This window comes from Leptodactylus fuscus, chromosome 5 (assembly GCF_031893055.1).
Source record: "Leptodactylus fuscus isolate aLepFus1 chromosome 5, aLepFus1.hap2, whole genome shotgun sequence".
Lineage (NCBI taxonomy): Eukaryota > Metazoa > Chordata > Amphibia > Anura > Leptodactylidae > Leptodactylus > Leptodactylus fuscus.
In genome coordinates this window covers 145,366,121-145,510,299 of record NC_134269.1, presented here as the reverse complement: position 1 = coordinate 145,510,299, position 144,179 = coordinate 145,366,121, and the positions used below count along the sequence as shown (strand labels likewise).

At 42.0% G+C, this 144,179-nt stretch overlaps 5 protein-coding genes across 9 annotated transcripts; 3 read left to right on the top strand and 2 right to left on the bottom strand.

The window, feature by feature from the left end:
• The first annotated feature begins 1,687 nt into the window (after positions 1 to 1,687).
• FRS2 (fibroblast growth factor receptor substrate 2) lies at positions 1,688 to 32,707 on the top strand. Of its 2 annotated transcripts, XM_075274392.1 has the most exons (7): positions 1,688 to 1,811; positions 22,826 to 22,925; positions 25,858 to 25,949; positions 27,583 to 27,769; positions 29,092 to 29,247; positions 29,606 to 29,769; positions 30,974 to 32,707. In XM_075274392.1, the coding sequence occupies exons 3-7, from the start codon at positions 25,884 to 25,886 to the stop codon at positions 31,928 to 31,930; spliced, it is 1,530 nt and encodes a 509-aa protein (XP_075130493.1). In that variant the 5' UTR covers positions 1,688 to 1,811; positions 22,826 to 22,925; positions 25,858 to 25,883; the 3' UTR covers positions 31,931 to 32,707. The 2 variants fall into 2 exon arrangements, with proteins under 2 accessions (XP_075130493.1, XP_075130494.1); XM_075274393.1 differs by lacking the exons at positions 1,688 to 1,811; positions 22,826 to 22,925; positions 25,858 to 25,949 and adding an exon at positions 28,651 to 28,700 and having other exon boundaries at positions 27,638 to 27,769.
• Positions 32,708 to 58,216: 25,509 nt separating this feature from the next.
• CCT2 (chaperonin containing TCP1 subunit 2) lies at positions 58,217 to 71,963 on the top strand. Its single transcript, XM_075274391.1, has 16 exons — positions 58,217 to 58,303; positions 59,999 to 60,073; positions 60,412 to 60,477; positions 61,050 to 61,161; positions 61,728 to 61,804; positions 62,164 to 62,276; positions 63,015 to 63,217; positions 64,977 to 65,077; positions 65,161 to 65,288; positions 66,477 to 66,580; positions 66,980 to 67,099; positions 68,183 to 68,311; positions 68,410 to 68,513; positions 69,008 to 69,107; positions 69,421 to 69,562; positions 71,479 to 71,963. Exons 1-16 carry the CDS (start codon positions 58,301 to 58,303, stop codon positions 71,507 to 71,509), a joined length of 1,608 nt encoding a protein of 535 aa, XP_075130492.1. The 5' UTR covers positions 58,217 to 58,300; the 3' UTR covers positions 71,510 to 71,963.
• A 2,992-nt stretch (positions 71,964 to 74,955) lies between these two features.
• Positions 74,956 to 75,855, bottom strand: LRRC10 (leucine rich repeat containing 10). Its single transcript, XM_075275876.1, has one exon. It carries the CDS (start codon positions 75,853 to 75,855, stop codon positions 74,956 to 74,958), a length of 900 nt encoding a protein of 299 aa, XP_075131977.1.
• Positions 75,856 to 82,666: 6,811 nt separating this feature from the next.
• LOC142204559 (cathepsin E-like) lies at positions 82,667 to 104,230 on the top strand. The gene is made up of 9 exons (XM_075275874.1): positions 82,667 to 82,722; positions 83,253 to 83,430; positions 88,039 to 88,156; positions 91,090 to 91,208; positions 98,107 to 98,306; positions 99,463 to 99,585; positions 101,147 to 101,291; positions 103,844 to 103,942; positions 104,024 to 104,230. Exons 1-9 carry the CDS (start codon positions 82,667 to 82,669, stop codon positions 104,228 to 104,230), a joined length of 1,245 nt encoding a protein of 414 aa, XP_075131975.1.
• BEST3 (bestrophin 3) lies at positions 104,110 to 141,008 on the bottom strand. 4 transcript variants are annotated; one of them, XM_075274422.1, is made up of 10 exons: positions 140,861 to 141,008; positions 136,956 to 137,125; positions 127,733 to 127,827; positions 111,711 to 111,944; positions 110,418 to 110,572; positions 110,206 to 110,283; positions 109,960 to 110,112; positions 109,427 to 109,507; positions 108,978 to 109,129; positions 104,110 to 108,846 (listed from the first exon to the last, which is right to left on the bottom strand). In XM_075274422.1, exons 2-10 carry the CDS (start codon positions 137,105 to 137,107, stop codon positions 107,955 to 107,957), a joined length of 1,992 nt encoding a protein of 663 aa, XP_075130523.1. In that variant the 5' UTR covers positions 137,108 to 137,125; positions 140,861 to 141,008; the 3' UTR covers positions 104,110 to 107,954. The 4 variants fall into 4 exon arrangements, with proteins under 4 accessions (XP_075130523.1, XP_075130522.1, XP_075130524.1 ...); XM_075274421.1 differs by having other exon boundaries at positions 136,956 to 137,122; XM_075274423.1 differs by lacking the exons at positions 109,960 to 110,112; positions 110,206 to 110,283 and having other exon boundaries at positions 136,956 to 137,122.
• Between the last annotated feature and the right edge of the window lie 3,171 nt (positions 141,009 to 144,179).

Here is a 144,179-nt window from a genome sequence, read left to right as displayed (position 1 = left end):
CCCTTTAAAAATGCAAATAGTTTTTGGGCAGAAACCTGGGATACCCATTATAGTCTATGGCGTTTGTGAGATTCCATGGGTAACTATATTTTTAAGCGGATTAGGTTTCTGTTTGTGGGGTCTCCAAGCAGAATGCAGGAGTGAACCGAATGTTACTGATAACCTGTGCACAATAAGGAAATCATGGCTCGGTTTAGGACAAGGCCCAGACCATAGATAGTTCTTGGCCATATTCTTTGGTAACTGATGAAGACAACAGACGTCACCATTAAAGTGGTATTCCCACGTCGCATACTCACCAGTCTTCACTGCTGTAAAATCTTCCTGCTTTGTTGCGTCATTGGTGGGCGGGGTTACATACGCAAAGCCAGCGGCGAGATGTCGCTGGCTCTGCGTGCACGCTCATAGATGGTCAGACCAGTCAATTCTCCAGCCTTCACAATGCCAATACAGACCCGGCATCCGCTGTAATAGAGAGGCGGATGCCGGGGAGTGTAGACACCGGCACAGATGCCTGCAACATCGCTACGCTCCTGCCCTGCATGAAGTCAGCAGCGGCAGCAGCGATGCTGCTATTCAGGAGGGAGGGAGGTGGGGGCGGAGGAGCGGAATAGCAGCATCGCTTCTGGCGCTGATGGCTTCATGCAGGGCAGGAGCGTAGCGATGTTGCAGGTACCTGTGCCGGCGTCTAACCCTCCCCGGCATCCGCCTCCCGCCTCTCTAATACAGTGGATGCCAGGTCTGTATTGGTGGCCCCTTCCCCCAAAGTGTAAACTACCCCCCCCCCCCTCCTCCAGGCTCGCTCCTGTGCACTTAGCCCCTCCTCCCTCCCCCCTGGCAGCAGGCAGATACATCACTTGACTTTTGACCAGATAAGTCAAGGGATGTGTCAACAAAGAAATGAATAAAGTAATATAGTGCACAAACAAAGCAGTTTTGCTGAAGCAGTGTATTTAGGAAAAGTCTTAGGGCTAGTTCACACGTGAACTGCCCGCGCGGGTTTTGACAGAGAGAGAGACGCGGCGAGCCACGTCTCTCTCTTGTCAAAACCCGCCCGCCGCGACCATCGCTGTCGCGGCTTAACCCTCTGCTGTCGGCTCAAATGAATGAGCCGACATAGGAGGGAGCTGCCGGGGGCGGAAGCCGCGCGGCTGAGCCTGCGCGGCTTCCGCCTGAAGAAAGGACATGTCCTTTCTTTTCGCCGCTAGCAGCAGCTCGCCGCTAGCGGAGAACAGAAGCCCGGCGGTCTCCATAGACCACCATTATAAGGGGAGGTTTTGGACGCGAAATCCGCTGTCAAAAACCTCCCCTTATACTCACGTGTGAACTAGCCCTTACATTCACATTATCAAGCAATATAGATAGGATCCTTGTGATGGGACAACCCCTTTAAGATGGTCACAGGAAATCTTTAAAACCTTACTATGGTAATTCTTTATATTTGTAAAAATGTTTCATTTTTAATTGTCTACTAATCTAAATATATATATAAAACTATGCATTTAGGCCATGCATTTAATAACTGCTAGTTCATATACGCAGCGCCTTATGGGATTACACGGCCATGCGGGGTAGTGTAACCAGACGATCAGCCCTCGCGCCCGTCTGGTGACGTCACAATGCAAGGAGCGCGTCCCCGCATCGTTCTCAGCTGGTCTGCGCGCGCCCCCGCAGCCACTGCTCGTGTGACCCGGAAGCAGTAGTGTTCGGAATCTGCGCACAGCGAGCAGCGTCGGTCCAGCTGGCGGCCTGGAGCCCGGGGAGCGAGTCGCGGCTGTGAGCGGAGCCTCCCCGGTCCCCGATGGAGAGCCGTGAGTAACTACGGGGAGGAAGAGAGAGCGAGGCGGGTTTACTTCTCATATAATGCAGCCCAGGCAGTGTAGACACCGCGGGGAGGGGAACATGGCTGCTCTCTGCACTCCTGCCTGGACCAGTGGAGCCCGTGAGCATTGCTAGCAGTGCGGTGCGCTCTCTGCTGCGGCCACTTCTCGGTTAGGCTGTGTATGCTTGGGCGCACTTCACACTCGGGCACTTTGTTGATCTGATTTCAGAAGTACATGCTACATCTGGTGGTCGGTCATGACGTAATGTTTGCTACTAATACGTCACTGTTGTGGGGCCCTGGCTGTTTTCAGTGATATTTTATAGTCTGTGGGTTCAGTTCATTAAATATGTGAAGTCCTTAGTTGTACAAGTCACTGTGTAAGGAAAGATGTCTGGGGAAAGTTCATGTAGTGTGTATCTGGTGTGATCAGTTGTGTTCAGTCAGGCATGACTATTCACTTATACGTCTATATATGTGTGTATATATATATATATATATATATATATTTATATACACAGAGGCTCTCTATATGTTTGTAGTAGTCTTTCCATTCATTGTCCCTCCTGCTGCTTCGTTTATTATTGTATAGATTCAGTTTTCGTGTTTTTCTATTTTCACCCAATTCCTATCTGTTACCTATAATATATAAAAATGAATCTGGATCTTTGTAATATGTCTTGTTTCTCCTGTTTGGATACATTCATGTGTATCTAATGGCAAGCCAACTTGGGCACAGCTACTATTACATATGCTGAAGTTGAAGTGATGCCCTGAGAGTTAGTGTGTGTTCACACGGTGAAATCCGTTGCTGAACTTTGAGGCGTATTTTGCCTCTAAATCTGCCCCAGATTCTGCCTTCTATTTTCAATGGGTGGCAAAGATCGAAGCAGAACACTGAAATAATAAGCTTCCTGCTCCATCCCTCGTTAGATTCCTTACCGGTTAGGTCCATCAGATGAACCACATTGTATTATTATTACTTACGTAATGCCAGTGTACTAGGGTAAGTTCAGACATGGCGGATTTCTGTTTAAGTACGCATCAAATAACAGTGCATGTGAATGGATTTTTTTTAAACACCATCCATATGTATTTAAAAAAAAAATAAATCTTGCTGTGGATTTCACTCCTTCAATATATATTGGTGAAATTCCTAGTAAAATCCACAGCTATGCAGCAAATACTTCCCATCACATCTGGCCTTACCATCATTTAGCAACGGCTTGAGTTTTGTTAGTTTAGTCTTAAGACACACTTATTTACTCATTTTCTTTTTGCATTGTAAGGCCACGTTCACATCAGAGTCCATTTAAGATCGTGGACAACATAAACCTGTTTTTTAATGTACGTGTGAATATAGCCTTACTGTTAAAGGGAGTCTGTCAGCAGTGAATTGGTTCTAAACCTAATTGTAGTACCTTGTGGAGGTGATTCTGTAGTTTCCTAATAGATGCCTCTGTTGTTCAATGTTAGAGCCCCATTGTCATGGGAATCGCTGTATTATTCCCATGTAAATGAGTTGTGTTCATTGTGCTTGTTTTTGTACTTGTATTAATCTGGAAAGGGATTAATGGTGCTATATAAATAATGATTCAGGAGCGTGCCTAGGCTCAGAAATTTGCCCTCATTTGCATGTGGATAAAATGTCAATTTCCATGAAAATGGGGCTCCAGTGCTGAAAAGCAAAGCCATATTTGAAAACTGTAGAATCTCCTGTACGGGTTTCTAAAGAAGTTACTGCTGACAGACTCCCTTTCAAGCATACTGGATGTACCCAAGTCTGCTTGGCTCCTACAGTCCACTGTGTAGTACACACCTTGTCAGTGTTGTCATTGTGCAGTGTATAGTTTTTGGCATGGTTACTGTGCCGGGCCTCTCCCTGATCACCTATAAGGCTGGGTTCATGCGGGGACATTGAGTGCAGTTGAGAATGCAACAACCAGTCTGTGACAGTGAACTGTTCACTTTAGTGTACGCGCTTGTGTTTTATGTAATCACACCTTACTGTTTGTCCGAGTTATTGATTTTCATAATTGCACAAATCCCAGAGATTGAATGTGCTGTGGCTGAACATAAAATACAAAAACTGCACCCTGGGCCGTAGCACAATGTGATTGATTCCCAAGTATGTCAGGCTAGTGCTGTACTTCATGTGTAAAATACCACACCAATGCCCTGTGGGCGTCAGGCCTGTTGTGACTGAGATGTGAAGCACTATGGGCAGTGATGCTTCTGTACTGTATCTCATCTCATAGTTTCATGAGATGAGATACATCAGATACCATCAGTGTGCAGTATGGTGGCCTTATATACATAATGGGAAGTGTCTTACTGTAGTGATGCCTGCTTTTGGATTGTGCTGAGGTTTTCTGATATCACATCCCGGGTTTATATTCTGCAGGTTAGCATGAGATGTTGAGGACAATTCTGTGACAAGTCCCCTGCTCTTGGTAAACTTGGCCTTACACTAGATTTCCATGCATTGATCTAGTAGCAGAGATTTGAGTTTTTGTGATTTCCATGGAGGTATTTACTAGAGCTGTTACACATTTTTCATAAGTGTATATGGCTTCTGCTTTTCTACTGCTGCATGATTGCAGCTTTAGTGCTTATTCACACATCTATTCTTTGCAGATATGTGCTGTTTGTGTTCACCATGTACAGTCCTGTTTTTTTTTTTTTTTATGGTCATGGTTTGTAAGTAGTCGACCCATCAATTTTTTTTATTCAAAACTGCTATACGTCACAACGTCTAGGATGCATGAAAACTGGACAATGCACAGATAGCAGATCAGCAGTATTACCAAAAGTCCATGAAAAAAATAGAAGACTCCACAAATTGCCATTGATATATGATCAAGTGCTGTCCGTGTTCTTTACATCTGGGAAAACAGAATGTGTGATTGTCCTTACGCTGGACACACAGAGGGAGGATTCATAGGGTGGTAACTAATCCATAGTATAGTGAAAATGTTGTAAACAAATGTCATCTGTATGCCACAACTAAGGCTAGGTTCACACTTGCGCTGGGTTCTCCCTTGTTCGGTTCCGCCGGGGCACCACTAAAACAGCAGTTCTCTGTGACCCCATAGACTATAATGGGGTCTGTTGGGTTTCTGCTGTTTCATGCTGCATCCAGTGAGAAGTCCTATGGAGGCTCCTGCCTATGCAGATGTGAACCTAGGTCATACCTGTTGTCCAAAGTGACCAGCTCTGTGGGTCTTAAACCCACAATATGCCAGTTATGCCCTTGGCTTTCAACAATACAAAGGCTGAAAACTATATGAGGCCTGCACTGACTCCTGTAGGTGAGCAACGCCAGAAAAACATTTTTCTTTTTTTTTTTCTTTTTTTTTTTTTATCACCTCAGCTTTTACACAAACACACAGTTAGGAAATTCAGCAGCCGATCTGTCTGATGTAGCCTCAATCTTTACTACTTGTGTAGCAGTGGCCTAAAGGAGTATTCACACACTGCAGCAAGCGTGTATGATTTTTACAAATGTTATTATGGATTAGATGTTACAATTAAATTTCGGCAACTAATTTGCCTTGAGTGGTCATAACCTAGAGGGTTAAAATTGCCATTGGCAGTGGCACCCTGTCATATTGTCACCGTCAGTAGACAAATAGACTTGCATATAAAATGTATAGATATCAGTTACACATTTCTGTGGATGTTTCTAGATAGGTAGATAACGTAGTTGTCATTGGGACAGGCATTGCTGTAAACCCCTCATCTATCCAACCTGAAATGGCTGGGCACCAGGAACAATAACCGTATTCTGCTGCCCAGCAATTGAGAGAGAAAATGAGCTTTAGGTTTAATGTTCTTTTAAGGCAGCCTATAATATAGTTGATTATAGGCCACATTAAAATGAAGCCTGTAATCGCAGAGATGGGGGCCACTGTGGAATGCCAACATTCGAGTAAGTAAACGTTATGCATTTCTGGTGCTTTTATCAAGATGACCTCTGAATGTCTGCATGCCCTGCTACAACATGTGGACGTCATAGAGGGGTGTCCCCACTCTGGTCTCCCCTCTTTGAGCCAGAACAGAGAGATACTGTGGATTCGAGTTATCCTTTTATGTCGAAGACACAGACATTAAGGTAAATGGCTGTCATGTACGACTACATCTCCCTTCCAGCAGCTTCAGCAGATTTCCCCAGCAAAATCTTTTTTTTTCTTTGTGTCTCTAAATAAATTTCACAAATTCTGAATAAAGTTTTATATACTTGCAAAAAGTGGCCGCCCCAGTACCTCTGCCATCTCAGTTCCACCAAGGGTGTCATGTTCTAACCATGTCTCATCATACTTATATCATGGCACTGGCTGTAGTAGTATTTTGGAGCTGTAGTGTACTCTGTGGCTTTGTGGACCCAGTCTAAGACCCAGTTCACATCTGTGATCAGGGAGTCCACTTGGGGACAGCCCCGAATGGAAACCTATCTGCATAAAAAAAGTGGTTACCTAAGGAAACCCACAGACCCCATAGACTATAATGGGATCCATGGGGTTTTCGCATGAAAAATGTGGAAAGAAAACTGCTGCTTGCAGGACTTTTCTCTCTGCATATTTCTTGTGGATAGGGGAATGGTCCGAATGCAGATGTGAATCGGGCCTTAGAGTTCTTTGAGGGGCTACGTTTACAGTTCAATAAAGCGCTGACATAGTCTCTGGCGCAGGTTGTCCTACTGTTAAAGGAACACTCTGTAAACATTGTGTTATGCCTAAGTACTTCAAGCATTGATGCATGACTTTTCCTTAAAAAATGCATTTGGGTGTTCTGTTGGGAATTGCTACATAAAGTAATCCTGCTGGATTGTTTCGCCGCACTGCTTGCTTTACTATTACATAATGCAGGGTTACTACATGCACTGGTGGGATAGGAGTGCTTTAGGGTATGTATATTTCTTGCAAACAAAATAGCCTTTTCTGGCTTTGAGGTCTCATACATGCAAAGATGCATTGCCTTTTGTGCTTATAGGAATGGCTTTGTTAGTAGGAGCTTCTGATCTTACTTTAATCCCTTGATTTACATTACAGTAGTTCTGAAACTTATTGTTGTTGTGTCCATTGTCTTTGCCAGTCTAGCTACATTCCAGCATAAATTTCTTCTCCATAGATAAGGAAGGATTCATTATTCCTTGTCTTTGACCAGACACACATCCTAAATTTTGGCAATTTGTTCCTTAAAAACTTTGTGTAGGATTCATCCATCACTTTTCCTCTTGAAATGGTTGAATCTATTTGAGTTTTCCAAGTTTTTAGAAAGTACTGTCCATGGAAGATGATTTAGAAGTTTCCCAAAATTAGTTTTTGACAAAAAAGCCATATATAGTGTCTGTCAGGGGGACAAGACGTATTTGTTCTCGCTGATCCCTGCTTATGGACCACCAGCAACTTTTCAGATCTGTTACTGTCTGCTGAATGATTTGTACTGTCTGTTTTGTTGTTTTTTTAGCCAATTGTTTTAATGATACAACTAAGGCTGTGGTCACACCATTTGGTGAGTGTCCGGGAATTATTCCATCCGCCATTCCAGATAAAATATGTGGAAAGAAAAGTCCAGCAAGTAGGACTTTTCTCTGTGCTGATTTGTGGTGAAAACTCTGTGGTCTCCATCATAGTCTGCGGGTAATGCTTAAGTGGATAGGGTTTCCGTTTTTTGGGTACTCAAGCTGACTCGAAGAACGGAAACCCAATCACTAGTGGGAACCTAGCTTAATCAAGTCGTCTTCATTATAGTCAGACCTAGTACCAGGGCTTTTGGAGTTGATAGGCCAAACCATTGACTCCAACTCTTCTATTTTTCCACAGCTCGACTCGGTAGAGTAAAGCTACTCTAATTTAAGAAAAAACTAGTGATTGAACTCCTAAAAAAAAAAAGGAAATGTGACACAATCTATGTATCTAATATTAATAAAATATATATGAAGTGTTACATATCATATCAACGAATCATTTTATTTAGAAACGGGAGCCTGTAACTGTTTTCTGACTTACAACCCACATATGACTATATGTGAATATTTTGAGGAGAGATCCACTGACAGTTTACAGACGGCTTGTGAAATATACCATCCTAGTTAGACTGAAATGTCATGAAAATGAGTCCTGTTTAGGCCTAGAGTTATTCTAGAAGGCAATGCTACCTTCATAATACAACATGCAATAAAACACGCCAGGTTTTCTTTTCGGTCATATTCTTGCAAAAAAACTTTACATGCTTTTGTTATAAAATAATATATTTGGAGTAGTTCTGTCTGACTCAGGGCTTGTTCACATCCGTTCTGCAGGTTTCTGTTTCCTGCACAAAACAGGGTAGGAGACGGAAACCTGCCGGCATGTTTCAATCCCATTCATTTGAATGGGTTTGAAAGGTGTCCGGCCGTGTGCGCTGGTGAGCGTTTTATGTTCTCCGCGGCTAAACTTTTTTTTTTTTTTTTTTTTTTTTAAACCGGACACAGTCTGACATGCAGTACTCTGTGTCCGGTTTAAAAAAAAAAAAACATTTTTGCCGCGGAGTGCATAAATGGCTCACCAGCGCTCACGGCCGGACTCGGCATGACAGGTTTCCGTCTTCTGCAGGCAGAAGACAGAAACCTGACAACAGACCGAACGCTAGTGTGAACCCAGCGTTAGACCCTTATAGAGAAACTAAGGTTTCTCATTAGTTCAACTAAGGTTTTCCTACAGTGTCAACATCCATGGCCTATTGACACCCGGTAATGCAGCAAACATTGTAGGGAGTCTGAAACAGATGCTCTGTACATTTCCAGTATTGTAGCTCAGCTTGCATTCACTTGAATGGGCAATAAACGGTGTATTTTAATTCCATTATTCAATTATTATATCATTAGATGTAGGTCTTGTTACATATTTACTTTCATAGGAAGTCAGTCACCGACTTTCTAAATGAAGTAGAGGAGCTTTACTACTTTTGACTGACCATGGCTACAGCCATTTATGAAGAAGTCAGATCAGAGTTGTACTGTGGAAAAATAAGATTGGAAATGTTTTATTGGAAGTTGCTAGTTTGTGTAGTTACAAAACACCCTGCATTGATGGGTTCTGCCAACTGTTGGGTCACAACACAGCCACATTCAGTAGTATCAGTCCCATTGTGTGAATTGACTATTACTCTGTAATGTATCTTTTTGTCTGTAGTTGAACGTGCAGCGGGACATGTTGGCGCTATATAAATAAAATGTATTAGGTGTACTGTAGTAATACAGTATTACAAGTTTGTCATTATGTAGCCTTATGATGTGGTAAGCACATTTTTGTTCATTTTTACTTTTTCTTATCATTTGGAAGATATTCTTGTCTCTTGTGGCGATAAAAATGTGAAAATGTAAATATGGTAGGGACATTTTGATGTAAGTAAGTCTTGTAATCTTTGGTATTGCCTCTTTTGGGCTTTTATGCCATGTTCTGAGAAATTCCTGTACTGAGCAGAAGCATGAAGAGGACTTGTAAAGTAGATCTCTCTATTAGCAGGCTAGAAATAGGCCGAGCCTGGCTTGTAGTTGGCCACAGTGATGTGATGAATGGAAGCTAGCCAGGCTGCCCCCTAACAATGGGCTCCCCCGCAGAGTGCCACAGTGCTTTTCTGTAAAGATGTGGAATGCACCACTGAGCATGAGCTTCAAGAGGAGTTTATCAAAAGTGATTCAGGCCCCGAGTGTTTCCGAGCTGTTACTGAGGCCTTCCCAGCATTTCATCAATGGCTTCAATAATCGGCCATGCATAATATATCAGACCACCAATACATCTCAGTCAATGCTAGCAACCCCTCGCTTACCTATGTTTCTTGACATGTGATGCCACTGTAAGCATGTTATTTTTGTCTAGGCTCTCCCCAACAAATTTCTATGGGACTGCTTTCTCCAGCAGTCCCATAGAGAAATGAACAGAGGGCCGCTTGAATCGGTAGGACAGAAAAACTGGACATATGTATTGGAGAATGACTGCAGGACCATACTACACAAGGTTTTCTTGTAGTTTGACTTACAAACTTGCAGGTTTGCTTATGAGTTGTAGACAAAAAAAAAATAAAAAAAAAATTGGGTGTTTTGTTTATTCAGGTTACTTGTTCATCATATGAACATTCCCGCCAAGAGCTTTCCTGTATAGGCCCAAATTAACCTGGTTGTCAAACAACAATCCTATAAAATGTCTCCAATTTTAAGAGTTTAAATTGTTAAATTATTTTTTTCATAAATCAATATTATAAAAAGCTATAAGGAAATGTGTAATATATTTTATATTCTTTCTCCATTTATCAGGCTTTTCTCCTCTTCTTCCTCCCTACCAAACTGAAGCCCATAGAAATCTATGCATAGAGCAGTTGGGGAGCTGGAAGAGGAGCCAAGCGAGAGAGTGACTTGCACACCGACATGCTACATGCAACGTATTTTGTTTCTGTCATTGGAGCAGAGAAACTTAATGAAAGCTAAATATGGATCTGTCTTGTGATAACAATGGAGCTAGACAGATTTCATTACCTATAATGGGACCCTTTGGTTATCCGTTAGGATGTTTTTTAATGCTGCTGGATATAGTAGTTCTACATTTAGGCCTTTTTCATATGGAATTTTTAATGAAATCTGCATTGGAAGCTCCTGACAAAGCCTCTAATGCAGATGTGCAGCTAGGTTCCTTTAGTTTTGTTTCCTCTTTCAGCTTCTTTTTTCCATAGACTTCCATGGCTTGCTGCTTGTCTTCACTGAAGATTGAGTTAAGCTGTTTAGGAGGAAGAAAGGAGCCTAATAGGTGAAAAATATGCATCGTTCACTAATAATATATTACAGAGTAATAGGGGTATTCTCACAAACGTCAGCATTTATAAATTTGTAGATAATTTAAAAGTTAAACTTTTTAGTAAATAGAAGTAAAGATTTTTCAGACATAATCTTTAAAAAAAATTTGTGTTTACAAGTTGTCTTGATCGTTTGCCAGTGGATATGACCATGAATGCAGGCCCTTTCTAAGGTCAGAAAATCATCCATGTCGTCCTTATTGTGGCCAGGATATCTTCCGATTATATGTGGTGTTCCTGCCTGATAACTGAGCTACAATAAGAAAATCATGGCTGGGTTCCTGACAAATCCCAGACCTTAGAAAGTTTCTGCATTTGTAGTTGTATCCATTGGGCAGTCTAAAAATGCGCCATCTTTATTTATCACCATACCTTAGATTATATGGTAAATTTGGGTCATGGGACGCAAAGTAAAAGTTGGCACAGCTTATGTTCCCTCCTACGTGTAAAAATTTTGGCAGAGGCGGAATCTGTTATAAACCACTCACCTTTACGTTATACCATACCCCTTGTTGAGCTAGTTAAAAAAAAAAAAAGGCTTAAAACTGTATGTAACATTTAGTGCCAGAGCACAAGTAACTCTGTCCAGTGCTTTTTCCTCCAGACCTATCAATATGTTGTCATTTTGGGTTCTAGGGAGCCCATTGCTTGAATTTTCCTCCTACCTATTGTCACAAGGGGAAAGTGAATAATTATGGATTGCTGAATCTGTGTGGTTTTACTTTTTTTGGGGGGGATCTGATCTTCTATAGGTCATTTTAGATGAAATGAAGGACTGGAATGCCGCTCAAGAAAGAGGGAACACATTCCTTAATATGACTTGGATAATGTTTCCCAACTTAGATTAATCTTACCCATTCATGTATACAGTAGAGCTAGAACTCCTCTCTGTTAATGCTTCTTTAGCTCAAGGGGTCCTGATGCCCTAAACAATTATAAGGAAGGAGTCATCTTCCTGCAGCAGCCCAACAAGAAGGAAAATCATGGAAGGACGCTACCTACATACATGTTCTTTTTTCCGGTAATCTCAAGAAATTCATTTTATATAATAACATCTGTTGTAGAGATGAGCGAACAGTGAAATGTTCAAAGATCGATTCAAGTAGCCACTCAATACTCGACTGTTCGATCGAACCCCATTATAGTCTATGGGGAATAAATACTCGTTTAGGCAGAAACCAATATTCGACTCAGGAGGGTGACTAAGTCCACTATGACTCCCCAGGAAATGATGCCAACACCCTGGAATGCAATTGGGACAGCAGGGGAAGCATGTCTGGGGGCATCTAACATACCCAAGTCACTGTATTATGTCAGGATCCCTGTCAGCTTGTGATATGCGTGAGCTGACTTTTTCGAATAGGAATGCATTGACCATACAGAGTACAGCATTCGGCCAATCAATGCTGGTTCTGCCGGAGGAGGCGGAGTATAAGATCGGTCCACAGCAGTCTCCATTCTGGTCCGATCTTACACTCTGCCTCCTCACAGACGAGCCTCCGGCAGAACCAGCTTTGATTGGCCGAATGCTGTACTCTGGCATTCGGCCAATCAACGCTGGTCAATGCATTCCTATGGGAAAAAGTCAGCTTGCGCATATTGCAAGTTGACAGAGATCCCGACCAGATAGGGCCCCAAAGAGCTGTGTGAGTGACAATACCACCTAAATAATGGTAATCCCTAGCTAACCCTGCCTGTACATCTATCCCTGTCTCACAGTCACATAGTTCACAGTCTCATATGAACCGGATATTAAATCCACTGTTTGTATAAATTGGAGGTCACCTGAATTATCCAGTCAATTACTTTTTCCGATTTTTTTCGATGCCTCCGTTGTCGTAGTTCCTGTCCCACCTCCCCTGCGCAGTTATTGGTGCAAAAGCGCCAGGGAGGGTGGGAGGGGAATCAAATTTTTAGCAAGTTTGCCACCTGGTGTTCGACTGGAATCGAACATCTCGAACTACCTGATATCCGATCGAACATGTACCCGATCGAACGCTGTTCACTCATCTCTAATCTGTTGGTATCTGGAAATAGTTGCAAAGCTGTGAGTGACTAATATGTGATTTTATTGTGTTTCTCGGTTACCTAAAGTGCTTGTAAATAGTGTTAATGGACATGTCGTTCCCAAGATGTTAACCAGCACTTCCACATCACAATTACAGGGGTGGTAAGAGCATATAACTATAGAGATATATCTGGTAACCACCATTGATCACTACAATGGGTACCTCGGTTCTCTGCATGAGCTTGTTGGTGTCACCTTGCACTCTGCCTCTGTTCATGGGAGTCTATGGGAGTAAGGAACAGCTGAGTGAGAGCTCTTGTAAAGATGTGGCTTGTCACCCTCCCTTGATGTTTTGACTTACTGTATATAGTCCTGGTTTCCAATTTGCTTGGCTTGTTCTGTAGGTTGTGGTTAGAATCTGCATAGTATAATAATACCGCTGTATCTTCTGGAATGTTTAATATGTTTTAGGGTAATGGCTGGCACATATTTAACATACCTCTTCTATTATTTCACATTAGCAAAGTAAATATCATTTTGGTTTTTACACAAACTTGTATTGCCTGAACCTGTCCCTATGGTCACAGTGATTTATTTCTTACATTAGCCGATCACTTGCCCTGTAATCCACGGCAACAAGATCGTGTAGACCATTAGGATTTTTTTTTCTCTCCATTAAAGTCTTTTAGTATGTGGCTTGTATACCATATAATGGTGTAATTTGGGGGAGGGGTTGAATGTATCATTGAGGCATTGTAGATGAGTTTACTAAATCTCATACATACGCTGCAATTAAAAACCCACAGCACAAGGTATCCTTTGGCTATAAAAGCCTGATAAATAAGTTATTGCACACAATATTGCAAACCTTTTTTTTTTTTTTTTTAACTAGTTCACCCCTTTTGAAAAAAAAAAAAAAAAGGGGGGTAGTAAAGGAGGCATCTCTGCCCAATGTATTTACTATAGATTATGCCAGAAAGCTGGCACAATTCATAGGAGAAATCTGCGCTAACCCTCTCCAAGATCCCCCCCCCCCCTTCTCGATCTAGATGTAGTTTTCTGGAGCACAGGACCTCCCACAATGCTTCAGAGTTAAAAGGTGTTAGCTCATAATACACCTGTCTTCATAAATATCCTCCCCCTTCTGCCCACCAACAAAAATTTATTTTCGAGACTAGATCAAGTCAAATACGCTAAGGCCTCCTGCACATAACCATAGTGGTTTTGCTGACCACAAATACTGATCAGCAATCCTCAAAAAAACATGTCAGTATCTAATCCGCAATCACTGGTTCGCGAAATGACTTGTATAGTTGCACTACAAATGTGGGCAAATATAGGACATGCTTGATAACCTGCAGACCCCTTCTACAGCTTAGACATGTGTATGGGTCCATAGAAATGTGTGGATCCACACTTTTATTTTGGTTGTGTGCATACACTTTATATTTTAGCAGACCATCTGAAGTGTATGGGACCTCCTGATTCTTACCTGAACGTAGATGTTGGGGACAATGAAGGATCAAGTCGTTTGCTCTTGGGGAGCTTCTACCAGAGGATGAGCACACTGGCAGGGCTGTGTGTATGGTGGAATTACAATGTATGCATAGATGTATGAGCAGGCACTCTTCGTTGAATTGTCTATCAGTCTATAAGCTTCCCCTGTAACTTGAGAATGTATTCTTGCCTTTTAGTGGCAGGTTTGAGCCCAGATCAGAGCTCTATGTGAGGGATGATCATCATAACTGTAGTTTGCATTGCTTTTCGATTTTTCCTGTCAAATCCTGTTTCTTTCAATCTTCCTCCAAGTCAAATATTTTCTGTAATGTAAACCATGTCTCTGTGCCCGGGTGCATTCTTTCTCTTCACATTATACCAACTGCTTCTGGAATCTCAACCAACGTTAACATTTATTTTTGTTGCAGTTAAAATAAAAAGAAGCCATTTCACCAGGGTTTTTTGCACGTGATCTCTTGGATGTCGGCTAAATGTATTAAGCTAAACAGAGGAAAGCTATGTTTTGTCAAGCCTTTATTTATTCACATTACCTCATAGGCTTTCAGTTCTGTCAGCTGTATATTTATCTTGAACACAGCCACGCAGGTCAGCGTTTATCTGGAGGGCTGATAGGTGAAAATGGGCCTCATACCTGCCCCTTCCATCTATAACACGCACAACTCCTTCAAAATGTCAGGGTTTGGACATATCCCAGGAGCAGCAAAGAATGCAAGCTTTTCATATGGCATGTGATGTGAAACCTTCCCAACGGCCGGGGGATAAGTGAGACTCTGTATTTTCTGGGCTTATTTAAACACTCAGCCCTTAGACTCGCTTGGTGCCAAATGTGTTTCTCAAGTGCCACAGAGCTGGAACAATTCACAGATTGTAACCGCCAGAAGCCGCTGGCTCTCTTGACCTTTTTGGTGTGAGTTCTAGGAATAAACATAAACGTGAGTTAAAGAAGCCTTGGGGGTAGTAGTAGTTAACTGGCAGGCTGCTCATGGACTCGGAGCTGGGATATTCACATTAAAGCTTATTTTTAGATTACACTTTAATTATTAACTTGCCATTTGCTTACGCTACCATGAATGCTTTGAGTTTATGGTACCCCAGAAAAGACAAAATAGTGTACACTTGAATATTGGCTAGATTGTCCTACATAGACCTGATAAGAATGTGGCGCAGCTATGTGGTTCTGTCAGTATTGTACTTTCGTATGCCATAATAGGGCCCCCTACACTTATATGAGAACCATATTATGTACAGAGCGGTAATGTAGTACGTGAGGCCCTGTAAAAATATCAGTTATCAGCTATGTAGTCTCCCGTATATCTGTTCAAAGGATGTTTCCATATAAAACAAATGTAAAAGTGATCCTGTATCAATAAAATTTCTTAGAAACATATGGTAAGATGTCTATCTATCTGCCTCTTCAAAACACTCATTTCACCAAATTCCCTGTGCCATTTCTGGGATTTAAAGGGAACCTGTCACTGTGAAAACGCAGGCACCATGTTATAGGGCAGGAGCAGCTGAGCAGATTGATTATATGGTTTTGTTGGAAAAGATTCAGTATAATATGTTGTTTATTCATTTCTTTCTCTGTTGTTACTGTGCTTAAATGAGAAATTGTCCAGCAGGCGATCCTATCAATTAACAGCTTTGTAGGCACCGCCCACTGGACTCCATTACTCCTTTTAAGCATGGAAAGGAGTAACAGACAGTACACTAAATCTTTTCCCACAAAACAATATAGTAATCTGCTCGGCTTCCCCTGCTTTATTACATTCTGCCATTAGATTAGACTGCATTTTTATGGTGACAGGTTCCCTTTAAAATAGTTGCTGAGGTTTGTGACTGTTCCCACTATCTTGCCACTGCACTGAAAGTGGTGTTAGCATGCGTGGGCCCACCGTCCATGCCTCATTTTACTTTCTATTGGTAATCTTGTACCTTGGTCCAGTAGCAGAATTGGTAATCCTCAAGTATGTATGCTCTCCAGACATGTAAAGGTGTGTGTGTCTGTGTACACACACATACATACATATATACACATACACTTTTACAAATCTGGAGAGCATTATATTATATATATATATATATATATATATATATATATATATATATATATATATATATGTGTGTGTGTATAATGTGTGTGTTTTGTGTGACTTTTCTGGTTTATATGTCTACACTACAGTTCTCCTTTTAATCTCTATGGTATGTGATAAATATTTCTTGGCAGAAATCTGACATTGGCACAGTAAAAACAATTATATTGGGTGTAGGCGTGCGAAAACTTTTATTAGTGTCAGAAGGTGCAGTGTACTTTTGTGAGGAAAGTTAGAAGTATGTGAGATGTATGGCGGGTGCATAGGGACTTGGTGAAATGTTTTGGGGAGAAACATTTAGTACATAGAATATCAGATGGAACGTACCACTTTATTTCATTTTTTGTATAGTATTTGTGATAACAAAATCCTCATACTTTTTCACCACATCAGAGACCTACAGAGGGTACAGTGAGGCACCATGTACTTGTATAAAACACAGCCACAAAGCAGTTACATTCTGAAAGAAATGGCTATATTGCTAAGCAATGACAGATCATTATTGCCTTGGTAAAGGAGGATTCCATTGACATTTTGATTTACCATAAAACGACTTCTTGTCAGAGCTGGTGATTTGGCTGCTATTGGGATAGGGCCTTGTGCTGTTTAGGAAGTCTCAGAAATAGATTCAGCTTCAGTTGTGTATGCTAAGTGAGCGGTAGCTTACTGTGGCTTCAGAGTCTTCACGGAGCAGCGTCTTGGCGGCTCTTAAGACATTGTACAGAGAGGGGTTGGTACAGCTTTGCTGCACTGAATGAGGCCTGAATAGCTCACAGTTCTCTTTTCTTGTGCTTGCAGTAGCAGTTCCTTTCCCTCATGCACAAGAGCTGTGTGGTCTTCTCTTTGTGCGGTGGGTGGTCAGAAAACACGGTTTATAAACGCATGAATTGGCCCAATCATTGTGGGAGTGTGCGCCGGGTGAATGTAATGTGTGATATTATGGAAAGGACCTAAGATTTGCCACATGTATATGTTTTTTCTCCTATCTATATTTATGGTGAAGCCGGAATGAATGGCTTCAGACTACTGAGCTCTCAAGCAGGTTCTCAAAACTGTAGTTTTAGTTGACGTAAAGCTGTGTATCCTTTGTCAGAAAGAACAAAGAATACAAAATGTCTGCCAAAGCATCCTTAAAATAGTCCGGATGGCTACACAGCTACCTTGAACTATGTGACATCACCAGTGTCACGCAGCCAGTCACACTAATGTTAGAGAATGTAGTCATACAGAAATCTGTCAGATTTGTAATTCTTCTGTCTGACTACAGTCAGCACCTTATAGGTTGCAACATGGCCCATTTCACTATTGTAGTATCTTAACACTGCAGTATTATGCTGCACACGTAGCCCTGCAGTTTATAACTACTTGAGCATTATACAACCATGCATGCTAATTTTTTATCTTTCATATATAGGAACATGAATGTTCAATGTTGTTCAAAGTAAGTGTGGTCATGTTTTTTTTTTTTTTTTTTTTTTTTTTTAACTAATAAAGCTGTAACCAAAGACTGAGCCCTTAGAAATGAATCCCAGAGCATTGTGATGGAAACTCTTGACTAAAATTCCCCTTAACGATCAGTTATGTATTGTGAATGCTGTACAATTGTCATTGAGATGTAAGATGTACCTACTAGTCTTTCCACAGATCACTAGCAGCACTGATCAGCCACTCCCCACCCATCCTGTTAAAACCCCTCCATTTTTTTCCCTATGAAAAACATCACTTGTGCTTTAGCAAGAAGAGTGCAGTTAAAGTGGTGAAGTGTACTGGAGCAATCCTACATATAGAATGTGGCTCCTTTTTATGCTGCAGAATGTAAGTTACGTTGTAGTTGATTGCATATCTGAAATATTAACTAGGCAGCATTGTTTTTGAGGTACTGCTATAAAAATACTTCTTCAGTTATTCTTTCTGACACCCACATACATATGCAGACTTGGCTCTGTCAAACGTAAGTAGGGTAATATGCCCCCAGATATTTCTCCACAAGCGAATAATCTGTGAGATTGCAGGATCAAGCAAGATAAAATTCAATATGCCTAATTTTATCCTTAATATCATCTGTTAGGGGAGAGTCGGGGATCTCCATACATGTAATATAGTTGAAGGTCTCAGTGAAATCAGCAGGTTGAACTGTTTGACAGTTTTTTTTTGGTTATACCCACAATACAGAAAAGTTGTCACTCTGTGTATGTGGGTGGGGTGGAGTAGGACTAATGTCTCTTAGGGCTCGTGCACACGGAGTTAACGCAAGAGTATTTTAGTATAATACACGTGTATAGAATACACATGTAAAAATAACACTCCCATTGACTTCAATGAAATCTTTTACACGTGTTAAAAAAAAAAAAAAAGTTGCATTTTTTGTCAAGTTTTGGGCGTGTGTTTTTTTTTTTTTGTTTTTTTTTTTTTACACGTGTAAAAGATTTCATTGAAGTCAATGGGAGTGTTATTTGTGTCTGACCCCACAGATCTAATATTGATGGCCTATCCTAAGGATAAGCTATCAATCTTAGAAACCGGGTAAATTAAAGTTAAAAATGTGCGTAGAAACTATAAAAAAAGTTTTTCTGGTTTTGGAAAAACTGCGCAAAAATGGTGTATGTGTTCTTCCCCTATTAGCTTTCCATATCATACTTCCTTGGAAGAATGAATCAAACATAACGCTTCACTTTTTCCTATTCTAAATCTCTTTTGGAACAAAGTTTAATAGATTTGGAAAATAAAGTCCAGTATTTTGATGTTGGTGGATGTGCATTTAGTATATATATGTAGCATTTGCATCACTTTCAGCATTTTGCTCTTGTACCAGGCCGGTTCCCCTTATTACAAGCACGCGGTCCCCTCTGCTTTCTCTTGTAGAGCGAGGCTGGCTACTTCATCCTTTGTTAGAAGTGGGATCTGTCTTTGATGTGAACCTTCTGTCCCTCTCACTCCACCCTGCACAAATGTTGCTTGAAGTTTGACATAAGTAGTGTGGGAGTTAAAGAGAGAGGCCTTTCCCACTTTCAAAAGGGAGGGAGAAATTTCAGTTGCCAAGGAACCTCTTATACAGCCCTGCTGCCCATATAAGAAGCTACGCGTTACCAGGGAGACTTGGGGTGTTGGGGGAAGAATGTAGGGTAGGCTCTTACAATATGAGGCACAAAACCCATGTAATCCATTTGGAGATAGGTTGGGTATTAGGACAGATGTCATGGGCATGATATATTTTGGTTTGTGTTTCATTCTTTCAGAGTGTATTTGTGCTTGTTTATGACGTGAAGTTCTTGCTGCCTGCTTGACAGTTTTACAGTCCGGCATACCTCACATATTTCTTTATACTGTCATCACTGATGGCTTTAGTTTTTGTTACACTAGTAAAGGTTTGTGTGCAGGATAAACTAATAATGTGAATATCAGACGGCATGGCTAATCATGTCAATGTAGGTTTTTTTATTCTGTGAGCTGCTAAAAGCAGATCTGTAGAACGGGAACTTTTCTTTTGCCGCTGCTCTCAGATATTGAGAGTTTGCTGATCAGTCTACAAGTACCCATATCCATTAAATAGCTGTCAGTAGAAATCTGTCTCTTTACAGCTGTCTCTTATACCCTACCCCCATACACATGCATGAATAGCTTGTACATGGGCAGACACTGCCAGACACTTTGGTTGACAGATTTTATGCCAGAACATAAGAATTGGGAGTTGAAATTCAGCGTCAGTCCACCATTCCTTTATGAAATGTATCATTTGAATCTCTGACACATATCAAGATAAAAAGTTTAATCCATAAAAAGGTTGTCCAGGATAAAATGTTATTTTTTAAAGAGGCCCTTTCATCAGATTGGGCACAGGCAGTTTTATATACTGCTGGAAAGCTGACAGTGCGCTGAATTCAGCGCACTATCGACTTTCCCGATCTGTGCCCGGTGTAAAGCGCTATCGGTCCCGGGACCGTAGCGCTTTAGTGTCAGATGAAAGGTCCTCTTCAATTAGGCCGAGGGAGGTGAAACCCCCCCCCCCCCCCAAAAAAAAAAACAAAACAAAAACAAAAACAAAAAAAAACATACTCACCTGTCCCCAGGGCTCCGGTTTCCTCCCAGCACAGTCCGGTCCTGCTGCTTGACTGTTGTCTTCTGTGGAAATCCTCGCCGGCTGTGACGACTTGTGTCCTTGACTTAGGCCACTGGTTGGCCTAAGCGGTCACGCCAGAAGAATACAACTGAACTGGAGGACCAGACTGCCCTGGGAGGCACTGACGACAGGTAAGTATGTGTGGTGTTTGTTTTTTTTTTGTTTTTTTATTAACTTGGCCTAATTAAAAAAAAAATATATTTTAGCCTGAGCAACCCCTTTAAGGCTAAGGCCCCTTGTTGCAGAAAAGCTGTTTTTATTTTGTTGCAGATTTTGCTGTGGTTTTTTTTTAACCAAAGCCAGGATTGAATTGAGAGAATAGAGATGTATAAGTGATTCCTATACATTTCCCATTACTTTTGTAGTTTTTCTTGGCTTGGGCTCAAAAAAAAACAAAACAAAAAAACACAGCACAAATCTGCAACACAAGCTAAATTTCGTGGGGCCACAGCCTAAGGGTACATTCACACTGAGTAACGCCGGGCGTGTATGAGAGCCGTACACGCCGGCATTACAGCAGACTGCCGAACACTTCCCATTCACTTCAATGGGAGCGCTCGTAACAGCGGCGTTTACGAGCGCTCCCATTGAAGTGAATGGGAAGTGCTCGGCAGCCCTGCTGTAACGCCGGCGTGTACGGCTCTCATACACGCCCGGCGTTACGTAGTGTGCATGCACCCTAAGTCAAAAACCGCAGCATTTTACAGTACCTGCAAAGTGGATGCGATCCTGCAGAAAAATAACTGCAGCAGAAATGCTGCAATTTCCAAATCAGTCACATTTGTGTAAGCATGTCAATTATACCTTCAGAAACTGTGGTGTTTTCTTACATGTATAATAGGGACAGAAGGTTTTCAATTTTCTCTGAAAATCACTGGCGAAAAAAACGCAATGCGGGGGCCTTAACCTCAAGGAGTTTTTTCGAGCTTTATAAATTCGACATCTGAGAACCTCGTGGGTCAGCCTCTTGAAGCAGTAGTGGTGCTCTTCGGCATTGCTTCCACTTCACAGACCATGTGACGTACCATTAATCTTTTACATGGCCTGTTCCCATTCAAGCGAATGGGGCTGAGCTGCAATTACGAAGCAGATACAATGGGCTGCACTGTGCTTAGTTTTCTGTGAAGTGGAGCAATGCAATCTTTATGGTCTCTTCAAATAGCTGATAGTCAGTCCTGGGCATCAGACACCATTGATCGTTAATTGATTACCTGTCTTAAGGATAGGTTGTCCACTGATAAGTAAAAGACTAAGACAAATACAGATGACAATGGACAATTCAGAACCAAATCTAAAACAAGAGGATGACATGAAATGTAGAAAGATTGCAGACTCTTATGTCTGATTATTTTTCCACTGTAAGAGTTAATATTTGCTTTTCATATAAAGTTCATTATTCTCTGACACTCTTTATTTAGTTGCCAACATATTTCTGACTTATTGGCACTAGTTTAATGATCGTGCAGCTTTATGGTATTTACACAGGCGGCACTCTCTTACTTGGCATTCAGTTTGATTCTTTGTATATCAGATTTTAAATGGCTCAGGTTTAGGCGTGCCGGTTTCATTATGTGTCTATATAAAAAGAAAAAAGTGTATTTTTATATAATGTGTATACACACACACACACACTGTGTGTAGATATATATGTGTATGTATGTCTGTAAACATCTAAAATGTCAGAACATGTCGTCTTAATGCGGGTTGAAAAGCAAGCATTCATTGCTGGTGGTTCTGAAATATGAACTACAATGCAATACTTATGTAGTTGTGAAATGATTTTATTACAGAGCTATATATTGCAGCAGATATATATTTATATACTTGCATACACACAGTCACTATGAAAGTGTTGTGCAATATCTCTTTAAGGAAAGTGAACAGACAAACCAGTGTGTGTCTCTAGGCTGTGTCCCAGGGAATGTTTACTCATGTGTAGGTGGATGAATATTTTCTTGCTGACTGATTTCATGCTTTAGGACTACCGGGTTTCATTTTGATTTAACGTATTTATTGCTAATCTTTTTTCACTTTTTTTTTTTTTTTAAACCGATTTTATTTCATTATAAAAAAAGAAAAAAAGTATGTTCAAGTTTCTTTGTGATGACGTCAGCTTTTCTTTCTCGATTGAATTTTTATCAAATATATTCTACCTGTATAAGAAGAGATGCTGCTACTAGAGAAAAAGAAGGGGAAAAAAAATAAGACTGTGCACACAATACTTTGGGAGGCCTGTGATGCACATCGGGTTTATGAGAATTCGAAGAGCCTGGGAATTTATGTGTGGGTTGGCAGGGAGATGGCGGGGAAGTGACATGCTGAGGATATTGGAACATGCCACTAAAATGCTTCCTTGGATCATGTTTAATGTGAAGCATGTTGCCAGCAAGTAGTCTGCAAGGCGCTGATTTCTTGTGTGTGTGTTTTTTTTTTTTAAGGTTAATCGCAGCTTAAGAAGTCATACGGTATGCTATCATGGTACGAGATTGACGTCCTAATGCTGCAGCAGAGGCTAGGGAGATTAATGGCCAGATCTATGTAAGTTCCTTACCATTAGTAATTCTTCATATTTGTTGATGATCTTTGTTTTCAATGGAAACACTTTAGAATATAAATAATGTAATACACTTTAAGATGTTTGCCATGTCACAGATTTAGTTTTTTTCTGAGGCTGAATTCACTCTCCAAGGCATATTCTCCAGGAAAGCTCCTCAATCCTATCCTTTTCACCTGACTGAGGCCTTGGTCTCATGGGGAATTGCAAGTATTTTCTAAAACGGACATGTCCAGTGTGGTGTCTGGCCCTCCTTAAAGCCCCACACTCCACTGCCACAGCATACCCCGATTGTGATCATACCACTCTTAATATCCTTAAAGGGGCTTTCTCATGAACATAACCTTATGTAGATTTGTAGACAATTTAAAGTGAAACATTTTTGTAATTAATAAATAATTACAAATTTTGTAGTACTTTAAAGATTTTCTCTAGCCATCGTAATGATGACAGTGTGTTGTCTTGTTCAGTTGCCAGTGAATACAATCATGAATGGAGGAACTTTCTATGATCTGGGACTTAGGCCTGGTTCACAACTGCTTACCGGCCATTTCGTTCTCCTAACTGCATGATATTATGTGGAGAGAAAAGTCTTGCAAACAGCATTTTTCTCTCTGCATTTTTTGTGCGGAAACCACACGGACCCCATTATAGTCTGTGGGTTTCCTTAGGTAACCGCTTTAGTTATGCAGATCCATTTCCATTCAGGAAGTCCGCTTTAGGCCCAGTTCACATCTGCGTTCGGCAAATTTGTTCGAAATCAATATTTGAAATCTTCAAAAACTGATTTCGAACTGTCCGGCTTAAAACTGATTGATTTCAGTGGGTTTTAAAAGTAATCCACATGTATCAATTTGTGCCATTTCCATCTGGTTTCCACTTTTTTTGTGCATAGAGAAACGTAGAACTTGCAGGATTTTGTTTCTGTGCTAAAAATGATTTTAGACGGACAGCAACCAATGTGTTTTTTTTGTTTTGTTTTGTTTTTTTAACATTGAGGCCCACTGAAAACGGATTACAAACGGATAGCTATCTGTTTGTGTCCGTTTTGCAATCCTTTTTTCCTTCTGCGCGAACGAATGGAGGAAGTAAAAAAAAAAAAAAAAAAAAAAAAAAAAAACCTGATCAAAAACTGATACAAACTGATGAATAAACGACAAAAAAGTTCTTTTTTAAATTTTTTAATTTTTTTTTTTTTTTTTTTATTGACACCCATTGACTAAGGGCAGGTTCACATCTGTGCCCCGGTCTCCGCTTTCAGGTTTCCGTCTTCTGCATGTCCGACTTTGTGTCCAGTAAAAAAAAACAAAAAACCTTTTGCCGCAGAGACCACAAAACGCTTACGGGTTGACACTTTTGGTATGAAAAGTGCCGGTTTCCATCTCTTGTCCAGTTTCTTGGGCAGAAGACAGAGACCGGAACCCGCCCTAATCTGCGTTCGGTAATCTGTTCGGGGAGTCCACATAGGGAACCCTTTGAACGGACTACCGAACACATTGGCAAGTGGTGAGCTTATGAAAGCACACGGACCCCATAGACTATAAAGGGGTCCATGTGCTTTCTGCACGATGTCCGCACAGAACATGCGAACAGAACCAATTTGGGTGTCCACTGTGTAACTATTTGGAATCCTTTTTGTACCAACCATGTTTCTCTTAAAATGGTTTGCAAGCAGACGAATACCAGATGCAGATGTGAACCCAGCCTTAGCCAGGATCAGGTAGGGACACTACATGTATGAGAAGATAACCTGGCCACTGTAAGGAAACCAAACATAGTATAGCAGCCAAAAAAGTATAGAAACTTTGGCATCCAAGCAAGACAACAGACTGTCGCCATTAAAATGGTTAGAGAAAATTTTTAAAACTCTTCACAATGTATTCTTTATAGTTGCAAAAATATTTGTTTGTAAACTGAAATATGGTTATGTTGGAAAACCCCTTTAATCCGTACCTAAGGTTTCAACTTATTTTTAGAAATTTGCTTCAAAGAAGAAACTTTGTGAAAGAAATATGTCCACTTCCCAATTTAATTGCTTTACTCTGTCTCTTTGCTACTCTGAACTGTACGCTGTTCATGTCTATGGAGGGTGGTGAAAATGCAGCAGTGAATAATCTTATATTCCAGTTTTCTAGATGCTGCAGTCTCTGCTCTCCCTCCAGCAGCGTTCTCATCCCCCTGCCATCAACATAGGCATAAAGAGTGTATGGATCTTCTGTGGTGTGAACAGATGAGGCAGTGGGAGGAAAGAAGTTGGGAAGTGGACATTTGTCTTTAATACATATTACACAACTTCTTATTTCATCAAGTACTATTGATTTATGAAAATAAGTTGATAGATATGGTAGAATTTAACACACGTAAGCCAGTTTCATAGGAGAGTTAATCGGCCTGGGTGTTTGTGTTGAATGAGGTACTTGAAAAAGAAGCAAAGTATTAGGAAAAATATATATATTTATATCTGTTTACTGTCTGCAGGTATACACATTTAAACTTGATTTTTTTTTCTTCTTTATTTATTAAAGGGGTAATACCACAAAAATTATTTATCTCCTATCTGTACCAAAGGATATAGATTGGTGATAGGCTGCTGAAGAATGGTGGTGATTTTAACCCTGTTGTGAATTTAGTGGTGGGAGCAGAAAGTGCATTTCCGCTTCATACACTTCAGTGCAGCACTTGGCTTTCTCTGGCATTCCCAGTCAAGTAAATGGAACAGAGGTGTACATTCTGTATCCACCACTACATTGACAGAGGGTGAAAACACCTCTGTCCTCTGGAACTGTGTTGGTCTCACCAATGTATCCCCTGTCCTCTATCATAGTAGAGTTGTGGTGTAATTCCTTTAAAGATTTTTAATAACAGAATGCAAAAAAAATCATATCATGTAATAACTTTTCTTCTTTGCCTTTCTAGTGATCCCATGGTCTTCTAAAGAAGCAATGGGTAGCTGTTGTAGCTGTCCAGATAAAGAAACTTTCCCAGATAACCACCAAAACAGGTTTAAGGTAATAGATCATTCAAAGGTTGCCGTTGTCCCAAAGTTTTAATGTTCAGAAAATGGTTGTTTTCATGGTTCCAATTATCTTTTGTACAGAGAATAGGAGTCCTAAATTCTAGTGATCATTGTAGGTCCAAGTGGATACCCACTAACCTAACTTTTATGGATAAATGCTAAATGTTTAAAAGGAAACATCGCCCCCCCCACAAAAAAAAAAAAAAAAGCCTAACAAACTTTAGTATTCATGAACAGTAGTGTTATTTTTTGGGGGAATTTTATAAATTTTTCACATGTAAGGAGATTTTGAAAATGGTAAAAAAAAACCCAACCCTGTGCCAATCTGGTTGTTCAAGCTATCTGAGAACTGCTTTTCATAAGGTCAGTGTAGCCGTGCAGAGCTGTAAATGTATCACTGCTGTTGTTTAATGACCAATGATCGCATCATTAGAGGTCATAAGCAACTACGTATACAGCAGTAAAGGAGATAGTTTGATGTTAGAATAATACAATAATAATAATACATTTTATTTATATAGCGCCAACATATTCTTCAGCACTGTACAATTTGTAGGGTTCAAATACAGACAAAAAGGTACATTACAAAGAAATAGTCACTTCACACAATGGGACTGAGGGCCCTGCTCGGAAGAGCTTACAATCTATGAGGTAGAGGGGGTGACACAAAAGGTTAGAATGAAGCGATTAAAAGTATGTTCTCCCTGGTGAGACTTAGAAAATAGTGGCAGGGAGGCTGGAGGAGAGCCTGGCACTGGCAAGGAAAGGTGCACCCAAAGTATTTGCATATTTATTAGGCTACATTCACACACATTTGCATGTTAAGGTCCATGAGAAAACTGCATGAACTGCACATGCATAATATCCTTACAGCATCCATGACCTCCACGGACCCATACACCTAATTAGAGATGAGCGAGTACTGTTCGGATCAGCCGATCCGAACAGCACGCTCCATAGAAATGAATGGATGCACCTGGTACTTCCGCTTTGATGGCGGCTGGCCACTTAACCCCCCGCGTGCTGGCTACGTCCATTCATTTCTATGCGAGCGTGCTGTTCAGATCGGCTGATCCGAACAGTACTCGCTCATCTCTATACCTAATCAATGAACTTGGGCTGCATAACAGACAAGAATAGAACTTGTCCTGAGTTTTACTTCTGGATTCACGACCCCATTCATGGACCCTGGATAGGTAACAGTTGTGTGTAAGGGGCCATAAGAAAGGAATAGGTCAGTGTGCTGGCTGTTAAAACCAAAAGATCGTGTGCACGGGGGCTAAAAGTAAAGATTTCTCTTGAAAATAGTAGCAGATTCCCATAATGACGGTACCAATTTAGTTAGTGTTAGGTGCCCTACACTCCTGTGTGGATAGTTTACTATGGGTGATCCTGCTGACAGAGTCTTGCATTGGTCTCTGTAAACAGTAATAGGAAGCTATACATGACATCTTATGATATGTACCTTCTTGAAACATTGATCTTGCAACTTATGGACACCACTTCAGTTAATGCAAAGGTGGTACCTTGCGTGCTGAACTCCACCAGTTAGCTGTAGGCGGTGTCGAGCATATAGTGAATGTAGGCAGGGCTAATGCTTCTTTGTGGTTTCTTGTTTCCCACAGGTTATTAATGTGGATGATGATGGTAATGAACTGGGCACAGGAGTGATGGAGCTAACAGAAAATGAGCTCATCTTGTATACGCGGAAGCGGGACTCTGTTAAATGGCCTTACCTTTGTCTGCGCCGATATGGATATGACTCCAATCTTTTCTCTTTTGAAAGTGGACGACGCTGTCAGACTGGACAAGGTCAGTAATAACCTTTTAGTAATCTTTTAATCCTGTATAAATTTGCAATATTAAAACCTTTTATAATAGTAGGACTCTACTGTTCTTTTTCAATAGCAAAATAATAAAGCAAATGTCCATTATAAAGACTAAGCAGTCATTCTGAACATATGTGGGGGGTGCATAAAACACTAGAAGAGTTAGAAAAAAAAAAAAAGGAAAAAGCATAAAACCAGTCCTCCCTTATATTGGTTCATGTCTCTTTGGGCTCCAAACTTGAGAATGGACATGGCTGTGGAGACTGGTATTGCCACCAGCTTTGTCTTCTTGCTCCATTCCCTGCTGGAATCGAATACAAATATCATCATAGTATAGGGAGCATGTCAGATGGAGGGCTGCTACACACACGACCCTAAAAGTAAACTTGAAAATGGAACATCATATTGTTTTATAATGCTGTGTGGTTCTAAATGAACCCAGCTATACTGTGCAGTATTCACATGATACTGTGGATCAGAATTCCACAAGATCATAAAACCGTATACAACAGACATACAGACCGCATTTCTCAGCCTGATCGTGGGTGTATGAAACTACCCTAATGCTTTACCCGTATGGCTACTGGAAGGAAGGGGTAGTCTATAGTAACACTCATACTGAGTAACTTCAATTTGTCTTGTAAGTCAGGTAATCTGTTCCTTATCCCACTTGTCAGTATGCATATGTTACTTTTTTACTGTATCGTCTAGTGGATCTAACAAAATCACTGCTTATGAAGTAAAGTAAAAGTCTTGGGGTTTTTTCGTTTAAATGAATGCTTCACTTCAAGATCAGGGCCATTAATATCCCACATAACACCATTGGTAATATGAATGTCAATTTTAACTTAATGCTTGCAAAAGGAAGAGCAACCCAATGCTGGGACCTCACTTGGTTGTCTTTGCTGGTACTGGTAAGTTGGGCTCCCTCTGCTGTCCAAAGAGGCAATGTACATCAGTATCAATGCCTCCTTTGTACTGTCTGTCCTTTCCTCTCCCATCGTTCCTAGAGGCCTGTACAAAGGGGGCAGTTGCTTTTTTTTTTTTTTTTCCTCATTACACTGTTTGGAAGTTTTAAATAGATTTAAAAAAGGAAAGATATATATTAGATTTGACTGCTTAGACTCAAAATTGCTACAGCTCTCTACTCATTAAAATGCCCCCCCAATCCTCATGTATTGAACAAACTGTACCTTGTGTTCTCATTTTTCCTCTTGTTACATTTGGCAGAGAGAAATGTTGTGGATGATCCCTAATATTGTGTAATTTTATTTTACCTTTAATTATTATTTTATTTTTTTAAAGGAATATTTGCCTTTAAGTGTGCTCGGGCAGAAGAGTTGTTTAATATGTTGCAAGAAATCATGCAGAATAATAGTATAAGCGTTGTGGAGGAGCCAGTGGTTGAAAGAAATCCTCAAACGGAGCTGGACGTACCAAGAACACCACGCACCCCAACTAGTAAGTTTTCTTAGTTCGGTATTTTGAATTGAGATCTGTCCTGGGCTTATTCGACGTGTTCAACCACCATTTTTAAAGAGGTTATGCCACGGACACCCACCCTTTTCCCCATTACGGTATATCAATATTATGAGGAAGTCCCTGAAATAATTGGTGATCTCAAAAATTGCATAGTTGGCCATTCATTTGAATGGATGAAAAGTGACTTTACACTTGTATGTTTCTCTTTGATCTTCAAGAATAAGGACATCTCCAATTTCTCAACATATAGATTGAAGAATGCATTTGCTTTCTGTTGAGATTTAGTACTTACTATTATACCTAGCATGTGTTGAGTAATCTTTTCCCCCTTTTTTAGCCCCTGGATTTAGTGGGTCAAATATACCCAATGGATATCCACGTTATCCATCCTTTGGTGATGCATCGTCTCACCCTTCTAGTAGACATCCATCAGTGGGCAGCACACACCTTCCATCTGTAGGGGAGGAGTCTACCCATCCTCTGCTTGTTCCTGAAGACCATGTAAGTTAATTCACAATATGCCTTGTATAGGACATAGTTTTCAAACAAGAATATATATATATATATATATATATATATATATATATATATATATATATATATATATATATATATATATATATATATAATGTGTGTATATAATTTCTGCCAGGAAACTTGTACACAAGGCCTTTCTTAGTTCTTCGGGGCTTTCACACGGGTGAAACTATACAGGGGACGGAAACCCGGCGGTCATTTTTAAAACCCATTAGCTTGAATGGGTTTGTAAAAGTGACCGACTGCTGCCTGTCCATGGGGAAAGCATTTACTTATTTATTTTAAACTGGACACAAAATCCTGCATGTCCGACTTTGTGCCCGACTAAAAAGACCAGTTTCCCCGAGACAGGCAGCAGGCGGACACGGGCAGTCACCTTTACAAACCCATTCAAACTCTGTTTTAAAACTGACTGCTGGGTTTCCGTCCCCTGTCCAGTTTCGCCGGGGCTAAAGACAGAAACCCGGCAGAATGCACAAACCAGGCGAAAGTGTGAAAGCCCCTTTTCTAAGTTAGGAGAACAGAAATAAGCACTTTGCATTATGGCAAAATATCTCCACATCTCTAACTGTACTGTCATAAACTTGACCATTTAACATGCTAACTGAAGCACGTATGGTCTCAAATGTAGCTTTTTTTTTTGCCGTTTCTCTGAACATCACATGGTCTGACCTTGTGGTGAATTTCCTGAAATGTCCAGTCCTGGGAAAACAGTCTTGATTGTTTTCCACTTGTGTATTCTTACTGTAAAATGATGAACTTCAGATTTAAAAATGGCTGTATAACCCTACCCAGTTTGATGGTCAGAAGCAGTTGCTTGTTTGAGATCATTGCTGATGGCTTTCCTTCTTAGTACTGTTTTAACACACATCTGAATGCTCCAGATCAGCAAACTGACAAAATATCTGCTTTTGTGCAGCTGGTTAAATTTGTGGATGGCCACCCTCTTTATTTTGTGGAAGCAGTTAAGGTGTACAAAAATTATTTATTTATTTATTTTTTTAAATACACTGCTTCTGCATTTTGGCCTAAAATCTAATGCTGCAATTTGTCATGTGGCTGTATTCACCTGAGGTTGTATTTACTTAATTCTAAGTATTGTTTTATGTTCTAATGTATAAAACCATTTATAGCTTTATTAATTTTTTTGCCCTCACATTTTGTTTAGGTGCATACGTACGTTAACACATCTGGTGTACAGGAGGATCCAAGGCCCAGCATACCATTACCACTTGAGCAACGTGTTTCCAATGCAGAAGCAAGCGCAGTCCAAGCAGAACCTGTTTCCATTCCTGACAAAGACCCCCATGTTATCCTAGAGCCAGAAGGTGTGAAATTTGTTTTAGGACCAACTCCTGTTCAAAGACAATTAATGGAAAAAAAGAAACTGGAGAAACTTGAGGAGCCACAAAGCAGCGGAAAGGGTGGCAGCAATAGCTGTCCAAATAGCACAGAGTGGGACACTGGTTATGACAGTGATGAACGCCGAGATACACCTTCGGGCAATAAAATGGTATATGAGAATGTTAATGGTTTGTCAATTCCTCCGTCTGGGACAAGAAGAGGACGGGTTCCCCCACCTATCTCCACAGAAGCGCAAAACGTCAACAACTCTGCCCAGAGGAGGACTGCATTAATAAACTATGAAAATTTACCATCTCTTCCTCCTGTTTGGGAGGCACGAAAGCCCAGTAAGGAGGATGATGACCCTTTAGGACCAAAGACACCATCTCTTAATGGCTTTCACAATAACCTAGACCCAATGCATAACTATGTGAACACTGAGAATGTGACTGTTCCATTAAGTGCTCATAAAGTTGAGTTTTCGAGGCGTCGGGATTGTACACCAACCGTGTTTAATTTTGATATAAGACGCCCAAGTTTAGAGCACAGGCAGCTTAATTACATACAGGTTGATTTAGAAGGTGGTAGTGACTCTGACAACCCTCAGACACCTAAGACCCCAACCACTCCACTCCCTCAAACTCCTACCAGACGGACCGAGCTGTATGCTGTAATAGACATTGAAAGGACTGCTGCTATGTCTAACCTGCAGAAAGCACTGCCACGTGACGACGGTACTTCTAGAAAGACTAGGCACAACAGTACTGATCTACCCATGTGAGCCTCAAGTCATTTGCACCTTTTTGCATATTTCTCTAAAAAAAAAAAATAACAAAAAAGAAAAAAACAAACGCATACAAAAGAAAAATGCAGACAAAAAAAACTTATCACATCTTAAACACTAACACGTTTTCATAGATTTATTTTTTTCCATGTGCTTTTGTCTAAAGGGAACTTATGTAGAGCAGGTACTCCTAAAATAACGTTCACTCTACAGTAGTAGTAGGTACTGTATAGTTGTGGAGCTGTATTACCTCTTATACCTATTTAATTGGTTTGCAGTGACATGCCAGTTTTACTTTTATTGACGTACTAAACCTTTGCTGACGTTTTACATCTAGACTGTTGCCATTTGAAGCTACAGAGAAATTTTATTTTTGGGATGTAATTTACAGTATGAATGTGTGAAGTTATATACGAGTATGTATTTTTATACTAACTTTTTATGATTCCAGAAATTTGCCAAATTTTTTTGTCGCACCAGCATTTTGAATCGGGGGACGTAGGTACGACAGTTTTGACTGTGTTAAAGTGTGCTGGATTACAGCCTTACAACATGCTACGCCCACACTGGCATGTTGCATTTTGCACATTAAGCACTATTTAGGCTATTTTTCCAAAATGGTCGCCTGCATTTTACTTTCCACTGCAGGTTATAGGTTGTAAATGGAAGATAGTTCTGTGCGTTGGGTTTTGGTGTTTTAAGTTACAATATGTCAGGGTTGCATTTATTTAATGCAGACATATATATATATATATATATATATATATATATATATATATATATATAAATATATATATACATTTGTATAAAGGCCAAAAACGGTTTCCCCTTTTTATCACATTGTATGATATTGTAAGATTATTGTATGTTCCTAATTTGCATTATAAATTTAATTTTTCATACTTAAAAGTATATAAATAGTAACTTTGTATAAAGGTAGTTTAGACAATTTGGAATTGTTTCCTTTTTTATTTTTAAAGACATTATGTAGATGCGCATTGCCAAACTTTTCATGATCCGATTTTTTTTTTTTTTTTAATGATACCTTAGATTTATATCTGCACTAAACATTCCATGATACTGTCTTGAACTGTGACCCTTCTAATGCTCAGAAGCGTGTAGCATGGTAACATGGTGTAGGGTGGTAATGGCCACGCTGTGTTATAGTGGCTCTTACTGAAGTGCACCTGTCCTATAACACTGAGGCATTGGACTGCTGAAGGTTGGCTACCCTCTGGCATAACACAGTGCAGTGCCACGTGCTGCTGTTCTCTTCTCTTTTTTGCACTGAAGGGTTCGAGTAAAGTGATACTATGCAGAAAACATCATTTTTAAATAAAACTGTGCTCCATCCTGGATACTAGTGTTTTAAGTTAAATTTTGATGTGCACCAGGTACTGTGTCAGGTACTGATATTATCTGATGTTCATTAAAATATATATTTTTTGATATTGACAGCATTGTCATTTCATTGGTGCCAACATCATTTTGTAGCATGGCAATAAAATACTGATTACACACAGTTTGTCACTTTTATTTATTGGGGAAAAAATAGAAAATGTTTTTTTTGGATTTTTTTGTATACAAAAGACATGAGGGGAAGTCTAGGAGTTGGAGTAATATGTGGGGCTGGGGGAGTCTTAAAATTATAATAAAAAAAATCCTACTTGTTTGTCCCCAGCGCTCCGTTGTCCGCCACTGGTGTCCTTTCAGTCTTGTGCAGGTACTGCATTGCCAGGGGTGCCATACCTGACTACTGACACCAATTTGTGGCCTCAGTTGCTAAGAAACCAGTGCCATATGTGAGTGACCACTGAGATCAATAATTGGTCTTAGCGGTGACATAAGGCACAGGACTTCTAACAACTGGCACAAGAATGAACAGACAACTGAGTGCCAGGGATAGGTGAGTTTTTTTTTTTGTTTTTTTTTTTTGGGGGGGGGGGGGGGGTTTGCACCTCCAAAGGTTCATTCAATTTCTGGACAATACCTTTAATATAATAGCATAGTTTAGATATGCTGACTTCAATAACTATACAGTTTGCACCATGTGGTTTCTGCTCTCGATGCTGCTGTGTATTCCCTTCTGTGTAGCATTCGATACAATCCTTAAGGCATAACAAGTTCACCTGTTGGTGGTCCTGAGCCAATCCCTGATAGATTCCGAATATATTAGTCTGCTCAGTCTCTGAACCATTCCTAAGCAATGTTCAATCTACTGCCTCTGATTCTGCAAGGGTTCTGTAATACACTGTTTGGATTATCGTTTATTGACCACTCTTAAGATCCTGATTCTATGCTGCTGCCTCTCCATGTATCACCTTGGCCTGTCCTGGACTACTGAACCTGAGCTACCTGCCATGACCCACTGGCTTGTCTACAACCCTGTTTATCTGCTGCCTGTACCCTCTGGTTCCTCATAGCAGAGTCTGTCTAGTCCGTGATCAGCAGCCACCTATCCCAGTACCTTACTGGTAGGTGACACATTGGGTCCACACATCTGTTAGACAAAGGGTGATAGAAGTTGTAACAGGAGGTAGTGGTCAACTTTGTCAAAAAAAGGTCAAGTAGTGCAGTTTTCCTTTGGCAACATTGGTTAGGGTGGTTTTAGTGTTAATGGTTGGGACAGAAGGTAGATTGCGACTGGTCGAATAGCAAGTTGAATGATAGGTGGAGGATTGCTCGAGGTGCACAGTTTTGAGGCAAATTGAAGAAATGAGATGGTTTGATAGTCAGGCAGAGGGTGGTTGTAAGATTGCTTCTTAAATCCTTTAACCCCTTCACACACAATCACGTACATGAATGTGATTAGGCGTAATAGACTGTATGGAGAGAGAGCTTAGGAGATGAGCCCTCGCCATACATGGTGTATATTGGCTGTATAATACAGCCAAGCACCCGTCGCTAACAGACGTGATCTGTCCCAGTACTGATTTCAGCAGTTAAAACTGCGGTGGGAAAGGGGTTAAGTAGGCACAAATACTAAATCTTATTAAGTATCTTAACACCATATAGTTGGTTTACTTTCCCCCCCCCTCCTTTTTTTTTTTTATTTTTTTAAGATGTCTGATAACATGCTTTTCTCTCCATTTTTTGCTCTTTTTAGGCGGAAACCTGGCGGAGTCCATTATAGTCTGAGCTCGGCAAGTACCCGTTTTTTAAAGGGATTCTAACATTAAAATCCAAATTTTATTTTTCTTAATCACGCGTAGGAATAGCCTTAAGAAAGGCTATTCTTCTCCTACATTTAGATGTCTTCTCCGTGCTGCCGTTTGGTAGAAATTCCAGTTTTTGTTTGTATGAAAATGAGTCCTCTTGCAGCACTGGGGGTGTCCCCAATTCTGCGAGACAACTCTCCAGCGCCGCTTCCATATTCTTCAGGAATGGCCTCTCCCTGCGTCGTCTTCCATCCTGGGTTTCAGTCTTCTAGGCATGCATGCGCAGTTGGCTCTACCATTGGCCCTCGAGCAGAGCCGACTGCACATGCCTGGCAGCCACAAAAAAATGGCTGCTTACACAGCTTACTGTGTAATTGTCCGTTTTCTTGTAGCTGCCGGGCATGCGCAGTCGGCTCTACTCTGCCCAATGGCAGAGGTGACTGCGCATGCATGCCTAGAAGATTGAAACCCAGGATGGAAGAAGACGTAGGGAGAGGCCATTCCTGAAGAAGATGGAGGTGGCATTGGGGACGCCCCCCAGTGCTGCGAGATACCTCATTTGCATATAGGTGGAAAAAACTGGATTTCTACCGAACGGCGGCATGGAGAAGACATCTAAAGGTAGAAGAATAGCCTTTCTTAAGGCCATTCCTATGTGTGATCGAGAAAAAATGGGATTTTAATTATAGAATCCCTTTAAGCAGATTAGGTTTCTGTTCAGGGGGTCCCCAAGCCCAGGAAAGTAGAGGAGAATGGAAAGTTAAAGCCATACAAGGTCAAATGAATTTAATTAGGTCTTCCTCAAATGTTAATTTCTAATACTTTAACTTCAATATGGTTTTCCTGATGCTTGAATTGCAATTCCACTTCTCCAATAATCCAGATATGCATCTCCTATCCAGTTTGAGGAAACAGTCTTGAAGGCCTCAGTAAAGCACTGAAATGGTCAGCCTATACAAGAAGTGTCCTATGATGCTGTCTAAGGTATGGTTGGTGCCTTTCTTGTAAATCTAGAACTGGCTCGGGAACTTTTTTGAATAATGTGCAGATTTTTTTTTTGCGTCAAAAATGTAGTCAATGTGTTGTGCAATAATTGTAAGGATCTTGACCACTGCATTAAAGTATAGAGCACACGACAACCGTAACCAAAAAGGTGGTTCTCTAAATTTCCATTTCAACCTGATTCTTGTCCATTACTTCTTTGTTTATAGCTGATTCCTCTCTGGTGATTGGATTTTTTGCTGAACATAGTACTGAGTGATCAGCAGTAAGCCACTCTGAGGTAGAGGATGGCCCTCATATTACCAGTTTTGTTTTTTTGCATTAACCCATTACAAATCTGTCCAGCCTTCTTGAAATGAACAAAGACCTACTTTAGGCTAAGGCCCCACGGGACGTAATCGCAGCGCTAAAGCGCTGCAGTAAGAACCGCCGCATGATCGCATTGTGGTTCTTTCAGTAGCGCTTTTAAGAGAAAGTTCAGAGTTTTCCTCCGCAGACTTTCTCTTACCATTATCTACAGGAAAGCCGCTGGCGTTTCCGTAGATATAATTGACATGCTGCGATTTGCAAAGCCACATGAATCCCATCCCCTTTGCTTGCACTGTAAAATGCGTTTACGCCCCGTGGGGCCCCGGCCTTAACATGCTTAGCTGCCATATCATACTTTATTTTTACACTTGTATTAAAGTACAAAAATGAATTTTACAGGCAATTGCTGCCCCCTAACTAGGCTATCTCAATGCCCGGACACTAGGATGCAATGCTCATGCATTCCCCCTTAGTGCCTCCTCCCCTACGAATTTGTTTAAATGTTCCATGAGAGTGAAGGACTACATGGAACAGCCCTGCATAGTTTTGGCTCCTTAAGGCTCTGCCGTGACCAAGGCCACGGCCATGTATCTGTCCTTCCCAAAAACATCCTGCACAATATGTAGGTGCTATAGAATAGGTTCTTACTAAATACTGGAATCCGTCATTTTATACAGATGAGGAAACTTTTTGTTAATTGCAATATTTTTTATTAGATTTTCTCACAAAGCTAAAAAACAGTAAAAGGCTAAAAGAAGAAATGGGCGGATATAGCGGCTGGAAGCTTGAAGTGCGGCAAGGAGGCGGAGCCTGGAACGGTCGGTATCAGGGGTTAAAAGGTGCAGATGAAGGGCAGTCGGTAGCAGCAGTGCAGAGAATACCACTGGCCATCTGAAAGTTAAAAGATCTGGTCATTGTACAGACTATGACCTCCATCATCGAAAGAACTTCTACAATACTCTTCAGCTAAACCCTTCATAATACATGAAGGGACAATTAAAGGGATTGTCCAGGACTAGAAAACAGGGCCCATTTGTTCTTAGAAGCAGCTCCACTCCTGTGTAGAGGTTGTTACTGGTACTGCGGCTCAGTCTCATAGAATTGATCTGTCACATCACAAGTCTGACATAACTGAGGTCTGGACAAGGAAAACCCCGAACCCTGCATGTCGCTGCCCTTACAGGGCCTTGCATAAGTCACTGTGACTCCACAGCCTCACAGTGACAGCAGAGCCCAGAGAGCTGCACTATCCCCACAGCCTCACAGTCACAGCAGAGCCCAGAGAGCTGCACTATCCCCACAGCCTCACAGTCACAGCTAACTTTACTTACTTGCCAAGTTGAGAGCGGTGCACCAGGTTCCACATCTATGGGGGTTTAGATAGGCCCAGTTAGTGTAGTCTAATCTAGTCCCATCCATATTAACATACCGACAACTCTGCAAAAGAGAGAAAAGGTTGTCAGTATGATATATAATATATAATGACCTATAAATAATACAGGACTCTATAAACATCCTGTACAGTAGGGTCGGCATTGTCAGTATAATATATAATGACCTATAAATGATATAGGGGGTCTATAAACATTCCTAAAACATTCTTAAAATGAATACACCTCTGAGAACTAAAGTATCCTGAATGTTGAAATCCAAAAGTCCAATCCTTTACCCCCAGTATCTGCCATAGGGGCAGTGTCAGAGCGCTCCCAAATACTGTAGATGAGATGTCTCCTCTGCACCTCCGTTATATTTACTCTGAAGAGACCCCAGAATATTATTGTCGCTGTTACAGCTTGGACTAAACACGTTCACCCCTAAACAGGTGGCTGAGCCTCTCAGATTATCGTGAAATGACTCCCATGAGGTTCACCCTTCTCTAATACAGATGTAGCAAACTTTAACTTCACACTTGAATAATCGTTAAAGTTCTGAGCCACATAGGAGTGGTGGCGTCCTATGCTGGAATCTTCTGTTCTCTATGGTGCGGTGTATAATCTCCATATTTACTGTCATAAATCCCTCCTTGTATATGTGTAACAATCATATAGAATCTATTCTTAGGCTTAGGGGTCAGTGTCAGAATTCACATCTCGGACATTCCCCGGAACCCGTCTGTTAAGCCTTCCCACATACTTACATTGTGAGCTTTGAAGACCCCGATCCACGCCCATCCACTGCGGTGACCCAGAAGTTTTTGCCCCAGATGTCTCATTTGGTTGTTCACACCATAGTTGTGGATGGAGATGAGATTTGCTCGATGCCAACGACAGAAATGCTAAGTCAACACATAAGTCATAATAATCATTGTCACTAAAGTCATTAGATAGCCGTCAGCCAAATGTTTGTTCACTTAAAGAGATTTTCCATAACTTATATATTGATAGATTACAAATATGTGATCAGTGGGGTCTGACCCCGGGACCCTCCAAGATCAACTGGATGAAGAGGCTGCAGAGTTTGGATGAGCATTGCAGCCTCTTTGCTAGAAATCACTTATGGCACCATACATCCGAGCCACTGCTGTACCATGTGACTACTGGATGTATAAGACCCTATGCCAGTGATGGCGAACCTTTTTGAGACTGAGTGCCCAAACTGTAACCCAAAACCCAATAAATTATCACGGAGTGCCAACACGGCAATTTAACCTTAAAACTATTTGAATCCACAATTGCGGACTCACAAATTACAGTTGTGTGAATTGGGCTTTACAGAGCTTGTACTGAAAGGTCTGTACACAGTACAATCTGCCCTGCAGTGGCCCCCACACACACAGTACAATCTGTCCCGCAGTGGCCCCAACACACAGTACAATCTGCCCTGCAGTGGCCCACACACACACAGTACAATCTGCCTCGCAGTGGCCCCCACACACAGTACAATCTGCCTTGCAGTGGCCCCCACACACACAGTACAATCTGTCCCGCAGTGGCCCCCACAGAGGCCCCCACAGACAGTACAATCTGCCAGGGGGCCACACGGTGGCTCAGTGGTTAGCACTGCAGCTTTGCAGCGCTGGAATCCTGGTGTTCGAATCCCACCAAGGGCATAAAACCAAATGCAAGGAGTTTGTATGTTCTCCCCGTGTTTGCATGGATTTCCATCCCATATTCCAAAGTCATACTGATAGGGAAAAATGTACATTGTGAGCTCTATGTGGGTCTCACAATCTACATAAAAAAACAAAACAAAATCAGTACAATCTGCCCTGCAGTGGCCCCCACAGACACAGGACAATCTGCCCCGCAGTGGCCCCCACACACACTACAATCTGCCCTGCAGTGACCCCCACAGACAGTACAATTTGCCCCGCGGTGCCCCCCCTTCCCCAAGGGATTATACCTGTATACTCCACAGTAGCCCCCTTCCCACACAGCATGAAGTGGTCCACAGTAGCCCCCTCCCCACACAGCATGAAATATTCCACAGTAGCCCCCTCCCCACACAGCATGAGCTGGTCCTCAGTAGCCCCCTGCCCACACAGCATGAAATGGTCCACAGTAGCCCCTTCCCCACACAACATGAAATATTCCACAGTAGCCCCCTCCCACACAGCATGAAATATTCCACAGTAGTTCCCTCTACCCAACAGCACAAAATGGTCCAGAGCAGCCCCCTCCCCAGGCAATACACATATATACTTACCTGAAGGGCCGCCAGGCGTCCTCTCTCTCACCTATTCACTATACACTTACGTCATCATGTCCGCACCAGTGCAGAGGTCACACTCTGTATAGTCAATGTAGGCCGTGCGTACCGCGCGGCCTACACTGACAGCTTTCAGCTGGATGTGCATTTGCACATCCAGCTGAAAGCAGCGATTGCTCACTAACGGGGAATCCTGTACCGGATTCCCCGTTACTGAGCGATCCGGGAGACCGCAACCGTGCCAGCACAGAGGGCTCTGCGTGCCCTCTCTGGCACGCGTGCCATAGGTTCGCCATCACTGCCCTATGCAAACTGGGCAATCTGGTCCACAAAATCCAGTACATACATCAGCCAGATTTCCCGGTCCATACCCAGTCAGTTCACATATACAGTACAGAATACTAGAGCTGTTGCGCTGCCAGGACTCGGAGTATCATGTGAGATATGCAGATTTATTGCTGTCAGCTAGGTAAGGGTTAACAGGACCCACAAGATAAGTCACAAATGTCTGATAGACGCGGGTCCACCTCTCTAAAATGAGCCCCCATCTCCACTACTTACCTGACTGCACCCTCACTGTGAAGACTGTCCGCTATGGTCAGGAAATACCAAAGCTCTGACCAACACGGATTCCCTTACTCCTAGCACTAGATGGGAGTTATGGAACCTACGCACAACAATGGAATATTTGGAGAATATCATTCGGTGCTTAGTCTAGGAATGTTCTAGATGAACTGCTGACTCTGCCATGGTTTGGCTTGAACACTATAAAAGCTTTCCTGCCAACCGTCCCTGATTCAGAAGGGCAGTCCCAGAATCTGGGTTCTGTCCCGCTGCCCTGGTTGGTAGGAAATATGTCCTGGGTTCACCTTATCTGCATCCTCTGGACATAGATAGTGAGGCAGGGAGACGCCCGATTTCTGCCTCACCATTGGGCCCCAGTGTCCTGGATATTATATTGTGGTGGGAGCTGAAGGGGGACATTATGGAGCATACCATGTTAAGGCCATTGTAGGGCACAAAGGGAAGTGGTTTGGAATGTGCAGAGTCAAAGTGGAAGTGAGTGGGACAAATTCGTAACGCACCATTCTGTCTCTCTTTCAGTCCTTTGAAGTTGGGACTTGAGATATGATAAATCCTGTAACTAGCGACAGTGACCGCTTAGTGTTACGTTACGTCCACATCCGCGTCACAGTCTCTGGAAGTGTCACAGAGAAGGGAAGAAATCTCAGGCAAAAAGTCTTTTTCATCTGAGTGTTGTGTCCTGTGTTGGGTCAGTGCTTGTCTCGGACCATGTCAAGTAGCTGATCATGGTGGTTCCGGGTGTCAGAACCCACCAATCCCATACCAATACAAAAGTCTCAGAAAACCCCTTTAACAGCTATTCCCATCGTTCTCATAGACATGTATGCTTGACTCAAACTGACATTGTATTTCTGGGTGCCCACCCTTCCTTAGCTGCGGTACTGGACGCAGCGCCTCTACTGGCCACCCAGTTATGTCAGCTACTACTGGTCAGACATCCAACCATTCTTACATCATCTATTATGGAAAATCTCTTAAAGGTTATGTGAAGATTCAGTAAATTCCACAGTCTTCCTGCACATTCTTTAAGAGTTTATGGATCTATATAAAAAATAATGTGCACATACCGCAGCCTGGCCAAAGGTTTTTGTACACCCGAAGAAAACTCGGATACGATAGGTCCCTTTGCCAGGACACAGGCCGCCATGTTGAGCTCCGCACTTCAGATCCAGTGAGACATTATGGCAGGTCTCCATCTTGCCGTCACTTGGAGGGGTATTATCCTGGACCTCAGGCATCTTACAATTATCCGTTATTTTCATGTCTGGAACAGTTTGTTGGTCAATGTCATCCTGGGTATAATCTCCTAAAAAAGATGCAGAATGATATCTAGACATGCAGGTGACAGTATATCAGATATATCAAAGTATAATGAACTTACCCGAAGGCTGATCGGTGGGGGTGCCAGTGTCAGAACATATCGATGACCTATCCTAAAGATTGGTCATTCATATTATCATAGTAAAAAAACACATTAAGAGAGGTCACCAATTTCAGATCAGATGTGGTCTTTCACCCCTGTGATCAGCTATTTAATGCAGTGGTACCTCCACTTCACAGGCCAGTGATGTCATGTTCATTTGTCACATGGTGTCTTTACAGCTTGGTCTAATTCAAGTGAATGAGCCTGAGCTGCAATACCAAGCACAGCTACTATACAATTTATGACGCTGGGCTCAGTAGTCAGTGAAGGGGCCTCAGCGCTCATTTGGGGTCTCTTCAAACAGGTCATCCCAGACAATCTTGGATGACCCCTTTAAGACTGCTTGAAGTTGTTGACACTTAAGTCCTCAGTTGGTCCTGTGCACCACTAATGAGGTACCAACATGTTGAAGTCATGTGTGGTTCATGGGGCCCTCAAGAGGCTGAAGACTAAAGAGAAGTGGAGGAGACTTCTGTGTGCAGGAGCGGGGATCAGTAGAGAGCAGCCAGTAACAGCCTATTACAAATGGAGTAGGGGGCCCACAAGGGGATTCACTGGTACATCAGTGGAGCAGTCGGAGCCTGGTACATAAGCCATTAGTTTTAAACACTATATGTTCTCTTCATTTATATAAAATTAATTCTGCAAAATTCCTCTAACATTTTTTAAATGAGATTGTCACCAAACCAAAGCATATCACCCCAGCCCTGCAGATAGATAGGTTAGTGTCACCAGAACCAGCATATCCCCCCAGCCCTGCAGATAGATAGGTTAGTGTCACCAGAACCAGCATATCACCCCACTCTTGCAGATAGATAGATTACTGTGACCAGAACCAGAATATCACACCAGCCCTGCAGATAGATAGATTACTGTGACCAGAACCAGCATATCACCCCAGCCCTGCAGGTAGATAGGTTAGTGTCACCAGAACCAGCATATCCCCCCAGCCCTGCAGATAGATAGATTACTGTGACCAGAACCAGCATATCACCCCAGCTCTGCAGATATCGCTTTTATGTGAAGTTGCAAATAAAGAAGAAGTTTTATTATTTCTACTACGGCCGTGCTGGATTTTCCTTTTACCTGTGGATTTATCGTTTCACTCCGAGCCGTGGGAGCCATACATCCGAGCAGAGCCAAGTAAAGATATAGAAGTGGAAAGTGAGATCAAGAGTTACATCTACAAGTGGGCTGAGTATTTTTCCTTATTCCCCCTTTTTTCCTGGATACGTATTTGTACTGCAGATAGATAGGTTAGTATCACCAGAACCAGTATATCCCCCCAGCCCTGCAGATAGATAGGTTACTGTCACCAGAACCAGCATATCACCCCACTCTTGCAGATAGATAGGTTACTGTGACCAGAACCAGCATATCAACCCAGCCCTGCAGATAGATAGGTTACTGTCACCAGAACCAGCATATCCCCCCAGTCCTGCAGATAGATAGGTTAGTGTCATCAGAACCAAAGCATATCACCCCAGCCCTGCAGATAGATAGGTTACTGTCACTAGAACCAGCATATCACCCCAGCCCTGCAGATAGATAGGTTACTGTCACTAGAACCAGCATATCACCCCAGCCCTGCAGATAGATAGGTTAGTGTCACCAGAACCCGCATATCACCCCATCCCTGCAGATAGATAGGTTAGTGTCACCAGAACCAGCATATCACTCCAGCCCTGCAGATAGACAAAACCACAATATCTTGGCATAGAGGGTTCTGGTGAAAGACTCCCTTTAAAGACTAAGAAGGTTCCTGACAAGACTTCCAGTCCTCCCAGACATTGATGACATAAGAAGGTTTCTCACCACAATCCTCGGCATAGATGGAGCTGACCAGAAGCAGCAACAGAAGGTGAAACATGTCTGCGAAGAGAAGAAAATGTCCCTCAAGTCAAAGTATCCTCCTAAATGTCTGAGACCCCCCCCCCATATACCCCTGGTGGACTTACCTGTGATAATATTCGAGCCCTCTGTAAGACTTTTGTGTTCTCCTTTGAGACGTTGTAAGTTATAGAGACCCGTTATCTCCTATTTATAGGGGCATTTAAGGAAGTTGTGGTCTTGAGTATTACAGTATGACAGGTGGACAAAGGAACAGAAACGTTACCTAAGGTGCAGATAGTATAATCTCTAGATACACACATGGCCATTACCTAATGGAGGAACCTCAATAACCGTCTTCAGAAACTTGTGCGTCCGCCTGATAGCAACTTGTAGACATAGAGAAGAGTAGTAAAGGGTCAGATGCTCTATAGAATTGTGAAGTTCACTACTAAATGTAAGGAGTCCAGCTGGGGATATAAGGCGACATGAATACATGTCTGACCACCAACAACCTGACCCCATCAGAATGGACAGTAATGTGTAGGCCTTGTTATGCAGCATTGGGATATTAATATGGACGACTATTATTTTGTCATTTTCTGGTATTTCCTACATTCATTGTCCAGCCTAGTGAAATTATTGTATGACATGAAAGATCTTGTTGTCTGCGTCCTATTCACTGCTTGCAAGAGCAAAGTCTGGTAAATGTATAAGGTATAATAATATATTTTATTTCTATAGCGCCAACATATTCCGCAGCGCTGTACAATTTGTAGGGTTCAAGTACAGACAAAAAGAGACATTACAAAGAAATAGTCACTTCACACAATGGAACTGAGGGCCCTGCTCACAAGAGCTTACAATCTATGAGGTAGAGGGGGTGACATAGGAGGTAGAAGGAGGTGACATAGGAGGTAGCAGGGAAGGCAATGGAGGTAGCAGGAGATGACATCGGGGGTGGCAGGGGGTGATATAGGAGGTAGCAGGGGGTGATATAGGAGGTAGAGGGGTTGACATATGAGGTAGCAAGGGGTGATATAGGGGGTAGCGGGGGGTGATATAGGAGGTAGAGGGTTGACATAGGAGGTAGCAAGGGGTGATATAAGAGGTAGCAGAAGGAGACCTATGAGGTAGCAGGGGGTGATATAGGAGGTAGCAGGGGGGATATAGGAGGTAGAGGGGTTGACATAGGAGGTAGCAAGGGGTGACCTAGGAAGTAGCAGGGCATGACATAGGAGATATCCGGGGGTGACATCGGAGGTAGCAGGGGGTGACACAGCAGGTAGTAGGGGGTGATATAGGAGATAGCAAAAAGTCACATAGGAGGTAGTAGGGGGTGACATAGGAGGTAGTAGGGGGTGACACAGGAGGTAGCAGGTGGTGACATCGGAGGTAGTAGGGGGTGATATAGGAGGTAGCAGGGGGTGACATAGGAGGTAGTAGGGGGTGATATAAGAGGTAGACACCGGCGGAGACATAGAGTGACATATGTTTAAATACCAGGAAATCCTTATCAGAGTCTCCTGAACCTTCCAAGGTCAAGAGTGTCCCTCCAAAGGACAGATGGTTTAATATGGGGGCCTCAATAACCATGCATAGAACAGAACTCCCAGGTCTGACAGCACCACCATCCCTAAAATCCAAGGCTTTACCTAAAAATTATGACAGATTCCTTTTATCCATTAGGGTAAGTTCACAAAGATGAATTTGCTGTGGATTTGGGGGGCAGAGTCCACCCAGATTCTGCCTCCCAGCCAGCAATTACCACACAATTGTGCATTCACTTTTATCTATTTCTTTTGCAATACATATCCTGTTGCCTGCATGCCAAATGTATACTTTGTATCTTTTTTTTTTTTTTTTTTTCAAGGCATTGCATTGCAGGCATAATCGATATGTACTACTCACAAGTGTAACTATAAACTGCATGCAGTTCTTCATTAAGGAGGACCTTTCACCACTCCAAGCCTGTGAAGCTTTCTGACCCATGTTATAGTTGCAGCTGCACAGACTCTGGTGCACTTTGAACTATGTCTGTAGCCCCCCTCGTTTTGGAGCTCTGAGCCCCGTTAATTCTGGCGACCTGTATGTTAATTAAGGGCTTCACTGTCAGAAGGGCGTTTCTGACAACGAAGAAAGCAGCTACGTCAGTCTAAGGGTTGGTTCGCACTAGCTCTTGTATTCCGTCCGCAAGGAGTCTGCATGGAGACCCCCCCCCGAACGGTATACCAACGCTAATGCAAGCGCTGTGCAGTTAAGCACACGGAGCCCATAGACTATAATGGGCTCCGTGTGCTTGCCATGCACTGCCCGCACAATTCATTTGTGCGGGCAGTGCGCGGCAGGCACACGGAGTCCATTATAGTCTATGGGCTCCATGTGCTTTGCAAGCACATCGCTTGCAATTGTGATTTTATTCCTTCCGGGGGGGTCTCCATGCGGACTCCTTGCGGACGAAATACAAGCGCTAGTGTGAACCAACCCTAACACTGTCCAATTAGCAGTGGAAAGTGTCCGAGCTGCTTCTGCTGTGTGCTCTCCTGAGTTCTCCTGAGATCAGGCAGTCCTCTCTTCACAGGGCTGCACAGAAGACCCGGAGAAGCGATCCAGGCCGAGTATTGAAGTGGATGAAGGAGAACTTCACTGACATTGCTACAGGTAAGTAAAGAAACCCCTAAGCAATGAGCATAACTGCCCAGTACACCCTGTGGACCTAGGTCTAGCCCCTATACAACTAGCATGTCGCATGCAGAAGACGGAAACCACAGAACAGAGACCCGAACGCTAGTGTGAACCTAGCGTCAGTATGCAATCAGTATGTGTATCAGTCCGTTTTAAAGTCTCAAACTGAATTTTTTGGTTTTAGGGCATGCACCTCCTTTATGATGGTCTTTCAAAATTGATCTAGGATTAGAATTTTTTTGTTCAAACACTTTTTTATAAACATAGCCAGTTGTATAGTCCTCCATGTCTCTTTTGAACTTTCTTTTCCCCCTACGCCCAACAGCAGCACAACTGGGGTATTCCTGCCCCTATGAGCTGTTAGGACAGGTGGAATTTTTAATTACCTAACAGCTTTTGACCTCTATAAGAGGCCGGAAGACCTGCTCCTCCCTTGTGTTTTTTTCTGTCCTGTGGGACAGGACAGGTGGTCAGGGGGGGAGCAGATGTTCTGACCTCCTATAGGGGTCCACTACTCTCCCCCACCGGTACCTGACAGCAGAAGATCTTTTTCTGGACATCCTCTTTTTTCAGCAGAGGTCCCCTTCTCCCGGCGGGGACCCTGCCGGCCCGTGCACGCTCCTGTCCGACTGGGGCGCCGGGTCGGGGCTTTCCCCTAGGAACGCTAGACCTAGGAACCTTTCTCAGGTTCCTCCGGTCCGCCGTCTAACAGGGTCCGCTGCACATGCGCAGTGCGCGGGTCTCGCGGCGGACGGGAAGAGAACAACCCCTAGACACAAGCATTGCACGGTAGTTCGGGAGGGGGGTCCCCCGGTCCTGGGGACCATACCTGGGTCAGATCCCCCTCCCCCTGTCTTCTCCCCTCCCCTTTTTTTTTCATGAGATTCTGGCTCCGTTGTAGCCCCTACCCCTTGGGCGGGGCTCCGGGCAAAACCCCGCCCCCTGGCCTATTTAAGTCCCCTTAGAGCTTCAGTTAGTGCTTGTCGCTCCGGTTGCAAGCACATAAGTTGGTGAAGCTCCCTGGTCAATTTCTGTGCTGGAGAACTGTCTTCATTGACTAAGGTTTGGTGGACATGGCCGGGGGGGGGGTTGGAGAGTTGCATCTCTGAGTGCAGTAAGTAGTTAGTGTATCCCTTTTCTTCCTCCTCAGAATGTCTTCTTCTTCCTCCACTGTTCCGCCTAGAAGGAAGGCTACTTCCAAAAGGAAGCATCTGCCGTGCGCTTCTTGTAGAGTGCCGCTGCCTGATGACTCCCAATATCGCTTCTGTCAGGGGTGCAGGGCCCCCTCTGTTGAAACAACTCCCATGCGAGAGATGGTGTCCTGGGTGAAGGGGTACGTCCAGGATTCCATGAAAAGAATGGAAGCCATCTCCCTGGCCAAGAGGCCACGGCTGGATTGCGAATTGTCCCTGCCGCCTCTGGAAAAGCTGCGCCTCAGGGATGTGGAGTCGTCTTCTAGTACGGAGGAGGAGAAGGAGATTTTTCCCCTGGACAAAATGTCCAGAGTATTCAAGACCCTAAGAATCAGAGACCGGGAAGGCGGGGAAGGCTCTAGCCGTAGGTCTCGTACCTTCAGGCCCTCTTCGGAGATGCTCCGCCTGATGGAGGGCGAATGGAGGCACCCGGAGAGATCCTTTGCGCCATCCACACGCTTCAAGGCACTTTTTCCCGTCTCTGAGAGTCAACTAAAGGCGTGGGGTCCCCCGCCAAAGGTGGACGTCGCCGTGGCCAAGTTATCAAGGCGCTCCATCCTTCCATCAGAGGACGGCTCGGGCCTCAGGGACCCCATGGATCGCCGAGTCGAAGGATCTTTGAGGCGTGTATATTCGTCCGCCTCTGCCCAGGCCTCTTTGGGCATGGTCGCGAATGAGGTAGCAACTGGCTTACGCGCAGAACTGTCATCCCTGGCCAAGGACATCGTTTCCGGCGTGGATCGTGATGATCTCCTCGCGGCAGTGTCCGACATCACGCTGTTGGTGGATCACCTGACAGAAGCTACCCATTTTCAGACCCGTCTGGCGGCTAGATCCATGGCACTGGCTACTGTGGCTCGCCGACCCCTATGGCTGAAGCCCTGGAAGGCTGACCATACTTCCAAAAATAGCCTCTGTGGTCTCCCCTTTGAGCCCGGACGGCTGTTCGGAAGGGAGCTCGACCACATCATGGAAGGCTGGGCCGACTCTAAGAGCAAGAACCTGCCACAGCCCCTTGAAGGTCGGAGTACCTCCTTTCGAGGAAGAGGCACTCGAAGAGGCACCAGAGGCCAGCGGCGATCCGGGAAAGGAAGAGGTCGGGGCTCATCTCGTGGCCATAAGAATGCCCCCTTCTAATTCCCTCTCAGTACACACCCCCCTTCCTACTCCCCCCCCTCCCCTGGGGTGGGCGGTCGTCTTTCCCACTATGTGGAGGCCTGGCGGCAGAATATTCGGGACCCCTGGGTCATCCAGATGATCCAGGAAGGTTATAAAATTAATTTTGTTTCCCAGCCGCCAGAGAAGATGGTAAGAACCCGCCCTCTTCAGGGCCCCAAACAACTTCATCTGGAGAGATTGATTCAGGAGTACGTGGACAAGGCCGCGCTAGAGATGGTTCCTCGCGCAGAACAAGGCACAGGCGTCTACTCTCCAGTCTTCTTGGTCCCCAAGCCATCAGGCGAGTGGCGTATGATCATCGATCTCAGGTATCTGAATCACTTCATCCGCAGGCTGCGGTTTCGCATGGAAACCATAAGGTCAGTACTACCTTTCATGCACCCTGGAGATCACTTCGTCACTCTGGACCTGAAGGACGCCTACCTCCACGTACCCATCTTTCTGGCACACCGAAAGTTCCTAAGGATTGCCGTAGACATACAGGGGAAAGAGGTGCACTTCCAGTTCGCAGCCCTCCCGTTCGGCATATCCTCCGCCCCCCACACCTTCACAAAGGTCATAGCTCCGGTCGCTGCCGCCCTGCGCCTTCAAGGCATATTCATAGTCCCATACCTGGACGACTGGCTTCTGAAGGCTCATTCAAAGGAGGTTCTTACCACGCAGGTGCAGACCGTCGTAGCTCTACTAGACAAGCTGGGGTGGCTGGTAAACTGGCAGAAGTCAGTGATGGTGCCATCAACACGAGTTCAGTTCCTGGGACTTATTCTAGACTCTCTCAACATGACGGTCTCTCTACCCTCTCCTCGCAAAAGGAAAATTGCTCGGGCGGCACATCATTTGTCTTCCACACGGAAGGTCACCATCAGGACGGCGATGAAGGTCCTCGGATTGATGTCCGCTGCCCTAGATGCAGTTCCTTGGGCCCTATGGCATATGCGCCCTCTACAGAACGAGATCTTGAGAGTCTGGAATCACAGTCCTTCAGGTTTACAGAAGCCAATCCAGTTAACCATCAGCACCCGGCAAACCTTGCCCTGGTGGACCCATCTGCGAGATGGGAAGTCCTCGGTCCAGCCCGCCTGGACCCTGTTGACTACAGATGCCTCCCTCACAGGCTGGGGAGCTCATCTGGGGGAGACCCCGGTTCAAGGTACATGGAATCAGCGGGAGAGGACGCACTCATCCAACTGGCGCGAGCTTACCGCAGTTTGAGCCCTTCTGTCATTTGCACCACTTCTACGAGGGAAAGCGGTCAAAGTAAGATCAGACAATCTGACGACAGTCCACTATATCAACAAGCAGGGAGGAACCAGGTCCCCCTCGCTCATGCAAGTCACCAACCTGATCTTCTCCTGGGCAGAACGAAACCTCTCCCAGCTGGCCGCGGTACATATCCAGGGCCGCCTGAACATCCTAGCGGATCAACTCAGCAGAGGCCGGCCGACCGCAGGCGAATGGTCCCTGAACCAGGACATCTTCCACTACCTGACCAGGAGGTGGGGTCTCCCCGAGGTGGATCTGATGGCCACCCAACACAATGCCAAAGTAGAAAGGTTTTGCTCCCTGTACCGGGAAGACAACCCTTTGGCTGTGGATGCCCTGTCAATACCATGGAGGTTCGAACTGGCATACGTGTTCCCTCCCATCCCGATGATACCGAAGGTATTGGCGAAACTCAGGCAGGACCAGACTTCGGCAATAGTGATCATGCCGTTCTGGCCAAAAAGGGCATGGTTCACCGACCTTATCCTTATGAGTCGGGGGAACTACTGGAGGCTTCCACCAGTCAGGAACCTGGTGTCACTGAACAGTCGGCCGTGCCTGGGCCTAGACAAATTCAACCTCACTGCCTGGAGGCTAACCGCGCCATATGCACAGACAGAGGATTGTCCCAGGGAGTGCTAAGTACCTTAGCCCATTCAAGAGCAGAGGCAACCAATCAGAGCTACCAAAGGATCGCCCGGATATTCCGAGATTGGTGTACAGGCAGCCACCGCGATCCAGACAGAGATGCAGTCCTAGAGTTCTTACAGAACGGCTTGGAGAGAGGACTAGCACCTGCCACCCTCAAGGTTCAAGTGTCAGCTCTATCTGCTCTCCTGGAGACACGGTTATCACAAGATCCTCTTGTCAAACAGTTCCTTAGGGGAGCTGCCAGGCTCCGCCCCCAGGTACGGCCCCCTGTCCCCAGGTGGGACCTGGCCGCGGTTCTACAAGGGCTATGTGCGCCCCCCTTCGAACCATTATCTGAAGTGGACTGGAAGTACCTGTCATTTAAAGTGACCTTTCTGTTGGCAATAACCTCCGCCAAGAGGGTTGGTAAATTGCAGGCTCTAGCAGCCTCCGATCCTTTCATAACTTTCTTTCCTGACAGAGTACAGCTAAGGTTCGTCCCAGGATTCTTGCCGAAGGTACCCACACTTCAGAACACCAATCAAGTGATCACCCTACCGGGCTTCTTTCCCTCCCCTGCCACTGAGCAGGAGGAGAAGCTACACACACTGGATCTGGTAAGAGCACTACGTATCTACCTGGATCGTACAGCACCGTTCCAAAGATCAGAGAATCTTCTGGTTAATGTGTTTGGCCACAATAGAGGCGCTAAAGCATCAAAGGTAACCCTGTCTAGATGGATCAGAGAAGCTATCAGCTGTTCCCTACGGGCTCAGAATCTTCCTGTTCCAGATTTCCTACGAGCCCATGCCACTCGATCAGTGGCGACATCATGGGCATAGACACGGTTCCTCTCTCTAGAGCAGATATGTGCTGCAGCCTCTTGGAGCTCACAGCTGACTTTTGCCAAACACTACAGATTGGACTGGCGTACGGCCGATGCTACAGCATTTGGGCACTCCGTCTTGGCATCAGCCTGCCAGGAGGTCCCGCCCTAGGGGAGATAATACTTGCTAAATCCCCAGTTGTGCTGCTGTTGGGCGTAGGGGGAAAGAAAGATTATGAATGATAATCTGTTTTCCCTTAGCCCAAACAGCAGCACAAGGCTCCCTCCCTAAGAGGTGCTATTGTACAGATTTTGTGTATGTGTGTGTAGCTCTTGGCATAGATTGCTCTGTATATCATACTTGTTACTAACACAAGGGAGGAGCAGGTCTTCCGGCCTCTTATAGAGGTCAAAAGCTGTTAGGTAATTAAAAATTCCACCTGTCCTAACAGCTCATAGGGGCAGGAATACCCCAGTTGTGCTGCTGTTTGGGCTAAGGGAAAACAGATTATCATTCATAATCTTTTTTTTTTTTGTCTCCATAATTTTACCCTCCAATGTTTCAATTTTACTGGAGATATTGGTATCCCATTCTTTCAAAGATCCTACTAAATTCAATTTATCTAATTTCTCTTGTGTTTCTTTTATCTCCATTTCTAGTGAAGACAACTTTGAGCGTTCTTGTGTAATTATTAATTCCATTAATTTTAAAGAACAATCGCTCAAAATCTTGTTCCAGGATTCCATAAATGCATCATTATAGGTAAATGTAGGTAGTTTTTTTAATCGCAAGCCTCTGGGTATCATTTGTTTTTGCAGGTATTGCTCCAATGTCGTATGATTCCAGAAAAGTTTTAACTCTTGCGTCAGGAGTTTTTCTTTCTTTTGTAGTAACTTCTTTCCCAATATGAGATCCTCTTTGCTGGTTGGCACTTCATTTTGTTGGCCAAACACTGAAGCAATTTTCTTGGTCCGGAGATGTAGCGCCCATACCGGATTTTCTAAGGTATCTAAACCATAATGAGTTGAACCTCAGTTTTACACACAGAGTGGATCAAATATCTGTAGATTTCCTCGATATTACATTTACTGGCAACATCGAATTGGGTAAAATCACTACTAGTTTGTACAGAAAGAGTACAGCAGGCAATACCATCCTTCGTGCCAATAGCTGTCACCCAAAGCAGACAATAAAAAGTATTCCTTTGGATGAATTAATCCAGACAAAGAGATCATGTAAATTTCAAGAAGATAATAAACGGATAGCAAATGAAACCCTAGATCGTTTGAGAGAAAGGGACTATCCAGAATGGATACTTGAGAGAGCTAAAGTTGCTATAGAGAAAAAAGATCGTAAAATGTTATTAGAAAGCTCTCCCATTAAAGATACTGCAAATGAAAAGATTGTTTTTTCTACCCCGTTTAGTCTACAATGTAATCAAATTGTGGAAATTATTAAAAGAAATCTACCAATATTAGTTATAGTTGAAACTACTAATAAAATCTTGCAACAGGGGGTTTTGTTCATAGCAAAGAAAGGGAAATCACTGGGGAATATGTTATCGCCCAGCAGTTTTTCATCATCCTCTAATCAGGCAACCTGTTGGTTAAGAAATAAGGGGTTTCACAAGTGTGGTGGTAATCGATGTGCTGTATGCAAGTACAGTCCTATGAAAAGTAGATCCTCCTTTTGCAAAGATAACAGCCTCTAGTCGCTTCCTGTAGCTTTTAATCAGTTCCTGGATCCTGGATAAAGGTATTTTGGACAAACAATTCAAGTTCAGTTAAGTTGCATGGACAGCCCGCTTCAAATCATCCCACAGATGTTCAATGATATTCAGGTCTGGGGACTGGGATGGCCATTCCAGAACATTGTAATTGTTCCTCTGCATGAATGCCTGAGGATTTGGAGCGGTGTTTTGGATCATTGTCTTGCTGAAATATCCATCCCCGGCGTAACTTCAACTTCGTCACTGATTCTTGAACATTATTCTCAAGAATCTGCTGATACTGAGTGGAATCCATGCGACTCTCAACTTTAACAAGATTCCCGATGCCGGCATTGGCCACACAGCCCCAAAGCATGATGGAACCTCCACCAAATTTTACAGTGGGTAGCATGTGTTTTTCTTGGAATGCTGTTTCTTTTTGGACGCCATGCATAACGCCTTTTTTTATAACCAAACAACTCAATTTTTGTTTCCAAAATGAAGCTGCCTTGTCCAAATGTGCTTTTTCATACCTCAGGCAACTCTATTTGTGGCGTACGTGCAGAAACGGCTTCTTTCTCATCACTCTCCCATACAGCTTCTATTTGTGCAAAGTGCGCTGTATAGTTGACCGATGCACAGTGACACCATCTGCAGCAAGATGATGCTGCAGCTCTTTGGAGGTGGTCTGTGGACTGTCCTTGACTGTTCTCACCATTCTTCTTCTCTGCCTTTCTGATATTTTTCTTGGCCTGCCACTTCTGGGCTTAACAAGAACTGTCCCTGTGGTCTTCCATTTCCTTACTATGTTCCTCACAGTGGAAACTGACAGGTTAAATCTCTGAGACAACTTTTTGTATCCTTCCCCTGAACAACTATGTTGAACAATCTTTGTTTTCAGATCATTTGAGAGCGGGCTGTCCATGTTCGGCGACCATCAAACTTAACTGAACTTGAATTGTTTTGTAGAAAGAAATGGTCCAAAATACCTTCATCCAGGATCCAGGAACTGATTAAAAGCTACAGGAAGCAACTAGAGGCTGTTATCTTTGCAAAAGGAGGATGTACTAAATATTAATGTCACTTTTCTGTTGAGGTGCCCATATTTTTGCACCGGTCAAATTTTGGTTTAATGCATATTGCACATTTTCTGTTAGTACAATAAACCTCATTTCAATCCTGAAATATTACTGTGTCCATCAGTTATTAGATATATCAAACTGAAATGGCTGTTGCAAACACCAAAATATTTAGAACTAAAAATGATTAAGATTAATAGGGGTGCCCAAACTTTTTCATAGGACTGTATATGTTTAAAACAGAAGCAGTCAATGGTTATACATCAAAGATTAAGAAAAATATTCAGTCATATATGAATTGCAACTCAAGTTACCTGGTTTACTGTATAAAATGTACTGTTTATGAAGTTGACTATATAGGTTGCACCACAAGAAGCTTAAAAACACGTATTGCAGAACACATTGCTGACATTGAAAAACTATGTACGGAGAATTGTTCAGGTGCTAGTAAACACTTTGTGTTAAAACATGCTGGAAATTTTGAAACAATGTAATTTTGTGTTATTGAATAGGTTAAAAAAAACTCAAAAGAGGAGGGGACAGAAAAAAGAAACTATTAGAAAAAGAGGCATATTGGATTCTCAGATTTAATTCCAGATTCCCAAATGGTATGAATATAAGAAACAATTTATTATATATACATTGACGTGTATGATATTATATATGTCAATATGCCCTTAAATATTACATCTCATATCTGGATATTCCCTTGCCTCTTAGAGTCTTAAGTACCAGTGTTTGAATAGAAATATATAAAAAAAACTAGACAGCTAATATGTAGAAAATATATAGCTTTAGACTCACCCATAAACACGAGTCCAGAAGGGTGCACGATCGTAAAATTCCTGGACACCAAGGGGATAGGCTCCACACTGAAAAATCCTTGAATAAAGTTGATCCGCAATCCTAGTGTCACATTTTTCTTAAAAATTAGCGTTTATTGGTTCATTTTAAAAGGAAACATGCAATCAACAAAAAAAGACAAACTCCACAAAGTGACAAAGAATAGAAAAAAACTTAAGTGCCCATAGCAATAAAAAACGCCAACGCGTTTCAAGGTAAAGACCTCTTAGTCATGGCATATCATGAGGTCTTTACCTCTGTGTATCTAGCTAATCCTGTGTCTACACCATGTGACCTAGGTCCTGCACTCAGATAGAGGAGCTGCTTTCATTTCTTCTGTTCTCCCAGTTATCAGGCTAGCTAATACAATTGTGTTCATTATGGCAGAGACAGGCAGTCTCTGTATGTAACACAGAATGGAGTTGCTGCTGCCTGTACTTCATAGTCCAATGTGGGTGGGCGGAGCTACACGCGAATTTGGAGGCGGAGCTAAACGGCAGGTTGCCTGTGAAACCCCGCCCACCAAATGATGCAAGAAACCAGGAAGAAAGAAGATTTTACAAGAGTGAAGACTGCTGAGTATGTGAGGTGGGAATACCCCTTTAACAGACAGTGTGTATATTCCATTATTATGGATATGTTACTCTTTTTGAAAAAAAGAATATAAAGAATACATTTTAGTAACAAGAACAAAACAAAGAAGTAGAAAGATCTCTTCCGTGAAAATGTTTTTATTAAATGATACATAAGGGGAAAATTTCCAGAACAAAATAAGTTACGGTAGAAAAACTTTTATTCAGAGAAATAACGCATATGAGTTTATACCTTTAGAGACGCTGGTAACGAATTTGCATAATTAGATTACAACCAACACATGGGTTGGAAAGTCACTTACCTGCTTATATAAAGGATGTGGTTTGTTCAACAGTATATGCCATGATTAAGGAACTAAGGGTTCCGAAACGCGTAGGCGTTTTTTAATATTTCCTTTTTTGTCTTTTTCTTCATCCTTTGTCATTTTTGTATTTTTTATTATAATATGGAATAAAAAGTAATTTTTATTTGGACATCGGAGTGTTGCCAATCCATCTCGACTATACCATTCTACAGTTCACTATACCTTCTGAGTCCGAAGGAGGGAATTGTGCACCCCGAAGTCTCCTAACATTGCATGGTGAGCTCCAAACGGCTTTTTTTGTGTTGAATCCTGTATTATGCTCTGTGAGATACAGCATGCACGTGTCTCACAGAGCATAACAGGAAGTGAGCTGTGCAGACGGCACAGACTCACTTCCAGAAGACCCGGCAGGATCAACCAGGTAAGTGGGGCTCAGGGCAGCCTGGGGTCACTAGCCAGACCCCAGGCTTCATAGTAGACATACTGGCACCCCCCGATCTTGCCGGGGGGGCCGGGGCCGGAAAAGCGCGAAACCCTTTGTTTGCGGTGGTCATGTTTCACCATCGCAATCAAAGGGTTAAAACCTCCGATCAGTAAAAGCACCGACCAGAGGTTATGGAAAAGGGCGATAGCTGTCGGTAACAGCTCTCACCCACTTCCGCCCGCTCAGCTATACATAGCTAATACATAGTATTACTTCATGGTGCGCGAAATACATCATGGGTCATTAAGGGGTTAAAGGGCGCAATGTAAACACGTATTATATACACCCTCAAGCTGGATTCGTATCTATTTATTTATTATGCTATCTACGTTGGAGACTCTGCTGTAGATTCCGCCTAAAATTAGTGGAGCGAGACGTTCTCACCATTGGTTTCAATATAAAACCGGCAGAAACTGGGTGGACATAATCATAGTCTATGGGTCCGCAGGTATCCGCTTTTTAAGAGGACCCAAATGACAGACACTCATATACTACTACAAAAATTCATAGGCCCGGTTCATATCTGCATTTGGTATACCGCTTGGGACCCCCCCCCCCGAATGGAATACCGAATGCACTAAAAAGAGGTTAGCTGAGAAACCACATGGACCATAGGCTATAATGGGGTCTGTGTGTTTTCCGCGCAGTGTCCGCATGCATCATGTGGAGAGAAAAGTACTGCAATCAGCACTTTTCTCTCCGCATGATTTGTGTGGAAAACACACAGACCCCATTATAGTCTATGGGGTCCTTGTGTTTTCTTAGCTAACCGCTCTTTAATGTGTTCGGTATTCCATTTGGGAAGGGTGACGGTGGTTCCCAAGCGGAGATTCCATTCCTGTGTCTGCATTTTTCGTGTGGAATCCACACAGACACCATTATAGTCTAGGGGTCCGCGGGTTTCCTACGTTTACTACCTTTTTATGTGGATTAGGTTTCCATTTGGGGGATCCCCCAAGCAGACGCCCCTAACAGAAACTCATACACAGATGTGACCTTGGCCTCAGATGATCGTAATGCAGCTTCACTGTAGCTCACATAATGGCCATAAGATCTGGCCCTACCATGGCTTATGATCAAACTAGCTGCATCATACAGGGCTATGGTACTGTAGTGACCAAAGGATGTTTATGGACAATAATAGCTGTGACCTGATATCACGGCAACTACTACATGATACATCTCCCTCTGCATGATGTTGGAGGAGAAGTAACGCTGCGCTGCCTCCTTCTGTGGCCAGTCTCCCGCCTACAGCCCTATATGGACATACACTACTATTGGGGCCGTTACTAAGCAGTCTCGGCAGCCATGTTTGAAACTGGCAACAACACGGCTACATGGCTGCTATAAAAACACATAACATACAGTACCATACACATACAAATATTACAAGAAAAGATATTCTATTTAGCGCGTGCAGATAAGTCTCATTGTGAATTCGCCTGACTTTTAGTCTGTAGTTTTCCCACATCAAAGATGAACGCCGGCCATCAGCGTGAAGAGCCACTGCCCACACTCTAGTGTGTTCTGCGGCCTCCTCCTTGTCGTTAGCTGCGTCACTTCCTGTCTACAGCCGGTGCCTGGGTAGCGTGTTCTGCTCCATTGTACGCCCGCGGTCTCAGCATGGTGAGTATCCGAGCACATGCCCGGTATTGTGCCCTCTGCGGGGGATTCTGGACTTATGAGTGCGGCCGCAGAAGGAGCTCCCTCCAAGCACGTGGTGGTCGGGCCTGGTACATAGTATAGGCTCACTAGCTGGCAGCTCGTACCAATGTTCCAGTCGTAAGATTATTCACACATCTCCATGTGCTCCGTGAGCAGCCATGGCAGGTAATGTGGAGGCCGCAGGGAAGGGATTTCTCTAGGTTTCATTTCGATAATCTTCTAGAAGACCCTGAGCTGAAGTGGCTGATAAGAGAGAACAATAGATCGCTGTAGATGATAGTGCATGTCCTTGGAAACAACCCTATCCCCTGGTTTGATGCCAGGACACTGTTTACTATAAACAGATGGATACCTTGGCTTTGTGTGACATGTATGATAGGTTGCCTATCCCTGAGCATTTGGCCATTGTGTCCACTGTGCACAGTGTCTCACACAAATCCAGGGTATCCATCTGTATATATAACAGCCACCACCCATAACGCAGCGGTGCTGACATGAGATGCTTCTGCAATTTCTGGACACACCTCTTTGACAAGCTTAATGTTAACATCCAGTCCTCTGTTTATTCACTATTTTTATTCCGCCCCTTCATCTGTCCTTACAATGAAATAACTTGGAAGCTCATTTGATATTCAAGAGGAATTGGATAATATTCCGTTACAAAATGATAGTTATAGTGGCCCGATTCTTCTAATAGTTAAACAGTCTGACGCTAGGATCACAGTATTAGTTCATTCTGGTTTGTATGAATACTAGAACAAGAGACAGGCAGACCGCTAATATAGCGGTGATATATGGAACACAACGGATGCCATTGGCACCGATCTCTCCGGCACCTGGGTGCATAGCGGCAAAGCTGACAGTGCACTGAATCAGTGAAATATCGGCTTTCTAGCAGTATATAATACCGCCATCTCCGAGGACATGAAAGGTCCTCTATAGAGATGAGCGAGTACTGTTCGGATCAGCCGATCCGAACAGCACGCTCCATAGAAATGAATGGATGCACCTGGTACTTCCGCTTTGACGGCGGCCGGCCGCTTAACGCGGGGGGCGTGCCGGCGACGTCCATTCATTTCTATGCGAGCGTGCTGTTCGGATCGGCTGATCCGAACAGTACTCGCTCATCTCTAGTCCTCTACTGTATAAGTCCAAACACACTATATTGGCTATACAAAATAATCAAAAATACAGTCAGTTGGCTCACCATTCCTTGTGATGAACTTCAAGGTGTACGACCCACGCTCCGGACCTCACAAAGCGATGCATACAAATTCCTTAAGTATAAAGAGAAAGGTCCGCATTCCTTGTGTTCTTCTTTTAAGATATAACTTTTACTGCATCAATTAAAAGATAGCCAAAAACATACAAAAGTGTGGAAAGTTCAAAAAAACAACAAAATAGCTATGTGCGGTTTTTAACCACTATTTTGTTTGAACTTTCCACACTTTTGTATGTTTTTGGCTATCTTTTAATTGATGCAGTAAAAGTTATATCTTAAATATGCGGACCTTTCTCTTTATACTTATGGACACTATATTGGCACTTTCAGTAAACATTACAGTAAAACCAAAGTTGAGACCATAAATATTTTTTCCTGTTTTTCCATTCTGTATTCTTTAGTGTGTATTAATAATCAATCATTCCCACTTATAGGCTTCCCTCTCACTAGCACCGGTGAACATATTTAAGGCAGGCGCCGATGAAGAACGAGCAGAGACTGCCCGCCTGGTAAGTGTTCTGTGTTACCATGTATACCAAGGGGGCATTTTTAAAGTCAGTTTTGCTGCTGTCTGTGTTGTAGTAATTTATGGCACATCTATCAAATGTCACGTGACGTGATGTTTGATACATTTAGTGCATGTTTACTGTAAAACTTATGTCTGTGAAAGGTCCTATTTTATTAATAATAATAATAATAATAATAATAATAATAATAATTTATTTTTTATTGTTTATCATCTTTTTAACACACACACACAGACTGGCTTAGTAAACAGAAAACATTTGCTTGTAATTACTGATCATCAACATGGTGAGAGTTTTAAGTGAAATGTTTGTTCTTTTAGTCCTCTTTTGTTGGGGCCATTGCAATTGGAGACTTGGTGAAAAGCACTTTGGGACCAAAAGGAATGGTAAGTTTTTCAAAGGAAAGTATTGCCGTTTTTAAATATTTAAGGCAGCTTGACAATTATCATATATATATATATATATCAGGCAGCTTCTTTATTCTCTAGCTTACAGTTATAGACATTCAGCCACCACAAGAAGGGGCTGAATGTAGATAGCTATCAACATATTATTGCTATCCAATCTATTGACTGTGATTGAATAAGCTGTGATCAGCTGAGACTTTCCGTAGATGAATCCAGTACTTACATAGGGGGCTTGACTGTTGGACACATTAGCGTGGTTGCTACAGTAAGGTGTTTTGATTGGATTCACATCATATGACATGAGGATGCAGGGAAATCTGAATCGACTAGATCTTCTTCTGTGTTTCTAAAGACAGACAACCTACTATTGTGGGTGCAGCTAGAGAATTTATATTACTCTTTTAATTATATATCTGGGATTTCTTTTAATGTGTATTAATAAAGAATATTGTTTTATTAATTATTGCCATTTTTTTTGTTGGTGAACTATTTTGAAAATAACATCCCTGGTGAATTATATGTTGATCGCCTTTGGTTGCTCCTTTAAACAGGACAAGATCCTCCTAAGTGGTGGCAGAGACAGCAGTGTTACGGTAACCAATGATGGAGCAACCATTCTAAAGTCTATTGGAATTGACAATCCTGCTGCCCAAGTATTAGTAGGTAAGTGAGAAACTGGTATTTTGCATCGTGTTGCTTCTCAATCAGGAGTCTGTGATAATTCCTCAATACCAACAACTCTCACATTTGTACTTAAATGAGGTTAAAATATTGATAACCTATTTGTAATCCTTAATCTTAACCGTATTTTTCAACCAGTGATATCTCTGGAAATAATCTATTAGAACTGCAAACTGTAAAATCTCTTCTTTCATACGACACCATAAGCAAGTTTTTGTTTTATAACACTTGCGATATTAACTGTTTGCGTCCCCAACCCTCATTTAATCTCCATTACACGTAAGCTTGTACGTCATATACAGTGAGAATCAGAGGACAGCTCTCAAGAAGCAAGGGAGAAAGTAAAGAAATGTAGGATTTCACAGAAAGGAGACATTTGTTAATAAAATATGTTCCAAAGTTTATCATTGACACAAATACTGCCAGAAAATCAAAAGCTGTTCAGAAGTTTAGTTACTCTTTAAGCTTGGCTCCATGGGTGAAGCTGTACAGATAAGACACTAGCCTTGCATGCTAAGTTGTTTTTTTTTTGTTTTCCTTCCTTCTAGACATGTCCAAAGTCCAGGATGATGAAGTAGGTGATGGAACAACATCAGTGACTGTGTTAGCTGCTGAATTGCTTAGGGTAAGCACAGCAGATCTTCATCATAGACTGGTATTCCAGGGGCTGATGTTTGTCATTACAAATGCCAAAGAGCACACTTCGCTTTTTCTGAATCCCCTGTACAGTTGTGTAGTGCAGCAGCATGCAGATTTGACATTCCACTCTGTGCAACTGCCCTGCGCCATGAGGTTGTTGAGAAAAGGATTGGATCCCAAAGACCTGATATTTATCTCTATTCCTTTGGTTAACATTAATTACCTCTGCACAGAAGCGATCAGTTAATAGGGTATTATGGATAATATCACATGTTGAGGGGTTAAAAAATTGCACTGTGCAAAGGCAATAACAACGATATTTTAATATTCTCCTGCTGGTTTCAGGAAGCTGAACTTTTGATTGCGAAGAAGATCCATCCACAGACTATTATTGCTGGTTGGAGGCAAGCTACTCAGGTTGCCAGGGAAGCGCTACTTAAAGCAGCATTGGATCATGGGTGAGTTCTTAGATGTATCTAAAGTAGCTCAGATGTAGATACTTGATAATGTGTGTATATTAAACCTCAACATATAGCGGAAATACAATATTGCAGCCTCCAGGTTTATCAATTTATCCCAAATGAATTCCAAAATTTAGTATAATATAGTAGCACCTAGGGTATATTCACAAAACCGCGCCAGCTCTGTTTCTCACTGCCAGTTTAAGTGGTATGTGGGACTCATTTGCATCAGTGAGTAAATCAGGTCCATGAAAATGTACCTGTGATTTCTATCTGTGAAGACATGAGCATGTCCAAATGTTTTTTCTTATCCATGGGCACCACACGGCTCAGAAATTCAGATGTGTGACTATAGCCTTACACTCTTTGTATTGTTGGGGCACAGTTACATCTATGTTTAGCTATACTGAGATCACTCCACTTTGTAAAGTACCAGTGTTGCACTTCACATCCTAATCTGTTAATGTAGCTTCTTACAGACATATAAATAGATCCCCAGGTAAAACCTGGCCTTGATGGTGATTGTCAAAGGTATTGTGCTATCTTGTGTACAGAGCTCCTAAGACTGACCTATGTGCCTCCATGATTACAAGCCACAAACAAACCATGTCTGTAGTGACTGTGACTTGCAGTCATGTTTTCCTCGCATCTCCATAGTACAATGTCTGTAGATTATTAAAAGTGCACATATTTATAGGGTTTTATGATGCCATTTTCAAATATGTATTTCCACAGAAATGATAAGGAGAAGTTTGAGGCTGATCTTCTGAATATTGCCAGGACAACATTGTCCTCTAAGCTCCTGACTCATCATAAAGATCACTTTGCAAAACTTGCTGTGGAAGCTGTACTGAGGCTGAAGGGTTCTGGAAATCTGGAAGCTATCCATGTCATTAAGAAGTTAGGAGGAAGTTTGACAGATTCTTATTTGGATGAAGGTATTATATCTAAGCGTGCCTTCTAATGTAAAATATGGGGGTTTGTATTATTGCAATAGTCTGTTTCTTAGTCACTGATACTAGCACTCATTTGAGTTCCAATGACACAATGCTATTGGATCCCCATCTGCTACTAAAGCTATACAGTATATACTAGCCATGTGTAAATTACACTGTAACCCGTCTGGATCATCTACAATATCCCTTAAAAGGGGTTTGGCTCACAAACATTTATCACTTATCCACAGAAAACTGTGTCCCAGTTCTTTAGAGCAGTGGGGTTGTTACCGCTCCGAATACCTAATTTGCATATTGACAAAAGCAATGATATCTCCAAAATGGAGCCACCAATCTGGCGTTTAGAACTTTTTACACTTTATTTTTATGTAGCTTTACGAGGCCTTTTATTTTGTGGGTACATAAGATTTTTGATCAGTTTGTATTACTTGTTTTTGAGAGGTGAGATGATCAGAACATATCTATTCTAGCATTTGAAGCTTAATGTTTATGGCTTCTATCATGTAGAATAATTAGCATACTAATTTTATTTTAGTTACAAACTCTTTCATCCTTGGGTCCTCTCCTTGATCTCCTAATACCTCACCAATTGCACTCCCACTGGCATACCACCCTCTCACCACACCCTTTATCTGTAGGTGTCCCCAAGGCTCCGTCCTGCAACTCTTAGAATGCCACGGTTTACAATAGCATTTCTACGCAAACGACATTCAAACATATCTCTCTGGACCAGACATTACTGCCCCGTTATCTAGTCCCAAAAAGGAGGCAGCCATAGCCTCCTTCTTCTCCTCTCATTTTCTCAAATTTAACATGGAGAAAATGAAGTTCATCATCTGTGCCCCACCTTGCACGGTCCCCTTACTTGACCTATAAATCATAGTTAATGGGATTACACTTACCCCAGACCCACAGGTCCTTTGCCTGGGAAAAACCCTTGACTGACTTCTCCTTAAAGCCACGCATCTTAAAGCCTCAATACCTCATGCAGCCTTCAACTCTAGAATATCCATCAGATTTGCTCCTTTCTTACCACTGTAGCTACAATAATGCTAGTCTATTCCCTCATAATCTGGCACTTAGACTACTGTAACATCCCTCCCAGCAAATGCTCTCGCCCCCCTTCAGGCTTCCTGCCACGAGAATAATTCACCATTCCCGTTTTCATCAGCCGCTTCCCAATCTGCTCTCTACAGTCACCCAGCGAAAAAAGTTTAAAATGTTAACGCTGACAAACAAAGCCATCCACAACTTGTCCACTGTATAAATCCTCTGACTTAATATCCTTCTATCTACCCACACATAACCGCCGATCCTCTAAAAATATCCTATTCTGCTCTTATCTGCTCTTCAAACTACCACCCCCAAGACTTCTCCCGTACATGCCCAATACTCTGGAGCTCGCTACCACAACACATAAGACTGACCTCCCACAATCACAGGCTTCGAGAAGACCTGGAAGACTCACTCATTCAGGAAGGCCTACAACCTCCAATAGCCCTATTGCCACCACACCACCTTTTAAACACCAGATTCTACCCTCTCCCTTGCAGGCAGGGCCTTCTGTCCCACCATTCCAGTAGTCACTACTGTAGTTTTTTGCATTGTGTATTGTATCTAAATCCTCAAATATACTGCACCATGGAATTAATAGTGACCTATAAATAATAATACTGGTGATGTTCATGGGGCGAAACCATTATCAGACCTTAAATGTGTGTGTCTATCTGCTGTTGTTTAGGTTTCCTGTTGGACAAGAAAATTGGAGTAAACCAACCAAAACGTATTGAAAATGCTAAAATTCTTCTTGCAAATACAGGAATGGACACTGACAAGATAAAGGTTGGCATTTATATTTATTTCTAATATCATTTACTCTTATTTTGGCTGCTGTCCCTGCTCCTCACAAATTCTATATTATGCAGGTTTTTGGCTCCAGGGTGCGTGTGGACTCTACTGCAAAAGTGGCCGAAATTGAGTTGGCAGAGAAGGAGAAGATGAAGGAGAAAGTGGAGCGCATCCTAAAACATGGGATCAATTGTTTTATTAACAGGTAGGAAATCGAGCAAGGTGGATATAGACTCTTATCTTGTTAGTTAGCATAGGGAGTACCGTATTTTCCGGACTATAAGGCGCACATAAAATCCTACGATTTCCTCAGAAATCGAAAGTGCGCCTTATAGTCCGGTGCGCCTTATATATGGATGGAAGCGGCGGCACGCGAGGAGTTAAGCGGCGGCCGCCGGCAAAGTCTGCCTCCATACATTGCAATGGGAGCGTTAATTGAAGTTAGAGATGCGCGAATACTATTCGAATAGCACGCTCCCATTGCAATGTATGGAAGTGGCACGCAGACTTTGCCGGCGGCCGCCGCTTAAAGGGATTCTACCATTAAAAGAAGCTTTTTTTTTACTCTTGACCACGTCGGAATAGCCTTAGACAAGGCTATTCGTCTCCTACCTTTTGCCATATCCAGCGCCGCCTTCTTCCTGAGCTGCGTCCTCCCCTTCTGTGTTGTCTTCTTTGGGCGTCATGGATGACGCATGCGCAGTCGGCTCTGGCTGCGAGAGCCTGTTAGAGCCGACTGCGCATGCCGGCCATGACGCCCAAAGAAGACGACACAGAAGGGGAGGATGCAGCTCAGGAAGAAGGCGGCGCTGGATATGGCAAAAGGTAGGAGATGAATAGCCTTTTTTTTTTAAGGCTATTCCGACGTGGTCAAGAGGAAAAAAAACTTATTTTAATGGTAGAATCCCTTGAACTCCTCGCGTGCCGAGCGCTTCCATTCATTTCAATAGAAGCGGCTGGCACGCCTTCAATCACATATAAGGCGCACCGGACAGCGCTGCGCCTTATATATGAACCTAGACAGGACTATAAGGCGCTCATGGGTAATGCGCCTTATAGTCCAGTGAGCCTTATAGTCCACAAAATACGGTAATGAAGATGGGACACTTGCTAGTCATGTGAAATGATTTTTTGCACCACTCCATTGTCTTCAATGAGAACAGCAAGAATTAACTGATCTACTGATCGGCAGTTAATCATCTCTGTCATTAACTGCCATGCCAGGTGTAGCGGTTTTCTTTGTTTTTCTGTACTTTACTAAAAGTAGTTGTGTACCGCTGATGTAGGAGAAGCTCCATCAAACCAGATGTATATCACTTAAAAAATGTTTTGTTATGCATGAAAAAATTAGATTTTATTGCATTTCTGATCTTTTCTGTTTTTGCTTTCTCAGACAACTTATTTATAACTACCCAGAACAGCTGTTTGCTAATGCTGGAGTTATGGCAATAGAACATGCAGATTTCGTTGGCGTCGAGCGTTTAGCCCTTGTTACAGGTATTGTTCCCCTAATTTTTAAAATTCATTGTAGCAGACTTGAAAAGATATTGTAATCCATGAGTATTGTGATCCAGTTAAAATTATCTCTATTATTATGATAGAATCTTCTTTTTTCCTGATTTGGATAGCATACCAGTACAGCTGCAAAGAAGTCAGGGAAGGAATCGGGGATATTGTTTGTTTATATTTAGGGTTTTTTTTTTTTACGATTTGTATCTCTAGTGACAGAGGGTTTGGGTTTGATGTCAGATATTCTTGCATGTGATAAGTCATGCAAAAGCAACCCCATTAAATGTAGTGATTCATTGTTTTAGTTGTAGATGCATGTAAACACTCCAAAGTAGCACAGCTTTTTTGGCCTATAAAAGATTTTTCTTTATAAAATCTTTGCTTCAGGTGGAGAAATTGCATCTACGTTTGACCATCCTGAGCTGGTAAAGCTTGGAAGCTGTAAACTTATCGAAGAAGTAATGATTGGGGAAGATAAGTTGATTCACTTCTCAGGTGTTGCCATGGGTAAGTATTTACGGATCATCTTAGAAATTTTTACTGCCCTTGGCTTTTACAAGATGTCATCTGTATAAAATATGCAACATTTCATTATATTATTGAGACGGGTAAGTGGTCCCATGTTTAAGATTTGTACCAGTGTAAAAAAACTTAAAAAAAAAATTATATAAATTTAAAAAAAACAAACAAAAAAACCTTTTCATGTTAAAGTAAACAAACCTTAATTGGTATAATTCCTTATGTAAAAGTCTGAACTTTTAAGTGTTGTTTATCATGGCGAGTGCATAAAAAAAAAATCCACATACTGAAAAAGAGCTCTCGCATAGACCTGTCAACAAAATAAGTTGCAGGTATCAAAACATGGTGCTTACAGGTAAAAAAAAAATAATCTATTTTATATAAAACAGGGTTTTATTTAGTAATAATGGTAAAGCATAGCAACCTATATCAATAATATATTTGTATTGACCCCCTAAAAAAAAAAGTCACCATATCATCACTTTCAAATCAGAGCGAATGTCTTAAAAACAAAGCTCAAAAAATGATGAATTTTGTTCTGCAGTTGCCTCAAAACAATAAGAAAAGCAAAACAAAGCATTATTTATGTCCCTAAATGGTGGCAGCTGAGAATTCAACTTGACAAGCAAAAAAACAAGCCCTGATATTATGTTGAAGGAATAAAATAAATTATGGCCTTTAAAATGCGGAGATGGAGAAAAAAAATAGTTAGGCTGTGTTCATACAGAGTTTTTTGCAGGCGGATTTTGAAGGAGAATCCGCCTCAAAATCTGCTGGCAAAATAGGCTGCCATTCAATTCAATGGGAGTCACTTGAAAAAAAAAAAAAAAAATTCAGCTAGCGGGAAAAAGAAGCGACATGCTCTATCTTCCCGCGGATTCCATGGCTGACTCAGCTGCGGCGGCTCGAGACTCGCTCCTGATTAGGCCCATTGTTTCGGGCTTAATCAGGAGCGGGAGAACTCACACTTTTCGGTCCCTTAAAATACCAAAAGTAGCCTGCATTCTTAAAGGGCTCTGTATTGGGTTTCTAGTATTTGTTAAATTGGTTTTGTTTTCTGGCACATTCTAGGAGAAGCTTGCACAATTGTACTTCGTGGTGCAACTCAGCAGATTTTGGATGAAGCTGAGAGGTCCCTTCATGATGCACTCTGTGTATTAGCTCAGACTGTAAAGGACACCAGAACGGTTTATGGTGGAGGTATGTTAATTTGTAATGTTTGTTCATTGAACATCTTTTGTTCTGTTTTTGCATTCAGTGATGAGTGTAACGCTAACTATAACATTACTCTACTCTAGGTTGCTCTGAGATGTTAATGGCTAATGCAGTCTCAGATCTAGCAAACAGAACTCCAGGGAAAGAGTCTGTGGCAATGGAATCTTTTGCCAAGGCACTACATATGGTAAGAGGAACAAACTAAACTGTAGGTGGTAGGAGAGGGGGAATTGTTCATGCCATTGATGTGCTAAAAGTCATCCTGCTTCTTGGTCTGCGAGATGACGGCGTATCATACTGTATGTATTTAGCAAGTTGCTGAATTTGTTTTGATGTTAAGTCTGCGACATATGCAACAAGATATGTAGTCGTCCTATTGAAGGCAACAGTAGAAATCCAACTTAGCTATAATGAGACCTCTTGGACATATTATTAATGGAACACTATGCGCAGAACATTCAGAAAGTCATTCCTTAATGTTATTTTTCAGCTTGATGTTTAGTGTTATTATAACTGAGAGATTGTGTAAAGTAACTATGTCTGTGTCCCGGAAGCTCAGTCATGTCCCCTCACTTCCTTGTTCCCTGTGTGAACTTAACCTTTATGGTATTTTTGTTTTAAGACACCACACTTTCTTCCTTTCTATTTTTATATTGATATATTTGTTTTTTGTGTTTAAAGCTTCCAACAACTATAGCAGACAACGCTGGCTATGACAGTGCTGACCTGGTGTCCCAGCTCAGAGCAGCTCACAGTGAAGGAAAGTCTACATATGGACTTGGTATGTACTTCCCTATTGAAGTATTTTATTTTATTTTTTTTTATACTAGCTTTCATAGCCTAATGTAATGTTCCTGGTCTAAGTTTAGGAGAATTAAGCTCACATCTCCTCCACTAGGGCTTTCTGTTGAGCGTATACATTTGAGTTGCAGAAAATATTCAAATGCATAGCTTGAAGTCAATGGGAGTCTTATTTTTACACGTGTATTTTTACACATGTATTTTGCAAAAATACACGCGCGTTTACTCAGTGTGAATGCACCCTTAGGCTTGACCCAGTCTTTTTACCCAAAAATGTTCTTTCTGCTTGTTAGATATGAAAAATGGCATTATAGGAGATATGATGGAGCTGGGTATCACTGAAAGCTTCCAAGTGAAGAGACAAGTCTTACTGAGTGCAGCTGAGGCCGCTGAAGTCATCCTGCGTGTGGACAACATTATTAAGGCTGCACCACGGTAAGTTATATGTCAGATAGTATTAACCCTGTGGGCCGAGCATCTTATTACTTGTATAACTATCCTATATAGACCTGTGCATCCAATACACAGACTTTCTGCCTGTGTTTCCTCTTCATATTGTCAACTTTTGCACGATCTTGAAATTTAATGGAACTATGCTAGGTTTCTTCAGTTTTCATAAGGCCAGTTTGACACCATGAGTGATTTAGTAATTATTTAACAGTATATATAAGTCGCGACAGGAGCGAAACATACAACAGAGGAGTAATATGATAGAATAGCACCAATTCTGTATTTAGGATCCACTTTTGGTTTTGGCTTACAAATACTGAACAAAATACTGCCTAAGGCTGGAGCCCCACAGGACGTAAATGCCGCGATTTGCCTGCGGCGGGGATGGGATTCATGCGAATGCCATGCCCACTTTGCGGGAAAAAACGCAATGCGGACACGCGATTTGCAAAGCTGCAACAGCTTTGCAAATCGTAGCATGTCAATTATATCTAAGGAAACGCCGGCAGCTTTCCCGTAGATATAATGGGAAGAGAAAGTTCAGAGTTTTCCTCTACAGACTTTCTCTTCAAAGCGCTGCGGAAAGAACCGCAATGCAATCATGCAGTGGTTCTTCCCGCAGCGCTTTATCACTGCTTTTATGGCCCGTGGGGCCTAAGACTGGGGCTCCACCTTGCGGAAATGCAGATTTTTTTTGGTGCAGATTTTTTTTTGCAGTTTTTTGAGCCAAAGCCAGAAGTGGATTGAGCAGAAGGGAGAAATATGAGAGCTTCCTATATACTTCCCATTGCTTATGTAGCCACTCTTGGCTTTGGCTCAAAAAAACGCAACAAAATCTGCAACAAAGAAAGCTGCGTTTCCGCAACGTGGGGCCTTAGCCTTATGGTTATTTTCATATGCATGTCTTCAAAAATAAAGCCTTGTCATTATTTAGTGTTCACATATGACATTTTATATAACCACTAGAGGGCATGTGTGTTCTCATTCTGATGAAGAACCTTTTAGTCTTTTGTAACCTAACCTATGCATGTGTTGTAAATCTTTCTGTATTATGATTTATTTTGAAAGTTTTGGAACTATATATTATTTTAGTATATTGTTTAAGGAACCAAGTGACAAAGTGATATCTTGCAGGATCATTATTATTGATTGATAGATTATTCTGGGGAAACTTGCATGTAAATAGTACATTTACACCCATTCAGCAATATTAGATTAGCATGTGAGACTTTGTTTCATACATAACCCTTTATGAGCTGTAATAATGGATACCCTAAGTCAGTGATTCCCGACGCGGGTCCCTCAGCACCAAGAGGCGTCTTGAAAAGCTGCTAGGGGGCTACAACACTCTGATTTGGGAAGCTGACCGCATTCCTTCATTCAATATTATCTATGTCCTTGAGAAGTTTTTTTGTAAAGAGTGCCCCAAGGAATTTTTTTTCCAGGGCTGCCCTGAGTCTGAAAGGGTTGGAAAGCACTGTCATAATGACATATTGGATCTAGCATTGCAGTCCATTCCTTTAGTATTCTGTAACTGGAAAATGTCTGTGGTTGAAACTCTAAATATCATTGGGTGTTTTTGAGGTCTGTCATTTAATAGCTGGTTCCAATAGAATAATCTGCTCTTGAGTGGCAGTAATGTGAAGCTAGTTTGGGTGCAGTGTTACTGTGGACATGCCCTTTAAAGGAAATACCAATGCAATTGTGATTGGAATGAGTTTGCTGTTCAGATATCTCAACATTGTAATACAGTGTAACCTACACAGCAGGTCTGACATCTCTAGTAACTTAATGATTATTGATTTTGCTGGATCTATGATTTCTCTTTTTACCCATTTTGTGCTAGTTGGTGGCGCTGTAAGCTATTTCTTTACGTTGACCTTTTTGCTCTCTACCTTTAGGAAACGCGTTCCTGATCATCACCCCTGTTAAAAAAATTTCATCTGACAGCCGACTATAAAGCTGTCTGCACATGGGTGTGTTTTGATGAGCCTGGAGGAAGAAGGAGCCGTATGATCGTCCATCGTGGCGCTTGAGGATTACACCCACATCAGTGGTTTATTTATTGCTATAAGAAATCTTTTCATACCTAAAATTTGTCACATGTACGTTTCCGATAGGGCACTGAAAAATAAAAAAAAAGTTCATGTGAAATTCTCGCTGTGAGAGTAGAATAATTTAAGAATACAAAAGGAAAATTAAACCACTTGCTCTGTTTTCGGTGTCTAAAAAAAAAAAACATACAAAAAACCCCAAAACATGTTTTTGACACTGCTACATTTTTACAATAATTTAGAATTTCAACATTGGATTTTGTTACTTGACACACAGGAAAGCACTGAGATGGCTTGCAGTTTAAAGGTATATGTGTCTGCTGCATCAAATAAACAACATCTGAATTTGACAAGTGTGTTTTGTCTTCTATCAGAATAATAGACTTCAGCACTGCAATAGGTAGTAAAACAGATTTTAGGAGACTTCTTCTGGTCTAGTGTCCACCTCCTAGTGGCAGCAGCTATACACCACAGTTTTTTTGAGTCCCCGATGACACAAGCAAAGAATTACTGTCTTTAGATGGTTTATATGATGAGATTACAGTATGTATAGAAGACAGTCATGATAATAATTGGTTGTAGGCAGCACTCAGATGAGTGGGAAACGGGTTACGTTAGTAGGGTTCCAACCTTTGATGCATCACAATAATATACTTCAGCGAATAAAGAGGAAAGACAGAAAGTGAAAGAAAAAAACAGGCAAGAACACAATAACAACTCCTGGGTAGGTAGAACAACAATGAATTGCTACCCACCACCCGAGTGAGATGAATATTGGATCGAGAAACTAGAGGGAGGTCAGAACTACTAAAGAGGGGGCAGCCCTGAGGCCTACAGGGGTAATAAGGCACCTTGGACATGAATGAAGGACTAGCCTAAAGAGCGATGGCAAGGAAGGGAAGTCTACATGAGGGACCGAAAAGTGCCAGCAAACTGTTATGTTTTTTTTATACTCCAATTCCACTCCATTCTGAATTTTTTCCAGCTTCCAAGTACATTGTGTGAAAAAAATAACTGGTACCACCATGAAGTACAATTTGTCTTGCTAAATAAAAGCCCTCATATGACTTTGGAAAGTGGACAGGAAAAAAAGTGAACGGCAAAATTTTAAATTAGATGTGACTGAAGCAGTTAATAGGGCGTCACCTGGGTCTTCTTTTGTCCCAAGAAAACAAAGGATTGAATTGATTAAAAGGGTATTATTACCTCCGAATTTATGGGTAAATCCATAGGATATTCCCTAAATACCTGGTAGATACAGGTCCCACCTCTAGGACTTGCATCTGTCTTGAGAACAGAATCCTATATGTGTCCACAAGTGAGGTGTCAGGTATTTATGGCATATCTAGGAATAGGCAAAAGGTGAACCTGCCCATGATGTAAACAGTTTGCAGCTTTCCAACGGGTTTTTCGGGCAAAAAAAATGCGTTTTTTTTTTTTTTTAACTTCTTGCTTTTCATTTTAGTGCTTTTAATGGGTTAATAAATGCACCCAAATACCTTTTTGAGTGATTTCTGGGAGCTCCTGGTATCTTCTGCATTTGTTTACATGGTGCAGCTTCTTCCTATGCAGCTGCCACACTATTATTATTATTATTTATTTATATAGCACCATTAATTCCATGGTGCTTTACATTTGGGGGATACATACAGTACACAAAATATACAGGTAGATATAATACTGACAGTGATCGGCTGGCACGGTGGGGTAGAGCGCCCTGCCCGCGAGAGCCTACAATCTATGAGATTACTAGCCTCCTCCCTGTCTCTCTAGCTATCCCAACTACTACTAGCCCTTCACAAGTAACTCAGCCAACCCCCTAGACCTCATTATACTTAACACTTCCTCCTGCGGGATAGCACTTCCTCTTTTCTGATTCTGCTGGCACTCGCAATAGTCCCAGCACTGATCTGTATCAAACGATCAGTTATCAGCTACAGAACAATGCTGGCAGCCAGGAAAGAGCCGTCCCGCAGGAGGAAGTCTAGAAGGAAGAGAGGATGGAGGGGAGAATAGTAGTGACGTTCCATTTCCAGAAATGGATAGTCACTGGATAACCAGAAAATGTCCCTGGGGCGGTCACATATTATAGGCTTTCTGCAAAAAAATGTGATCGTTTTTGAAATTTCTATATACTGTGAGGAAGGGCGTTCCTGACTGAGTGTCAGAAACGCCCTTCTGACAGTGAAAAGCTATGGCACAGAACGGGAAAGCAGATAATGCGCTGAATTCAGCGCTCTGTCGGCTTTCCAACGGTGTATTAAGCTGCATGTGCCCCAGGTGGTGAAAGGTCCTCTTTAAGTGATCGGTACATCATATTTATTAATTTAATAGCCGTGAATGTTTAACTTTTTGCACTTATATTAGGCTATATCATTAAAGGTTAACTTTTACGCCTTAGGGCTCGTTCACATCTGCGTTGTGAACTCCGTACTTGAGGTTTCCGTTTCCTGCCTAAAACAGAGGCAAGAGACGGAAACCTGCAGGAGTCTCTCTCACCCATTCATTTGAATGGGTGAGAGAGATGTCCGGCCGTGAGCGGCGATGAGCGTTTTATGCTCTCCGCCGCGAAACCGGGTTTTATAATCTGGACACAGAGTCGGACATGCAGTACTCTGTGTCCGGATAAAAAAATCCGGTTTCGCGGCGGAGAGCCTAAAACGCTCACCGCCGCTCACGGCCGGACCCGGTCTGTGCTTTCCGACTTCTGGCATGCAGAAGACAGAAAGCACAGAACGGAAAGAAGAACGCAGGTGTGAACCTAGCGTTAGTATAATATGTTGAATTAGGATACTAGTTACCTGAGGCAAATTGTGTGGGTTTCTGCTTCCCAACAACCAGCATAATCTCTACTTGTAGTCATTCAATATAAACCTTCAGCGTTTCCTTGCATAAACTTCTTCAGAATAAATTTAGTTAGTGCTGCTGTCAGTCGTGCAAATAGAAATACAGCCAAGCATATAGCGGTGTCCATTAATACTAGCTTACATTTGGTGGACATTCCACATCCAGAATGTAAAGTATTCTTATGTAAATAAGGAGTTATATAGAATACGCGAGTGACAGAACATACATCTATTTTATCAAGCTTTGCTCAGTTATACAGCAACTTATGTAGTGTCAGTGAAAAAATGGTAACATCTTGAAAAATAAAGTAAGTAGCTCAGAGAAGAAAGTCAGCCTTCTATTCACAATCAATATTAGCTTTACTTACAGAAAATAAGCAGGAATTTCCCACAATATATAGAACATTAATAATGTAAGAAAATTGAATAATATAGTTCATGTGCATTCCAAGACGCAGAGATTCAGCATGTGTAGAGTCTATGCATTATAACCATCACTTGTCTGTACTGTACTTGTTGAAGCGGCCTCTTGAGGATTATCATTATTCGGGGCTGGAGTCTCAGTAGGTGCTGCAGGTTGTGTCTCCTTATTCTCTGCAGCTTTGTCAAGCTCTGCTTCCACTTCAAACTTCTTCTTGGGTTCTGGGGTCTCTTCAGACCATCTCCCTACTCTCCGGACACCCTTTGCTACTTTAGGAGCATTCCGACATGGATTATGGTCATAGATAACAAGCTTTAATCCGGGCAAGTGTGCCAGACTTGGGAAAAATCTTATTCCATTCCGGTCAACATCAATAACTTCCAGGAAAGGCATTTCTAGTAAAACAGGTGGGAATTCTGTGAGAAGACTCCCTGACATCCAAATACTGCGCAATTCTGTAAGATTTTTAAGCTCCTTGGGAATATTGCGTATTGGATTGCAGCCAATATGCAGTGTCTTCAGGAGGGTCAGTTCAGAAACAACAGCAGGCAAATATGTTAAATAGTTTGATTCAATCCACAGAGTGTGTAGGTTCTTGAGGTAACAGAGCTCCTGTGGAAGGTCTCTTATGTGATTATTCCCTAGATATAATATACATAGCTGCTTTAGGCTACATACAACTAGTGGAAGAACCTTAAAGTTGTTAAAGTCCAGGGCAAGGATTTGGAGATGCTGCAGTAGTTCCAGCTCTGGAGGAAGGTTGGATAAATGGTTGTCGCTCAAGTACAACTTGACAAGTTCTGTAAATGCACATACCCGTAGTGGAAACCTCCTCAGTTGCATACTGCTCAAATCAACCATCTTATCAATAGGCATTTCTTCCAAGTCTCCTAGAAGGTATTTTTGGCAGGTGTTAGACGGAATGAAAGCAATGATTCCTCGTATTGTATTGCCCATCTTCTATGCATTTACATTCGCTTCATGCTCTGAGACGTCTGTTTCCTCTTGAACAATATTTTAAGGAGTCTGCGGAGAGTGGCATTTCTCTTGTTCCATTACAATACATTGTTTACATGGTAACTGTGATTAATCTCAAGAGTTACTGATAACTGGAGGAGCGTCTGGTGATGAGAAGGACAGAAGTGGCTTTAAAGAAAATTTCTGCCTTGTCTCCCAAGTCTGAACCTCTATACAAACTGCAAAGTTAAAATACTATCTCAAACCCTGTGAATGGACTGTTTCTGGCAAGAGGGGAAATAAAACATGATGTGCTGTGCACATTGTTATTTATGGAGGTATCTACATCCTGATAGTGGATGTTTAAAAGTCTGGATTTTTTAACTTGGATAAATCTCCAATAAACATTCCAAGTTCTAAAATACCAGCAAAAGTCCAGATGTAATCTGACGATGTTTAGAGTACCTGTCAAGGATTAAGAATAACCCTGATGGCTAATGGGTGGATAATTGAATACGTCTACGTACAATCACATTTACTAATGCACACTGGCTCGCTCACAACTCAAGTGCACACTCAAGTTCAGGTATAAAGTTGTGCAGGTATTAACAGATGAAGACATTAGTAACTTCAAAGGACTCGCTTATGTCTCCTATTTTCCATCTATGATCTATTTCAGTTCTGAGATCACAACTTTGTAGTTTACCAGCTAGACTGTTAGAAAAAAAAAATATATCCTCCATAACTTGACCTTATGTGTGACTATATCTTAACATATGAAGTCCTTTACATGTCAGGATTCAGGAATCTCAATTTAGCTGCTGCTGCTTTAAGGTTTCCATACCATCCTGTGAAGCTACTGCAGTTTTCAGGCTCTCCAATGCTGATCCAATTAGCAGCTGAGAACGGATATTTAAAGGGGTTGTCCCATCACAAGGATCCTATCTATACTGCTTGTTAATGTGGATGTAAGACTTTTCCTAAATACATTGCTTCAGCAAAACTGCTTTGTTTGTCCACTATCTTACTTTATTCTTTTTTTTTTTTTACATATCCCTTGACTTATCTGGTCATAAGTCAAGTGATGTATCTGCTGCTCTGAGGGGGGAGGGAGGAGGGGCTAAGTGCACGAGAGCGGGCCTGGAGGGGGGGGTAGTAAACCCTTTGTGCATCTGTGCCGGCGTCTACACTCACATATGCAAAGCCAAGCGGCGAGATGCCGCCGGCCCTGCGTGCACGCTCATAGACCAGTCTAGCCTTCACAATGCGAATACAGACCCGGCATCTGCTGTAATAGAGAGAGGCGGCATCTCGCCGCCGGCTTTGCATATCTAACCCCGCCCACCAATGACGCAACAAAGCCGGAAGAAAGAAGAATTTACAGCAACGAAGACTGGTGAGTATGCGACGTGGGAATACCCCTTTAAACCCTTTTACTTCTCATCCAGGTGCCTGCTATTTGTTTGGATGTTACTGAGGCTCCCATACCCTGATCATTTGTACTGGATTGTTCTAAAACTGACCTTTGGCTTGTTATTGGAAATCCACATGTCTTCTGATTTTGGCTGCTATTATCTTGTGAACAGACTTTTGGCTTGGAAACATTGACTCTTCTGAATTAAACCCCTGGTTTTGACCTACTTTGTGAGTTTATTGTGGGTTTTGGTTAAACTTCAGTTTGTGGAGTGTTTATTTCTTATTCTAGTTTCTGTGATGATAACTTGGGCCCTAATTGCAGCACAAGCCCATCTGGCTTTACTGCTTGTTCTACTGCTCAATGTTGTCAGCCATTTCCTGCAAATTCTGATATTTGCTCCAGAGATACTATCATAACAACATAACTGTCATGCTGTCCCAAAATGCCTGCTTAAAATTATAATTTAAAGAGATTCTGTTACCAAAACCCAACATATCAATCTAACCCAGATAGAGGTTAGGGTCACTTGAATCAAATAGTGTTTTCCTCTTGTGAATGATACCTTGGGTGCTGAGATTTTTGTCAGTAGGCAAATAAGCTCTTTTAAGTAATGTGGGCATTTCCCCCAACTACTTAGAGCAAAGGTAATACCCTAATTGCTCTAAAGAGCTCATTTGCATATTGACAAAAGCAGCAATATCTCAACAGTGGAGCCACCAGGTCAGAAGGGAATACACTGTTTGACTCAAGTGACACTAACTTGTCTGCAGGGCTGGGTTGATATGCTGGGTTCTGGTGACCGGCTCCTTTAAAGAGAATCTGTTCAGCACTCTATAAGTAATGTAACTGCTATATAAGTGCAAGGATGCTATTTATAAATATGTAAGTTGGTTTGGGCAATCACTTTCTGACACTTGCCTGTAATCCTTCATTTGGACCTGGCACTGTAGCACTTAGGAGTCCTCGGTATTTTTCTGAGCATCGGAGTCTTGTGTGTGGAATTAGCCCAAGCCATTCCCCATCCATCTTCTTTGATGTCATTTCTGCACTGTATTTCACCAGTCTATTGGGTGTATGAGACTAAATTATGAATATTTAAGCAGGGCTGAGAAGAGCGGCAGAGTGGCCAGGGATAGCACCATACTAGTATAAAGTATATAGATAGATTCAGGGACTATTATGGGAGAATCAGCACCTTTTGACCAAAACATGGCTTTACAGTACATTGTGGGGTTAAAATGTCCTGATAGATTCTTTTTAAATATATAAACCTCAAGTTGTGGATCAGAACCAATAAAGTATCATAATCCAACCATGTTAGATATAGACATTTTGACTGGCATAACCAATAATATTCTAGCAGGGATCTATAATCTACCAAAATGAAACCCATAAATAATAATGTTGCATGGCAGAAGCTGTGGTTTATAAGTGTCAACAATAAGTCTGTAAGAACAAGTGTCATATGATATAATAGTTTTCCCGTGATAGGATAATTTTGATCTATATTAGGTTAAGGTAAATAAACATATGTTCTGTTGTGTGAAATTCCTTCATTTGTTTTAAATGTAATTTTTTGATAAAGTTTTTTTTTGAAGATGTGAGGTAAAATCAAGTGACCCAAAGTTGTAATATTCCAGGGGAAGTATAACTACATATACACTGAGGGAAGGGGACAATTGTAAACTATAGTGTAGTCCTCCATACCACCTTTATAGCCCTACAAACTAAAAATACAATTTTACCTGCCTATGGCCATCAACAAAAGCTTACTTGTTATCTAGTAGCAACAAGGCTAAAAACAGCAAAAATCTCAATAAATATGTTTACTAATTCTAGCTTAAAGGGGTTGTTGGAACAAAAAATTTATATTTTAAATAGGCTAGGAGTGGTGAAAATTTTTTTAAAAATTCATACCTTTCCCAATGCCTCCCAGCGCGGTCCTGCCAGTCCATTGTTATCTTCCAGTGGAAGGCCCCGCCGTATGTGACTGCTGAGGCCAATCGGCAGCCTCAGTGAAGGACATGTGACGCCACTATCTGTGATGTCCCAGGGTCATTTCCTGATGCCGCTGAGGTGTCAAAGTCGGTGAAGAGTTTCACTTCTAGAAGACTCCGGAGCAGTAGGAGTAGACTGTACTGGGAGGACACCGGAGCAGCGGGGACAGGTCAGTATGATTTTTTTTTCTTCACCTCCCCCAGCCCATTTTAAAAATATTTTTTTTGCCCGGATAACCTCCTTAAGTCTTTACCCAGATGTTTACCACAACTAGTTTTCAGTTTAAAGCTACATTCACACAGCCAATGGACAAATTGGCTATGAAAAAGGGACATTTTCTATGACAATTTTGCATCTGAACCTTATATTAGCTTATATGTTGGAAATAGTATTAAAAAAGTTAACTCACCATGTACTGTACAGGAACCTTCTTATAGCAACAGTAGCCATGTCCTGTTACCGGCCTTTAATAACATCTCAGCAGTTGTGTACCATTTGTGTACTTGTGTATTGTGTCACTGTTGAAGCCACGGATTTGCGACAGTGATGACCTGAATGGAACATCATCAGGAGATGTCAACAAGGCCTGGTAACAGTGGAGACTGGGCTGATGGGGCACGCGTACAAGGTAGTTAATTTTTTATTTTTTATTGGTTCTTTACACTATTTCCAACATAGACGTTATTTTTTGTGGATAATCCTGTTTTAGCTTATAACCCATTCAAGGTTCTAGTTCATAATGTTAATGAATCAGTAAATTCTTAAATGTATTACTGTCTGTTTAGGTTTCTAAGGATAAAACTGTATTCACGGTGTTCGGACAGAAGGAATCTTTAGGGGTTTTTTCAACATTCAACATTATTGTTATGGTGCTATGTATAAATTATGTTACAACACATTTTAGGAATGAAGTTCTTATCTATGTTGCAGTCTAACATATATTGCACAAGTGTATCATTTCACGGCATAACACTGTTTATATGAAAAAGCTACAGGTCTGCACATTGTCTCCTCAATTCAGCAGAATAGGACATAGTAAAATAGAAGGTAATAAACAATTGTACTAACACCAGATCAGGTGAATTTTAGGTAAGGCCATTCTATGCTATTTTAGTAATAATTTTATAGCCATTTTTCACCTCTGCAAAAACAAACTGTTACAGGTTATAGTGAAATATAGAATGAATTACATATAAAACTCTCTGGCTTTGTGGCATTTTCCGGGAAGTGTGCTATTTTTTTTTAAAAAAAAATGCATGTTTTTTTTTTCCTATTTTTCTATATAGGATTTCAAAAATGCCAAATAAAACAAATATAACTAAATAAAAATAAACCATCACAACTGTGCGTAACAAATGCTCGGGTACAGAGCAATCTGACATTGTGAGTGATTCTTTTACCCAAGTTATGCAAGTAATACATGTCAGTATAATAGAATATCTTCATATTGCTTTTCAATTTGTATTTTCTCTTGTTCATGACTCATAATGATTGATGTATTTTAAAGGTGTTATTGATGCGTTTGTTACCATAAAAGTCTGTGTATAACACCCTAATACAAGTTTTAAATCAATCTTTATTCTGTGACTATTTGTTCCAGGGCAGAATATGAACCATCTGGGGAGCGAAAATTCAGGAAACAACATCATTAATTATTATCAGAAATCAGCAATTGCAAAGGTCAGGATGCCCCTTGAATCATTCTCTGTGGCAAGAGTACAAAATAGATTAGTCGCTGTAGCACTGAGGGCACATGCCATGCTGTCAGTTACGCACATAGATAACAAGCTGTGTATCCTGCTGGTATCCACTGTGGCAAGTCAGTATTTCATGGTAAATAAGCCAGTATATATATATAGATTTCCCTCAGTCGCAATGTGTCCTGCTATTGATTTATACAAGTGGAATGCTTGTTCAGTAAGGGGCATACATATATTTCCACTTTATGATTAATTTTAACCCCAGACTACTATTCATATTATGGTACATGCCGTCATGGCCAGGGGCATATCTAGCAAAGACTGAGCCCCATAGCAAACTTTTGAGTTATCCCCCCGCCTCCATTCCTGGCCCCCACACAGTATAATGCCCCATTTACACACACCATAATGTCCCCTTCACACAGTATCATGTCCCATAGTGGTTGGAAATATTGCAAAAATTTCAGGTTTAGCAGAAGCTGAAATTTTTGGCGTACACCACCCACAAACTATTATTATACTTTGGGGCTCTGTGTCGACCCCTTGCTGTTTTCGGTCCTCTTCAATTACATCACAGACGTGGATTACGCTGACGTCATTATGTGCTGTGATACTGGCCTGACTCACATGACATCTGTGACGTCACTACAGAGGCCAAAGATAGCATGGAGTTGCGCCAGAGAGGTGAGTAACAATGGTTTTTATGTTTGTTCACCTCCACTGCGCCTCTGATCATACGGCCCATGGGGCCTTAGCCTTAAGGAGTTTTCCAGCTCATTTTTATTGATGATCTCTCCTCAGAATAGGTTATCAATAAGAGATAAGTGATTCCCCACTGGCGAGGCTGTAGTTACATTACATGACTGCTATGAGATGTATGACACTGTGTAAACAAAGAAGCAGTCATGGCTCTTACACAGGTACCACGGTGCATTCAAACAGCTGATCGTGGAGGTCTTGAGTATTGGAGCCCCATTATATTTACTTTTTAATTATAAACACCTGGGCTTTATTAATAAGGGACACTATGTAAAGGGGGTACACAAGGAATTTATTAATTTAAAGATGCAGTTAGGGGTATTATTCATTATGGGGGTTGTACTATATATTTTATAATTGGGGGTAGCAGCAGGACGGGTGTGCAGGTGAGGACAATGTGTGACAGGTGCCTGGAAAGTGAGGAGTAAAAGATGTCTGTGTTGTAAACTTTACAGAGATTGACAGAAGTGGCCATGGTGGTCCGGATGGAAGAGAAATGGAATGGAAATGTGAACGATTAGTAAGAGACGTCACCTGTAAGTCACTAAATGTTACTGCACTGTATTTACCTTGTATTCAGGGCCCTATGTAGAGCCGATATATAGCACTATACAGTAACCATATAGTGATAATAACATAAGTTGGGGGCCCACTTGGACCTGTTCGCCCCCTCCTGTGCTCAACCCCTAGCTACGCCTCTGGGTTACTGATCAATATGTAGGATGAGCCGTCTTTCGCTATAAATTTGTGCAGACAAGGACATTCTATGGAACTTGCATGAAACAGGCTGAGCACTAGCACCTCCTATTATTGGAATATTAAGCAATCACTAAAGCAGGTTAATGTCCTGCAGAAATTGATTGACCGAAGCAGAGGCACATTGTGACCTTATTACACAAAAATACAAGGCAAAATCACAGCTTGTCAGTGATCAGCAATGAAGCTCGCAATTGTACTCGTAATTGCTATTCATATTAGCACAGCCATACAGAGGTAAGAACAGAAACACCACCATGGCTACTCTATATGTGGGAGACATCTATTACTAAGTAACTAAGATGCTTTACGGAACTTACAGAAAATTGTGGTAAATTAAGAAACATTTTTTATGTCTTTATGTGATGAATACGTGGCTAAAAATTGTCTGTTGGCTTTGTTGAATTATACGTGTTAAGCCTTGTGAAAGTAATAGAGAGAATATTTTGTTATTGACTGTATTGCTACTATTGTAATGAAAAAAGTGTCCCTAATGTATCTATTGTTTTATAGTATAAGTTACAAGGAGGGGGGGGGGGGGGAGGATAATGGGATCATGCAGGTTATGGAAGAACTAGGTCTAGATTATATATTAATTAATACAAATTAATTGACTGGTCAAAAGAAGACTGAAGGCTATGGCTCCATATGTACATGGATCTGTGAACAGAGCTCCACTGAGTCTAGCTTTAAACCTAGCCTTGAAATGTCACTTGGTAATTGGTTGCATTTAGATAAAATGTGAATTCTGGAATTATTTGTTTCAGAATCCCACTAGTAAAAGTCCAAACAATTCGCCACCAACTACGGCAAAATAATGAACTAGAGGAATTCTGGTTCCATCACCAATCCCATGTCTTTGCTCAGAAGTATACTCAGTGCTTTGCGGATTCTCTGTCATTTGCAGCCGGACCTACTGCAGAATATCTATTTGACTACATGAATGTAAGTGTACTTTCAATAATCACAATATTGTAGGACACTGGGGATTTTTTTTTTAATTAAAAAAAATGTAATGATGACTCTGGGATCTACATAGCTGATAATCTTTCTCATTGTTATAACATATAGTATTAGCACTTTTCTTTCTATTCTAAAGAGAAGAAAACATAAGAGTAGCTCAGGAAGATAACTTACTCATATCGAAATCAATATACTATGGAAAATTTACATTCCTATTGTCTTTAATGTTATGAATATGTATTAGGCTGTTTGCAAAAAAAACAACAAAAAAAACACTGAAACAGAAACAAAGGTAAGTCAGTAAAATGTTGTTTATTTAGGCGATACAGTATATAGTAATTGGACATTTTATAAGATTAAAGTATGTTTCTAAACTACTTCTGTATATATGGAGTTCTCTGAACACCCATACAGAATATGTTCATGTGTGCATCAGCCATTGTCTTAGAGGCTATCTAAGTTTGAAGATTGAGTGGGACAATTGTGTATAAAAATGTTAAATAAAATAAAAAACAGTACTTTCCCTTGGAATGTTCTCAGCACTGCCACTCCTATGTCTGCTGTTTCTTAAATAATGATATATGGTTGTCATGTGACCGATGTTGCTAATCACTATCACCACTAGTAACATGCTGTTCATGAAAATGTGACCGCTGAGGACATTGATTGTCTATGAAGTTCACATGAAGACGAATAGGAAGTCATAATTTCCAGTCTAGTGGAACCAGAAACATTGGGTACAGGAGGTATGCCAGTGGAACAGAAGACATTCGATGGGTGAATGCTTTTTTTTTTTTTTTTTTTTAATAACTTAATTATTTATTTTCTGTATTTAGTCAATTTTTATATGACTCAAGCAAACCCTTAATCCTACTCAAAAATAAGGGCTTTTGCATACTGGACCAAACTCATTTGCACTGATGTAAATTATCATGTTGTCCTTCATCGGCACACCCTCTTACAAACTTCTGTTTGTTCCTTCTGGAAGTTAATAGTGATCCATCACCAGCCACATGCCCAGGGACGTAACTAATAAAAATGGGGCCTCATAGCAAGTTTTTGACTGGGCCCCCTGGCCCCACACAGTATAATGGTACAGGCCCCCATACAGTAATGGCCCCTGTTACAGGTTCCCATATAATAAGGGCCCCTGTTACAGGCCCCCGTATAGTAAGGTCCCATGTTAAAGGCACACAATATAGTGCCGCCCCCATACAGGCCCCATAGAGGTATTTTAAGCCACTATTTACTGAATTATTGCAGCCATTAACGACCAATTTTCAGCTACCTGTCCTCACTCCTGTCCACAGCCACCTCTGTTTAGTCCTCCAGGGGGTGCTGCATATTACATCTTGATGCTGAAGAGCATCAGAACACAACGTTCTGGATGGAATATACGGTGTTCCCTGGAGGTCCAAGAGGAGGTAGCTGTGGACAGGAGTGGGGATAGGTAAGTGAAAATTGGCCATTATCTGCCTGAGTAACAGTCTATTAAAAAAAGCAGGAGCGGCAGGAGGCTAAGGTTATGGGCCCCATAGCAAGTGCTACAGCTGCCAAGGTGGTGGTTATGCCTATGTGTGTACCCTCACAGTGCAGCTTAGCTCTATATACCTGAACTGTGACAATGGACCTTTTAGCACCTATTCTTGGGGGACAATGCATTTTTTCCTATATTTATATATTGTTTTCAACTAACATGGTTGTTTTTTCTTTATATAACAACACACAAATGATGGTAAGTAGAACTATTAGCCACAGCCTGTGGGCAAGAATGACTATTATTAGAAGAAAAGAGCCATATTTATCATAAAACCCAGTCAAGCTGAATATACTTGTTAATCTTTTAGCTGCCGGTTACATTGTGTCAGAATATTGGGTTCCATCTGTGTGGTATACTACGTTCAAGATAGCAGTGCAGAATCAATATGACAGCGGAATATCTGGACATATTGTAAAAGAATGCATACTCTTCTGTGAGAAAATCTTGCTGTTAGTGACAGGACGGAAGACTTTAAATGATGTAAGGGTCTATGTTGAAATACACCTATGGGAGGAATGAGCTATAACTGCTACTATAAACAGGAATCACTCAGAATAAATATCTAATCATAGATGTGAATGAGGTAGAGGGTGATGGAAACCAGACACAGTGTTCTTCCAGTCTGCCTGTTCCCGAGCCGGCTGTGCATTCTCAAGCTTTATTGAATACTTGACCTCCTGAAAGCCATTATCTCTGGGCAGCGCTGGTGTCCTTTATTGTCACATAGTATTAATCTTTTAATGAGCAGCATAAATGGCTCCCATACATCATGATAACATTCTCACATATTCCTCAAAATTGTGGTTAGCGCTCCCAAAAAAGTAATTACGTCTATGGGCTGGTAATAAATAGTTATACCAGCACATGATAAGGCTTATGAATCGGCACTAACTTTCTCATTGAGTAAAGCTGTATTCATACATGACATCACTAAATTTAATGCAAGTGAATGGGGGCTCTCAGACCCCAGAATATAATAAGTAAATGCCCAGTGAAATTGATTTAAAATAGCAAACACTTTCTACTCACCTTCCCACACTTCTCCTGGGCATCCTCACTCTGGCTGTCTTCATCATCTTCCTCTGTCCTCTTCTGCCTGTCAACTGAGGTAAACACGGTATAACGTCATTAAGCCGATGCCAGCAGTGCTGTCTGGGGCGCGTGACCTCAGTTATAGGTCAGAAGAGCCCCGGAGAGGATGCTGAGCCCAGGAGAGGTGAGTATAAGTATTTTTTAAATTTTTAGTCACCTTCCTTGGATTGGCATCTATTGGAAAGACCTCCAGCAATAGCTTATATCCGGACCCCTTTCCATTAACAATATGTATAGTGGTTGGGACCCAGACCACCACTATCATGGTGGTCTGGAACTCCGACCATTTCCAGCTAGTCATGGGCCCCCTATCCCTCCAGGCCCGGTTGCACCTCCTGTGACCACAATCACTACACCAAAGCTTGTAAGTAAGGCTGGGGGGGAGGGGAGGGCAGATCTGGGTCATCAGACCATATGTCTAGTGCTGTGGGTCCTGGGGCCCCTTTGGAGATGGGGACCCTGGGCATTTGCCCAGTTTGCACCCCCTTAACGCCAGCCCTGGCTGTAAAGTCCTCCTTTCTTACAGTGGAGAGATAGTGCTGAAACTAACTATCTCCAGCACTGGGGCGCATATATAATACTACACATCTCTGGGGACAAGAAAGATCTTCTTTAACTTTGAGGCAAGGCTGCAAGTGCAAATGTTGCTGAGCAGTTATGAGCCAAAATCAGCATTGATTGTAGCAGAAAGGAGAAGTATAAGAGATTCCTATATATTTTGAAGCCATTCTTGCTTTTAGGTAAAAAAAAAAACACATAGCAAACTCTGCAACAAAAAATACAGCTTTTCAATAATGTGTGGCCTGAGCCTCAATACGTTTACTGCTACTAAGTGACTGTCCATTGAATCCATATATTATTCTGTTCCTCCAACTCTGTGATTTTTTTTAAAATTGGTGACATGACAATATAGAAGACAATGTCATAAGTTATATCAGCTTGCATGTAGCGTCTGCAGATTGTTTTTGTACCCCATTATATTTATTCCAGTTGTAGCAATATTTATGGCTATTTTCTCAGCTTTCCAAAATGTGATAGATTTGAGGGAATACAAAAAATAAGCACTAGATGTGTAACCTAATACAGAACTGGAAAGCTTGTGTGCCCTCCCTGGAACACTAGAAGTTGGCATGTCACATTCTATTTTAAGGCATCTGAAGCAGTTGCAAAATACTGAAGATATAGATAATGGCTTATTTATAGAATATTATGATAATAGTAATCCATGGATGGAGAGGTGTTGGTGAAAAGGCTTGTACAAGATTAGGAAAATAAGGCCACTTTCTTTTTTTAGAAACAGTGCCACACCTGCCCCCAGGTCATGTGTAGTATCGCAACTTAATATTATTCTCTTTACAGTACAGGTAGATGATCTGCAGTACCCGACACAATCCATAAATATGTAAAGCGTATAGCGCTAGACATATCCTGCAATTTGAAATCAATTAAAGATCCAGCTTGGAGCCATTTTTATTAATATCCTGACTGGGAGTTTCATATTATTTTAATCTTTATCTGAATCCCCCTTTGTATCAAAGGTGAAAAACTGAAAATACTTCTGGATTCTGAAGCTCTATGGGTGATTTACCAAGACCAGTGTTTTCCACGCCATTCTTCATAATCCCTGTCCCGCTAGAGTTTTGGATAATTTATGATGAGGTGCTTTTTGCTGGCATAGATTTCTAGTATCATTTACACCAGAAAATTTGTGTAAATTATAATAAATCTGATGCACACACCATTCCATCATTCTCTTTTTGAGAAAAGCAGCACTGAGTTTTTTAGCAAAAAATTTAACTTGCCAATAAAAACATATGAGCTGTTTCATGGATTATATCCCAGCTTTCTGGCGCACAATCCATGGTAAATCATCCCCCTAAGGGTGCATTTACACTAAGTATTGTCCTAGAGAATATCTATGGGTATATACTGATCAACCATCATCTTTCTGCTTTCAGGCTCAATACTTTGGACAAATTAGTTTAGGGAATCCTCCGCAGAAGTTTAATGTGGTGTTTGACACTGGATCTTCCAACTTCTGGATCCCATCCTCTTTCTGCGTCAGTGAAGCTTGCCGTAAGTTATACATTGAAGTGGTATAAAGGATAAGCCATTCACCTGTTAACAATACAGATACATATTACTTGTATTTACACTGCATAGATCTGCACTCATACCTAGGATTTAATGAGAGACAAGAGCCATGGTAGTCCTCAAAGTATATATTTTGTAGTACCTGGCACTTTGTAAATCATTGTGTATGTAATCAACAACCATTTTAAGGGGGCCTACCACTTCCCCAAAGCAAATTCCACTGCAAACATAATCTTACCAGGGGCGTAACTACCATAAAGGCAGCAGAGGCGGCTGCCACAGGGCCCGGGCCATTAGGGGGCCCGGTGACAGCCGCCACCACTGCGTGTTTTTTTTTTTTTTAATTGGCCGTTACGGGCCCTATTCACTTGCCGATCCTGGCTGGGCCGGGATCGGTAAGTGACACTGCGGGCCCCACAAATACTATCATTATACTCGGGGGTCTTTGCAGACCCCTGAGTATAATGATCGGCGGACCGGGAGAGGTAATAAACATAAAAAACACTGTTACTGAAAAGACCCCAGAGTATAATAATTGTTTATGGGTGTCCACTATGGGGTATAATACTGTGTGCAGGGGCCACTATGGGGTATAATACTGTGTGCAGGGGACACTGTTGGAGATGATACTGTGTGCAGGGGCCAGTAAGGGACATAATACTGTGTGCAGGGGCCACTATGGGGCATAATACTGTGTGCAGGGGCCAGTAAGGGACATTATAGTGTGTGCAGGGGCCACTATGGGGGATAATACTGTGTGCAGGGGCCACTATGGGGGATAATACTGTGTGCAGGGGACACTATGGGGTATATAACTGTGTGCAGGGGACACTGTTGGAGATGATACTGTGTGCAGGGGCCAGTAAAGGACATAATACTGTGTGCAGGGGCCACTATGGGGGATAATACTTTGTGCAGGAGCCACTAAGGGACATAATACTGTGTGCAGGGGCCACTATGGGGCATAATACTGTGTGCAGGGGCCACTAAGGGACATAATAGGGTGCGGAGGAGGGGGCCGGTCGAGGTCTTTGACGTCGGTGTTGGTTGTGGGGGGGGGGCCATGTCAAAAGTTCGCCACGGGGCCCCGCCATTCCTAGTTACGCCCCTGAATCTTGCACATGTTGCAAAGGGCATTACAGTAATATACAACATGCCTTTGTTACGTATGTCACTTTGTAGATTTGGAGAAAAACAAGTTTGAAGTCTTATGCAAATGAGACATTTGGTGCACTGGGAGGCAGTCCTTCAGCCCTGGGAGCACTGCTTTTGACGCACAGGCCCCTATCATCTCCTGCCTGTGCCACCCTGTGCAGTTATAACATTGCCCACCCTACTTGAACAGCAAGAACAATGCTCCCAGGTTGAAGGCCCGCCCCCAGTGCACAATGTAACAATGTGGTGATAGTGGAATATGCTTGGGGGAGGTGGTAGACTCATTTCAATCATAATGGAACAGATTTATTATGCCTTGTATGTCAGATTTCTGGCAAACAAGGCATATAAATATAATTTTTTTTCATGCAGAAAAATTGTGACTTTTTAATTTTTGTGCTGTCCTTGCCACATCCCTGAAAAGGGGGCATGATGGTCAACCCTAGATTTGTTATAATTTATGCCAGAAATTTCTTCTCTTTTCTATCTGACCCAGATCACAATAAGTACTTCTTGTGATAGTAAATTTAGCAACATACCTTACCCACCTTAGCATCTCTTATACCAACTCCCCATCCTATTGCTACCCCCAATTCCGTCCAATAACAGGAGGTTGGGTGATAACTTCAAGCAGTAGAGAAATCTATTTAAAACTAGCACACTTCTGTGAGCCAAGACTGATTCCCAGACACCTTCACCAGAGCGTACTGCGAGGCAAGATGGAATTGCGCTGAATCTGAGAATCTGAATTGTCACCAGACTAGAAGATGTACTAATAATAAATGCACTGATGCAGAAACCAACACAAAATCCACTAAACCTTACACAGTGGCGTGGAGACAAGAGAAGTCATACCAGCTGAGTCAAAACCAGGAGAGTAGATACAGGAGACGAAAGCAATATCCAAGAAACAAGCCAAGGGTCACAAATTTAACCAGGAATATCAAAGCAGAATCAGGAGGAAACTAGGGAGTCCAGGGAGCAAGCTATAGGTTAATAAGCAAACAGGTACACAGACATAATGGAGAGCAAAGCTAGGAAGTAAACTAAAATAGTCGGCACTAGTGTCAGGAGGGCTGGGTCTTATCAAGGCCTCTTCAGCTGCTAACTAGAGCAAAGCAGGAAACCTCTAAAACAGCAAAAGCTTCCCAGGTTGTCATGGTAATGTTAAAGGTGCAGCTGCACAGAAAATCCTGATACCTCCCTAAAATAATAATGCCCCTGTGTGCCTCCTTAAATAAATAATGCTCCCTGAGTGTCCCATTAAATTAAAAGCACCTTGCATTATAATGCCCTTTGAGTTCACCTAAACTAATGGTGCCCCTGAGTATCCCCTGGCACATGTATGGACCTGAGACAGGACCAGAACTTCCCAATAACATAATGGCATGTCTATTTATAGGTAGGGCAGGTACAATTTTTGTAGGACACAAGATACCATTTTTGGGCAGCATGGTGGCTCAATGGTTAGCATTGTTGCCTTGCAGCACTGGAGTCCTAGGCTCGAATTCTGCCAAGGACAACATCTGTATGGAGTTTGTATGATCTTCTTGTGCTTGCGTGGGTTTCCACCAGGTACTCCAGTTTCCTCTCAGTCTCCAATGACATACTGATAGGTTGCAGTTTAGGTTGTAAGCCCTATATGGGACAGTGACTGATAATGTCTGTAAAGCACTGCAAAAAATGTTGGCGCTATACAAGTAAGCTAAATAAATAAATGCTCTCGTAAGACCAATATGAAATCAATGTTTCATTCTCAGGTGTGCATGAGCAATTCCAGTCTTTCCTGTCCACTTCCTATGAGCATGGTGGGAACACTTTTTCAATACATTATGGCACTGGACAGCTTGTTGGTGTAACGGGTAAAGATACACTCCGGGTAAGAGTCATGAAAGCAATACATTTCATAGACACTGGGGCAAATTTATTTAGGAAAATGCCCCAGAATTCAGATGTACTTGCTGCAACTCATCTATTAAATGTTTTAGACAATTTCTGAAAGTTTTCAGTGCCTTGTCAGACTAATGAGTGAGGCTTGGTGGGTGGGGTTTATTAAAATGGGCGGGTCTTAATATGCAACATTGTATGCCAAAAATGTGCATCATCCAGCATTGAATGCTTTGATAAACCTGACACAGTTTAATGTGTGTCTCCAATTGCAAAACAACTTTTCATAAATTAATAGTACACATGAATATAAGAAACATTGTAATATATAATACTAAGGAAAATTGTTTCTTTCTCTACTTATTAGGCTGCACTCCTTCTTCTTATATTTACTCATGCTATAAAACAACATCTTCATCATCATCATCATTATTATTATTTATTTATTTATTTTTTCAGCAAAGATGCAGAACTTTATAGAGAGGGGAGGAGGAAGAGGCGACTGGTAACTGATTTATTGCCATATTCTGTGCAATGGTAGACTCTTATCACGAAACATACCAGTGTTAAAAGAGATACTTGATTCACAGAATGTAGCAGCTGCAGTTATTTGTATTTCCCCCTACGCCAAACAGCAGCACAAGATGGGGTATTCCTGCCCCTGTGTACTGTTAGGACAGGTGGAACTTTTAATTAGCTAACAGTTTTTCCCCCTATAAGAGGCCAGAGCGACCTCCTCCCCCCTGTGTTTTTTTCTGTCCTGTGCGACTGGACAGGTGGAGGAGGCTGTGGCCTCCTCTATGGTTTAGAATAAGGTGTCTTAGATCCTTTCTTCTCTTTCCCTTCTTTTTGAGTGAAAGATCTAGGTTTATACTGCAGTCTTTTGTCTTACCTGCCTTGTGCAGGTTACTGACTTTTTCAGCTGCAGTTCATTTACTGCCTGCAGTAAGGTAAGCCGTGTCCTCTTTCAGCTTTCCCTCTGTGTTCACTGCAGAGACTAAAAGCACTAATTTCTATTTGCTATGGGCACTCTGTCAACTTCACAATATCGAAGTCGATTCACCGCCATTATGGTAAGATCCAACCAAATTTTTGTATTTCTTGCGGTTTTTCAATGTGCATTTAATTCCTAAGCGGGGACTATATGCTGTGAACCTAAAAGAAGGGTTCATATACTTATGTACTATCATTACTTATTAGGTGCATATTTGCTTATTGCTCACATGATGGTGGATGCTCTAAGGCAATTTGTTGTAAGGTTATGCATGTCTGCACTGCTGTCAGTACGGGGTCCTCCAGCTAGGAGCCCTTCATTTATTGTTGTCATCTCTGGGTGAAGGAGTACATGCAGATTTCTGGTAAGGTTCCCTCTCCCAGTTTTCATAAGAGGTCTTACTTAGAAATAGAAGCCCTAGTGGCTCAAGCTGTAGGGTTACAGACTTGTATGCCTGAATCCACAGTATCCTGGGTTCAATCCCAGTTGCACTTTGCATTTGTGATATAAAAAAAAAAAAAAAGTTAATAAGGTACTTGTGGTTCTCATGGTCCATTCACATGGAGAAAGTCTCTAAACTTCATGCTGGACTCTGTCTGCTTGAAAATCTCCCTCCTCTAGGTGGGAAAAGATCATATCAGCAGTGCATTATTTATAGGTGATACAGCGGGTTTCCATCCTAACTGCCAAAGGTTACTGGATCTTATGTCAGGGTCTGCAGTTGCAGTCCCTTGGGCCATATAGCGCATGCGGCCTGCAGAAGGTAAGTCTGAGGCCTGGAATCACAACCCGTGGGGCCTGGAGGGGCTTCATTTTAAGGGCTGGATGTCCATGTCCAGATAGTCTGGACCCTGTTGACCACAGAGACAGCCCTCTCCGGTAGAGAGCGCATCTACAGGAGATTCCCATACGGGCAATGAGGAATTGGATGGAGGAGGCTGTGTCATCCAGCTGACAAAAAACTCAGCAGTCTGGGTCAAGCCAATTTACTTATTCCTCAAAATTTGTCTTTCATCCAGGTGGTGTTCCATCTTAAGGACGGGATGTCCATGGTCCAGCTAGCGCTGGACCCTGTTGACTATAAACGCTCCTCTCTCACTAGTGGGGCGAATCTAGAGAAAAGTTCCATAGGAATAAAGTGGAATTGGATGAAGAGTTCATGGTCCAGTTTACCTGGACCCTGTTGCCCACTGATGCATCCCTCTCTGGTGGAGAGTGTCCACGGTCCAGCTAAGGCTGGAACCTGTTGACTACCTATGTCTCCCTCTCTGGTGGAGAGAACATCCAGATAAGCGTTCCATAGGAGGAACATGAAATTGAATGTAGAGTCCACGGTCCAATTTATCTGGACCCTGTTGACCACTGATGCATCCCTCTCTGGTGGAGAGTGTCCACGGTCCAGCTAAGGCCGGACCCTGTTGACTACCTATGTCTCCCTCTCTGGTGGAGAGAACATCCAGATAAGCGTTCCATAGGAGGAACATGAAATTGAATGTAGAGTCCACGGTCCAATTTATCTGGACCCTGTTGACCACTGATGCATCCCTCTCTGGTGGAGAGTGTCCACGGTCCAGCTAAGGCCGGACCCTGTTGACTACCTATGTCTCCCTCTCTGGTGGAGAGCACATCTAGAGAAGCATTCCATAGGAGGAACATGAAATTAAATGTAGAGTCCACGGTCCAGTTTACCTGGACCCTGTTGACCACTGATGCATCCCTCTCTGGTGTAGAGTGGCCATGGTCCATCTAACGCCAGACCCTGTTGACTACCTATGCCTCCCTCTCTGAGGAGAGCACATCTAGATCGGCTGGGTAGGCTATTTGGTCTCATCATATGTCCGCCTGATCACGGCTTATCCAAGATCCATCGGTCCTTCAACTTGTTCAAGCCAGACAAGTACGTAAGGACCCTCCCTCTCCAGGGCATCAAGCAACTTTATCTAGACAGCTCTCCCATTTGGCAAATCCTTGGCCCCCCACACCTTCACAAAGGTAGTGGCCCCGGTCGTAGCCGCCCTGCGCCTCCAAGGGATCTTATTGTCCCATAACTAGACGAATGGCTCCTAAAAGCCCGGTCAAAGGAGGTGCTTGCCACACAGTTGGAATCCACTGTGGCTTTCCTAAATGAGCTGGGCTGGCTAATAAACTGGCTGAAGTCGGTAGTGGTTCCATCTACCCCGATTCAATTTCTGGGTTTATCTTGGATTCTCTCAGCATGATGATCTCCCTGCCTCCTCCTTGGAAGGAGAAGATTGGTCAAGCGGCTCATCACCTATCCACAACCCGAAAGGTTACTATCAGGACCGCCATGAAGGTCCTAGGTCTCATGTCCGCAGCCATCAAGGCAGTTCTGTGGGCCCTATGGCACATGCGCCCCTTACAGTGCGAGATCCTGAGAGTCGGGAACCACAGTCCTTCGGGGCTACAGAAGCCTATCCAGTTATCCATCAGAACCCGTCGATCACTGGCTTGGTGGTCCCAGCTCAGAGATGGGAAATCCACGGTCCAGACATCCTGGACCCTGTTGACCACAGATGCCTCCCTCACAAGATGGGGAGTGCTTCTGGGGGAGACCCCGGTACGTGGGACCTGGAACCAGCTTAGAGAAGGCTCATTTGTCCAACTGGCGAGAGCTCACTGCGGTGCACCGTGTGCTTCTAATGTTTGCACCCCACCTGCAAGGGAAAGCTGTGAGAGTGAAACAGACAACTTAACAGCAGTCCGATATATCAGCAAACAAGGGGGGAACCAGATCCCCCTCGCTTCTGCAGGTGACAAATCTAATATTCTCCTGGTGGAGAGGAATCTTTCACAACTATCAGCGGTTCATATTCAAGGTGGGCTGAACATCCTTGCGGATCAGCTAAGCAGAGGCCTGGTGATGACAGGCGAATGGTCCCTAAATCCGGACATCTTTCATCATCTCACTGAGATGTGGGGTCTCCCCGAGGTGGACCTGATGGCCACCCAGTACAACGCCAAAGTGACAAGGTTTTGCTCCCTCTTCCGGGAAGACAATCCTTTGGCGGTAGATGCCCTGTCAATACCTTGGAGGTTCAAACTGGCATACGTTTTTCCTCCTATTCTGATGATTCCGAAGGTATTGGCGAAACTCAGGCAGGACCAGACTTCGGCAATAGTGATCATGCCGTTCTGGCCAAAAAAGGGCATGGTTTACCCACCTCATCCTAATGAGTCAAGGGACCTACTGGAGGCTTCCACAAGTCCAAAACCTGGTAATTCTGAACTGACAGCTCTGCCAGGACCTGGACAGGTTCAACCTCATGGCCTGGAGGTTGACCGCATCGTATACGGAGATAGACGATTATCCCAGGCCGTTCTAAGAACGTTGGCCCATTCAAGAGCGGATTCAACGAACAGGAGTTACCAAAGGATCTCGGATAGGCAGCTTAATAACTCTGCTATCGAATCGGTCTTGGAGTTCCTACAGAGTGACCTGGATAAGGGGCTAACTCCAGCTACCCTGAAGGTTCATGTTTCAGCACTTTCCGCTCTTCTAGGGACCTGGTTATAACAAGATCCTCTATTAAAGTAATTCCTTAAAGGGGCCTCTAGGCTCCGCCCTCAGATGCGGCCCCCTGTCCCGCAATGGGACTTGGCTGCGGTTCTTCAGGGGCTTTGTTCTCCCCCGTTTGAACTCTTAACAGAAGTGGACTGGAGATATCTCTCCTACAAGGTAACCTTCTTGTTGGCAATTACCTCTGCCAAAAGGATTGGAGAATTACAAGCTTTGGCTGCCTCGGAGCCATTCATTACCTTTTTCCCTGATAGGGTTCAACTTGGGTTCATCCAGGGATTTTGTCCTAGGGTCGCATATATCTGCGCATATATTTGGATTGTACAGCTTCCTTTCGAAGAACCTGCTCATCAATACCTACGGCCGTAACAAAGGTGTTAAAGCCACCCTGTCAAGATTGATCAGGGAGGCCATCGCTTGCTCTCTTCGCGCTCAAGACCTACCAGTACCGGAATTGGACCAACTTCCCGGTCAGAGAGACGCTCGCTCTCCTTAGAGCAGATATGTTCCGCTGCTTCCTGGAGTTTTCATCTGATGTTCGCCAGACACTGCAGATTGGAGTGGCGCAGCTCAGAGGCCACAGCCTTCGGACATTCTGTCTTGGCATCTGCTTGCCAAGATCTCCCACCCTAGTTGGGATTTTACTTGCTAGATCCCCATCTTGTGCTGCTGTTTGGCGTAGGGGGAATGGAAGATTATAAAGATAATCTGTTTTCCCTTAGCCCAAACAGCAGCACAAGGCTCCCTCCCATTGTTTATGGTAATGTTTGTATTGTTATATTGCCTTTTATACTTTTTGACTAACACAGGGGGGAGGAGGTCGCTCTGGCCTCTTATAGGGGGAAAAACTGTTAGCTAATTAAAAGTTCCACCTGTCCTAACAGTACACAGGGGCAGGAATACCCCATCTTGTGCTGCTGTTTGGGCTAAGGGAAAACAGATTATCTTTATAATCTTCCAGTCTTTTCAGCAGCTTCTTCCTCCCCATCTCCTTTCCATAAAGTACATGCAAAAAGTAGTAGAGGTTGATAAATGGAAAAGGAAACACATTTTTAAAATAAAATATATGACAAAGTTTCTTATATTCACCTATTCATTTATAAACAGTTGTTTTATAATCGGTGATACATGTTAAAACTGTGTAGTGTATCTTTACACTTTCTAAACCATAGTATTAGTAAATCTTCTGAGTCAAAATCAATTAACATTCTTTATGGCACCTGTGGTAAAAGAAAAGAACATACAAATGTCTAAGCCATACTTAAAGAGGATTTGTCACCAAGTACAAAATGCCAAATGACATCATTGGATTGCTGGAACAATTTGGTGTGTTTTTCTAATCCGTAGGTTATATGTGTAAATTTGGTTTTATTCTCCAAGCAGACCTTCTCTTAGAAAGCAAAATTTACTGCTTACTTGGAGAATGAGAGCTAATTCACTCATAACTTTCTGGGGGCCATAGTCATGGGTGAACCATGGGTTTGTGCCGGCCGAGTCGGACGTCAGAAAACGGCCGCCCTCCCCGGAAGGGGGAGGGGCCGCGTGGAGGGGGCGGGGCCGAGTGGAGTGAGCGTCTTTAGTAGGCAGAGAGCAGGCAGGGAGAGAACCTGCTCTCTGCCTGAGCGTGAGGGGCGGCTGCTGGAGCAGCGCTGCTCCAGCGGCCTCCCCAATCCACCGCTCAGTGACGGTGACCCTAAGCTTGTCCTGGACTGGCTTGGGTAAGCAAAAATGCCGCCCTCCCCAGGGCCCTGGCATAGCGCCGCCTGAAGCGGTCGCTTCAGGTCGCCTCATGGGAGGTGCGGAGCTGGCCATAGTGTATGTATGGGTGGACCGATCTAAAGAAAAAAAATGCCGAATTGAGCAGGGGCAGAGCAGCAAAATTAAATGCCATATATCATTCAGCTTTTTGTACTTGGTAATAGGCGCTCTTTATTTGTCTATAGGTACATGTTTATGATCTGCTATTTAAGTTATTGACATGTAACCCTCTGGTGTCATACAGAGTAAGGGCATGGGGGCTTGGGAGTCAAACAAACCACCACGAATCTGAAATCAGTCTAACTTGGGCAAGTTACAGACTTTACTTTGCTTTTAAAGGCTAAGGAAGGCAACACAGACACATCTCAGTGTACACAAGGTGATGTTCTACCAACAACCATTGATGTTTGGGGTTGCATAAAACTGCTACCAGCCATCAAAGGAGCGTTTTCTCATTAGTTGGCTGACTGTGGGCATGCTTACATGGAGCAATTACTGCAAAGACAAAAATGCTTGTGTGGCCGATCTTTAGGTTTACATATATACCAGTTATATGTGTTTATCTACATATTTGGTAACTTGTTATTTCTTCCCATTCAGATCAGTAACCTGACAATCATTGGGCAGGATTTTGGCCAATCAGTCATGGAACCAGGCAGGACTTTTGTACTGGCACACTTTGATGGAGTATTGGGTCTTGGATACCCTTCGCTTGCTGTTGCTAATGCAGTCCCAGTATTTGACCAGATAATGAAACAACATCTACTGGATAAACAAATATTTTCCTTCCATTTAAATAAGTAAATATAAAGCTATAACATCTAATAAGTGGTGAACACTTAGGCCGTGTTCACACGGAGTATTATGGCACGTAATGTGGTACGTAGACGGCGCAGGAGCTTTTGCGGGCCTTCTACGCTCCCATTGTTTTAAATGGGAGCCGGTATCGTATACGCGGCGCTATTTTGCGGCCGCCGCAAAATCACGGCCGCAAAATAGCGCCGCGTATACGGTACCGGATCCCATTGAAAACAATGGGAGCATAGACAGCCCGCAAAAGCTCCCGTGCCGTCTACGTACTACATTACGTGCCATAATACTCTGTGTGAACCCGGCCTTAAAAGGGTTTTCCGGGCAAATTTTTTTATATTTTTTAAAAGGTCTGTTAGTGTTATTAATAGGTTAAAAGTGCACCCATATACTTTTAGAAGTGTTTTGATTGATTTCTAGGTGTCTTTGGTATGTTCTGCATTTATTTACATGGTGTTAGCTTCCTACTATGTAACTTCCTGTGTATCTTCACATTACCTCCCTGTCACTGCTCCCCCCCCTCTCTCACTGTGTTACACCCCTCCCCTATCTCCATAGCTAAACTACACTAACCTGTCCCGCCCACTATTAGCCCTTCCTACCTCCCTAGCTATGCTATGCTATCCTGCCCACTGATAGCCCCTTTTCCTCGCCCATCCCATAACATCATACTTAGCTAGCTTCCAATATGGGAGCTGGTTCCTCTTCTCCTCTTCACTATATGCATCTTGGGGACGCTGAACACAGATCGAAAGTAAAGGTGAGACATGCGCATTAGAGATGGATTGCCATCTATACTGTGCAGGTCTTGAACTCACCTCCAGAGTGCGCAGGCGCTGGAGGAGAGGAGGACCCGTTCCAGACACAGGAAGATATGTAAGTATTGATGGGAATGGGGGGAAGGAGTACTGGTGATGTTCTGTTTAGGGAATCGGTGAAAGGAAACATCACCGGATTATCAGAAAGCGTCCCTGGGACAGTCACATGACCACCCCAGGGATATAGGTAATTATGCATTTTTTTTTAATTGATGTAAATTAGAAGTTAGGTGGGGGGAGGGAATTTAGTATATAGGTAGAATTTGCGTTTATGCCGGACAACCATTTTAATTCTGTATTTTTTCATAATATTTTCATTGTTTCATAGAGATGACAATTTTGAATATGGAGGAGAACTTATTCTAGGGGGCATAGATAACTCTCTGTACAAAGGATCAATTCACTGGATTCCTCTTACAAATCAGGGGTACTGGCAAATACGTCTTGATAAGTAAGTGAACACAAGTGCTCCAATTAGAATGGCAAAATACATTTGACATCTAATTCCATGTGCCTAGTTTACTTTGGTTTACTATAATGTAAGGTATGTAGACAGGCCGCTTTGGTTATGCCCTATGCAGATGATAACCTGTGAAGTACCAGGGTGACTGTCAACTTGACTAGTCATGATGGGTATTGTGTATAGTTGCATACCTTCTAATAGGGGTTTAGTTATATTTCCATATAGCTGTGTGTAAGTATATTTGTATATAAATGTTCTGTGATGGATGTTACATTACGCTTCTCCTGTAGATGTTCTAGTGAGGAATGAAACTTTTGTTGGGGTTGAGTGTTTCTCATAAGTAGGGTCCTAGGTGAGCATGTTTCTTGGAGCATCCTTGTATAGTCTCATAGTGATGCTTGCTGGTTGCAACTGCTTTATATATTAGATTGACTATTTCAGTGCTGGTTGCAAATGCTTTATATATTAGATTGACTATTTCAGTACTGGTACTCCATTTACAAGGAGGATTTAGGTAGACTTTTGAACCCAGTGATCGGTCTATACTGGCACAACCCCTTTAAGTCTAATTTGTGTTCCGCTCGCTGATATGCACCGCTTACATCATGACGAACTAAAAACCTGTCTACCTCATTAACTGCTAATTGCTAGATGTTACTTACAGGGTACACCATGCCTGATTCATCTGTTTATCGACAATGATGACACTTTGAGTGAATGAATGGTGAATGGACACTTGCATGTGTTAAGATGAACGTTGTTTACTATTTTTGACCTGTCGCTATCCTGTTGTCACTTATCTGGTCTAAGGCCCTATTCACATCTGTGTTTGGGTTTCCGTTCGGGGAGTCCATTTGGGGACCCGCTGAACAGAAACCTATATGCATTAATAAGAGGTTACCTGGGAAACCTGTGGACCCCATAGACTATAATAGAGTCTATGTGGTTTCTGTGTGGATTCCGCAAGAAACATGCAAGCAGCACTTTTCTCTCCACATGATTCGAGCATAAACCACATGGACCCCATTATAGTCTATTAGGTCCGTGGGTTTCCTTGCATGGCTAATTTGTATGCATCTAACTTAATTCTTAAGCGTATCCTACCAGTCTTAAAGGGAATCTATCACCATGAAAATACAGTATAATCTGCATGTAGGATGTTATAGAGCAAGAGCAGTTGAGCAGATTGTTGTATAGTTTTGGGGGGAAAGATTAGCAGAACTTCCCATTATATATTTATATATATGTGCTTTTCTATGCTTAGTAATTGTCAAGAGGGTGGTGCTATCTTTGACAGCCTTCCATGTTTGATTGTACATACAGAGATGTCATTCACTGATAGTACTGCCCCTTGACTAAATCACTAAAGCATTAATCTAGGAAAAAACTAAAATAAATAAATTACCAGTTCTGCTGACTCTTTTCCCTACAAACCAATACACATATATCTGGTCAGTTCCCCTACCCCTAACACCCTGCCGGAAAATTATACTGCATTTCCATGGTGACATGTTCCATTTAACCAAACCTGTCTATTGTTTTCATGCAGCATTAAAGTACATGGGAAAGTAGCATTTTGTCCTAATGGATGTGAAGCCATAGTGGATTCAGGCACTTCCCTCATTACTGGGCCTACTGCTGACATAAAAAAGTTGCAGAAACTCATTGGTGCTACACCCTTGTTATTTGGAGAGGTAAGAACATTTGACCTTTGAATTTGTTCTGGGTATTATGATGTTACAGTCATTGAGTCATTGTAGTTTTACATATAAATGAATGTGTGGTTTCTGGCTCATGAACAAACCACACTTGTATGCTATGTGTAGTTAGTGGTTGGAAAGTTTACCTCATGAGTGTGATGAGACATAACTTCCCTTTCCCCTGCCTTCCAATGCTACCAATGGATTTACCTGCACTTTAATTGTATTCTGTTATGACTTTTGCTGGACCCTACGAGGCTGCCATATTGTGGAAGCAGTGGGGGTAAGACTGGTGTTTCCTATGCCAGTCTTAATAAAGTTCATGGCATGAGGCATACCTAAATTATTAAGGGGCTCCAGCATTTTAATAAATCATATGCATACTGTGTGAAGGGGCAACTATGGGTCATAATACTGTGTATAGGGGCCACTATGGGGTATAATATTGTTTTGCAGGAGCCACTATGGGGCATAACAGTGTGTGCAGGGGCCACTATGGGGAATAATAATGTGTGTAGGAATACAGTTTGTGTGGGGGAAGGGCCCCATGTCAAATGTTTGCCTTGGGGCCCAGCCATTCCTAGTTAGGCCACTGCCGACAACACAAGCATTTTCAGTGCTTTAGAACTTGTGTATATACAGAAAATGTAATACCACATGCATACCTCCCAACCGTCCTGATTTCCGCGGGACAGTCACGATTTGGGTGACATGTCCCGGTTGGAGGGAGGTATGTCCCGATTTCCAGAGGACGCAGATCTGAGTTGAACACATATGCGGCTGAAGCAAGGAGCTGACACAGGTCAGCTCCTCGCTTCGCCGCTGCCCGCCTCTCTCCCTGACACATGCGGCTGAAGCTGCTCGCGTGCTCGCTTCGCCGCTGCATCTCTCTCTCTTGCTGACACATGCGGCTGAAGCGAGGAGCTGACCTGTGTCAGCTCCTCGCTTCGCTGTTGCCGCCGGCTCCTGGCTTGTAGACGCGATGTACAAGCCAGGAGCCGGCGGCAGCGGCGAAGCGAGGAGCTGACACAGGTCAGCTCCTCGCTTCAGCCGCATGTGTCAGCGAGAGAGAGACGCAGCGGCGAAGCGAGCACGCGAGCAGCTTCAGCCGCATATGTCAGGGAGAGAGGCGGGCAGCGGCGAAGCGAGGAGCTGACCTGTGTCAGCTCCTTCCTTCAGCCGCATGTGTCAGTGAGAGAGACGGGCAGAGAGCGGCGAGGGAGCGGAGGAGAAGGTAAGTTTAATGTGGAGGTGGAACGTGAATCTGAGGGCAGATGAAGGAGAGGACGGCATGACACTGGGGGCAGAGATGTGGGACATGAATCTGGGGGCAGAGATGGGGGACATGAATCTGGGGGCAGATATGGAGGGACATGAATCTGGGGGCAGAGATGGAGTGGACATGAAACTGGGGGCAGAGATGGGGGACATGAATCTGGGGGCAGAGATGGAGAGGACATGAATCTGGGGCAGAGATGTGGGGACATGAATCTGGGGGCAGAGATGGAGTGGACATGAAACTGGGGGCAGAGATGGGGGACATGAATCTGGGGGCAGAGATGGAGAGGACATGAATCTGAGGGCAGAGATGGGGGACATGAATCTGGGGGCAGAGATGGGGGACATGAATCTGGGGGCAGAGATGGAGAGGACATGAATTTGGGGGCAGAGATGGAGGGACATGAATCTGGGGGCAGAGATGGAGGGACATGAATCTGGGGGCAGAGATGGAGGGACATGAATCTGGGGGCAGAGATGGAGAGGACATGAATCTGAGGGCAGAGATGGGGGACATGAATCTGGAGGCAGAGATGGAGTGGACATGAAACGGGGCAGAGATGGGGGACATGAATCTGGGGGCAGAGATGGAGAGGACATGAATCTGAGGGCAGAGATGGGGGACATGAATCTTGAGGCAGAGATGGGGGACATGAATCTGGGGGCAGAGATGGAGAGGACATGAATTTGGGGGCAGAGATGGAGAGGACATGAATCTGGGGGCAGAGATGGAGGGACATGAATCTGGGGGAAGAGATGGAGAGGACATGAATCTGAGGGCAGAGATGGGGGACATGAATCTGAGGGCAGAGATGGGGGACATGAATCTGGGGGCAGAGATGGAGGGACATGAATCTGAGGGCAGAGATGTGGGACATGAATCTGGGGGCAGAGATGTGGGGACATGAATCTGGGGGCAGAGATGGAGAGGACATGAATCTGGGGGCAGAGATGGAGGGACATGAATCTGGGGGCAGAGATGGAAGAGGGACATGAAACTGGGGGCAGATGAAGGGTGTATATGAAACTGGGGGAGAGATAGAGGGGGGACATATAATTTACGGGTGACTGTAGGAGGATTATACTGTGTGCGGGCACATGAAAAATTAACAAGTGGGGGGAGTCAACACAAAAGTAGGCGGGGCTAAATTTGCAGCAGCGCACTACGCGCGCCGCACATTTTGTCCCTCTTTCGGCTCTTCAAAAGTTGGGAGGTATGCCACATGGATCTTTCTGTTCAATGCTCATAACTGAATTGTTTCTTATAGTACACAGTAGACTGCAGACATATATCCAAGCTTCCATCTGTCACATTCACTATTGGTAAGAGAGACTACACCTTATCTCCTGAGCAGTATGTGCTGAAGGTATGTACAGGGACAATATTCCACTCTGTAGCCCTTAGGTAGTACTTGGCTGATCTACTAATACTTTTTTAATGGTTTCAGGAACACGCAGAGAACGTACCTCAGTGCTTGACTGGCTTTCAGCCCATGGATTTGACTACAAAATCTGGACAACTATGGATTCTGGGAGATATTTTTATGTCAAAGTTTTATAGCATATTTGACCGTGAAAATAACAGGGTTGGACTGGCAAAATCCTGCAAAAAGAAACACAGACCTCCTAAAACTACAGAATTCACTACTGTGTAAATGGAGAAATACTATAGAAATGTATTTGCATTATTGGAAGAGAATTATTAAAACTTGTGCAAGGAAACTGTGGACAGTTAGAGGCTTTGCCCCTTTATTCTCTAAAAATAAAAACTAAAATGTGTTAAGAAAATGTTTCACTTTCGCTTGCACTAGTTTTCAAGGTTCTGTCCCAGTAAGTCATGTGTCTATACTATATATATCGGAAGGCAGATGTCACATAGACAAGTGTTGTATAGAATATGACTACGATAAGGTGATTCTGAATACTGCAGATATTCCTCCATTAAACACTTCTGACATCTTGCATAAAAGTATAACCAAGCTCTGTATGTTACCTGCTTTATTTTTTTATAATTGTTAATATAATGCAAATGTTATTTAGTTCATGCTAAAAATACCTGCTATGACTTTTCTACTGGACTTTACCATAATGGTATTTAAAATATGCAAGAAAGCATAAAAAGTCATAACCAAATTACCATAAGTAGTCACGGTGGGCAGGGACAGCTTCAGCCTAGTCACGCTGTCCCCTAAATCACATCTCTTGTGACATCAGGGAGTGAGGGGACTCTGTGGTAAATGCTGGTCACTACCAGGAGGATGGAATAGCAAGGAGATGGTGTGACTAGGTTGAAGCTGTCTCTACCCACCGTCACTACTTTCTATTCTTTCAAGCATTTAGAATATTATAGCATAAAGATTAAAGAAGACATCCATTGGGAGGGAATGACATGATGGGGACAGTTTATAATGGAAAAACCACCTGACAGATTCCCTTTAAACACATTTCTACATTTTGTAGTCATGTTCCTGACCAATCTCCACTCTTTGTTTGCATGTGATGAAAATGGCCCCCAGCATATCAAATACTATTATCCGTTCTACATTTACTTTGAACTGTAAAACATTTCCCTGAGCTGATATCTTTTTCCATTCTTTTTTACATCTGTCTACTGATCCTGAATGTTTGATAACACAACACTCATTATGCCACATAGATGTAAAGATGGCCATACATGGAGATCTGCCTGTAGGTCTATGGATTATTAAAAGGAATAAGAAGGTTTGTTTTGATAGTAACAGATGCTCCATATCATATTGCCATGCCACATAATATTCATATTATCATGAGGAGTACAAAAATTCACTAAGATATTAGAGTGCAAAGATCTCAATGCCTTTTCTACAACAATTATCATTTCGTCCTAGCCATACAATTTTGATCACATGTAGAGCACAAGTAATCTGTAATTCACTTATGGATCCCTATGTATTAACCAGTGATAATGTTACAGTCATGTACTTAAAGAGGACCTTTCATCAGATTGGGCACAGGCAGTTCTATATACTGTTGTAAAGCTGACAGTGCACTGAATTCAGCGCACTGTCGGCTTTCCCGATCTGTGCCCTGGGTAAAGCGCTATCGGTCCCGGTACCGTAGCGCTTTACAGTCAGAAGGGCGTTCCTGACACTCTGTCAGGAACGTCCCTCTGCCCAGCAGCGCCTATCGCGCTGTAGAGTGTGAGCGAGGAGGAAAGCCCCCCTCCCTCTGCTCACACAGCTCGTCCATAGACGAGTATTATCAGGAGGGGAGGGGGCGCTCCTCCCCGCTCACACAGCACAGCCGATAGTGCACTGAATTCAGCGTACTGTCGGCTTTCCAGCAGTATATAGAACTGCCTGTGCCCAATCTGATGAAAGGTCCTCTTTAAAGTCAGCAGCATGCAGAAACCTGAAATGATATATTACAGAAACCACTGGAGTTCCATTCATCTTAATGGAGCTTACAGAAATCAATGTGTACAGATAAATAACACTGATTTCTAACCAAAATCTGGCATGTGTGAATACACTCTTACTTAATCTTACTGCTCAAGTACCTTTTCAAAAAACCATGCGATAATATATTAAGTATGAAGACAATAACACTTTTTTTTTGTTAATACTGACCTGAGTTACATTTTCACAATAAACTTAAGACAATGGCATTTATAACTTACAGGTAAGGAACACATTTCATTTCAGGAAACACAAACCCACAATGTATTAACCATGTGACATTTGGTTGTGTGAATCTTTTTGTGAAAAAGACATTTATTTAGGCCGTTATTTAGTGATATACCTATCCAAAGTCATTTTTGTAGTATACAGGTTCAGTCCTTACAAAACAGCAGTGAATGTGCTGACCGCTCATATTGCAGCTGTTCATGACTCAAACATCAATGGTCAGAGACACACTAAATGTTAAATGTATTTTTTATCATGGAACATCCAATTAGTTATGTTTAGAATGGAAGGCCAAAACTTTACTATCAAGTGTCCAATAATAAGTAAAGTTTAAGGGTAAGTTCACATTACATATTTTACTGGCTGATAAACGCAAAGCTGATACGCAACTGAGTGATTTTGTAGAGAAATAGGCCTTTGAAATCCAGGCTTTTCTTCCCATCTTCAGTCTGTGAATAGCATCACGCATATCTGAAGAGTATTTGGGTATAGTTTTCAATTTCTAAAGTAGTGTGAAAGTTTATATACTTGAAAAAAAGCTATTGGAAAGGCTATGGTTCATATGTTGTCACAACAAAGGGGTAAACATTCTTGGTTCTTGTGTTGGGTACTTTGACGTGACACTTTTTAATGAACATTGATACGTATTTCCCCTATAAGTCAATGGGATGCTGCTTCCAGGTATATTTCATGTGTATTTTGGTGCATGAGACAAGTAGTGCATAACTTTCTGTGACAGGAAATAGGCTCCATTCATTTGAATGAGGTCTGTTATGGTGGCAAGCACATGGTTTTCTGTAAGTCTCATGTAGATGAAAGACACAAATGCAGAAATTTCTCCAACAGATATGTAGCACATGAAGTCCTCCAGCAGGTTGTATGGGATTTTCCGGTGGTCATGCTAAACCATGTTGTGAATTCTACCAAGGTTGACTTTAATGATTAATTCTTGAGATAATCATCAAGCACTCCATCGGAAATGGATATGAATTGTGTATTTTATGTTCCATTCACATGCTCCAGAGAAAATCTGCATGGATTTTACACCATAGTATGTCCAGCATTGCCGCAGACTAGCTTAATTCAACTGCAATAGAGATAAGGCTCATGCAAATCCAAAGCAGATATCCAAGTTTCAGAAAAGGCATCCTGCAATGGGTCATCTTCAAAATACGCATTTTGTGAGAAATAGTTTTAGAAAAGTATTGTCAGCTCAAGTGGGCCATCCAGGGCCTGTAGATCTGTCATTGCATGTCAATGAATCTAGTACCAATAGGAAACCACAATGGCACCGGTCTCATATGAAATTATTTTAATTTGGTCAACTTGTGGTCGCTCAAAGAAGCATAAATTCTATTGACTACCAGTACCTTTTCATTGAACTGAGGATAAACAATCTAAGTGTGGCACTAAATAATACATAGATGGGCCAGGACCACCATTGCCATGTATTGTTGGTGTTTCTCTATCCTGGCCAATAAAGAAAGGTATCAAGAAGCGAGCTCCCTCTATGACACCAAAAAGCTTAGAAAATCGAGTAATGGAATATAGTATAGAGGTCACATTGCTTTTATACAACATTAAGCGAAAGAAGAGGAAAAGGAGTATAAAGAATCAGTTTAACATTCAAAATATGCTTGTGCGTTGCAACAACTTTTCCTCTCTTTATTAAGGTTTAGGAGTTCCCAAATTCGACTTTGACAACCACAGTTTTCTATGCACTTTCTTTCTTTTCATCTTGAAATTCCACTATATCAGTTTCTTTAGCATCAATGTGTTCTAGTAAATGCAACATTTCCTCAGTTGGTCTTAGTGGCGTGCTTACAGCAGAGCTGTTTTCTTCTACAGGAGCTTCATCTGCTAAAGTCAATAGAAGAGGGATATTGTGCAGTGATGTCCTTGGTGGTTGTACACTTGAAAGAAGATTTTGCGTTGGAAATAATGTTTCACTCCATCTATGGGAAGATTTCTGCTCTTCTTTTTTGGTCTCTTCTGCTTTCTCATTTTCTACATTCACTTGTTCCTTTCCTGAAACCTCTTGGTCATTGTCTTTGGAGTGGAGCTCCATAGGTTGCTGTTCATCTTTCTTTTCATCATATTGACAGGGTTCTGCCCTGTGTTCTTCCTTATACATGTTCATGTTCGGGGTCGCCTGCAGTGGCTTGGCCTCGCTCTGTATTACTACTTCAGAAGCTGTGGTAACCACAACTTGAGGCGCTTCTATGGGCGAGCTAGGAGTATTGCTGCTTCCACCAGAAGACTGTCGTTCTGATACATTTGATCTGCTAGCTTCACGAATAACAGATAAATCTGCTCTTGGAGGGGACAACATAGAATTTTTCTCAGCAGATTCTCGTCTTTTAACATGTACTAAGTGACCTCTTCGAGGAGGGACATCATGATAGCTACCCATATAATGTGGTTCAGTAGGGAAAAACATATTTGATGCGTCACTTCCTTGTCGACTGATCGCAGATCTGAGAGGAGACTCTGGATGTTCATGAACACTTAAAAACCTCTTGACTCTCCTTATAACAGAATGTTGTCTTCTGTGTTTATCTTCATCAAGAAGCCAGTCATCACGTAGAAAAACAGAGTCAGGAAGTCTGCAACAAGCAAAAAAGAGCAAAATCACTGTTTTATATTCATTTTTTTCCTAATTATCTATACTACATCCTTTCTCTGCATTCTACATATCACATGTCAATGTCAGATATAGTCAAGTATTGATAGTTACCCCATATGGACTGTTGATCCCAAAAATGAAGGAATACAGTAGTCAGCCGCTGCAAGTGTATATGGTGGCCGTAGATCAGTGTCATTCCAATAGATGTCTCTATTCAACTTTGGTAAGTTCATATACATTTCATCTACAGCCAAGAGTGAAACCTATAAACCAAAAATATACCAGTCTATTTTAGACAATATATTCATTTATATAATGTTATCCTATTTCATATTGCGCTACTTACATTGTAATCCCTTACAACAGTTCCCAGCAGGACTCACCCTCTAATCCCCCTCCCTTTCCACATACACATATTAGGATCAATATGTTTTCCTAGACAGATCATATTCAAGCAATAGTGAAGCCACAAACACACTCTATTAAGATAATGCCAAATCCATACAAAGGACATTTCTTTCTCTCATCATAATGACCTAAACAATTTGCATTGACCTAACCTGTAGATTTCTGTCTATGCACCAGTTAGTCTCAAAATCATCATCATCTTCACCAAATGGATTAATGAGTTGTTCAGCCACCTGTATGGGACAACCAGAACGGATATTTTTGTTACTTACAGTTCCCTCTACATATTATATACAACTATCTTTATATCTTCTCTACCTCTACACTGTACTTATGTCTGGTGAGTACATAGGTTCACACATATGAATTAGGAGCTGATTCTAAGGCAGATTCCACTTAGGATCAGTTCCAAATTACAACCGAAATTTTCCTCCCATTGTTTTCAATGGTAGGCAGTGATGGCCAAGTCTTTTTTTTTTTTGTGTGATTGAATGACTGCAGAAATCATGGTGCAAGCAGACCCACTTAGCCCAATTATATATATGGCTATACCCACAGCAGAAAACTGTAGCTCGGCTTCATCATTCCATCACAGGTTGTACAGGAGAGAACTCTGAGCTACAAGACCACCTAAAATTCTTCCCCAAATTTCCCTGTGAAAAGGCCCTTATTCAGGAAGCTTTACCTTTAACCATCCTGCATAGAAGAAGAACTGCAGGAGAGTGAATATGGGAATGTAGAGATCCAAATCATGTCCTGCATACTGTTGACTAGGGTCTAAGAACTGACGCCCAATTATGCAAGCAAAAAAGAATGTATACACAGCCAGTGTTACTACCTAGAAAAAAGCATGTAGATCCATGGTTAATTTTTTACAAGTAATATTTTTAGGAATGAAAATATCATTATTAAAAATATATATGATATGTACCTGTGTATACACCAGAGGAATACCAACCCAGTCATAACCAAAGAGGAGACTACACCAGGACCTATACCGATTCATCTCCTGAGATAAAGAACATATTAATAATCTCCAAGTGACTGAATCCATAGGGAGTATTGTAGACAGAGCAATCTATCACCTGTGTATGTAGAATCCCAACAGAACAATGAAGCTACTGTAGTACATTCAGTACTTACATTTAACATTAATTGTAGATCAACACTGTCACGGATTCTCCCTTCAGTCCTGGCCTTTGAAGCTAAATTTCCAAACCAAATGACTGGCACCCAGTATTTAAGGTGAGGGGACTTAAGGTTGTCAAATAATTTTCTTTCATCTGATGTCATAAATCCTGTTCGGAAAGAAGCAGAAAAATCTTTGGACACCGTTAAGGAACCTCTTAGGCCTTACGCACATGTCTGGCAAAAACAGAAAAGTCAATCCGATTTTGGTTTTATTTACATAGCTGTGAAAAATGGCCATTATCTGCACAGTTGTCTCATAGCTGGTTTAAGAACCCATTAAAGTTTATGGGCGTATTCACATTATCCAACAAAACGGACAAAGATAGGACATGTCGGTTTTTTGATGGACGTGTAAAACAGTCTGTGATAAATATGTACATGTGACTATAACCATTCATGCACATTGCTTTAACACCTTCCCGCTCTGAGCCGTACTACTATGGCATTACCTCTGGCACTGGGCTGTGTTCTAAAGCCAAAGCCGGGAGTAGCTGCAGGAGATTAACTCCCTGGATGCCGTGATCAATAGTGATCACGGCATCTAGGGGGCAGTGGGCAAAATCACCTCTGCTGCCACCCCTCGGGCTCCCTAACACAAGATTATTGGTTCTGAGGGGTTACAGTGGCAGCCAGGAGATCCCAGCTCCAACTCCCCTTGTGGGACATATAAAATGGAAAAAAAATACATAAATAAAAAAAGCTTGAAATAAATAATAATAAATAAACAAACATAAAGTAAAGAAAATAACAAAAAGAAAACTATAGAATTGTGGGATTTTTAACATGGACCCTCCCCCCAAAAAAAGTTAAAAGCTAATCAAAACATGACATGCACCCCAAAATGGTTGAAAATAAAAGTACATATCGTCATGCAAAAAAAATACACCTTCACATAGCTGTGTCAACAGAAAAATAAAAAGTTATGAATCTTGGAAGGAAAATATGAAAAAAGTAAAAACGTACAAACTATCCTCCATCCTTAAAGGGTAAAAAACGTCTGTCATCATGTGTATAGGGCCTTAAGCCTTTACGCCACATGGGGCCCTGGCCTAAAGAACAATCTCTACCATATGACTACTGGAGAAACATTGTGCTGCCCAGAATTTACAAAAATTCCAAAATAATATTTCATAAGTTATTAATTGATTGATTGGTGGAATTATTAAATAAAAAAGTATCTTAGATGATCTAATCTATATGTGCAAAATTATTTGCAGGATTTATGGGCATTCGATATTTTCATACCTGCTTCTACAACATGGTCCATTGTAGGGAATCTTTTGTAAACTGCAGTACTAACAGAGCGGAAGATAAGCAATGATGTAAGATTCACGTAACGCATCATTGTCCTGCGAAGTAGCCGCCCATACTCATCTCTTCCATGCACATTGCTACAGATGAGTAGCATAAGTCGGTCAGGCCAAGGAAGATTTACAAACTGATTCCACCATCGATTCACTACAAGAGTGACATAAAAACCTGTAGGACAAAAAAAATGTCAGTGAAAAGTGCTACATGTAGTTTATGCAATATATATATATATATATATATATATATATATACTAGCTGGTACCCGCGACTTCGTCTGCGGTGATTGTAGAAGTGGGTATATACAGGCGGGGGTAAGGTTTTTGTAGTGTGTATATGGTATGGGATATGAAATGTAAGTTTGTATCTTGTTTATGCTGTAATTCAGAGAATACGTGAGACTTTTGTGTTGAAGCTAATTTGTATTTGAGCTGCTATATATACGGTGTTGTGAGAAACTTTACATAGTGACTTTGGGACAGAAGTATTTGAAGTTAACCCTTTCCCGCCGATGGCATTTTTTGATTTTCGTTTTTGACTCCCCTCCTTCTAAACCCCATAACTTTTTTATTTCTCTGCTCCCAGAGCCATATGAGGTCTTAATTTTTCCTGGGACAAATTTTTCTTCATGATGCCACCATTATTTATTCTATATAATGTACTGGGAAGCAGGGAAAAAATTCAGAATGGGGTGGATTTGAAGAAAAAATGCATTTCTGCGACTTTCTTACGGGCTTTGGTTTTACGGCGTTCACTGTGCAACCAAAATGACATGTCCCTTGTATTCTGTGCTTCGTTACGATTCCGGGGATACCAAATTTATATGGTTTTATTTACATTTTGACCCCTTAAAAAAAATCCAAAACTGTTAAAAAATTATTTTTTGAAAAGTCGCCATATTCCGACAGCCGTAACTTTTTTATACTTGCGTGTACGGGGATGTATAGGGCTTCTTTTTTTGCGGGAACGGGTGTACTTTGTAGTTCAACCATTTTTGGGAAATGTTATTGCTTTGATCACTTTTTATTCAAATTTTTAGCAGAATCAAAACAGTGAAAAAATGGCAGTTTGGCACTTTTGACCATTTTTCCCGCTATGGCGTTTACCGAACAGGAAAAATATTTGTATAACTTTGTAGAGTGGGCGATTTAGGACACGTGGATACCTAACATGTATGTATTTCACAGTTTTTAACTACTTTTATATGTGTTCTAGGGAAAGGGGGGTGATTTGAATTTTTAATCCTTTTTATTTATTTTTTTTTATATCTTTTTTACTTTTTTTAAACTTTTTTTTTGCATTTATTAGACCTCCTAGGGGTATTGACATGGGTGGGCGGTGTCGCGGATTGTCAGAGTGGTGGGGGCAAACATGGCTGCTCCGGAGCGTTAAAGAGCGCCTCCTAGAGAATCGTTAAGGTGAGGGGCAAAGTGGTAAAGTATATGTATATGTGATTGTGTGGGGTTAGGGGCGAGGCTGTAGAGGGCAATATGAATTTTGTGGCTTGCTATGGTCCAAAGTGTGTGAGATTGCAGAGATGGTGGTGTGAGTTTGGGTTTTGTGGGGGTCCTGGCACAAACGTATGTGCGCTATTGTGACGAAAAGTAGCCTATTGTTTAATTGAGTGTAATAACTATGTTTGTGGAAAATTTCAGCCAAATCGGTGGAGCGGTTTTTGCGTGATTGACCGCCAAACATCCAAACATCCAAACATCCAAAGGGGCCTGGGAAAAACGTATGTGCGCTATTGTGACGAAAAGTAGCCTATTGTGCAATCGAGTGTAGGGACTATGTTTGTGGAAAATTTCAGCCAAATCGGTGGAGCGGTTTTTGCGTGATTGACCGCCAAACATCCGAACATCCAAAGGGTCCTGGGAAAAACGTATGTGCGCTATTGTGACGAAAAGTAGCCTATTGCGCAATCGAGTGTAGGGACTATGTTTGTGGAAAATGTCAGCCAAATCGGGGTCCAAAGTGTGTGAGATTGCAGAGATAGTGGTGTGAGTTTGGGTTTTGTGGGGGTCCTGGGAAAAATGTATGTGCGCTATTGTGACAAAAAGTAGCCTATTGTTTAATCGGGTGTATTAACTATGTTTGTGGAAAATTTCAGCCAAATCGGTGGAGCGGTTTTTCCGTGATTGAGGAACAAACATCCGAACATGCAAACATCCAAACACACAAACCCACAAACTCACAAACTTTCACATTTATAATATTAATAGGATATATATATATATATATATATATATATATATATATATATAGTTATCACCCCAATATACAGTAGTATATTACTGTCTACTACATGTATTAAAATGGTTGTCCGACTATAAAAACGTATCCCCAAATCACAGCACAGGAGATAAGTGTCTATTAGCTCGGGGTCCTACCTCTTGAACCCCCAGTTATCACAAGATCAGGGAACATCAATCTCCACTAATTGTTCCAGGTGAATGGAGTGGTGGTGCACATGGGTCGCCACAACTTCCATGACTTTTATGAGACTATCATAATGGTGATCTCTAACAGACCCATAGAAGTGAATGGAATGGTGGCCAAGGATTCTCAAGGATTACTTACAGGTAGTGGTAGCCCAAATTCTCCTTATGGCTAGGGGTCCTCATGGATGGACTCCAGTGAATCAGATCATTATCCTCTATCCCATGGATAGGCAATAAGTGTATATAGCTGAGAAAACCCCTTTAAAACCGGACTTCACCCAGACTTCCAGTTTATAACCATACTATCATTCTACAGGAAACCTGCTCAAAATCACAAATCCATTTTTTTCTATTAATGGACTCACAATGTCAGGAAGGTTCCCTAATATGTTGTATGGTTGATATGTTAACAGAGCTATCAAATGGGCCTTGCAGCCTACTTTTCCCACTTCAGAGACACAGACATACATTGAAACATATGGAAAGTGAACACAGCCCCCGTATAAAGTGCTTGTATAGTGTGCGATACTTTAGAAATACTCTCCTTGGGTGCTCAAGGCTTCATACCTCCCGGTCCAGGCCATATAAACAGGAAAACAAAAAATGGAAGTCGGCACTCCAATTAATATCCAAAAATTAAAATATACTTTTAATGTCCATGATTAAAATGAATTGACAAAAACAGAAGACCAGTGCAAAAACTTGAAAAATACGAAAACAACACTTACAGCATGATGAAAAAATAGAAGTGCTCAAAGCATAGATGAACCAGCGTTAGTAGCCACTAAGTAGCTACTAACGCTGGTTCATCTATGCTTTGAGCACGTCTATTTTTTCATCATGCTGTAAGTGTTGTTTTCGTATTTTTCAAGTTTTTGCACTGGTCTTCTGTTTTTGTCAATTCATTTTAATCATGGACATTAAAAGTATATTTTAATTTTTGGATATTAATTGGAGTGCCGACTTCCATTTTTTGTTTTCCTGTTTACACAGACATACATGCTAGAATGAATTTCATACATAGTCAATCAGCCTGTCACAAAAACACAGGGGGAACATATAAACTCCAAGCAGATGTTGTCCATGATCGAATTTACCAAGGACCACAGTGCTGTAAGGTAACAGTGCTAACCACTGGGCCACCATGCGCTTTATATTTCTTTATTATTCCACAAACCTTTACAATACCATACATCATTTTATATTAAAGGGAGTCCACCACTACCCCCAAGCATACAATACCGCCACTACTGTGTTAGGCAGCACAGTGTGCTTATAGACAGCATACCGTTGTAATTAGAGATGAGCGAACACTAAAATGTTCGAGGTTCGAAATTCGATTCGAACAGCCGCTCACTGTTCGAGTGTTTGAACGGGTTTCGAACCCCATTATAGTCTATGGGGAACATATACTCGTTAAGGGGGAAACCCAAATCCGTGTCTGGAGGGTCACCAAGTCCACTATGACACCCCAGGAAATGATACCAACACCCTGGAATGACACTGGGACAGCAGGGGAAGCGTGTCTGGGGGCATAAAAGTCACTTTATTTCATGGAAATCCCTGTCAGTTTGCGATTTTCGCAAGCTAACTTTTCCCCATAGAAATGCATTGGCCAGTGCTGATTGGCCAGAGTACGGAACTCGACCAATCAGCGCTGGCTCTGCTGGAGGAGGCGGAGTCTAAGATCGCTCCACACCAGTCTCCATTCAGGTCCGACCTTAGACTCCGCCTCCTCCGGCAGAGCCAGCGCTGATTGGCCGAAGGCTGGCCAATGCATTCCTATGCGAATGCAGAGACTTAGCAGTGCTGAGCCAGTTCTGCTCAACTACACATCTGATGCACACTCGGCACTGCTACACCAGATGTAGCAATCTGATGTAGCAGAGCCGAGGGTGCACTAGAACCCCTGTGCAAACTCAGTTCACGCTAATAGAATGCATTGGCCAGCGCTGATTGGCCAATGCATTCTATTAGCCCGATGAAGTAGAGCTGAATGTGTGTGCTAAGCACACACATTCAGCTCTACTTCATCGGGCTAATAGAATGCATTGGCCAGCGCTGATTGACCAGAGTACGGAACTCGACCAATCAGCGCTGGCTCTGCTGGAGGAGGCGGAGTCTAAGATCGCTCCACACCAGTCTCCATTCTGGTCCGTCCTTAGACTCCGCCGCCTCCAGCAGAGCCAGCGCTGATTGGACAAATTCCGTACTCTGGCCAATCAGTGCTGGCCAATGCATTCTATTGGCGTGATGAAGCAGTGCTGAATGTGTGTGTTTAGCTCAACTACACCAGTGGAGTAGTTGAGCTAAGCACACAGATTCAGCTCTGCTTCAATCAGCGCTGGCCAATGCATTCTATTAGCTTGATGAAGCAGAGTGTGCACAAGGGTTCAAGCGCACCCTCGGCTCTGATGTAGCAGAGCCGAGGGTGCACTTGAACCCTTGTGCACCCTCAGCTCTGCTACATCAGAGCCGAGGGTGCGCTTGAACCCTTGTGCAGCCTCAGCTCTGCTACATCAGAGCCGAGGGTGCGCTTGAACCCTTGTGCACACTCTGCTTCATCAAGCTAATAGAATGCATTGGCCAGCGCTGATTGAAGCAGAGCTGAATCTGTGTGCTTAGCTCAACTACTCCACCGGTGTAGTTGAGCTAAACACACACATTCAGCACTGCTTCATCACGCCAATACAATGCATTAGCCAGTGCTGATTGGCCAGAGTACGGAATTCGGCCAATCAGCGCTGGCTCGGCTGGAGGAGGCGGAGTCTAAGGTCAGACCAGAATGGAGACTGGTGTGGAGCAATCTTAGACTCCGCCTCCTCCAGCAGAGCCAGCGCTGATTGGCCGAATTCCGTACTCTGGCCAATCAGCACTGGCTAATGCATTGTATTGGCGTGATGAAGCAGTGCTGAATGTGTGTGTTTAGCTCAACTACACCGGTGGAGTAGTTGAGCTAAGCACACAGATTCAGCTCTGCTTCAATCAGCGCTGGCTAATGCATTCTATTAGCTTGATGAAGCAGAGTGTGCACAAGGGTTCAAGCGCACCCTCGGCTCTGATGTAGCAGAGCCGAGGCTGCACAAGGGTTCAAGTGCACCCTCGGCTCTGCTACATCAGAGCCGAGGGTGCGCTTGAACCCTTGTGCAGCCTCGGCTCTGCTACATCAGAGCCGAGGGTGCGCTTGAACCCTTGTGCACACTCTGCTTCATCAAGCTAATAGAATGCATTGGCCAGCGCTGATTGAAGCAGAGCTGAATCTGTGTGCTTAGCTCAACTACTCCACCGGTGTAGTTGAGCTAAACACACACATTCAGCACTGCTTCATCACGCCAATACAATGCATTGGCCAGCACTGATTGGCCAGAGTACGGAATTCGGCCAATCAGCGCTGGCTCTGCTGGAGGAGGCGGAGTCTAAGGTCGGACCAGAATGGAGACTGGTGTGGAGCGATCTTAGACTCCGCCTCCTCCAGCAGAGCCAGCGCTGATTGGCCAAAGTACGGAATTCGGCCAATCAGCGCTGGCCAATGCATCCCTATGGGAAAAAGTTTATCTCACAAAAATCACAATTACACACCCGATAGAGCCCCAAAAAGTTATTTTTAACAACATTCCCCCCTAAATAAAGGTTATCCCTAGCTATCCCTGCCTGTACAGCTATCCCTGTCTCATAGTCACAAAGTTCACATTCTCATATGACCCGGATTTGAAATCCACTATTCGTCTAAAATGGAGGTCACCTGATTTCGGCAGCCAATGACTTTTTCCAATTTTTTTCAATGCCCCCCGTGTCGTAGTTCCTGTCCCACCTCCCCTGCGCTGTTATTGGTGCAAAAAAGGCGCCAGGGAAGGTGGGAGGGGAATCGAATTTTGGCGCACTTTACCACGCGGTGTTTGGTTCGATTCGAACATGGCGAACACCCTGATATCCGATCGAACATGTGTTCGATAGAACACTGTTCGCTCATCTCTAGTTGTAATGTCTTTCACTTTTGGAGATTTGAAGAAACTTCACTTTGATCCATCCAATACTGCAAAATCTTACACATGCACAGCACGCTCAAACAATCTGGGAAGAGCAGAAGAGCTACACAGCATTTTACATATTGATTCAAAGTGAAACTTTTCCAGATCTACAAAAGTGAAAGCCATTCTAAAGCTATATTATTTATAAATGTAGTGTGCTGTATAATGCAGAGGTAGTAATACTGCATGCTTCAAGGTGGTAGTAGATTCCCTTTAAGCTGCATCATTCAGTCTGTTTCAGAGGTTCCCCAATGATGTTGCAGATGTACCCTGTAGACTCAGGCATTGCATCACCAGGTTCTGCCGCAAGCTCTTTAATGTATTAGCTCCTGTACACAAATAGAGGAAGCCCAAACAGCCTCAGCAGTCATGTCTATGTGTACAGGTCACCTCTGAGGAGAGTGGACCTGGAGAGAAATGTTTCAAGAAAATGTCATCAAAGACTGGCAACAGTGCTGAAATGGAGTACCTGTAAATGTAACTTTATGTACATTTTTATTTGTGTTGAACAACCCCTTTAAGCATAAGGTGAAAACCCATCCAGCATACACATCCAAAGATACCGCAAAGTTTTTGTTATTTAAAAATAAATAAATGAATAAATAAATGACACACTGCTAGGATATGAGCGGGGTTGCCCTCTGGTGGATGATGAAAATATTGCTGTCCCAGAACAAAATAAAATGATGATCTGTCTCTGAGGGAGCCTTCACACGGAGTAACGCCGGGCTCAATGTGTGCTTATTTTTAATGGCGTAGAAATGCGAGGGTAGCGTTAACGCTGCGGTTTTTTACTATGAGCGTATACACGGCGTTTACGGCCACGTATACGCTCATAGTAAAAAAACGCTGCGTAAACGCAACGTAAATGCTACCCTCGCATTTCTACGCCAGTAAAAATAAGCACACATTGAGCCCGGCGTTACTCTGTGTGAAGGCTCCCTTACAATGGGTCAAAGCTACTAATCAGTGGCGTAACTAGGAATGGCGGGGCCCCGTGGCGAACCTTTGACATGGGCCCCCCCCCTTCCTGACTGACACTAAAGACCTCGACGATCCTCCCCTTCTTCCTTCAGCAGCGTCACCTCTGTCGGCTCTTACACTAGTAGAGCCGACTGCGCATGCGCGGCCATAGTTCCGAGGCTCTTACTAGTGTAAGAGCCGACAGAGGTGACGCTGCTGAAGAAAGAAGGGGAGGATCCAGCAGAAGACAGAGGCGGCGCAGGATCATGTTCTCGGGCACCCCATCTCGGGCACTAAGAGAACTAATTTACATACCGGTAAAAAACAGTATTACTAAGGAACGGCGCGGCGGAGATCCCATCTAAAGGTAAGAGACGAATAGCCTTTCTAAAGGCTATTCCGACGTGTTATCCACAGAAAAAAGATTTTTAATGGTAGAATCCCTTTAAGGAGTCTATTAAGGGGGGGAAAAAACGCAGGGGTAGCGGCTGTCGCCAGACCCCTAATGTCCCGGGCCCTGTGGCAGCTGCTACCACTGCTACCACGGTAGTTACACCACTGTTACTAATACTACATTTTAGTTAGCATACATTTAGACAGGCAGTCTACTAATGTTTTAGATTTATTACAGTGACTCATGCTGTATGAAAAGTCTAGTGTATTTTGCACCAAATTTATACCATCTTAAAGGGACTCTATCTTTGGCAAAAGTCATTTTTAACTAATAACATCCTTGCTTAGCCTTTAGTAAGTCTATTCCACACGTACCTTTAGTATGTAAATTGCCTCAGGGCTCGTACACATCTGCGCCCGGTCTCCGTTTATACATGTTTCCGTTTCCTGCCCGAAACTGGGCAAGAAATGGAAACCTGCAGGCATTTTTCAAACCCATTCAAATGAATGGGTTTGAAAAGTGTCCGGCCGTAAGCGCCAGTGAGCGTTTTATGCTTTCCGCGGCGAAACAGTTTTCTTTACCTGGACACAAAGCCAGACATGCAGGACTTTGTGTCTGATTTAAATAAACCGGTTTTGCCGCGGAGAGCCTAAAACGCTCACAGGCGCTCACGGCCGGACACTGTCTGCCAGGTTTCCGGAACCTAAGTACGGAGAACGAACGCTGGTGTGAACCCAGTGTCAGTGGTTTTTGAATACGTCCGTTTTTATTCATATGCTAATTAGCTTCCAGCCAGCACAGGAAGTTCCCAGGAGCACTCATCTCTGCTATTCTCTCCTATGTGTGTGTGCAAACAGGAAGCAGGAAGTCATCAGCAGAAGCCTGTGCTGTATACACCCATAGGAAACAATAGCAAAGAGGAGTGCACAATGGTACACCAAGAGTAATTAGCATATGAATTAAAAACAGACTTTTTCAAACACTACTGAGGCAATTTACATATTAAAGGTAGGTGTGGAATAGCCTTTCTAAAGGCTATGCAGGGATGTGCTTAGTTAAAAATGACTTTTCCCAATGATAGAGCTCCTTTAAGGCTAAGGCCCCACGGGTCGGAAACTCAATGCTAAAGTGCTGTGGGAAGAACCGTGGCATGAACGCATTGTGGTTCTTCCAGCAGCGCTTTGACCAGAAAGTTAATGGAGTTTTCCTCTGCAGACTTTCTGTCTCAATTATATCTACAGGGAAGCCGCCGGCGTTTCCGTAGATATAATTGTCATGCTGCGATTTTCAAACCTGCTATGGTTTTAGAAATCGCAGCGTGTCTGCGATGTGATTTTTTTCCGCAAAGTGGGTATGGGATTCAGGCAAATTGCGGCGTTTCCCCGTGGGGCTCCGACTTAAGGTTGGCTTTGTTTGTGAGGTTCGCCCAGGGGTTTTGTTCAGACCAAACATGTCCAAAATGCAACTGCTATTATTATATTGTAGGGTCTCCTCAGACTTCCAATGTATAATGAGCAGAAGCCCAGGGGAGGTGATTAAACATGACAAACAATGGGCCCGGCACCAATCTTTGAAGCCTCTTTCAGTCTCAGAAACGTCATGAGTGATGTCAGAGGACGCTGAGGCAGTGAAAATAAAATGAAAATTTTTGGCAACCATGAGAGGGACATGAAACTGTGGGGCAACCAGGCGGGGGACATTATAATATAATGTCTGAGAGGCCACTGCGGGGAACAGGTTAATGTGTGATGCCACTGCAGGGGCATTATACTGTGTGAAGGCCAATAATGGGCATTATTACTGTGTGAAGGCCAATAAGGGGCATTATACTATGTGGGGGCCGCTGAGGGGGCATTTGTGCAGGTCAGGTATTGAAAATATTGTGTTTAGGAAGAAAGGCTCAAGGTCCAGTTGTGGTTGTTAAAAGAGGGAACTAAAATAAAGGTATCTAGAAATATGCTGAACATTTATAATAGGTATTGAGGGTGAGGAGTTTGCATAATTTTTATTGATTCATTTACGTATTTAATAATTCTTAAAGGAAATCTGTCACATAGAAAATAAAGTACAATCTTCTGACAGCCTGTGATAGAGTAAGATGAGCAGCTTGATATATAATTTCATAAGAAAAGATTCAGTATAACCTGTCATTTATGTTTTGAATTATCTGCTCTTTTTATGCTGAGAAGTCAAGGAGGCGGTCCTATCAGCGATTGACAGCTGTCTTTGTCTGCGCAGTCATTGAGGGCAAGCTGTCGGTCACTGATAGGGCCATTGCATTTACTTCTCAACATACTTCAGATTTTGTTCCTTTTTGTCATGTGAAAGTTGGGAATGATGGTACAAAGCTTGTGTTCTCTAGCAAAGAAATAAAAAGGGAAGTAAAAATAAATAATTATTATAGGACCCTGTTCAAAGGGGAGTAACTACCGGGGTAGCAGCAGTAGCAGCTGCCACAGGGCCCGGGATATTAGAGGACCTGGCAGCAGCCACTACTGTTGCAGTTTTTTTTTTGTAGTAGTCCATTACCTGCTGGAGAAACTCCAGTTAGGATGCCAGTGCCTCAAGTATGCACACCAATAGAGGGCGCTGACTGAGAATGTGCAAGTCTGTCTTCTATGATGTAATTAGGAAGACAGAGTCTCAGTCAAACACACCTATAGAGGGTGTTCCCTTTAACATCATGCCGACCTTCTCAGAAGCCTTTGTTTGCAATGATGTTGGGATTATACCAGATACAGTCTTCTCAGCCAAGGACAGCTGTTTCGATGTACTTGCATCTTGTCAGCTTGGCGCAGAGAAGACTGATCTGGCAGAGGTGAGAGGCATATAGGCCGAACATATACACTGAATGTGGTGTAAACACTGCCTAAGTAATGCACAGTATTAATACACAGCATTACACACACACACACACTCTCACAATTGATTTGCCTTTGAGTTGTAGCTTGAAAGCCTTAGGCTAAATTCACACATGAATTATGTGTGGCGTAATTTGGTCCGGAGAAAAAACCGCTTCCTAATCAGAAAGTGGTTTTTGGACCTTGTTGCATTTCTTGGAGCGTTTTCTGGAGCAGTTTTTGGTAAAAACCGCTCCAGAAAACGCCAGGTGGTTTTTCCCTCCCTGTCAATGAATGGACCGTAAAAAAACAAGTTGCAGTTTTTGGTCGCGGTCTTTGCCAAAAACCACGCCAAAAAACACAACGGAAAAAAGCCGCGACGCGGTTTCCGCCTCCCATTCATTTGTATTGCTTTCCTGAGGCAGAATCCGCCCCAAGAAAGGTAATGTCGCTATAGACCACCATTGTGAATGGCCCTTATGAGATAAGGGTCTATTCAAATTTACATAAAATTTTCCAACTTTTAGTTCAATTATGGGGCAGAAAATCCTAAAAACGGAGTGTGGGATTCATCATGTGATGGACACCCACTGTTGCTTCACAATTCACCATGATGTCCATTATGCTGAAGAATAGCACTGCATGTCAAATATGATAGAATGTCTAACGGAGCAGGGTTTACGATGTAAGTGTGAACAGAGCCTGACATGCACAGTCCACATGGATGCCTCTTTTCAGCTTGAATCTAAAACTTAAATGATGTCACTTGAGCACCACATCAACAAGATGACATTTGATAATGCCAGTAACTTAGCCCAACATTACCAACATTGATAACATTTCAGAGGTTCTTCCATAGATGTTTGTGTAAACTGTTCCTGCTATATGTGGCACAGTGTGAAGAAAAGAAGGCATTATATATTGAGTTCTCAAAATAGCTGTGTTCATATAACCCTTTATTTCACAATACTAAGCCAAAGTCTACACAACCTAAGAGAGTCAGTACTGGTGGTCTGTTTTATGTCTGCTGGCTTTTCATCATTGGGGTAATGTAGGAACTTGGTATTTTATTAAAGTAAGTACCGTATATACTTGAGTATAAGCTGAATTTTTCAGCACAGTTATTGTGCTGAAAAAGCCTCCCTCGGCTTTTTTTTAGGGGGGGGGGGGGGGGTCTAGGACCAGCCACAATATCAATGTATAGAATTTCCCATAAAATAGTGCAAAAAAATAAAATAAAATAAAAAAAAGTTCTAAATCCCTCCTTTCCCTGGAATACATACAAAAGTAGAAAATGACTGTGAAACACATACACATTAGGTATCCATATGTCTGAAAGTGCCCGGTGTACTGAATATAGGGTATCTGCAGTGCTCCTGTTCCGTCGGGAAGGGGTTAATAGGAGCACTGCAGATACCCTATATTCAGCCAGACTGAATTCCAAGTGGGGGAAGAAAAAGCAGTCCTCAAGCTCAGGGAAGGGGCAGACGGACAACCAAAACACCCCCTCCCCTTTCCCAGCACCCAGCATCTACTGCACCCAAAAACTCCAACCATTTTAATTTTTGAAATTTTCCAGTAGCGGCTTATACTCGAGTCAATAAATTTTCCCAGTTTTTTGTGGTAAAATTAGGGGCCTCGGCTTATATTCTGGTCGGCTTATACTCGAGTATATACGGTATATGGATAGATATCACCTTACATATAGTCAATAGTCAGGGACAGAGCAATAACTCACAGATATAACTAAGTTGCTCAATCTCTGATATTATTTTGTACTCATGAATTGGATCTCACTATGGTTGGTATGATATCCAGACCTTATACTATAGTAGTAATAAATGTATTACTTGTGATAATTATACACCCAAAGTATTCTGTGGCCATATGCAGGGCTACATTTAGAAAGAGTTTCTCTCTACACAATCTTCTGTTTTACATCTTTCGGCATTGCTCCATATATTAGCTATAAAAAGGTTTCTCTTGGGGCCTTCAAACTTTGGTACATATCCAATGCTCATAATAAGCTGATCTTTATTTTGGCAATTCTCTGCTGTCCTTGGACAATATAATGACTCACTGGCACAAATGCAGTTACAGCTCTCACCTACAATATGTAATAAAATGTCTAAAAGGGAGGCTACTACCAGATATCTCAGACTGATAGCAGCGCTGTGTAGGGCATTGTATAGCTGTGCAAACATACCTTTGGTTTGTATGAAGGGCCTGGTGTCTATGAGAAAAATGACTTCTATCTGATTTGTAAATGAACTTATTTGTGCTTCGGGGGTGTGATCGTACCTCCTGGTGCACCCTTTTCAGCTTCTCACTCCTTTTATCTTCTCCCCAAGCCAACCTTTTAAATATGGCAATGGTTTCAGAAGGAAGATGGATGCAATACAGTTGAAGTGGTAGTGAGAAAAGAAGATACCTGGCATTAGGAGTCAAACTGTTCATACAAAGCAATGATATGTTTGCACAGCTCATACTATGCACTACACAACACTGTTAGAGATGAGCGAGTACTGTTCGGATCCAAACAGTAGATCCGAACAGCCGATCCGAACAGCACGCTCGCATAGAAATGAATGTTCGTAGCCGGCATGCGGGGGGTTAAGCGGCCGGCCGCCGTCAAAGCGGAAGTACCAGGTGCATCCATTCATTTCTATGGAGCGTGCTGTTCGTATCGGCTGATCCGAACAGTACTCGCTCATCTCTAAACACTGTTATTAGTCTGGTAAAAAATATGGCAGTAGATTTGTACTGTCCCCAAAAAGGGTCATTGCTAAAGAACTGAATTGTTATACGTGTGCACTGTTTTATATTGTTTTGTAGTATTTGTGAATGGTTATTTGCACTTTTCAGCTTTACACTGAACACTAAGAAGTTGATCAGCAATTTCCATGTTGCTGTGCAAAAGGGATTGGCTTATGTTCTGGATGTGTAGAAGGTGGGAGAAGTTTTAATGGTTGCTAGGAGCCCTCAGCCTTATGCCAGTGAGCAGGGGCACACCGCTAATGAGGCCTCAGGTGGCACTGTCGGAGGGGTGGCAATATTACCATTTTTTTACTCCCCCCTTCCCCCACCAAACTAGCCCAAGACAGGCTGCTCTGAAAACAAAACTGAGCAGACCGTTCCTGCGCTGGCTTAGACCGCTGCGTCTCAGCGCAGGTGGTGATGATAAGACCATTATCATGCCTTCTGCAGACATCTCATGCGCAGATGAAGAAGAGGACGCGGCAGTGGTAGCTCCATCAAGGGATCGCAGGTAGATGAAAATACCTTTTTTTATTTTATTATTATTATTATTATTATTATTATTATTATTATTATTAATTTAATAGGTGTATCCCAAGCAGGTAACAGCCTATTTACCTACCTATCCCCAGTCCTGCTCATGACTGCCCCCCCTTCTGCTATAGGACACAGAAGTGGTGGTGAGCAGGAATGGGCCTGCGAACTCCAACAACTACCACTATTATCATAATCTGGGGTCTTTTAAAACCCCGGAGAATAATATTCGGAGACTCAGGGGAGGTGAAGAAACATAAAAAACATTCTTACTCACCTCTCCTGGATCTGGTGTTACTCTTAGTAAGTAATATCTCTATGGTAATGTCTCAAATGTCACATCTGGGACATTACTAGAAAGGCTAGGTTCACCACTGCCAATGAGTTGCTACTTGTGGGCCAGTTAGTTCCTGGCTAGCTGTAGGCAAGCTTATAGAATAGCACCTTCAGCTCTTCAGGCTAGTTAATGGAAGATAGGGATAACAGGTATCCTGTTCCTGTTTCAACTTCCATTCTATCTCCTATTCATACATTTGCACCTGACACCAGAGGCTCTCCAAAACGCCATCACAGAGTTGACAAGTATCAAGGAATGCTCCAGGGATCCTACACTATTCCCTCAGTGTAACCCCCACATCAATCTCCTGGTCTATGGCCTGTAGAGATATGGACCCAAAAGCCACCATGACCATCCAGACTGCCATCTTGGGTATACTCTTGATTGTGAGATCTCCATGCTGCTGCTAATGTATTTGCTTTTACAATATGATAGAAGGAGAATTCAAGATATTTCTTTGTAGAAATTCGTAGTTTTTTCTGCCAAAAATCCATGCAAAGTTTATGTTGAGTGCAAAAGGTTAATAATTAATTTCACAAAGGTGCTTCATGCACTGCCGTATGTGGCTTAATCTACAATGGCAAAACCTAATGCACATATTAAATATAAAATAAAATCATGTTTAGCCAGCTCATCCAAATAACAAAGTAAAAAAGTAGGACTTTGAAAAGTTGGAAACACTATCACCAAATAAGCACTGATTAGCCATAACATTAAAACCACCTGGTTCATGTTGTATGGGTCCTTTTAAGGTGTTCTATGGTATCCACACTGGACAACCCATTAATAGTTATCAGCAAGTACTATTAAGGGGTTTTCCAGGATCTGAACATTTTTCATACTGATGACTTATCCACAGGATAGGTCATCAGTATCCGATCCATCAGGTTCCAACACCCAAACTGATCAGCTGTGGATAGGTTATCAGTATCAAAAATGTTCAGGTCCTGGACAACCCCTTCAAATCTTTAAGTCTTGTAAATTGTGAGGCGTGGTCTCCATTGATTGGACCATTTTTTCCTTTAATTTTCCATAGATGCTCAATTAAATTGCAATTGGAGCAATTTGGGGCAAGTCAACACCTCAAAAATTATATACAAAAATACGCCCTACTATGATTGGCTGAGAGTTCAAGTTTTTTTTATATGAAACTAATGGAATAAAGTTTGTTTATATCTAAGTTTTGGCGTGCTGAAGTATTATACTACAACACCTAACAACACCAACCTAACATATGTCACCCCTTTGACAGGTCCCATTGTAATCAGATAGTTAGTCATATTATGGCTGATCAGTGTATATTCTTACATCACTTTAATTTATTTTAATTAAAATTGGTCCTAAATTAACTTTACATAGTAAAGTTGTGTCAAATGAGCAATGGGAGCTCATAGTGCAAATGCGTCAGAACATGGGGGGCAGTATAAAATACATGGTGTAAATTGTAATAATGACAATGGTGGTAAAAGCAGCTAATAAAATGTAATTTTGCAAGTGAAGGTTAGAAATCAGATATGTAATAGGTTACTATGGGAAACACCAGTGTTTTTCAGCACAACTTGCTAAACATGACCACTTCTGTGTATAGTGTCAGCCGCATGCACTGTGCACCACACCTTCACAACAGACTCTGCTGTGTGGATTCCACCAGTGGCAACCACTTACCTAGAACAAAGGTAACTGGGATTTGTTCTGCATATCTATCACAATAGAGTGATAACTTTTCAAAATAACGTTTTTGAGAATCTGTAAGAAAAAATCTGTAGCACAAGTAAGAAGATTGTACAATTTCTGAAGTTTGATATTTTATATTTGTGCTTATTATGTAAAAAATAGAAATCTAAGTATAGGTGGATAAGATATATATATTTATTTATTTTCAAAAATGAGTCTGTTGACAGAATCCCTTTATACAAAGAAAATGGCAACAATCAAAGTGCCAAACTTCAGTTATAAGCAGCAGTAGTGTTACAAGTTATCATGGGGTCTACATACACATATAACATTCATATGCACACAAAGAGATACATGCAAAGATATGGAAATGTCTGTATATAATTACGTTAATGCAAATATACAAACAGATATACAGGTCTATCTATCTGTCTGTCTATCTATCTCTATTCATCTATGTGAAGAGTCAGGTCTTAACCTTTTATACAGCTATGTGGTGTATCAATGAAGGCTTGAAGCTAGCACTAGGTTCACACCTGCAATGGGGTTTCCGTTCTTCGCGTTTGCTTGGGGACCCGAAAAACGGAAACTCAATCCGCTTACAAAATGGTTACCTGCAGAATCGCGTGGATTCCATACACCACTGTATAATGAGGTCTGCCAGGTTTCCATCCAAAAAATGCAGACTTTTCCTTCCGCATTTTTCAAGTAGAATGGGGGACAGAATCCTCAAACGGTCACCTAATGCAGGTGTGACCGGAGCCTTAGAGCTAGTTCACACGGGGAAAGTTGACAGTGGATTTTGAGGCGGAATCCGCCTCAAAATCAACTGCTCCCATTGACTTCAATAGGAGCTGCTAGCTTCTTTTTTTCGCTAGCTTTTAGTGGAAAAAAGAAGTGAGCTGCCCTATCTTGCTGTGGTATATGCGGTGATAGGCTCTGGCCCATTCATTTGGGCCTAATCCATCACAGAATGCTGTGACGTGATGCCAGTGCACTGCAGTGGCATACCGTTGTGGCAGTCACGACAGCACGTGCACACGTGGAGCCCCGTGTGAACTAGCCCTTAGTGAAATTAATTGCTTCACTCTTCCAGGCAGTGGTTTTGCTAATGTGACCTGGCTAGGTGACCTTCTATTAGAGTCTGTTCACATTGAGGAAACTGGAACTAATTTTGAAGCAGATTAGTTCCAAAATTAGCCCCAAATTCCTTCCAGAATCTATTTTCAATAGGAGGCAGCAACAGATACAAAAGAAGAATTCTGCTTGATCTTGCAGTGGTTTCCATGACTGATTCATCTGCAGAACCCAGGGTATTAGGCTTACCCTGATTGGTCTCAATGGGGCAGATTTATTATGTCTTGTACATACAAGGGTGTACTCATAATGTTTTGTCCAGGTCAGATTTTTTGCACAAAATATTTTTGTTTTCTGCGCTGCCTTAGCACTTTCAAGCCGAAAGACAGCATGGTAAGAATGTGTAGGATCATCTCCATCTGATTTATTATATTACGGCAGAAATTACAATATAGAGATAATGCAGGATTTACCATTCATAGTAAGTAATGGTCACAGCTCACTTTTTCCTACTTCCTTCACAATGACCACTTCACAGAGCATGGCCAAAATACTCTCCTACAGAATTGAATGAGTTATCTCCAGAGTAAGGGCAGAGCTTGCCCATAATACACTAGTAACTATCAGGAGGAAAGAATTCTAGTTCCACCGTATATTATATATGTTATTTGAGATAAACACCTTTACAAAAGACCACTTTTCAATAATTTTGGGTGGTCATCTGAAAAATATATTTGCAATTTAATTTCCTTTATTTCAAACATACAGTACTAGCATCTGGTACTTGAAGAGGACCTTTCACCACCTCCACTAATTCAAGTTCTTGGCAGCAGCTTTTAATAGGCACCTCTCAATTGATTACAGCACAGTTTGAATTTTTCCTCTATAGCCCACCATTCCTAAGCAACATGTGCAGGTAGTTTTGATGTCTGATGTACTATTTAAGCTCTGTAATGTCAGAAGGGAAATGTCAGGCAGGGGTGTGTGGTTCAGAGCTCCATTCAGAGATGGACAGTATCCAAGCTCAGAATCACATCCCTTTCCTTCTACTGCCTGACACTCCCCCCCCCCCTTTGACAGTACAGAGACTAACTAGCATATCAGACTCCTAAACAAACAACATTAATTGTTCTCGAATCGTGGGGGATAGAGAAAAAATTCCAACTGCACCATAATCAGTGGAACTGTGCTTATTACATGATGTAAAGAACTGGACTTATTGGAGGCAGTGAATGATCCACTTTAACAAGACATGCCATATAAAGTTGTGGTCGTAAGTATTGGCACCCATGAATTTTTACTTAAAAAACGAAAATATCTCTCTCATAAAATTATGGAAATTACACATGTTTTGTTATACATAATGTTTATTTCCTTTGTGTGTGTTGGAACAAGCCAAAAGCAACAGAAAAAAGTCAAACTGGACATAATTTCACACAAAACTTATTTTCCATATTATGGGCAAATAACTTTGTTTCAAGCCTGTGATGCTCAATCAAACGCACCTGTGGTAAGTAACAGGTGTGGGCAATATAAAAATCACACCTGAAACCAGATAAAAAGGAGTTAAGATGACTCAATCTTTGTGTGTCTGTATGTGCCACACTAAGCATGGAGAAAAGAAAGAGGAGAAGAGAACTGTCTGAGGACTTGAGAGCCAAAATTTGTGGAAAAATAGTGTTACATGTCCATTTCCAGAGATCTTGATGTCCATGGTGTGCCACATAATCAAGAAGTTTACAACCCATGGCACTGTAGCTAGTCTACCTGGAAGTGGGCAAAGAAAATTGCTGAAAGGTTGCAACACAGGATAGTCTGAATGGTGGATAAGCAGCCCCAAACTAGTTCCAAAGACATTCAAACTCAGGTTCAGGGTGCATCAGTGTCAGCGTGAACTATCAATCGACATTTGAATGGAACTAAACGCTATGGTAGGAGATCCAGGAAGACATAAAACACAGAGACACAGAGACATAAAAAAGCTAGACTACAGTTTGCCAAAATGTAAAATGAGTAAGCCAAAATCCTTCTGGGAAAACGTCTTGTGAACAGATGAGCAGATAGGACAGATATAGCTTTCTGGTAAAGCACATCATTCTACTGTTTATTGAAAATGTAATAAGACCTACAAAGAAAAGGAAACAGTAACAGCCAAATATGGTGAGGTTTCAAAGATGTTTTAGGATTGTTTTGCTGCCTCTGCCACTGGGTGCCTTGACCATGTGCATGGCACCATGAAATCTGAAGATTACCAAGGGACTTTGAGTTGCAATGTAGGGTCCAGTACCAGAAAGCTGGTTTTGCCTCTTAGGTCATGGGTCTTCCAGCAGGACAATGACCTCAAGCATACTTCAAAAAGTACCCAGAAGTGGATGGAGGCAAAGCGCTGCAGAGTTCTGAATTGGACACCAATGAGTTCAGATCTAAATCTACAATTACAATCTGTAATTGAACACTTTTGGAGAGAACTAAAAATTGCCGTTGGTAGAATGCACCCTTCAGATATGAGAGACCTGGAGCAGTTTGCAAAAGAAGAGGGGTCCAAAATTTCAATTGAGAAAAAAAGTGTAATTGCAATAATTTTCTGGGAAAAATATTTCATTTTCGGGAAAGATTTCAGGGGTGCCAACACTTATGGCCATGACTGTATATACAATACAAGGATGGCATGGGCTTGGGGGCTATTGGTGTTATATTTATATAACATATAAATAATAACTTCTTACTTGACGCGGTCAATAGTCACCACAGTGGCTAGACAAAGGGATGGATGCCCTGATATGATCACATGGTGCTACTGGTGTCCATGGTACCTGGGGGCTTGATGAATGTCCATACATCTGCCTGCTGTATATGCCTATTACAGAAAAGGTCTAATAATCTTTCTGCCAGTTTCACATTGATAGACATAATACACTGCAGTACAGAAATATTGAAGTCTATTGTTGAAGTGATCACATGGTTACGACACAAAAGAGTCAACAAAAGTGTAACTAAATCCACTAAAATCCCTGTTTTGCCTTACAAAATATTTTATTGTGTACAAAAATAAAGCAATAAACTAACTACACATAATTGGCATAACCATATCCATAAAGACCTAAACAATAACATTTATCAGGTTATTTATCTGGCACAATTAACATTGTAAATATTAAAAAAAGTGTTTTTTTATTATCCCACCTCCCGTAAGTGAGCTAGTGATGTAAATGAAAACTTTAACTCCTCCCACAAAATAAACACCCTCATACAGCTCCATTTACAAAAACAAAATTATGGCTCTTTGAAGGTCACAAAAAAATTTTATGAAGTGTTTTAGACACTTTTTACACGTTCATGTAACAAATGGTGTGGTCTAAGTTGCGACACTGTGCACCACATATGTGCCAGAATTCCTGACATAAACTGAACCAACTAATAGCAGGAGTAGTGTTAGACTAGACAACCTAGTAATGTGACAGATTTATCACCCTGCTTTTTACCATTGCCTAGTCTAACTTTGAAAAAAAAGTAGGACAATAATACAGTAATAAAGCATGTGTGTGAGTATACTGTATATACAGGGTGATCCAATGGTATAGAGATGCCATCCTGTGTGTGGCATGTGTCAAAAAGGGCAAATCTTTCTGGTTAGGAGTCTAAACGGCAGTCATTATGAAAGCTAATATCTTGGAACCAAGTATATTTTTTCGATTGGGAAGGGGTGCATGTGACATATGTATCTGGGAGAATTTTATGAGAAATCTAAATCTGTGCTTAAATGTTAGAAATCTTAATTCCTGCCAAAGTTATTACCAATGTTCTCCTTGTTACAAACACATATATGGTTGCAAGATTAACACGGAAGGCAAAGATAGAGATTGTGCTTTCAAAATGGCCATCATGTTGGACACTAACTCACACAGCCAATTCCCAATCACTGTTTTCCATTCATTCAGTTGTCTCCAGACCTTTGGATTAGAATGTTAATTTAAATATTGAAACTTTATTCAGATATAAATGACACAACATTTTAAATGAGTTCTACACCACAGAACGGCACCCACAGGTCATTATCCAAACGGCTGAATGGACTTTGTTGAAATTTCACACACACACAGACATATTGCCCAGGAAGGAAGGATAGGCCACTTTAAATGTGGGTCACTCACCCCAAATTGCCACCGTGACCTCTAAAGAACCCTCCGACTCTGCTGTACAAGCTGGCATTCCGCCAGCGCTGGTCTGTCCACGCACCTCCTATTGGTGCATGGCTGGGTGTGGGCAGCCTATGGAGCCAGGGCTGCGGCACCATATGTTGGGGGCTGAATGTGGGCGTGCCGATTGAGCAGGGAAACAGTGAGGAACATGGCGGCAGCCCACATGGTCCCAGCGCCGCAACTATCCCAGGCCGCCTACACACTGTCACTTCACGGACGGCTAAAGAGGAGTGCACATGCTGGTGGCTGATGCATCCAACACACCACATAACTGGTCAGTGCAGGGGAAACAGGGCGATGGGTGGGGGGTGGCCCCAGGTCGGTGTCCCGGCTGGTGTCCCCAGGGATCAACCACATTCACCCTGAATACATTTCCTCCGTCGGCGTGTGGGCGCAGCCATGTCCCCTCTCCAGACACAAAGGAATTTACATCTGATGTTCAGTAGTATTCTGCCTCAAAATCCCATCGCTGCAAATCCCAACCCCTGTTATGGTTTTGGAAATCGCAGCATGTCAGTTATACCTTTGGAAAGGCCGGCAGTTTTTCTATAGGTAAAATTGAAGCAGAAAGTCCATAGAACAGCACTGCAAGAAAAACCGTGATGTGTTTCTGCCACGTTTTTTTTTCCCACAGCGATTTTTTGCTGCGGTATGCTAAATGGGGCCTTAGCCTAAATCAGTCTCCATTCATTTCAATGAAAGGCAGGTTTTGATTTTCTCAGCCAGTGGAAAAACTAAGCATCATGTTCAATCCTCTAGTAGATTGCGCCTGAGCTTTCATTGAAATGAAAAGAAGGTGGAAAAATGATGCATGGCCAACACGTAATTTGAGGTGGCTTTTAAAAATTCTGAGGCAGATTTTATAAAGCAAAGAAAGGCTAAAGCCCCATGTAGCGGGCTACAGCCACAAAGCGCTTTTCCTCTACAGATTTTAAGTCTCTATTATAGCTATATGTAAAATGCCAGTGTTTCCATAGGTATAATTGACAAGCTGCCATTTACAAAAATGCAACAGTTTTAGAAATCACAGCATGTCCGCTGCGGATATTTTTCGGCAATGTGTGGATGGGATTAGCCAGAATCATTGACTTTGCAGATACTGTATAATACCACAGTTTTTGCTGCGGCATTTCCACCATGGCACAATCATGGCATTTACACTACATGGGTGCCTGGCCAAATTCTGTTTTTGAATGCCTGAAGCATGTGAACTTAGGCTAATAGATGAAAACAGAATGGCACAACATGACTTCCATTTTGGCAACCATGTTCTAGTCAGAATGTATTAACATTTAACCACATATTTTATATATTGGACAATAATAATGGAATATAATATTAAAATGCAGTTGCCATCTATTCTGCTTCAAGTAATACAAGAAGCTGCTATGGCATTGTCCACCAATAGTGTTTACCACTAAGTATAACTTACATTGTAGTCATAAACCAAGTAAGGGGTAATGTGTCATGCAAAGTTAGAAGTAAGTCAGGTCATGTGAGGAAAGTTAGGAATGGTTGACACATGACTGTTACTGCTAAGTAAGAATTGCACCAGTCAGGATAATTGACATAGCTTGGGTATGCCACTGGGAGCTCTGGGTCAGCAAGTAACCCTATACAGGATAGAGTACACGCTCACACATGCTTACTATATGTGAAGGAATATTATACAACAGTTGAGTATTTTACCAGACCTTAAAGTTGGGAAATACGGACCTATTCTTGTCTCTAAGTATACTGCTATTATCAAATATCATTCTAGGGCCACAGCACTGCAAGTATGTCCTTGGAGGACCTTCATTAAAATGACCACCAACTGTGGCAAAAATGCTGCGGGAAAAATCGTGGCGTTTTACAGTCAGGGCAAAGTGGATGGAGTCCCATGCCCACTTTGTGGTAAAATTATGGTGTGGACACGTCACGATTTCCAAAACTGGAGCAGTTCTGAAAATTACAGCATGTCAATTATACCTACAGAAATGCCGGCAGTTTCACCATAGGTATAGTTGTAACAGAAAGACCACGGAGGAAAACTCTGCGAACTTTCTGTCTAAAGCACTGGGGAAGAACCGGAATGCGTTACCACCGTGATTTTTCCCGCAGCACTTTTGTGGGACGTCCCATGGGGCCTTAGTCTAAAGGGTTCCGCAAATTTCGGTAACCGTAGAGGAGGCTGTGGAAAGAGAAACATAAAAAAAGATACTTGTCCACAGTCACAGTCTGATCCAGTGCATGCCATTGCTTGTCACACCAGAAGTCCTGTGTCGCACGTGGCCTCAGCAGTCTCATGCATTGCTGGACTGGACAGCAGTGGTCAACACCTGAGTGTCCTAGCCTCCTCCCAGGTTTCTAAAAATTGTGGACAAGCCTTTAAAAGAAAAATTGTCATTATAATAAAAGAAACACAAGAGCAGCTGTTTTAGGGGTAGTTCACACGGGGCCAAAGGGGTGGATTTTGACAGCGGAATCCACGTCATAATCCGCCCCTTTACAATGGTGGTCTATGGAGACCACTAGTGTTCTTTTTTCCGCTATCAGCAACTGCCAATAGCGGAAAAAAGAAGCGAGCTGCCTTTTCTTCAGGCGGATTCTACGGCTCGCTGAGCTGCAGTTTCTGCCTGGCAGCCGCAACCTCCGGCGTCGGCCCATTCATTTGAGCCGACTCCGGGGTGGGGGAAGCCGCGACTGCGACATCGTGGCAGGCGGGTTTTGACCATATTTTGACTTGGCTCCCCCAGTCAAAATATAGTCAAAATCCACCCCACTGGCCCCCGTGTGAACGAGCCCTTATGTTGCTTTTGTGTATTGTCTGAATGTGCAACTTCACCAACTTCACAATAATTGTAATTTATGCTGTCACTCAGTTCATTATGACCTAGGTTAAATTACATATAAGGAAATAAGTCTAAGGCAAATGATAAAAAGTAGAAACGCTTTGACACAAAAGCACAAACAGAAACCTTCTAAACATTTGTATGTCACTCTGTTCTCTGTCTGGCTGTTTTATAATCTTTTTTTCATGCAAGGTTACCAGACCACCAACAATGAAGAGATGCAATAAAGAAAGATTATATTTTCTAATAAAAGGAATAGTTATGAGACGTCGGTGCTTGATGGACGATATCATCACAATACTCTTATTCATAAGAATTTCTTTTATTCAGAAAAATTCATAAGCATGGTTTCAACCTCATCTGAGATCTTTGTTGCAAAAGATCTTGGATGAGAGTGAATTCTTGCATATATTTGTGGTGCTACAATCTCTTTTCTTTTGTCCAAACAATATCACTATTACCCCCAAGTGCTTTGCATGGATGTAGATTCAAATGGTTTGTCCAGGTGCAAAAATGTTATTGATATGATTTAATAAAACTTACTAATATAGTATAAAAAGCGGATTTGCAGGATAAAAATATTGATGACCTGTCCTTAGGATAAGTCATTACTTTTTTTTCTCACTGGGAAACCTATGTAAAACATAATATTCTGTCTGCTTTCAGCCTCAACTAGATCTTGAGTAAAATAGAAAACGAAGTACCAGGTACACCTTAAGTTACGATAGAAGCACATGCAAGCAAAATCGGCACAACACAAATTCTGAGTATTCTCAATAGTATGACAGATGCAATTTCCTGATCAGTATCCCATGCAGTTTATGGCAGAGAAAGATACACAAATCATTCCATTCAATATTCATAGACTATAAAATCTAAATTTCTTTTCACCAATCATAGATCATTCTGTTATTATTGTAATTCTATACAGAAATGATAACTAGCAGCATGTAGAGTTCTGCCTTGAATACCATGCAAATGATATCAGTGTAACAAATTTCCATGCAAGCTCCACTTGAAAAGCCCACCTAAAAAATAAGCACATACAGAATATATACCATACATGCAATGCACATATAACTATAAGAAAGAAGTCATGTATACCTGTATATGACACTCAGTGTGCTATATAAACTGATGAATAAAAGGAACTCTCTATAGAGCAATTTGTAAATGCTACCTCTCCACTTCAGCAGCAGTCGATGAAACCCAAAGAATGTGGCATTTGCCACTTTACTGGAGTATGTGACTGTCATCTTCTTGTTACTTTCCTGCTGAAAGACAGAAAAGACTTTGTATAGTGGTTCATAACCAATACAGATATGCATACAATTAATGTAAAGAAATATTCAGTATGGTTCACTTGCTGTCTTCCGATTCTGCACTGGAAACCAGGATTGAATACTAAAGGGAGGATTTTTATAGGAAAGACTTAATCTGAATCTATGGACTGTGAAGTGCTGCTCAATTTATGCACTTGATGCTATATGCTATAAAGCATGAGAAGCTCAGCAAGGAGATCTGTAATTTTCTATAGTTGACTCTGAGGACTGTCAAATGCTGTTCAGTCTATGTACATGATGCTATAAATGTGAGGAGCTTAGTACAGTGACACATAGTTCTTCTTGGAAGAGATCTGCAGAATAAAATGTATTGATTGAAATCTTTGCCCTATGTTTAGGAACCCATTGGGTGGTATTAGTAATGTCATGAGTGTTGTGACAGTGTGAACCAAGAGGGTAGTAGAGAGCAGCGTATGTCAGTATGACCTTGACCTCACTCATCCATGACAACTCCAGAGGCAAAGTTGATAGCAGGAAAGTCCTTTTTGTGTCCCGTGAGAAGCCAGTTGGCTGCAGAACAGGCAGGTAGTCTGCCTCAAGAGGACTGGCACCCAGAAGGACTTGATTTAGCTCCGTGAGAGCTGCCAAAGTGCTCAGTAGGGACCTCAGTAAATAAATCTTACCCTTAGAAGTTAAGCCAGGATCATATGGAAGAGTTTGAGCTATTTCATTTTTTCAAAGGGAGGCAGTGACGGCTTAGGTGGTGTAAGTGACGGTTGGGCTGGGGGTAGTGTAAAATTAAAATAAAATGATACTTGGCTACCCTGATCCTCCATATAGGAAAATCCCCTGTTTCCTCTACAGGCTGAGCTGGAAGTGCTGAGGCTCACTTGACCACTGTGTCCAATTACTCATTGGTCTCAGCATTCACTTTGTGGTACCAGTGATGTCCCTACTCATATGTCACCAGTACCCCACATTTGCCTTAGAGCTTCCAGCACAGCCAGTCCTGGCACAGTAACCAAAATAGGCAGGGGTGTAACTATCGGGGTAGTAGCGGTAGCGTCTGCCACAGGGCCCGGGACATTAGGGGGCCTGGTGGTAGCCACTACCACTGCAGATTTTTTTTTTTTTAATAATCCGTTACCTGCTGGAGTAACTCCAGCAGGTAACAAGCCCTGTTTACCTACCGATCCTGACTTCAGTAAGGATCCAGGTTCAGTAAGTGAGAACGGGGGCCCACGAATCCCACAAACACTATAATTATACTGGGGGCTCTTTTCCGACCCCCGAGTATAATGATCAGAGGGCTAGGAGAGGTGAGGGAACATAAAAGGCACTACTACTATTCTGGCTCTGGCAGACTTTTAGGCATATTTGATGATATCACAAACATAACATGGGTCGGAGCCTGCATCCTGCAGACCTCAGAGTATAATATTTATTCATGAGTGGTTCACAATGTGGCACAATACTGTGTGCAGGGGCCACTATGGGGAATAATACTGTGTGCAGGGGATACTATGGGACATAATACTGCCATTCCTAGTTACGCCACTGAATATAGGACACACCATTCAGAGAATCACAGGTAGGTGAGTATCATTTTTCATTTTATATTGCCCCAAGCTAACCCTAGGTTTTCCATTTGTCCTGGAAAACTACTTTAATAAAAGATCTAGTTAAGAATGAAGTTAAACAGAGTCAGACAGAAATAAACACTGTATACTGTAACATGAAGTAAGAAGACACTTTACACTTTTATGGGTGCCCTACAGTGACTCTGAACATCAATCATCATCATAATTTTTACGGCACACAGGAAAAACTGGACATACATATGCTCATATTAATATAAGTTGCTATGCTGTATCTACTGTACATCACAGCTTTCAATGAAATGGGCATTCCTTTTACAAAAATCGTCAAATAAATCTGGCATGTGAATTACTTGTTTATCTTGTATATACCAAATTAGAAAAGGAGAAATGCTATAGTTAATGTGAAGTTTTTAACTATTGTCAAATGCAAATAACAATTGTTATAGGTATGGATGCCGTAATAGTACTTTTAGATGAGGGGTGTCGAAATTCAGTAAAAATAAACAACTACAAATTCCAAACGAAGGCTTTCAACAAAATGTACTTGATGCTTACATATATACACAAAAATCATTCTCCAATTATTGTGAACACAAATAGTAGTTTTATAATCAAATAATCATCTAAATATTAGTGTCATATTATAAAATACTTACAGTACATAACATTGCAGCTGTAAAAGGTGACATGAATAGAAGACAGGAATAAATTACATCCAACCTCATCAACTATGTAACTATGTAACATATGTACAACAATATATCACTGATAAGAAAGGGATAGAAGGGTTATCCAGCTTTTAAGTTTTTAACAAAATCGAACAACTGGGGATTCCCCTCGAATGAACTAAAATGGCTGCCACAGCATGCATTGAGATAAATTATTATACAGAATTGTAAATAGAGAAATCCAGCGTCAACCAGGCAGTATAAAATGTAACATTTATTTTCTTATACTGCAGAAGTTGTCCTATGCAAGTCTATGAGACAACAATGTAATACTCATGACTGTCACTATTAAAGGCATGGTGAGTGAGCACTGTATCAACAGCATAGCGAAACAGCTCATTGGTTCTAGCGATCAGATCCCACTGATCAAAAATTGATGCCCTATTCTATGGATATATTTCAAGAAGCTGGGTAACCCCTTTAATAGAATAGCTACAGTGCTTTATCCTGGTAACAGGTTATCCCATTGTTAAACCCTACAGCTAGACTATGAGAAAACGAGCCATTATTTTAAGTTAAATAGCTCTATGGCAATAAAACATAAACAATTCCATACTATACACTCAACACTTTCTAATATCATCCTTAGTAAAACCATGGGACTCATTCAGTAATAAAAAAAAAACAATGAAAAGGCCACAAAGCTATTGAAGCTGAGGATTATTGAATATCCAATATGTGAGAAACAATCACAATCTGAATAAAAAATGACTAAATTAACAGATGCAGCTAACCATAAAAAAAACAATGAACGGACATGGCTCTAATGAATGAGAATCCATCTCGACACCTTAAATAGAGGACAACAGGTTTGCTCCTCTTTTTTTTGTTCCTTCTATTTGTTCTACAAATAGAACATGTTTTACTCATTTTGTTATGTTAGTTCTATTGCAGATATTAAATTGCACATGAAAAAAAATGTTCCTGCTCCAGAAAGGTCACATTGGCCCCTTGAAGGTTACAGACTGGCAAACAAGTTATCATTTATCTTTTGCCAGAGACCAACGCCTGTGTTTTTTTTTTTTTTTTTTTGTTTTTTTTTATTATTGCCAGGTACATCTGTTATAGCCATAGTTTAGTCATATTACAGACACATTTTGGAAATTAGATTCAGTTCTAGTTTTAGAGCCCAAAACCCACCTAAGATCTTCTATAAAGCCACTTCAGATGACATTAGAGCATTGTATTGGATAAGGTATACTACTAGTTTATTCAACTTTTGTTTTAACGTTGAGGAATATAACACTTACTGGAGTTATTGAATGTGTGATATAAAAATATAGGCGTTAATAATTCAGAAATCTAGAATAAGTGCGGAGTACAAATAGTACAAAAGACAAGACAATCATAAGGTAAGACAGTAAAATATTTATAGCTATTGAGAAGATGTGACCAACCTCATATGAAAATCAGAACAATGTCCTGAATGAATAGTTTTGATGAAGAAGGATTGTGAAGTCCAGAATTGGTACAGTCCCAGCTCCCTGCTGCTAGTAATGGTGTCTCTTCTCAAGGAGCGATGAAGAGTCCCTGGAGACCAGCCTGATGAGCACAGGAGGGAAGGGAGTCTTGTTCACTTGTAGCCTGTTTGTGCCAACATACACTGTTACATCACAGACTGTTCCATGGCACGAAAACATGTAACAGCTGCTGATCTTGCTCTCTCAGTCTATATTTATAAATCCACCTGCCATTTAAAGAACACTATTGACTAAGTGATCTTTGGAGACATCTAGATGTCACTAAAGCCTCACAGATAGCTAGTATGTGCAGTGTGTTCCCACAGAAGCCTATTGTGAAGGAATCTTGAGTACTCTGGAAACTCATTGGAGAGAATTTATCAATCCCTCTATGCCAGGAAATTGGCGTAGAGTAATGATATTATTACACACAGTTGTGCAAAGCTGTTTCTTGCACCAAATGTGCACCACATCACCCTGGTCTGCGCCTTGCTTGTCATACTTTGCAAATATGGGCAGAGCAAGGCGGTATTGGGCGGGGGCACCTTGGACCAACATATTCATTATAACTCAGACTAGTTTTCTGGTACAAGTTATAATAAAATCCAAGCCAGTTTTTAACTGTCAAAGATTTCCTTGTCTGTAGCAACTTCATAAATAATCTGAGCCCTGTGACTGTCAGGGTCTTTATTAAAGTTGTGGTATAAAATGTCAGTCTTAATAAATCTGCCCTATTTACTACCTGGAAATATACATATTTAGTATTTATTAAATGCTAAGTTTTAGCTAGAGGATATTCAGTGAATGTGATTTAGGCATACCCCTCACTGTCTGTGAATTTCTGGAAATATACGTATCACTAATACCTGTAGAATGCATTGTTTATAAAGTTTGGTATATACAATTCACGAGTATTGATTATATGCTCTGTTATTAGAATCTTTGTACCTTTTGCTGTTTGTAAATTCTAACTTTAGTGAAACCTACATAATCACTTTTATTATGCTTTGTAACTTTACTAAGGCTAAGTTCAGACCAACTTATTCAATTCCATTGTTCTGATTCATCACAGAATCAGAACACTGGACCAAAAAAATTGCAATAATGCTGCATGCAGATGGAGGACATTCTGTCTGCATCTGTTATTATTCAATGTAATGTAACAAATGAGACAGGGACCTTCTTTCATCTTTTATATTATGGTTTTAGACATAAAATATAATCATGATTACAGATAGGGGAGTAACTTGTGGTGAGTGTCTCTTCCCAGTGAGACCAGTACTATAAAGAATACAAGATAGTTGGGGGGTAAAGATTTTGCATTAGTGCCCAGGAGTTTCATGCTAAACCTCTGTATGTAGGACTTTATCTTCTTTCCTGCAGTTGTCTAATCATTACGTCCCTGTTAAAGTCTTGGATATGGGTAAAGCTATGATGGGAATATCGGAGTGTACACCCTTTACTTAATAGGAGTAAACCCAAAATGACAAAATGTGTAAATTTAGAAGAGGGGGTCTGGCATTGGGAGGTGAAGGAGGTCACATTAGCATCACACCTAAAAAAAAAAAAAGTAACTTAAAATCTAATAATCTCCAGGATGAATTGTTACCCATAGAGAATATTTTAGAAATGTACAGCTACCACATGCTTATATGAGTTACAGATCCAAACAGTTGACTTTTCAGTCCAAAATAATCTAATATTAGTTAGATAATTGATCTCTTGATAGCTCCGGGTCCAGTTATGTCAAGGGGGTCATCTGGATGAGTTGAAATCCCACCTGTCTCACATCTGGACCACATAGGCTTGGTGGTGAAATTAGTGGGGTTTGCTGGCTAAACATCATGCTTTTGGCCAGTTTAACTGAGGTGCAACATTTTGGTTCCAGATTTTTCTGTTGGTTCCGCTTTTTTTGTTGCAGATTTTGCTGCATGTTTTTGAGCAGAAGGGTTTTACATTTCTCAGTCCTTTTGAAGCTACTCTTGACTTTGGCTCCAAAAACTGCAGCAAAAAAAAAAAAAAAAAAAAAAAGCTTTTCTTTAACATTCTGCCCAAGCCTTACAGTACAAGTGGAGTTTTATGGATATGTTCATTCAATATAATCAGGGGTAGACTCGCCTTATACTTTACTGGGTTGATTCCTGCTGGTATGGTCCTTTTGACCACATACTGAGCCATCTAGCCTTCTGACCCCACATATAAGTCCTGTTTATGATTTCTACTTTTTCCATAGCTCTTCTATTTGGACAGTATAGGTCAATAAGCCTGAAATCTGAGGAAATGTGGGTTTGCAAGCAGACAAATTCTGAGTTGGAATCCACCGCAAACAACATCTCCCGACATGCCTTTTCATTTCAATAAGAGTCAGTAGTAGATTTTTTTCCTATGGCTGAAAAATCAAAAAAGGAAGCATCATGATGACCTATCTTCAGGTGGCTTCCACTTCTTATCCTCCCTCCCTTCATTTAAAATGGCTTTGAATCCGCATAATGGAATGGCAGTAGTTTGTTTTTTTTTGTTGCAGATTTTTCAACAAATTTTGCTTATTTGAGCTAAAGCCAGAAGTGGATTGAAGGGAGAAGTATACAGTAAGTGTCTCCTATACACTGAGGACAAAAGGGTAACAATGTTTTAGTTATGCAGATTCTTGTCATGTAACTTCATTGTTACTGTTTTGCTTTGAAAATTTAACTCACTGAGCTATTAGGGGAAGTCAGAACAGATTGCAATTTGTAGAATACAAGAAGAAAGAGATTTCTCCACCACCAGGAGCAAAACAGTTACATGACAAGTATCTGCATAACTAATCATATGCTAAATAGTTGCAAATCAAATGCACGTATGAGATAGTCAAGACGATTGTCTATAAAATGATGGTTGTCTAACATTAGAATTTGTAGTGTATGGTGAGATATGGAGCCCGAAAGTCAAAAGTTCAAAATATTGTTACCCTTTTTGCTCAGCAGTGTTAATTTCTAGAGATGAGCGAACACTAAAATGTTCGAGGTTCGAAATTCGATTCGAACAGCCGCTCACTGTTCGAGTGTTCGAATGGGTTTCGAACCCCATTATAGTCTATGGGGAACATAAACTCGTTAAGGGGGAAACCCAAATTCGTGTCTGGAGGGTCACCAAGTCCACTATGACACCCCAGGAAATGATACCAACACCCTGGAATGACACTGGGACAGCAGGGGAAGCATGTCTGGGGGCATAAAAGTCACTTTATTTCATGGAAATCCCTGTCAGTTTGCGA

Excerpts from the sequence above, each read along its gene's own strand:
- FRS2 (XM_075274392.1), top strand. The coding sequence starts at position 25,884 with ATGGGTAGCTGTTGTAGCTGTCCAGATAAAGAAACTTTCCCAGATAAC. Across the intron at positions 29,248-29,605 it reads AACACCACGCACCCCAACTA|CCCCTGGATTTAGTGGGTCA; the intron begins GTAAGTTTTCTT and ends CCCCTTTTTTAG. Across the intron at positions 29,770-30,973 it reads TGCTTGTTCCTGAAGACCAT|GTGCATACGTACGTTAACAC; the intron begins GTAAGTTAATTC and ends CATTTTGTTTAG.
- CCT2 (XM_075274391.1), top strand. Across the intron at positions 65,289-66,476 it reads ATCAATTGTTTTATTAACAG|ACAACTTATTTATAACTACC; the intron begins GTAGGAAATCGA and ends TTGCTTTCTCAG. Across the intron at positions 66,581-66,979 it reads GCGTTTAGCCCTTGTTACAG|GTGGAGAAATTGCATCTACG; the intron begins GTATTGTTCCCC and ends TCTTTGCTTCAG.
- LRRC10 (XM_075275876.1), bottom strand. The coding sequence starts at position 75,855 with ATGGGCAATACAATACGAGGAATCATTGCTTTCATTCCGTCTAACACC.
- LOC142204559 (XM_075275874.1), top strand. The coding sequence starts at position 82,667 with ATGAAGCTCGCAATTGTACTCGTAATTGCTATTCATATTAGCACAGCC. Across the intron at positions 82,723-83,252 it reads ATTAGCACAGCCATACAGAG|AATCCCACTAGTAAAAGTCC; the intron begins GTAAGAACAGAA and ends TATTTGTTTCAG. Across the intron at positions 99,586-101,146 it reads TGGCAAATACGTCTTGATAA|CATTAAAGTACATGGGAAAG; the intron begins GTAAGTGAACAC and ends GTTTTCATGCAG.
- BEST3 (XM_075274422.1), bottom strand. The coding sequence starts at position 137,107 with ATGACAGTCACATACTCCAGTAAAGTGGCAAATGCCACATTCTTTGGG. Across the intron at positions 111,945-127,732 it reads CCCAGTTACCTTTGTTCTAG|GTTTTTATGTCACTCTTGTA; the intron begins GTAAGTGGTTGC and ends TTTGTCCTACAG. Across the intron at positions 109,508-109,959 it reads TCTATGCAGGATGGTTAAAG|GTGGCTGAACAACTCATTAA; the intron begins GTAAAGCTTCCT and ends TGTCCCATACAG.